The 144,179-nt window shown below is 47.4% G+C and overlaps 1 protein-coding gene across 1 annotated transcript; it reads left to right on the top strand.

Moving 5' to 3' along the window:
- Positions 1–38,043: 38,043 nt before the first annotated feature.
- LOC138452963 (zinc finger protein 84-like) lies at positions 38,044–131,601 on the top strand. Its single transcript, XM_069605333.1, has 3 exons — positions 38,044–38,148; positions 60,102–60,214; positions 129,534–131,601. Exon 3 carries the CDS (start codon positions 130,200–130,202, stop codon positions 131,400–131,402), a length of 1,203 nt encoding a protein of 400 aa, XP_069461434.1. The 5' UTR covers positions 38,044–38,148; positions 60,102–60,214; positions 129,534–130,199; the 3' UTR covers positions 131,403–131,601.
- The last annotated feature ends 12,578 nt before the right edge of the window (positions 131,602–144,179 follow it).

Raw genomic sequence — 144,179 nt, 5'->3', positions numbered from 1 at the left:
AACCCACTACCCACTCCAACTCTTGGTTCACCCCTGACCTCCTCACACTCCGCAACGAGAAAAAAGCCGCACTCACACAGTGGTAAACGTCCCACTCTGAAAAAGACAAGATGATCTTTAAAGCCCTATCCACCAAATACAAAAAAGGCAATCACCCAAGCAAAGGCCAAATCCTTTGAATCCAGAATCTCGGAAGCCCAATCTAGCACAAAAGAAATCTTCGCCATTTTCAGGGAGCTCGAGACACCCACTCCCGCCCCCCAGAATTTCACCAAAGACAAAGACTGGTGTGATGAAATACAAACGGCCATGCTAACCAAATTAAACCTCAAAAACAAAATACTAGCCACTAAACAAGCCCTACCAAATAGGCACATCCCTATCCCACCACCTGCCCCGGATCCCCCCCTACCCTTCTCCTTCAAACCCATTCAGGAAAAAGACATCATCAACATAATGAGGAACATCAAACCCTCTAACTGCAAAGGTGATGCATGCCCAGCCTCCATTATCAAAGACTGCACGGAAGCGCTAGCTGCCTTCCTAACAGCCTTTGTGAATGCCTCCTTTACCACAGGGAAAGTCCCCGCCTCCCTCAAGGAAGCTTGGGTCCGCCCTCTTTTGAAAAAGCCAACTCTCGATCCCACCTCCCCCAACAACTACAGACCCATCACCACTGTCCCATTCCTCCTCAAAAATTGGACAAAGCAGCCTATCTGCAGGTCCAGCACTTCATTGAAGAGAACAAACACCTTGGGCTCCGCCAATCTGGCTCCGCCAATCTGGCTTCCGCCCCAGACACGGGATCGAAACCGCCCTACTTGACCTGAAAAACCAGATGGACGATGCTAGAGACTGTAACGCTCACCTGGTTCCCACGGAGGCGCGGCGTCGAAGGCGCAGAACTCTGAAGATGGACAGGAAGGGCCCCTCTATTCTGGCTTCCCTGCCTCGTTGGATACCCTCCTGTGCGTGAAAAGGGAGTATTACCAACTGTGGAACAATGCTCAAGCCTCCCACTCCCTTCCAACCCTCCACGATACCTCCTCCACGATTCCCCGTGAAGCCTCACCTTAGGGTTTGGAAGGATGAGCTCTCCATCCTGCTTCTGATGCAGGGGCGCGTTGAAACCCAGTTACTTCACTGGATTGAGGATTGATGGGAGTTCAGGTAAGCTTGACTGTTCAGGTAAGGTGCTGTAAAAGTTCTGTTCAAAAGTTCAAGCTTAATAATAATGTTCGTTGTCTAATTGCAGCAAGCGCTAATGCTTATGTCTTTTTCCGCTTAGGGGCCGGGGTTCGGAGTGCTGGAGATATGGCGCCGACCCGAAGTGAAACAGTTCTGGATGAGCGCTCAGGTAATATCTTTGCATTCGCTCATTCAATGTCTTTGTCTTTTTTCCCCATAGGGGCCGGGGTCCAGAGATGCCAGGAAGCGGCAGGACCCGAAATGCAGTGGGAATAATCCAACAGGTAAGACTTAAAAGGAAACTGAGCTTTCCTTATTCCTTTTCTCCCTCTCACCTTGTTCTTGTCTTTTTTCCTCTAGGCGCCGGGGCGTAGCTGAATCCGGAAGATCGCTGCTGAAGATGGAAGCGCCTTGCCAAGGTGAGTAAAATGCAGCGCTGCAGCGATCGAAACGAAATGCCTTTAAAATGATGTCTTCCTTTTCAGGGCCGTTGGAGAAATGACTCTGGGATGCAGATTTAGCAGGTAAGGGCTTTTCTTCTCCTATTCTCTTCCTTTCTCCCCTTGCAGGTGTCCCAGGATGCTGGCAGGCGTGGCTGAAGTCAGGATGCAGGAGCTGACACGGTGAGCGTCCAGCTGCTAGGTGCAGAACAACGCGAAGCACGTGTGGCTGTTCGGGTGGGGTTTAAATAGCCTTGGAAGAAGTTCCTGGTATGTATCCTTCCACCAATCAGGTATGTATCCTTCCCCGACCACACCCGGGTGATGAAGTAGTCCTACAGGTAAAGTAGTCCCATTCAGGCCTCAAGAGGGCCTGGATGAAGCAGCAAGGTCTGCATCAGGTAAGTGTGCCCCCAAGCACTTAAACACATATCCTCTTCTATGAGCCTGGCGCCTTAGGCGCCAGGACTGAGTCCAAAGGGCCCCGACTTGGGCCCGCTGAGACTTCCCTGGGGAAAATGATGTCTGCCTCTGGGGTTGCTGGGCCCGGCCTGGCTCCTTAGAGGTAGGCATCATGACAGTACCCCCCCTCAAGGCCCCTCCCAAGGTCTTTTCCTCCGGGGGTTTTGGTTTGTGCGGGAATCTTCGATGGAATCTTTGAATTAATCGTGGTGCGTGAACATAGTTACTGGGTTCCCAAGATCTTTCCTGAGGTCCATATCCTTTCCAATCAACAAGATAGAAGAGTTTCGACTTAACTATCTTGGAATCTAAAATGTCTTTCACTTCGAATTCTAATTCTCCATCAATTTGGACAGGGCCTGGAGGCTCAGACAGTCTGGTTCCAGGTTGTACTGGTTTTAGAAGAGATGCGTGAAAAACGGGATGAATCCGCATGTTGGATGGTAAATCGAGTTTAAAGGCCACTGGGTTGATAATAGCTTTGATGGGGTAAGGCCCAATGAATCTGGGATTAAAAGTTTGCTGACCCTTGAGGGGTAGATGTTTAGTTGCTAGCCATACCTGATCTCCTACTTGGTAAGGAGGAGTTTTACTTCGGTGCAAATCAGCGTTTTCTTTATACTTTTTCTTGGCTTGCTGTAAGTGGGTTGTAGCTTCTTTGAAGGCTTGGGTTATTGTGGAATGTAGGTGATTTACTGCAGGCATCTCCAGGGTCAGAGGTGGATCTAGGTCAGAGGTCCGAGAATGGTGACCATACAGGGTATAAAAAGGAGTCTGTCCGGTTCCAGAATGCACTGAATTGTTGTATGCATATTCTGCAATCCAAAGGATGTCTTTCCAATTTAACTCGGATTGGTGTAACATGCACCGCAGATATTGCTCGAGAGTCTGATTGGTTCTCTCGGTTTGTCCGTCGGTCTGGGGGTGGTGGTTGGTGGATAACCGCACGTCTATTTGTGCTAGTTGGCAACATTTCTTCCAAAAGTGGGAGATAAATTGACTTCCACGGTCTGAGACTAATATGGAAGGGAAACCCTGTAACCGCACTATATTTTCCATAAATTCCTTGGCCAAGGTGGAAGCTGACGGCAATCCTTTTAAAGGGATAAAATGGGCCATTTTGGAGAATAGATCCACTATTACGAGAATCGTGTTGTAACCACCACAAGGAGGCAGGTCAGTTATAAAGTCCATTGACAAGGTGTGCCAAGGTGCTGGTGGAATGTCCAAAGGTTGAAGTAGGCCGGCTGGCCTTTTCTTTTGACTCTTATTTTGGGTGCAAATTCCGCAAGACAACACAAATGACTTTATGTCTTTTCTCCAAGAAGGCCACCAGAAGTGGCGTTTGATCTTTTCTTCTGTTTTCGCGATACCGGGGTGTCCTTCCATTAATGATTCATGATGATGGGTAATGACAAGTTCCTGCAATTCTTTACTTGGCAGAAATAACCGCTCTTGGAAGTAGGGTAAATCATCCTTAACGGTGTAGTGAGGACCCTTTTGACTCCATTCCAGTAAGTCAGAAGAGTCAAAAAGTTGTTCTACTTGAGCTTGGATGTCCTCAATGGTTTGCAATGAAGTCAAGCCCAGAATTCTTTGTTCCGGTATGATTGGCACAGGTTCTAAACTCGAATTGGGTTCTTCCATGCCTATCTGGGATAAGGCATCTGCCTTACCATTCTTGCAGCCAGGGCGATAGGTAATTACAAAATCAAACTCTGCAAAGAATAAAGCCCATCGGAGTTTGCGCAAAGATTGAGCTTTGGCCGTCTTTAAATACTGCAAATTTCTGTGGTCCGTAATTACGGTGATGGTGTGTCTTGCACCGAGAAGATAGTGACGCCAAGCCTTGAAAGCTGATTTAATAGCCAGTAGTTCTTTGTCGGTAATTGCGTAATTGAGTTCAGGTGGAGAGAATTTTCTGGACCAAAAGGCTACAGGGTGTAGTTGGTTAGTTTCTGGGTCTCTTTGCGACAGGACAGCTCCCATGGCTGAACTGGATGCATCGGTTTCCACGATGTAAGGGAGATCTGGGCGCGGGTGCTTCAATACAGGTGCAGAGGTGAATTTGGTTTTCAGGTCCTGAAAGGCTTGTTCAGCCTCAAGAGTCCATTCAAAGCGTTTATTTTTCTTTAGGAGAGCTGTGATGGGTTGAACAGTTCGAGAAAATTCCGGGATGAACCTTCGATAGAAATTGGCAAAGCCAAGCATGCTTTGCACTCCCTTCACAGAGCTAGGAGATGGCCATTTGAGAATGGCGTCCACTTTCCGCGAGTCCATTCGGATTCCTTGTGGTGTCAGGATGAATCCGAGAAACTCCACTTCTGTGGTATGAAAAACGCATTTTTCGAGCTTGGCAAATAATTTGTGCTGGCGCAATTTCTCAAGAACTGCCCTAACATGGTTTCTGTGATCAGATTCTGAGGGGGAATACACCAGGATGTCGTCAATATAAATGATGACACAAACATCGATAAGTTCCCGAAGAACATCATTCATGAAGTACTGAAAGGCGGCAGGTGCGTTGCACAAACCGAAGGGCATTACTTGATATTCGAAGAGCCCAAATTTGGTGCGGAATGCAGTCTTCCACTCGTCGCCCTCTTTTATACGTACCAGGTGGTAAGCTCCTCGGAGATCTAGCTTGGTGTACACACGAGCATCTTTTACTTGGTCGATAAGCTCAGGTATCAGGGGCAAAGGGTAACGATTCTTAATCGTTATCTGATTTAGGGCGCGGTAGTCAATACAGGCCCTAAGGTCTCCTTCCTTTTTCGGTACGAAGAACAAAGCGGAAGAGACTGGTGACTTTGATGGGCGAATGAAGCCATTGGCCAGGTATTGATCCAAATACTGGCGCAAATGCAGGTTCTCAGGTTCAGTAAGAGCATAAATCCTACTACAGGGTAGTTGTGCATTGGGTACCAAGTCGATTTGGCAATCGTAAGATCGATGGGGAGGTAAGGTGTTAGCCTGCTCTTTCTGAAAAACGTCTTGGAATTCTTGGTATTCAGATGGTAGCTGTACAGGGGTGGAAGTTACAGAGGCTAGACCCATAGCTGGATTCCTTGGGTAACAGGTTGGTTCACAATCAGGAAAAGTTATCTTCTTTGCTCGCCAGCCTATTCTCGGATTATGTGTTTCTAACCAAGGGATTCCAAAAAGTACTTGAAATTGTGGGCCTTGATCACATCAAACACGATTGCTTCCCGATGTCCGTCCTGACCCACCAGAGTGATTTCAACTGTGGAATGCGTTACAGGCCCTGAGGCTATTTCGGTTCCATCAACTGTAGTAATTACATCTTGGGTTACTTTCGGGCGGAGAGGAAGCTTAATCCTGGAAGCCAATTCACGGTCTATGTAATTTCCAATAGCTCCACTGTCAATGTATGCTTTTATAGCATGCAACTGCTGAGGCTGTTTTGGGTTCACAAGCACCATTGGCATGACAAAATGCGAGGTCAAAGAGTTTGTTTTCAAGCTCGGCAAGCGGACCCCTACGCTTGTCGGGCTAGGTCGTTTCCCGAACCAGGTGTCAATAACTCGTTATCAGTGGCTCCAACCACCTTCTTGGGTGGTTTAACTGGACAACTTTGAAGAAAGTGCCCAGAAGTTCTGCAATACAGACAAAGTTGCATTTGTCGCCTTCTCTCTCGTTCCTTCTGCGTTAATGGTCCTTTAACACTGCCAATTTGCATAGGTTCGGAAACGTCAGTACTCTTGGAGTTAACGTGGGTCTTGATAGGTACTCTGGTTTCATACTTGAGCCGATCTGCTTTTCTATTTTGAAGTCTGTGATCAAGTTGAACCACTAAGTCTATGTAGTCTGCGCAGGCCTGGGGTGGATCTACTATCAGAGCTACAACATCTTTAAGCTCTCCGCGCAGGCCTCGATGAAACAATGTGATCCTTTTATTTTCAGGCCATCCGGTTTCCACAACTAGTCTATTAAAGGTGGCGATATAGGACAAAAGATCCTGATTACCTTGTCGTAAGGATAGCAGTTCGTTGTCAAGGGCCTGTCCCTGCGAGTGTCGAGCGAACAATCTTTCCATGCTGGCCTGGAAGCCCTGGAAATCCCGGAGAATGGGATCATCCTGATTTACCAATGGAATAGACCAATTGGCAGCACAGCCACTGAGGTAAGATAGTACAAAGGCTACTTTGGTCTGGTCGTTGGGGAAGGCCCCGGGCCTGCATAAAAAGTGTAAACGGCATTGGTTCATAAAAACGGCATATTTCTTGGGATCCCCCACAAAACGTTCCGGCGGGGCCAAAGGCATGTGTCCAGGTAGATTGATTTGTACCGGGTTATTCGAACCCATTGTTGTAGAAATATCCCCGGAAACAGGTAAAGGAGTGTGCTCTGCCTGGCCCTGCAATAACCTTTTGGCCAGATCATCAGTTCTTTCCTTGGATAGGATTAGTTCCCTTCTGAGAGCATTAGTCTCCTGGCGGGCTGAGTGCACTTCTGCCCGTAATTCCCCTACAAGATGGGCCAGCTGATCTGTCTCGGAAGTCTCCATAGCGCCCAGGTGGGAAATTGTGGTAAGGCTTCGCGTTCTGTAACGCTCACCTGGTTCCCACGGAGGCGCAGCGTCGAAGGCGCAGAACTCTGAAGATGGACAGGAAGGGCCCCTCTATTCTGGCTTCCCTGGCTCGTTGGATACCCTCCTGTGCGTGAAAAGGGAGTATTACCAACTGTGGAACAATGCTCAAGCCTCCCACTCCCTTCCAACCCTCCACGATACCTCCTCCACGATTCCCCGTGAAGCCTCACCTTAGGGTTTGGAAGGATGAGCTCTCCATCCTGCTTCTGATGCAGGGGCGCGTTGAAACCCAGTTACTTCACTGGATTGAGGATTGATGGGAGTTCAGGTAAGCTTGACTGTTCAGGTAAGGTGCTGTAAAAGTTCTGTTCAAAAGTTCAAGCTTAATAATAATGTTCGTTGTCTAATTGCAGCAAGCGCTAATGCTTATGTCTTTTTCCCCTTAGGGGCCGGGGTTCGGAGTGCCGGAGATATGGCGCCGACCCGAAGTGAAACAGTTCTGGATGAGCGCTCAGGTAATGTCTTTGCATTCGCTCATTCAATGTCTTTGTCTTTTTTCCCCATAGGGGCCGGGGTCCGGAGATGCCAGGAAGCGGCAGGACCCGAAATGCAGTGGGAATAATCCAACAGGTAAGACTTAAAAGGAAACTGAGCTTTCCTTATTCCTTTTCTCCCTCTCACCTTGTTCTTGTCTTTTTTCCTCTAGGCGCTGGGGCGTAGCTGAATCCGGAAGATCGCTGCTGAAGATTGAAGCGCCTTGCCAAGGTGAGTAAAATGCAGCGCTGCAGCGATCGAAACGAAATGTCTTTAAAATGATGTCTTCCTTTTCAGGGCCGTTGGAGAAATGACTCTGGGATGCAGATTTAGCAGGTAAGGGCTTTTCTTCTCCTATTCTCTTCCTTTCTCCCCTTGCAGGTGTCCCAGGATGCTGGCAGGCGTGGCTGAAGTCAGGATGCAGGAGCTGACACGGTGAGCGTCCAGCTGCTAGGTGCAGAACAACGCGAAGCACTTGTGGCTGTTCGGGTGGGGTTTAAATAGCCTTGGAAGAAGTTCCTGGTATGTATCCTTCCACCAATCAGGTATGTATCCTTCCCCGATCACACCCGGGTGGTGAAGTAGTCCTACAGGTAAAGTAGTCCCATTCAGGCCTCAAGAGGGCCTGGATGAAGCAGCAAGGTCTGCATCAGGTAAGTGTGCACCCAAGCACTTAAACACATATCCTCTTCTATGAGCCTGGCGCCTAAGGCGCCAGGACTGGGGTCCGCTATGAGCCTGGCGCCTAAGGCGCCAGGACTGAGTCCAAAGGGCCCCGACTTGGGCCCGCTGAGACTTCCCTGGGGAAAATGATGTCTGCCTCTGGGGTTGCTGGGCCCGGCCTGGCTCCTTAGAGGTAGGCATCATGACAGAGACTTGGGTAAACCAGCACTTCTCCTACTCCTTGACCTATCCGCGGCCTTCGACCTCGTGGATCATGGCGTCTTATGCCACCACCTTTCCTCCACTGCCAAATTCTCCCCAGAGGCCACAGCCTGGATCACCCCCTTCTTATAAGACAGAACCATGCAAGTATTCTCTGACCTAGCCGCCGCATCACCAACCATTATACTTTGTGGTGTACCCCAAGGCTCCTGTCTCTCCCCCACCCTATACAACACCTTCACACGACCCCTCTTCCTCATCCTCGACGCTATGGGCATCTCCTACACCAACTACGCCAACAACACTCAGATCCTCCTCACTCTCACAGGTAACTATGACACTGACTCCCTGACCCTCAACAACCTCTACAAGCCTGGATGGCAGACAACGGACTATGCCTCAACTCTGAAAAGACGGTACTCCTCCTGGTAGGTTCCCCCGACACGCTAAAAAATCTAGATGCCCAATTCAGCCACTTCACCATTGACTCCATTAAAATTCCGGTCTCCGATTCTGTCAAAACTCTGGGAGTCTACCTGGATTCCAGCCTATCCATGGATAGACAAGTCATCGAAATAGCCTCCGCAGCTGCATATCATGCCAAACTTATCAACGCAGTCAGACCCTTTCTCTCCAAAGAGAACTGCACCAACATAGCCAGAGCCATCACCGGCTCTAGGCTAGACTACTGCAACGTACTCTTTCTAGGAACCTCCAACAAAAACTTAGAGAGACTACAAGTAATACAGAACAATGCTCTCCGGGCAGCCCAAGGCATTGCTAAAAGAGAACACATCTCTGAAGCCAGAAAACTAGCTCACTGGCTCCCAATAAAGGAAAGGATCGTATTCAAAGCCCTGACACTGACCCACAAGTGCATTCACCTCACTGCTCCAGCATACCTCTCACAAAGGATCCACCCCATCTCCACTACCAGGCCAACCAGATCACCGTACACCAACATACTCTCGGTGCCACTGGTAAAAAGAGTAAAAGCGGGTGGATCCAGCTTCCCCTATCTAGCGCCCACTCACTGGAATGCCCTACCTCCCACTATCCGAGGGGAGGCCTCCCTCACCACCTTCCGCAAAACTCTGAAAACTACCCTCTTCACATAAGGCCCGACACACCAGCACGAATACTTATCATATATGCTGCAATATACGTCCCAATGCAATATCTGTAACAACAGTACGATATCTTGTAGTATTCATAATGTGTCAACAATCGCTTTCATGCCTGTACCATGTAACTAAGTTATTGCAAGTAACAGCGCCTCAATGCCCCTGGGCTGCTTGCGCTCTATATAAATATAAATAAATAAATAAATAAATATCTTTGAGAAAGACTTCAGCCATGATGGAGGCTGCCGGTAACTTGGACAGCGGAGAGAAATGAGCTAGTTTGGAGTAAGATTCAACAGTGACCATGATGCATGTACAACCCTGGGAACAAGGCAGTTCAACGATGAAGTCGGTAGAGATGGACTTCCAGGGACCCAAAGGGATCGGATCTTGGTGTAATAACCCCAAAGGTCTTTGGGTGGAATGCTTGTTCTGCTGACACACTAAACACGACTGTACGTAGGTCTGTGTATCAGTCTTCATGTTTGGCCAATGGAAAGAACGTTTAAGCAATTCCAATGTTCCTCGTATCCCTCGATGTCCGGCAGTTTTAGAGTCATGACACCACCGAAGAACCTGTTGGCGAAGTCTTTGTGTGGGCAAGAACAGTCTTCCTTGGACAAAGCATAGACCATCTTTAATGCTGACTGGCAGTCTACTAGTGTCCAGTGTTGACCCATTAAGAGAGGCTTCTCTCACTTCCTGCATAAAGGAGGTCACCATTGTGATTATTCGGGTATGTGGGAATATCATCTCCTTCCTGTAGGTCGGGTTTGTGTCGTCTCGGCGGGACAATGCATCCGCAATCTGGTTCTGGGTACCAGGTATGTAGGTTATGGAAAAATGGAATTGAGCAAGGAAGTGAGCCCATCTGGCTTATCTGGTGTTGTAGCATTCTTGTTGTTTGAGGATTTGTAGATTCTTATGGTCTGTATGTATTTGGAAGGGATGAAGACTCCCTTGGAGTAGATGTCTCCACTCAAGGCAAGCCAGTTTCATGGCAAGGAGTTCCCGTTCTATGACAGAATAGTTCCATTGGCTTGAGGTCAAAGTCTTTGAATAGTAAGCCACAGGATGTTCCCGGCCTTGGTCCGATTGAAGGAGAACGGCACCTACGGCCGCCACTGAAGCATCCGTCTGCAGGATAAAGGGTCTTAGTTGATTTGTCTGCTTAAGAATGCTGTACAGAAACTTTGCTTCAGGCTGAGAAAGCTGTTCTCAGCTTCTACTGACCAAATAAAGGGTCTGGAAGATTTTTTTAACAAGGAAGTTATGGGAAGAGTAAGTTGAGAGAACTCTGGAATAAACTTCCTATAAAAATTTGCTAGTCCCAAGAAACGTTGGATCTCTTTGATGGAGGTGGGTGAGGGCCAGTCTAGGATGGCTTCGACCTTTTTGGGGTCCATGGTGATTCCTTGCTCGGATAGAATAAATCCCAGATAGGACAAGGAGGACTGGGCAAGGTACATTTCTCCGGCTTTACCAGAAGGTGGTGTTGTTGTAATCTGCGTAGAACCTCTTTAACTTGGGCGATATGGTCCTCCTGATTGCGGGAATACACTAGGATATCATCCAAGTAGACCACTGTGTTTTGTCCCAATAGATCCGAAAACAAACGGTCCATGAACCTTTGGAAGATCGAGGGTGCATTAACCAGGCCAAACGGCATCACCTGGTATTCATACAGGCCGTAGGGAGTGCGAAAAGCCGTCTTCCATTCATGCCCTGCTCCAATCCGGACCAGATGGTAGGCATTCCGTAGATCAAGCTTGGTGAATACTACTGAGCCCTGGACGGCTTCCAGAATTTCAGAGATGATGGGCATCGGGTAGCGGTCCTTGATGGTCACTTTGTTAAGTCCTCTGTAGTTGATGCACGGCCTCAACTCCTTGCTGTCTCACTTGGGGATAAAAAACGAGGCACCTGCAGGCGATTTGGAAGAGCGGATCAGTCCGTTAGCTAGATTGTCATCGAGGTAGCGTCTGAGAACAGCCTTTTCTGACAAAGAGAGGGGATACATCCTTCCGAAAGGAACCAAGGCCTGAGGGACCAGGTCAATACAACAGTCCTCAGGTCAATGCGGAGGAAGTGCAATGGGTACCTGTTCCTGAAATACTTCAGAGTATTTAGAGAAACAACCTGGAATACAATGAATGGAACTCTTCTCCGTAGCGCATACCGTCTTTACGGTTTCATGGAACAGTTCCGGTACACACTCCCTTTGACAGCACTTGGAGTGGAAGCTCAGTAGGTTATTAGTCCAATCCACCGTGTGGTTGTGCTTCCGGAGCCAACCGATTCCCAAGATGACGGGGAAATTAGCAGCACGGATTATGTCGAACAGTATCAGCTCCTTGTGTTGCTGTATAGAGACTTGTACAGCCTCGGTGGTATGGGTTATGAGTCCGGAACATAAGGGAGTACCGTCCACCCCTTCAACTTTCTGGTCTTCTTTCTTGGCAGTTCTGAGTAGACCCACCTCATCTGCCCACAGGGTGTCCAGAAAGTTACCTGCGGCTCCGCAATCCAATAACGCCTGAGTGTCAACCTCTTTATCTCTGAAACGAAGTTTGATTCCTATTACCATCAGGCGCAGGTCTTCAGATGTCTTTGCAGAGGTTACCGAGAGTGTGGTGTAGGAACAAGGAAGAGTCCCTCGGTAGTCTGTTTTACCAACTACCGAGGGCGTTAGTTTCCCAACCTTCTGGGGGCACATCTGGGCAAACCCTCAATAGATGATTAGCTGAACCGCAATACAAACAGAGATTCTCATCTCGTCTCCTTTTCTTCTCTTCGGCGGTCAATGGAGGTCTGGTGGTACCGATTTGCATGGGTTCGTCACGGGCATTCCGGGTAGCAGGTGAGGAGGCTGGCGTGTGAGTGTCCGGGAATGAGGTAGAGCTACGACTCTTCTTCCTTTCGTTCTTCCGTTCGGTTAAACGGAAATCAATCCATAGAACCGCCGCTAGTAGATCCGAGAAGGAGTCAAGACGAGGAATCCTGGCAAGTTCGTCTTTTAGCTCTTCCCGCAATCCTCGTGGAAAATCGTGTACTGGGCCTGTTCTTGCCAACCAGCCTCAGTAGCCAATTTCTTGAAGATGGAAATGTAGGAGAGTAGGTCGGAGTTCCCTTGACGCACATCCAGTAAGTCCTCGCTGGCGATATGGGCACATTCCGTCCGAAGAAAGGTCTGTTTCAGGAGGTCTTTGAATGCAGCGTAATCTTGTAGGACTGGGTCGGACTGGGATACCGAAGGGGTTGCCCATGCCAAGGTGTTCCCAGTTAAGTGCGTTATCATAAAACCCACCTTAGCATGGTCTGTGGAAAAGGCATTTTGTCTGAAAGTGAAATGTATATTTCAGGCTTCTAGAAATTCCTTTACCTTTCTTTCAGAGCCATCAAACTTCCCTGACACCAGGGGTAAAGGGGGTAGATCCGTAGTCTGTTGTTCTCTAGCGGCTACTCTCTGCTGAAGTGCCGCCTTGTCGGTCTTGAGTGTCTGGACCTCAGCCTGGTGGTCCTGGACCGCTGCCACCAGCTCTTGTAATTGCTGTGGCGTGGCCATGTCTTCACTCAGGCGTTGCAATCTGTCAGGACTTACAGACTGTCCTACTGGATTGACCACGGGATCTGCTATGTCCTCCTCACCACTAGAATGACTGCGCACCCCCAAAGTCCCTTCCTCCTCCTCACCTGATGAAGTAGAATAGTTCAGCTTCTTTCTTCGGGGGTGTCGCGCTTGAGACTTCTTCTTTGTGAGCAGATACGGTCTGCCTCGAAAGGAAGCCACCGTGACTCTATATAGAGAAATTCACGATGACTCCTTGTTAGGCAGAAACCTGTGCAGTTTCTTAGGGACCACTGCAAAAAGTTTAAGACTACAGGAGTTAGCAGTCAACCCAATTGGTAGCAGTCTGCACCACCCAGATTTACCTGGTAGCTGTGGCTGAGCAGTCAGACTTCTCTCAAGAAGAGTTAGGCTGTATATAGAGCATACTCAATAGGGCAGGTAAATACAGTAAAACAAGCAAACACTGACCAGAGCTTTGGTGTAAAAGATATATCATTATTTATTTAAAAACACATCTATGAAAACACACTGGCACTAATATCAAGCACATTCAAAAACACAGTCACTAAAGTATATACACTACCTTAAAAGAATATTAGACAAGTCTTAAGTAAAGCCCCACTTATTTTCAGACAGCGGTGAGCGCTTAACGTAGATGGCACTCTAATAATTCGGTTTAAAAGGGAGAGAACGGCAAAGCATAGATTGAAACAGATCCCAACACTTTCAGAAGAACACAGTAAGAGGAGAAGGCAGGATAAAACCGTGAAGTTAAAGTTCAGAAGGCCGGACCCACTTTAAGAGGATCCAGACGAAATGTGTCCAAGGTCACACGGTTGAAAAGTGCACAAAAGTCTTGAAAAGGTTCAGAAAGGAGTTGGACCAAAAGAAAGAGACCAGTTAGATGGTCAAGAAGCCAGCCCAGTCCAGAAGGTTAAGGATTTACTGTCACCTTGTAGCAATCTATAGACAGGGAGGCCAGGCGGACACAGTACCTTGAAATGGTGAGAACGCTCCAGCGGGGGCAGTTGTTCCTGGCAGCGGGTGCAAGTCGGTGCTTCATCTGGGGGAAGAGAGGATCTTGTCGTGGAGGAAAACAGACGGTCGTTGCACTGCCAGGGAAGAAACCAGCCGCGGAGTTCTCGATTAAAAGGAGCGGTCCTTTTATTTGCGGTCCAGTGGTAAGTGGCTATCCGGTTGCCGGGGTGCATGGCACGGGCAATTCGACCACTAGATGTCCTGGTAGGCGAAAAAGAAAGCGAACTGGTTGTCCCCACCAGCTCAAGGGGAAGAGACTATCCGGCAAGAAGATCTCCTCTGTCGTTGGGAAGTGGAGAGACGGTTCAGCAGGGCTCCACCGGTGGTGTCGTCGTTGCAGGTCGGCTCAGCTTCTCCCTCTTCGGATTTTCAGGTCCTGTGGCGACTTCTGAAGTTCCAGTTCCAAAAGCCCTGCTTTTATGCAAAAAAAAGCCATTCATTCAGCCTAGCTGTCAATCAAACATGCTAAGTGGTGAGCGGGGTGGCTCACCACTTGGGCCAATCACTCAAGAGTTCAACTTGGGTTGGCAAGGCAACTTAGTCCAAGGTGCCTAAACCCCCTCCCACACTCCCTGTGGTACCCAGACAGAGTGGCACCACTTTGGAGGGCTTCTGGTTAGAAGCCCGCCAAAAGTGGAACAAAGGGCTCGACCTTTGGTTTGGAGTTACAGAGGCGAACACAAATGCCATTTTAAAACCGAGTTCTGGCAAAAAGACCCTACCGGTGAATTAATATTAAATAAATAAACCGGCGGTATCTTTAACATTGCACCAAAAAGTGGTGCGTTTAAAATACATGGGAAAATCCCATAGAGAATATTCTTAAGGAATATTACGCGTGGTAACCACTGCCACCAGCCAGAAACTCGACGAGGGAGGACTGCACAGTGCCCCCTCAAAATACAGACCCAGGGGCAATCGAATTGCCCCTACCAGTACTTCCACACTATGATGGTTTGTACTGGTTCTGTTACTAAATTTGGGACTAGTAAAGCCAATGGTGACTTTACAGGCCCTGGGAGACAGTAGTCAGTCCCAGGGTATGGAGTCTATGGTGGGGGTCACTTAGGACAACCCTGTGTTGCTGCACTGAGGGTGCTGTGTAACACACATAGTAAAAACACATGAGACCCTATGGAATAAAAGACCCCGTAGCCCATAAAACACATTAACAGTCAAAGAAACACCTCAAATCATGTCCAAGAGTGTGAGGAAAAAGAGTCTCACTCTTGGCAGGAGACAAAAACAAACTCTAGAAATCCAGCAAAGCTGCTGGGGGACTCACTAGGTTAGGAAATTCAGCCTAAACAGAGAATTCTCCCTAACACTCCTCTCCGCGACAGCCAGATAAGTTTCAGGGGAAAAAGCCACAAGGGCACAAAACCCCCCACGATGCACAGAAGAGGACTGTCGATAGGCTGATCCGTTGTGAGGTAACTTGCAGAGATGGAAGCAGAATCTCCGGAGGAGCACTCCAAAATACGGGTGTGTGATGCAAAATATACAACAGCCACAATGTAAACATAACGTTGCAGGAGGAGGAGAGGCAGGGAACCAGGAAGCAACAAGCAGGGAGTAAGGGCAAGGAAAAACGGGAAAAACTGGTAGCAAGGAAGGAAAATGGAAGCTGGGGAGAAGAAATGAGGCGTACTAAGACCGCAGAAGGAAACACAGAAACGAGCGCACGCAACACAGGAAAGCACAGTTTCAACGCGCTGAGCCGCCGAGTATCGAATGGTGAAATACTCGACGGGCGGCCATGTTGGAAAAGACTAGACCGCGGACTAGCGTTTCAAAGAAACGTGGCGGAACAGTCTAATGGCGTCAGAGTTTCCACCTCCGCCAGATTCGCCAGCTGCCAGCTGTCGTGACAGCGACATGCGTAGAGCGGTACATCGGACAGAAGTTGAGGTGGCCAATGTAGTAAAGATAAAGCTACCCCACAAAAACATGGTAACAGGGTCCAAGTACAGCCAGCCTATAGAGGTTGCTCAAAGGGCCACCAACCATATTTACACCAGTGATGGCAAAAGATGGTGACTTGAATAGAGTGGCCATGTTCAAAAGAAATCCTCCCGAGAAGAGAGTATCCATAGGAACAGAGTGTCCAATGTAATTTCAGGATCAATGCGAGGGCACTGAGATAAAAGAGACAGAGAACATTGAGTATGAAGATCGCGACAGTGGCCACATGAAGGATCTCACACACTAAGTACAAGAACGATACAGAGAAAAGTCCCCATGGTCACAGGGCCTAGAAACAGCACCGTAGGTCGAATCTGTGCCACCGAAATCCTCACCTTGTGAGAGTAACCCCAGCGAGAGAAGACCAACCAAGTACAGAGACTTTGTCACTGAATAGAACCAAACTGCTTGACAAAAGGAGATATCTGAGGAACCATCCTCGCGAGATGCCGGTGTACCGCCACTTTTTGCTATCTGTCAGAAAATCCTATCTTGCTGACTGAGCATGCGTGCGCATGTTCAGTCAGTACTTAACAGATAGGATTTTTTGACAGCAGGAATGTGGTGTGCCTGTGTTTGTGCGGTGCCAGGGGTGCAGTTTCTGTAACTTGATGTGAGCCAGGCTCACTGAAATAACAGAACCTGGCAAAGCCCTGTTAAGAGCTACTCGTAAATGGACGCAAACAGCACGAACCCAGTGGACTCCAGAAGATAAACGCAGCGGCCACTGTGTTTCACAAAGTCCCAGGATTCTAATAAGCACTAAATGTGCAAAACATATGAAAGCATCCATAACAAATATATATATGTACGTGTGTGTGAAGTAAGTGCATCATTATCACGTTAATAATGCACTTATTTCACATACACGTACATATTCCTGATAAATCCGGCTGACTGCGCATGCTCAGTCATGATTTATAGTTAAGCACTGGGGGCAGGGCCGCCAAAATAGACGAGGCATCTTTCTACAGATGAAAGCAGTGGGGCCAGGGGAGGGGGCGCTCAGCCCTCTGTTCACATTGCCCCACCCCCCTCTTAATGAAGCCTCGTTATAGTGAGAAGTGTTGAAACTGCATAGCTCAGTGAGTTCAGTGCTCTCCCAGGCTGAAGAACAGTCATGATATTCCTGATTAAAAGCGCACCGCGCCGCGCAGAGCCAAGGAGAGCCAGGTCCTGGACAGATGAAGCCCTGCCTCCTGCTTGCCTGCAGATAAGGCGGGCGGCTGGGCTCCGTCCTTGACTGGCCCCCACTTACCCGGGCTGCCCTCCTGCATTACGAGCAGCAGGACTGGATTTTACAACCCCGCCATGCAGGGGCGCCGAGTACGGGGGGCTGCGGGGCCCAGGCCCCCCTGGCCGAATGAAGTCAGGCTGAGCCCCCCCGGCCGGAGAGAAGAGACGCAGTATGGATGGCCCTTTGTTCCATCCATACTGTCTCTCTCTCTGGCGGCCCGGGTGAAAGCCTGGGAAAAACGATGTTTAGAAATTGTGGGACAGATGCAAAACAAGTCTGTCCCTCAATTTCTAAAAATCGTTTTGGGTTTGGTGTATTTGTACATCTGTGCACCCCTCTTGGAAAGAGGGGTGAACAGATGTAGAGGTACACCCAACCCAGAAGGATTTTTAGAAATGGAGGCACAGATGCAAAACAAGTCTGTCCCTCAATTTCTAAAAATCGTTTTGGGTTTGGTGTATTTGTACATCTGTGCACCCCTCTTGCAAATAGGTACACCCAACCCAGAAGGATTTTTAGAAATGGAGGTACAGATGCAAAGCAAGGGAAGGGGCAGGGAGCAGGGGCACGGAGAGGGAAAATGAGACTGTTTGCATGTCCCTGAGTGTGCATGTGGTGAGGGTGAATGCTATGGGCGGGGAGCGGAGGCGTATGAGCCAGCACTTTCTAGTAGTGCTGCCATATTTAAAATGGGGCAATGCTGGTACTCCTCAGTTAGCTCGCTATACTCTTGATGGGATAGTACTGCTGTAACAGGGCTTCTATAATTGTTGAATCTTCTCAGCGATAATACTATGCTTTTGTTGAGGCAATGCTAGTTCATCTTAGTGGGGCTGCTATACTTTTGATGGGACAACATCAGCACCTCTCAGTTGAGCTGCTACACTCTAATTGACAAGGCCCCAGCACTTCTCAACAGATGTATTTCTTTTTATTTTAATTGGTTATTTATAATGCGTGTACTACCCAGAGGTTTCTAAGCGCGGACTGAAGGAGCGAACCTGTGTTGCGCGGACCGAGGGAGCGAACCTGTGTTGTGCGGACCGAGGGAGCGAACCTGTGTTGTGCGGACCGAGGGAGTGAACCTGTGTTGCTCTGTGTCGTCTTGCTTCCAAGGCCAGCACGTTGCCCCTGAGCTATCCTTCCGATACTCTAAAGATCTGAAGTACATTTAATGATACAGAACCAGAACTATTGAGCAAATCTGTCATCATCAGAATAACTCAACACTGTCGTGGTTATACAAGAGCTCATATATTTAAAGGGATGGAATTACTCAGAATGTAGCAGCACTGTTCAATAACCCAAAGTTCTTAAGCATAGTTAATGTGAAAATACTACACTTCTCACCGTTGGGACAGTACTGCCACTTCTCACAGAGGCTTCTACACCTTTTATGGGGCAGCACTGATCCAGCCTACTGCTCACATGCTCAGAATTGTCATTTCTCCGCAGGACGGCAACACTATACCATTGTGTTCTGTATGTTGAGTGCTTCTTCACCACCAATGTGGGTTCATGGCTCTCTCCCAGTGTCTAAATAGTAGATCTGTCTACATTCAATTGGCAACAGGCATGTCCGGAGCTGCCTGCTGTCCATAAGCTGCCGCTCAGGATGTTGGGAGCCGTGATGGGGCAAGGGATAGAAGGCTCGAGCCTGTCGGATAGCAGAATCAGCAGGGTCTTAAAACCTGCCCACTCCTTCTGGAGGGGCCATGGGGCAAAATGAGCCTAATCCCACATACAGGGGGTTGTTACCCCTTTATCTCTCCTGAATGAAAGAATGAGCTCTCTCAGACACAAGTTATCACCCCTGCACACACTGAATGAATATGGTATGGATCGAGAAAACTGGAGTGACAATTCAGAGTGTTTTAACAGAAATATAATTGTCTTCCCAGATGGGAGACTGACTCCATTAATATACATGGGGTCACTGAGATGACCAAGAGTGAAACTGTACATTCAGTTGTGAGATTACCAGCAACGGTTGATACTATACTCCAAGGAGTGAGGTCCCCACTCAATATATCACACTGTTTATAGGTGTGAGACCCATCCTGAATGCTTGCCCAAAGTGCCTTGGCCAGAGTTTTACCCTGAAGAAGTGAGCATGTGATCCGGGGTCTGCAGCACACACACACTCAGGGGATTCCCATGCTCCCACTTGGAAGATTTGCACCAAATTAGTGAGATTGTGCTCCAAGGTAGGAGGCACCTGCACAGTCTCTGCTCTGATCACCTTTTCCTACCCCTGGGTGGGTTGCCCAATGCCTGCTCTCGGTAGGATTTTCTGACGGGTAGGAAAAAATGACAGGTCATTCTGTCAGATTTTCCTACACGTCACTTTTTCCTACCCCTGGGTGGGTTGCCCAATGCCTGCTCTCGGTAGGATTTTCTGACGGGTAGGAAAAACTGACATTACAATACCTGTCAGATTTTCCTACCAATAGGATTTTCTGACAGATAGAAAAAGTGACGATACACCGGCAACGAGATCTCGCAAGACTTCACGCAGCTCCCGGAATCCCACCAGACTTGCAGCGGACCAGGAGACATACAGACGCTCCCCGGTGCTCCTCTTTATAGATCCAGGCCCTCAGTCTGACGTTTATACATTACCACCAGGCTCACCCTGCCTGGTAGTGTTACTGAGCCAGCATTGCTAGAGAAACTTACTACAGGCATAAATCTACTGCTGTGAGTCCAGCAGCAGTAGTTGCCAACCTGACTGCATGCACAGACATTAACTGAGACATAATACCACTGCAGTGGTTATCGCAGAGACTCTCTTTATGCTGTATACATCTGTACATGTACAATAATATACTAATCAGGCCAATAAAGCCTGCTACGCAACCAACCTGTGTCCAGTGTTCCTTTCAAGCTCCTACAGTTGTATTACAAAAAACAGAGGATTGTCAAGAGAAGGAACCAAAGCAAGGGAGTAATTGCCCCTGGTTATTGCAAGGTTTGTGTTACAGAGAAATATCTAAGAACTTTTTCTTACATTTAAGAACTTTGGGTTTGGAACTTGTTATTTGGAGCGCTCTTAAAAAGAGGAACAGGACCCAAAGGGGAGACATTCTTCCAGAATAACTCTTCTGCTACTTTGATTGGATCTACAACCTATTCTTCTGAGTTAAGAAGACCTTTTGTTCTTTATAGTTTAGTCAATAGTGTGAGGGATGGAAATAGGCTTTGGACTTGTGACAGGGGACTATTTACTTCAGACAAAGACATCCTGACAGGTTCCTTAGGTTCGGTTGAGGTAGGTAGGGAAACCCCTCTTAGCTTTAGGGAAAGGTCGGAGTTTCCCCAACCCCCACCCTTTTACTTTCAAGAAACCTGTTTTCCAATGAACATGAGCCCACTGTGTCTGAGTCGTCTTCTACACTCTTACAATGCATATATTTTTCTAGAGTTTTTTTTTTTGCTGCTTCCCTCCAAAAATAATTCGAACCCCAATGCAATCAATTGGGAAAATGCTGTTTTTCAGATTTCTCCTAGAGCCATTCCCTCCCAGGTGCTGCAACATGTTGGCATGTATGTAAATAGCCGAGGAAATTCAGAAATGTGCCTTGTCTAAAGTAGAAAGTTATTTATGGTCAGAGGTCAAAGTGGGTGAGAACTAAAGGGTACAACGTTCAGTTAATTTTTGAGGAAACCTGCCATCGTTCCTTTACTTTATTTGATCCCGAGCACTATTCCAGGGTACAGGGAGAGCACCTTTGTTTTTTCACGTCTCACTACTGGGTATCCGCAGTTGGGCGCTGCTGGTAACTCTGCAGTGTCACATCGGAGGTGTTGGACGGCTTTTGTTTATTTGTATAGACTGCTTGGGACAAAACGCCCATTCTCGAGCTGCCACAAAGCTCAGTTCGCCAGTGATCTCTTTGCTGCAGACAGTGTCTATACAGGTAAAGGTGAGGTGGCTATAGTCCTGGGCATGTCCCTTAAGAGGCGTGAATGCTGTGTGGCTGGAAGGGGAGGCTGCAGACAGTGTCTATACAGGGAAAGGTGAGGTGGCTATAGTCCTGGGCATGTCCCTTAAGAGGTGTGAATGCTGTGTGGCTGGAAGGGGAGGCTGCAGACAGTGTCTATACAGGTAAAGGTGGGGTGGCTATAGTCCTGGGCATGTCCCTTAAGAGGTGTGAATGCTGTGTGATTGGAAAGGGAGGCTGCAGACAGTGTCTATACAGGTAAAGGTGAGGTGGCTATAGTCCTGGGCATGTCCCTTAAGAGGTGTGAATGGTGTGTGATTGGAAGGGGGTGCTGCACACAGTGTCTATACAGGTAAAGGTGAGGTGGCTATAGTCCTGGGCATGTCCCTTAAGAGGTGTGAATGCTGTGTGATTGGAAGGGGAGGCTGCAGACAGTGTATATACAGGTAAAGGTGAGGTGGCTATAGTCCTGGGCATGTCCCTTAAGAGGTGTGAATGCTGTGTGGCTGGAAGGGGAGGCTGCAGACAGTGTCTATAGAGGTAAAGGTGAGGTGGCTATAGTCCTGGGCATGTCCCTTAAGAGGTGTGAATGCTGTGTGATTGGAAGGGGAGGCTGCAGACAGTGTCTATAGAGGTAAAGGTGAGGTGGCTATAGTCCTGGGCATGTCCCTTAAGAGGCGTGAATGCTGTGTGGCTGGAAGGGGAGGCTGCAGACAGTGTCTATAGAGGTAAAGGTGAGGTGGCTATAGTCCTGGGCATGTCCCTTAAGAGGTGTGAATGCTGTGTGATTGGAAGGGGAGGCTGCAGACAGTGTCTATACAGGGAAAGGTGAGGTGGCTATAGTCCTGGGCATGTCCCTTAAGAGGTGTGAATGCTGTGTGGCTGGAAGGGGAGGCTGCAGACAGTGTCTATACAGGTAAAGGTGAGGTGGCTATAGTCCTGGGCATGTCCCTTAAGAGGTGTGAATGCTGTGTGGCTGGAAGGGGAGGCTGCAGACAGTGTCTATAGAGGTAAAGGTGAGGTGGCTATAGTCCTGGGCATGTCCCTTAAGAGGTGTGACTGCTGTGTGATTGGAAGGGGAGGCTGCAGACAGTGTATATACAGGTAAAGGTGAGGTGGCTATAGTCCTGGGCATGTCCCTTAAGAGGTGTGAATGCTGTGTGATTGGAAGGGGAGGCTGCACACAGTGTCTGTACAGGGAAAGGTGAGGTGGCTATAGTCCTGGGCATGTCCCTTAAGAGGTGTGAATGCTGTGTGGCTGGAAGGGGGGGGCTGCACACAGTGTCTATACAGGTAAAAGTGGGGTGGCTATAGTCCTGGGCATGTCCCTTAAGAGGTGTGAATGCTGTGTGATTGGAAGGGGAGGCTGCAGACAGTGTCTATACAGGGAAAGGTGAGGTGGCTATAGTCCTGGGCATGTCCCTTAAGAGGTGTGAATGCTGTGTGATTGGAAGGGGAGGCTGCAGACAGTGTATATACAGGTAAAGGTGAGGTGGCTATAGTCCTGGGCATGTCCCTTAAGAGGTGTGAATGCTGTGTGGCTGGAAGGGGAGGCTGCAGACAGTGTCTATAGAGGTAAAGGTGAGGTGGTTATAGTCCTGGGCATGTCTCTTAAGAGGTGTGAATGCTGTGTGATTGGAAGGGGAGGCTGCAGACAGTGTCTATAGAGGTAAAGGTGAGGTGGTTATAGTCCTGGGCATGTCTCTTAAGAGGTGTGAATGCTGTGTGATTGGAAGGGGAGGCTGCAGACAGTGTATATACAGGTAAAGGTGAGGTGGCTATAGTCCTGGGCATGTCCCTTAAGAGGTGTGAATGCTGTGTGGCTGGAAGGGGAGGCTGCAGACAGTGTCTATACAGGTAAAGGTGAGGTGGCTATAGTCCTGGGCATGTCCCTTAAGAGGTGTGAATGCTGTGTGATTGGAAGGGGGTGCTGCACACAGTGTCTATACAGGTAAAGGTGAGGTGGCTATAGTCCTGGGCATGTCCCTTAAGAGGGGTGAATGCTGTGTGATTGGAAGGGGAGGCTGCAGACAGTGTCTATACAGGGAAAGGTGAGGTGGCTATAGTCCTGGGCATGTCCCTTAAGAGGTGTGAATGCTGTGTGATTGGAAGGGGAGGCTGCAGACAGTGTCTATAGAGGTAAAGGTGAGGTGGCTATAGTCCTGGGCATGTCCCTTAAGAGGCGTGAATGCTGTGTGGCTGGAAGGGGAGGCTGCAGACAGTGTCTATAGAGGTAAAGGTGAGGTGGCTATAGTCCTGGGCATGTCCCTTAAGAGGCGTGAATGCTGTGTGGCTGGAAGGGGAGGCTGCAGACAGTGTCTATAGAGGTAAAGGTGAGGTGGCTATAGTCCTGGGCATGTCCCTTAAGAGGTGTGAATGCTGTGTGATTGGAAGGGGAGGCTGCAGACAGTGTCTATACAGGGAAAGGTGAGGTGGCTATAGTCCTGGGCATGTCCCTTAAGAGGTGTGAATGCTGTGTGGCTGGAAGGGGAGGCTGCAGACAGTGTCTATACAGGTAAAGGTGAGGTGGCTATAGTCCTGGGCATGTCCCTTAAGAGGTGTGAATGCTGTGTGGCTGGAAGGGGAGGCTGCAGACAGTGTCTATAGAGGTAAAGGTGAGGTGGCTATAGTCCTGGGCATGTCCCTTAAGAGGTGTGACTGCTGTGTGATTGGAAGGGGAGGCTGCAGACAGTGTATATACAGGTAAAGGTGAGGTGGCTATAGTCCTGGGCATGTCCCTTAAGAGGTGTGAATGCTGTGTGATTGGAAGGGGAGGCTGCACACAGTGTCTGTACAGGGAAAGGTGAGGTGGCTATAGTCCTGGGCATGTCCCTTAAGAGGTGTGAATGCTGTGTGGCTGGAAGGGGGGGGCTGCACACAGTGTCTATACAGGGAAAGGTGAGGTGGCTATAGTCCTGGGCATGTCCCTTAAGAGGTGTGAATGCTGTGTGATTGGAAGGGGAGGCTGCAGACAGTGTATATACAGGTAAAGGTGAGGTGGCTATAGTCCTGGGCATGTCCCTTAAGAGGTGTGAATGCTGTGTGGCTGGAAGGGGAGGCTGCAGACAGTGTCTATAGAGGTAAAGGTGAGGTGGTTATAGTCCTGGGCATGTCTCTTAAGAGGTGTGAATGCTGTGTGATTGGAAGGGGAGGCTGCAGACAGTGTCTATAGAGGTAAAGGTGAGGTGGTTATAGTCCTGGGCATGTCTCTTAAGAGGTGTGAATGCTGTGTGATTGGAAGGGGAGGCTGCAGACAGTGTATATACAGGTAAAGGTGAGGTGGCTATAGTCCTGGGCATGTCCCTTAAGAGGTGTGAATGCTGTGTGGCTGGAAGGGGAGGCTGCAGACAGTGTCTATACAGGTAAAGGTGAGGTGGCTATAGTCCTGGGCATGTCCCTTAAGAGGTGTGAATGCTGTGTGATTGGAAGGGGGTGCTGCACACAGTGTCTATACAGGTAAAGGTGAGGTGGCTATAGTCCTGGGCATGTCCCTTAAGAGGGGTGAATGCTGTGTGATTGGAAGGGGAGGCTGCAGACAGTGTCTATACAGGGAAAGGTGAGGTGGCTATAGTCCTGGGCATGTCCCTTAAGAGGTGTGAATGCTGTGTGATTGGAAGGGGAGGCTGCAGACAGTGTCTATAGAGGTAAAGGTGAGGTGGCTATAGTCCTGGGCATGTCCCTTAAGAGGCGTGAATGCTGTGTGGCTGGAAGGGGAGGCTGCAGACAGTGTCTATAGAGGTAAAGGTGAGGTGGCTATAGTCCTGGGCATGTCCCTTAAGAGGTGTGAATGCTGTGTGATTGGAAGGGGAGGCTGCAGACAGTGTCTATACAGGGAAAGGTGAGGTGGCTATAGTCCTGGGCATGTCCCTTAAGAGGTGTGAATGCTGTGTGGCTGGAAGGGGAGGCTGCAGACAGTGTCTATACAGGGAAAGGTGAGGTGGCTATAGTCCTGGGCATGTCCCTTAAGAGGTGTGAATGCTGTGTGATTGGAAGGGGAGGCTGCAGACAGTGTCTATACAGGTAAAGGTGAGGTGGCTATAGTCCTGGGCATGTCCCTTAAGAGGTGTGAATGCTGCGTGGCTGGAAGGGGAGGCTGCAGACAGTGTCTATACAGGTAAAGGTGAGGTGGCTATAGTCCTGGGCATGTCCCTTAAGAGGTGTGAATGCTGCGTGGCTGGAAGGGGAGGCTGCAGACAGTGTCTATACAGGTAAAGGTGAGGTGGTTATAGTCCTGGGCATGTCCCTTAAGAGGTGTGAATGGTGTGTGATTGGAAGGGGAGGCTGCAGACAGTGTCTATACAGGTAAAGGTGAGGTGGCTATAGTCCTGGGCATGTCCCTTAAGATGCGTGAATGCTGTGTGATTGGAAGGGGAGGCTGCAGACAGTGCCTATACAGGTAAAGGTGGGGTGGCTATAGTCCTGGGCATGTCCCTTAAGAGGTGTGAATGCTGTGTGATTGGAAGGGGAGGCTGCAGACAGTGTCTATACAGGTAAAGGCGGGGTGGCTGTAGTCCTGGGCTTGTCCCTTAAGAGGTGTGAATGCTGTGTGATTGGAAGGGGAGGCTGCAGACAGTGTCTATACAGGTAAAGGCGGGGTGGCTGTAGTCCTGGGCTTGTCCCTTAAGAGGTGTGAATGCTGTGTGGCTGGAAGGGGAGGCTGCAGACAGTGTCTATACAGGTAAAGGTGAGGTGGCTATAGTCCTGGGCATGTCCCTAGTCCTGGGCATGTCCCTTAAGAGGCGTGAATGCTGTGTGATTGGAAGGGGAGGCTGCAGACAGTGTCTATACAGGGAAAGGTGAGGTGGCTATAGTCCTGGGCATGTCCCTTAAGAGGCGTGAATGCTGTGTGATTGGAAGGGGGTGCTGCACACAGTGTCTATACAGGGAAAGGTGAGGTGGCTATAGTCCTGGGCATGTCCCTTAAGAGGTGTGAATGCTGTGTGGCTGGAAGGGGAGGCTGCAGACAGTGTCTATACAGGTAAAGGTGAGGTGGCTATAGTCCTGGGCATGTCCCTTAAGAGGTGTGAATGCTGTGTGATTGGAAGGGGAGGCTGCAGACAGTGTCTGTACAGGGAAAGGTGAGGTGGCTATAGTCCTGGGCATGTCCCTTAAGAGGTGTGAATGCTGTGTGATTGGAAGGGGAGGTTGCAGACAGTGTCTGTACAGGTAAAGGTGAGGTGGCTATAGTCCTGGGCATGTCCCTTAAGAGGTGTGAATGCTGTGTGGCTGGAAGGGGAGGCTGCAGACAGTGTCTGTACAGGTAAAGGTGAGGTGGCTATAGTCCTGGGCATGTCCCTTAAGAGGTGTGAATGCTGTGTGATTGGAAGGTGGGTGCTGCTTAAAGCTGCATGATGTGAAATGACAAACTCATGGTGGTCATTGTGTTTGTATCATTCTTGGTAGAAATGTTAAAGAACACAGTTGTGGGGTGGACTGGCGAAAAGGGAGGAGCCAGGCATGGGGTTTGAATGGGGGCTGGTGGTGAGTATTGGTCGGTGGGGAGCGGAGGGGTGGTTTCGACTGTGGACAAGGGGACGTAGAGGTGAACATAGTTCCACTACTTTCCATTTCGTTCCGTTTATAGGTCATAAAAAGATGTGTACGTGGCAAGAGACGACCCTGTTTGGAAAGGTTAGAAAATAGGTGGACAAATGACCTTTTAGAGGCACTCTTATGAACTTTTAAGGAAATGCACCACAGATGTATGCGTTCACAAACGCGGACAAAACGATCGTACGAAGGTCTGTTTGTGTTTAATACCCGTGGAGCGCACATACCTGCCTAACCTCCGGGTTTTTATGCTCTTCTCCAGGTCTCCGGGGAAGAGCGTGGAGTCTCCGGGTTTTCCCAGAGGCTGGCAGAGAGTTGCTGCGTCTCTGTGGCGGGTGGCGGGCGCAGTCTGTGAACTGTGTCACTTTGCCACAGCGGCATATGTGGAAAGGCAGGAGGAGAGGCTGTGTGTGTTTTAATATGCAGAGGCACACAAGGGAAGATAGCTCAACAAGTCTATAAGATCTTTCAGGGGACAATGACATGGGTAAGTGCTGTGCCCTTTTGATCTGCATACTCTGCCTGGGCTTAAAGGCACGGCTGCTCCTGACGTGTCATTTGGAAACGGTTGCACTTGCAATTTCCATACTTAACAACTGTCAGGGATAAGGTTTGGGACCAGGGACGGCGCTTCCTATACCCAAAAAGGCGTTAAATGTCAAACAAACTACAGTTCCCAGCATGCCTTGGGAATGGTGTAGTTCTGGGATTCGCGCGACACGCCAGTTGCTGATTAGTGGAACTGCTTAAAATTCGGCGCAGCCCATGCCTCAGTGCAGATAATTGCAGATTATCAGCACGGATCTGGCGGCGAAGAAATGCCGAAGGACTGTTGGGCTGCTCCCCGGGCCGCAACGTGATTATCAGCAGCGGGAGCATGAAGGAGCAAGACGCCGGGGCAGCGGCAGTGATTCCTGAGCGCCCCGTTATTCAGTGTTGGGCGTCAGACTTCAGGGTCCAGATGTTTGTTTGTTTAGTTTATTTATAAAGCGCACCAGACCCAGGGGCATCAGGGCGCAGGCAATAAGGATATGTTCAGCTTGGTAAGGGCATGGATAGGTACATGAGATACAGAGGTATAAATACGATAAGGATACGATCAGTTTGGTTACATAGGTACATAAGATACATAGACATGGGTAGGTGCCTGAGATACAAGGTATAAGTACAATGTGCATAGCATGAGCGGCTGCATGCATTAGAGTTAATGCATTACAGCGCGACACGGAGAGGGTGTCCAGAGGGACTGATACATAATAGGTGAATCATTGTATGGAGGGATATGTGGTGATGGAGCATGTGGATAGTCGAGTGAGTGTTAGTCAGGAGGTTATTTATCATTTGCTTTTAGCCAATCTGTCAGGTTCTGTCTAAATGGAAAATGGCCTTGTGAGTCATCCGGACCGTCAGTTCAGTGCTCTACCCATTTGTATTGCTAATAAGGCATGTGTTATTTTGGGCTGCTTATTTCCTGAACAAACATTGCTGGGGGCATGGGAAGAGACACGCCAATAAGTTTGAGAACTGACAAAAAGTATCCCTGGCTATTATGGAGTTGCAAGGAGAGAATCATCTCCAGTTAATTTGTACTGTGGGATAATGACATTAGTGTCTCAGAGTACGAGGGCACGTGTTTTGTGTATTTGTTTTGATCTATTGTGTGTCGCTTCATTGTGCCCAGTGGGCCATGAGTCTTGTATTTTCATGCAAGGGACACCCCTTTTGTTTGTGCCATTCTGCTTGTTTGCAAACCTATGTGTGCCAAGTGAAATGTTCCAACTTTGCTTCAGTAATGTGTTATGTCTGAGTATCTAACACTATGTTCTTTGTGCTTAAAGTGGTGTCTTAAAGGCCACTAATTAAGGGTATGTTATGCTAGGTACACTACTGTTTATCAAGTTTTGTATGCAGTAGGTGTATGTCATGTTTAGGAGGTCAGGTTAGGTGTTCAGGATTTAGGGTACCGGTATAGGAGTATTGTCCTTCACAGTAAATATCGTTATGTACCTGCTTGTTATGTTTTCCCTTCCTTTCCTTTGTCATTCCACCCCCTTTCCCTAACTCCGTCTTCGCCCCATTGGCTGCCACGTGGCTTCCTGTGTTACCCATTTCAGGCGCCCATGCCAACCACGGTGGGAGGGTCGATTTATTCGGCTTCTGTGGTTCGGGAGAGAGGGTCGAGTCCCTTATCCTCCCTTTGTTAGTTTGACAACAACAATCCCTGTGGTTCTGCTGCACTTAAGAAATGTTAAAGAAACCATCCCGGCCGTGTTGAGGGAGCAGGCACCCTGTCTATTAATATTGCAATTGAAATGAAATTGCAGTGCTTTATTACTTTATTAATTTGTATTACAGGGAGGGTCTAGAGGGGGACTTTTTCCCCACACAGATGCTGAATGTATAGAGCTGTTCTGATTTAATAGCAATAAGATAGGGTGTGTATATGTCTGGACATCAGATGACAAATGCAATTCATTAATCACAGCATGCTGTAACTAATATACAGTCCCCATGTTTAGACTGTCTTCACCTCAAAACCTATTAAAGTCATGGTTGTTTTCCCCCTAACCACTTCAACCGCGTTTGCAGGAGGGCACTGGACAAGGAAAGACCTTTGTGGCGCCGCCTCTTTAAGTGACGCGCACGCGGCGGCGTGACGTTTGCACGCCGCCGCATGCAGTATAAATAAAGGGGGGCGTTCCTGGCCGCGTTAGTGCGACCGGGAAGCCCGAGCAGTACGGACGTCTCTGTGTGTGTCTGTATGCGCTTGGGGGCTTCCGGGCATCGCGAGTGGGGGTCATGGGACACCCACAACAGTGGCGACGAGGTCGATGGAATGCCTGGGCCCGGCGGTGAAAGTCACGTCAATTTTTCTTCTTTGAAGCAGAGATTGTTGAGGTTTTCGTTTCATGCCGTAGGCCGTGCATTTACCACGCGGCAGGCGGCCATCTTAGATTTTCGGCCGTGGACACTCACTGAGCTACGGTTTGCACGGTGAGAGGCATCTAGGCCAAATTTTTGGACAATCTGTTAGCAGGCAGTTATACCTGCACATCCATGCTCGAATATCGGATTTTTGTCGAGTTTTGAGCTTCCTACGTCGAGTGAAAGCGAGGTGAAGGACTGAAATGGCTGGGCCTGCTTAGCCCAAAATCTCCTTGGCTAAATTTTTGGAGCATCTGTGCCTGATCACAGCACTACTGCAGCTGAGGATTCACATCTTCATCATCCTCTTCATCATCATAGCAAGCTGCTGTAGCTGGGGACTTTCCATGCTCTTCATCCTCTTTATCATCATGTCGAGCTGCTGTGTCTGTGCTTGAGACATTCTGTCGGGGTGGATTCTCTGCCATCATCATCTTCACTGCCAGGTTGGACTGTGCATTGCCTGTGTGTGTGTCAGGACTGTGCTGTGGTGGTGGGAGTGAGTTGCGGTCCCCAAGGTCCACGCTGGGGGTGCCTGTGCGCTCAAGCCCATGAACGTGCCTGGTGATCAGGACGGTGGGCAGCCAGCAGCTCAACAGCAGCCTCCTCAGGCCCTAGTAGGAGTTCAAGCTCCACTACCTCAGGCACCACCAGCGGCGCAGCCGGTTGTTCAACCACCGCCTCCTGTCATGGCCCAAGCACGGGCCCCTGCGGTTCTACAGCCTATTCCTGAGTTCGATGTCTCAGGTCCACCATCCAGCCTGGGGCCCAGATGGAAGAGATGGGTGGACTGCCTTGATATGTATTTCAGGGCCACAACGGTGACGGACGATGACAGTATGCTGGCGACCATGCTATACGCGGCAGGACCTGCGGTGCAGGAGATCTTTGAGTCGCTACAACCAGCGGATGGCACTTATGCGGCGGCAAAGACAGTGCTCCAGGCTCATTTTCTTTCCCTCGCCAATGCGGACTACGAAAGATTTGTGATGCTGTCTGCAAGGCAGAAGGAAGATGAGACTTTGGACACGTTTTATGGTCGCCTCAGGTGCCTATCGCTGGCATGTGCATGGGGCGATGTGGAGGACATGATACAAACTATGCTCATCCAGGCGTGCTCCTCCTGCAAACTGAGACGGCAAGTGCTAAGAGAACCGGGCACCATGGTGGCTTGCATCCTTGAGCTGGGACGCTGCCATGAAGTGTCCGAAGCTCGAGCATCCAGGATGGAGGCTGGATCACGTCCGGTTAAGACCGAGGAGGTGTGTGGCGAGGTGGAAGAGGTGTCAGAAGAACTGGTTCTGGACTCCGTGACAGAGCTGGAAGAGCTGGTGAGTCGTGCCAGAAGTGTGGGTATGACCTAACCCACCCGGCTGAGAGTCCTGCGGCTGGAAAGACATGCAGAAGGTGTGGTCTGCCGGATCATTTCTCCCGGGTGTGTAAGGCAGCCCTGCCTGTGATGGTGCCAAGATGGCCCGGTTCGGTCTTCACCAGAAGGTTTCCTTTGCCAGAATCGCCCGCCGAATGTAGCTCAGGTGGATCAGGGCGAGGAGGGCGCCCCGGTGGATGAAGTGGAGGAAGAAGTGGAAGAGAAGATTTTCTTCATTTCCGGGGTGGGGGCCCTCAAATCGAAGACCAGGCGACAACCGAGGTGTGTGGTGGAGGTAAATAAGTCACCAGACCCAGTCCTCATGGACACGGGTGCATCGGTCAATGTGATGGCCCGGGGGCACTATGATGCCATGGACACGCCTCCTAAACTGGTTACACCGAAAGCCTGCATCATTGCCTTTGGAGGTTCAGAACCCATCCCGCTGGACGGTGCTTTCGTGGCGAAGGTGGAGCATGATGGCTCACAGATCACTGCACGCTTCTATGTGACGCCGGTAAGCACGAAAACTCTCCTGAGCTGCGCTGTGGCCGAGGCCCTCGGCATCGTCAGTTTCTCCTATTCGGTGTATCTAGAAGACATCAGCGACCTGCTTGACAAGTACTGCGCTCTGTTCAATGGAATTGGACAGATGGCCGGTGATCCGGTGAGGCTGCACATAGACGAATCCGTGCAGCCCATAGCCCTGAAACATCGCAGGGTACCCTTTCATCTTCGAGAGCAAGTGGACAAAGAGCTGGACAATCTTGTGAACCTCGATATCATCGAGAAGGTAGAGGGTCCGACTCCCTGGGTGTCCCCGATCGTCGTGGCAAGGAAACCTAAGCAACCTGACTCTGTCCGCATCTGTGTCCATATGAGCCTAACAAAGCCATTAAAAGGGATAGACATATTACCCCGACGATCGAAGACATCATCGCGGAGGTGCATGGTGCTCGATTTTTCTCTAAGCTGGACCTTCGGGCGTCTTACCATCAGGTGGTCTTACACCCTGAATCAAGCTACATCACGACGTTCACCACTCACCCTGGACTGTACCGCTACAAGAGACTTAGTTTTGGTGTGTCCTCAGCAGCTGAGGTATTTCAGAATATCATCCGGGGCGCCCTCGCAGATCTAGAGGGCGTTTTAAACATCAGTGATGATATCTTGGTATTCGCCAGAACTGAGGTAGACCACCTGCGGAGGCTGGCAAAGACATTTGAGAGACTGCAGTCGCTATGCCTCACCCTTGACAGGGAGAAATGTGAATTTCTACGCACGTCCATTGAGTTATTTGGCTTCATTTTCAAGAGGGAGGTGGGCGCCAGATCCAAGGAAGGTCCAGGACATCAAGAAGGCCCAACCACCTGAGTCGGTTTCCGATGTGAGGAGTTTCCTTGGCATGGTTACTTATTCCGGATGTTTCATACAGAACCTTGCCTCTAGATCTGAACCACTGAGAGCCCTGACCAAGAAGGAGTCCACCTGGCACTGGGGCCCCCTCGAGCAGGTGGCGTTCGAGGACATTAAGGGTGCGCTTGCGGCTGAAGATACCATGGCGTTCTTCGATCCTGTTTTGCCATTGGAAATCATTGTGGATGCCAGCCCGTTCGGCCTGGGGGCCGTCCTGATGCAAATAGACAGGGATGGAGGTGTCTGCCCGGTGGCCTACGCCAGCAAGGCGCTGTCTGAGACCGAGCAGCGGTACTCACAAATTGAGCGTGAGGCTCTGGCGGTGCTTTGGGGCTGTAGGCACTTCAGGCTATATGTCCTGGGCCACCCGGTGACAGTGGTGACAGACCACAAACCCCTGCTCCCCATCCTAGCAGGATCCTCATCCAAACCGCCGGCAAGGATCGAGCGGTGGATGCTTGCCCTCCTGGAGTATGGGGTTACTCTGGTGTACCGGCCGGGGGCGAATAATGCGGCGGACTATCTCTCCAGACAACCTTGTGCGCATCGAGGGGGGGAGCAAGACACGTGTGCCGAGGAAGCTGATGATCATATCCGCATTGTGGTGGAGGCGGCCACCCCTAACTCGATGCCCCTCGAAGAACTAGAGGCAGCAGCAGCAAGGGACGAGTGCTTCCAGATCCTACGACACTCCATGCAGCAGGGTTCCTGTAAGTCAGTGCTGGAGTCCATGGCGTACTCAGGAGGCCAAGACTGGGCTAGAGCAGCTGTGGAAGGTCAGGGAAGAGTTGTCATTCTCGGCGTCGGGCCTGCTGCTCAGGGGTGACCGGATAGTTGTCCCCCAGTCAAAGGTCAAAGAAGTGATCACCCTTGCTCACCATGGACACCAGGGGGCTGCGAAGACCAAGGCCCGGCTAAGGCTAAAGGTGTGGTTCCCGGAACTAAAACGGAAGGTGGACGACTTTGTGGCGGCCTGTGTCTGGTGTCAAGCGGCATCCCCCTGCGAAGAGAAGAGGCCATAGAGGCGATGCCTCGGGGGACGCGGCCCTGGGATGTGGTGCATGCGGACTTTGGGTCTATGACGCTGGGTACCCACTTCCTAGTTGTCGTGGATGAATATTCGAGGTATCCAGAGGTGGAATTCGTGGACTCAGTGGTGGCAATTGAGAAGGTGGTGGCAATTGAGAAGGTGTTTGCGGCCCATGGATTTCCCCATACGTTGTGCTCTGACAACGGGGCGCCGTTCCAGAGCGAGCGGTTCTCAGAACTGATGGGGGGTTACGGAGTACAGCACAGGAAGATCACCCCCTATGGCCGAGGGCAAATGGCGAGGCCGAGAGGCTGATGAGGACACTAAACAAGACTTTCAGGATTGCCCAAGGCCAGGGACAGTGTCTGCAGAGGGCTCTCTACCAGTTCCTGCGAGTGTACTGCACCACCCCTCATGCATCCACGGGGGTGGCACCGGCCCAAGCGCGATTTAAGCGGTGTCCCCGAGGTCTGTTGCCCGACGTGGCGGAGAAAGAGCCTGGGGTGATTGACGATCAACAGGTGGAGCTGGACCGGCGGCTGAGAATTGAGCAGGAGAATGATAGGAGAGGGCTCCGCCCGCAGCATCTCGAGCCGGGTGACAAGGTCCTCATCGGGAACAGACATCCCCATGGAAAGCTCTCACTCCCCTACGAACCGGAGCCACTGGATGTGGTGGCTGTCAAGGGGTCCATGGTGATCCTCGGACGGGAGGTCGGCTGTCACCCGCAATGTGAGCTTCCTTAAGAAGCTAGGGGATCCTAGAACTGAGCCCCCCCTTGAACCGGACTTAATGGAGGTGCCAGATGACAGAGGAGGCCAACACTCCGCACCCACGTCCCCCACACGGGGAGTGCTATCGGATGGACTGCCCGTGCCGGAGGTAAGTGGGAGGTACCCCCAGAGGGCTGGGCGAGGGAAACCGCTTACCTCAACGATTACGTGTTGGGACATATATCGTGATTGGCCCGAGGGACTGGAGGGTTAATTAAGGGGACCCGGATGGATGTGAATAAAGGGGTGTGTGGGGAACTGTTTGAAGTGTTGTGTTGACATGTTATTTGGTTTATGATGTTCCCAGCTCTCACCGTCCTATCTCAATATGTACACCGCCCACACACTGTACATCCTCATAGCTTTAGTCTGCATCCTACTTACTAGTAGTATTGCCTACTTCGTGCCCACAGGGCAACCCAACAGCCATATCATGGAACTAAGGCACACCACCACACACGCTACTCCCCCCAAAATGCCCGAGATCATACTCAGGCAGCACAGACTCAGAGCACGCACATTCCCTTTAGCATTCCTCTCCACACCCATGCAGGTAACACTTAGGAACTCACGCCTAGGCTCACGCACTCACGCTAAAACCTGCCGCCCGTCATACACTATTACCCACAAGCGCCTAAACAGGGCTCCGACGTTCGCTCCTCCCAGACATCACATGACCAATAAGCCTACTCACACTACCAAAAAGCTCATTCCAATTAATGACCTCAAGCCACCACAATCAAAAAAGCTCCAACACCTTAAATGTGCTCTATTAAATGTTCGCTCACTCAATGCCTACGCTTTAGAAGTCAATGATATTATTACCAGCCAAGACTTAGATATGTTGGCCATAACAGAAACATGGCTGCATTCCGCCTCTGGCCCTACTATCAGCCTAGCTGTACCGCCAGGTTACTCGATCTTAAGACAGGACAGATTAGCTAAAACAGGAGGTGGGGTCGCACTAATTTTTAAAGACACCCTAGCCTTAAGACAGACTCCCACCACCGGGGAAGACACCACTGACATCCTCTTAGCCAAACTCCCCCTCTCCCCTAAAGATACAGTAAACATTCATGTCATATATAGACCCTCAGGCCCTGTCAATAATTTCACAGGCATAGTCAACCATCTCCTTGGAAAAAACATCAAACAAACTTCCAAAACGCTGCTGCTAGGAGACCTAAACCTTGGATACAATGATAAACTTGACAAAGCAGCTACCACGCTCGCCAAAAACCTCACAGATCTAGGATTCACACAGATAGTTACTGCCCCGACCCATAATAAAGGCTGTATCTTAGACTGGGTGGCAGATCACAACTGTGGCTCCACCCTCAACTTCAACACAGCCCTTCCATGGTCTGATCACAACTGCCTCCAATTCTGCATCCCCATATCCTTATACTCCAAACCACTTATATCCGCACTGGCCAAGCTAGCCAGAAGTGCCAAAAAACTTACAGCAGACAATATACGTCCCTTTCTCAACAACCCCTGCCTAGCACCTCCTTTCTCTTCTGACCCCAACATTCTAGCAGAGATCTTCAAAGACACCCTCACCCATGCCATCAACACCGCAGCTCCACTTGAAAACAAAAAAGAAAAAAAATTGTTTCACTCCAACTCATGGTTCACGGAGGACTTATTAAATCTACGCCAATGCAAGCGCCAAGCCCTCAAAACATGGCAGGCCAATCCCTGTGATGCCACTAAAGTTGACTTTCTTTGTATTTCTAAAAAATACAAAAGTGTCATATTTATGTAAGAAACCTACAATAAACGTATCATGGAAGCCAACTCCCACTCAAAAGAGCTTTTCACCATCTTTAAAGAGCTCACCGTCCCCCCAATCTGTACAGATGAGATTGTTAAGGATGATGCCTGGTGCAATAGCATCCAAACAGCGATGGTAAACAAAATAGACCTTCTTCAAAATAAAATAGCAGAACACTTCAAAGCTCTGCACCCCAAACAGATCCTCTGTCCTAGGTAAAAGGCAGCCCGGATTCCGCAAAGGTCATGGCACCGAAACTGCTTTACTAGATCTGAAGAACCAAATTACCCTAATTTTAGATAAAGGCAAGCCGGCCCTTCTGCTTCTCCTAGACCTCTCGGCGGCATTTGATTTAGTCGATCATGCCATCCTCACGAACTATCTCACTCAGGCCGCACATTTCTCCAAACAAGCCACAAACTGGATCACCTCCTTCCTCGAAGGAAGAGTGATGAAAGTGTTTTCCAATATAGCTAACGCAGAGCCTACCACCATCAGGTATGGAGTCCCTCAGGGCTCATGTACGGCTCCTACCCTCTATAATCTTTTTACCAAACCTCTCTTTGACAAACTGGATGCACTTGGGATCACATACACCAACTACGCTGACGATACCCTAGTACTCCTCCCGCTCACAGGACTCTACCATCAGGACGCGGCCACCCTCCAGAATATATACGCCACCGTCCAAGCATGGATGGCCACGAACGGCCTATGTCTTAACGGAGATAAGACCGAAATTCTCATCCTTGGTCAAAAATCCACTCTCACGAACCTCGACCCACTTTACACCGCCTTCTGCATAGACAATTGTGCAATCCCAGTTCTACCTTCTGTTAAAACACTAGGAGTCCACATTGACGCCGCACTCTCCATGGACAAACAAGTCAACTCCATTGTTTCAGCCTCTGCCCTGAGCACTAAGCTCATCAATGCCATCAAACCTTTCCTAACCAAAGATAATTGCCTTTCTGTTGCCAGAGCCACAATTGGAGCCAAACTAGATTATTGTAATGCACTATTGGCTGGCACCTCCAACTCCAATCTCAATAAACTCCAAACAACACAGAATAATGCGCTAAGAGCAGCTCTCAATATACCTAAAAGGGAACCACATCGCGCAAGCCATAAAGGCAGCACACTGGCTTCCTGTCAAAGAGCGCATTACATTCAAAATACTTACCACCGCACACAAATGTATCAACCTGTCTGCACCCTCATACCTGTCTGATACGTTAGTCAGATCTCACTCCACCAGACCAACTAGGCAATGCCACACCAACCAACTTAGGGTCCCACGCATCAAACGAGCTAGAGCAGGTGGAATAAGTTTCCCCTACATTGCCCCTAAGCTATGGAACGCACTACCTAGCACGCTCAGAGCAGAAACCTCTCTCACTGCCTTCTGAAAAAAGCTGAAAACCACCTTGTTTAACTAATTCCTCTTCCTTCGTGTCGTTTAATCTCTCGTCCTCTTCTCCTCCTCTCCTGTAGCTACTACTCTTCTCTTGCAACTAAGTAATGACTTCACTGTATGTACAACAAGTCATTTTCATAGCTGTAACAAGCGCCACAAAGCCCTTTGGGCTGCCTGTGCGCTAAACAAATGCGAATAAATAAAATAAATAATGTTTACCGTTAGTGCGACCGGGAAGCCCGAGCAGTACGGATGTCTCTGTGTGTGTGTCTGTATGCGCTTGGGGGCTTACGGGCATTGCAAGTGGGGGTCATGGGACACCCACAACATTAACTTTGCTAAAATGTGCACGTGTGTGTGTCGTGTCCCTCCCGTTCAAGGCAATGTTTGCATTTGTTATTAGCAGAGAGATGTGTCCACTAGCCACTCTCTTAATGTTAGATTATTCGAATACTGGCTGTATATAATGTTGCTTTGTTTTTATTTAATTCGCACGTATATTCGGGCCATACATCTCAGGGTTTTTTATTTTCTACCTAGGCAGGTATGCATGGGACCGCATGGCTAAGAAAGATGACACTAAACTGAAATTGTAAGAATCGCGGCTCTGCGCATGCGCCAATGTAGACACACTACATTCGTGAGCCGGATCGGAACGGACGATCTGCGCATGCTCTGCAGCAATGTCACTTGACAAAGATGGTGCCGGAAGCGATGTTCTGCGCATGCTCCGTAGCAAAGACGTTTCACAGATATGTTGGCACCATTAATATGCGCATGCTCTATAGCAAAGACACTTCACAGATATAGTGCCGGCAATGATGATCTGCGCATGCTGTGTAGCAAAGCCACTTCACAGGTATGGTGCCGGGAGCGATGATCTGCGCATGCTCAGAGTCAGAAGTTAAGCTGTTGGAGGTGGATGCTCTTGTGCGCTCTGCTCTCAATCCGGTAAACGTGCGATGTTTTAAAACATTATTATTAATATGTTTAAGGCCGAAGAATGTGGCCTGGGGGGAGACCAGCCTGGGGCTGAGCTTCCAGGGTATTGGGGGCATGCTGGCTGACCCTGGGCTCTCCCCTTTTATAAACCTAGAGATAGGCAACATATTTCCATGTTTATAAAACAGGGCTTGAGAAGTACACAAGCCATAGTAAGGTGCCTGCACATATATATAACCTTTATATATTGTGTGCATACCTTCCAAGCCATCTTCTATAAACCTCGAATGAATCGCCAGGTTTGCTGAGGGTTAAAGACGCCTCAGGACCTGGGGGGAGGGGGTAGGGGGGGAGAGAAACAGAGGGAGAGTAACATGAGCTGTGAACTGAATCACTCACAGTGGCTTCAGAGGAGATTCAATGATTTGCTCAGGATCACACACTTTGGTTAAATGCAGAAAGTGGAGGTTAACAATTAACCAAATGTTCCCATGTTTAGTTGATATAAATATTTATGAAGGTTTTGCTTTGAGTTTCATGTGCCTAAATAATCCTTTCCTTATAGCAATGCCTTGACAAGGACCCACATTATAATAAGCTAGCCTTTCATAACAAACTAACCTTAAACTATATAGTCCTAAAAATATGTCGAGCAATACTAATATGACTTTAGTTTTGTTCTCTCCATCCTGCATAGGAGGTCATAGTAGCACCAGGCAGAGTAACGTGATTCTAATCTCACTCTTTAACCCCATAAGCATTGCTGCAGTATTATGCTCCCTTCCCATTTCTTATCCTCCATTCACATTCCTTGAAGAGCAAAATCCCCTGCGTGCAGCCCCCTCCCCTCATCAGTGTCTACCCCTCAACTTGTGTGACAGACATGGGGAGAGCCGCGCTGCTGCTGGAGCTCCAACTTCCACACACAAGCGCAAGCCCTGGAAAGGCCGAATTGATGGGGGGGGGGGGTCCCGCGCCCTGCAGATCCCCCTCAGGCCGCCTGAAGCAAAAGCGGGACTTGCGGCATCCCGGGGAAGGGCTCTGTTCCACGCAGGACCCGAACGGTCATTTCTAGACAGTCTCACAAAAACAGACGGTTGCCCCCTTCTTTACCCCATGCGGCAAAGCTGTGCAGTGAAGTGTTCTCTCCGGTGTGGGTGAGGGTCATCCTGGGACCTGTGGGGTATTGTTTGAGTGGTACAGTTAGGATGGCGCAGGATCTACCTGCCTGATCTGCAGGACTGTCCACAGGGGTGGGGGGATCCTACATGGCACGATGCCCCACGTCATTTAGGATGTGTTCATCCATTCCTGCATTTCTTTGCTTTCTGGCACTTGCATTCCTGGTTTCATGATTGGAAAAACAAAACTACATGTCCTGCGTTTTTTGTGATTTTTATATTTGTATAATTCCCTATGCATTTTTATTGCTTCACATTAATTTAATGAAAAAGAAAAACGGGAAATAGTTTTTCATCCCCGAAGAAACTTGGGTGTTTGCAAACCTCTCAATCTATTGACACTTCAGGGCTTGTGAAATCAGGTGTGCTTGGGGTTGTGTGGCATGTGACCACATTGACATCAATGGGAAGTATTGCATTTTTTAAATGTTGGTGAAAATGTTCCTGTGCGGATGAGCCCATTGAAATCTCTGGAAGGGAATGGGGTGTTGGGAGGGTGACAGTATGTTCACAGCGGGTGCCACCCACCAAATACGGTGAGTTGAGAGGTGTGTGTGGATCTCTCAACAATAGCAATCTATCTCTAACCCTCAACAGCACCCACACATGTGTCTGACCTCACTTGGGCTGCTTAGTCGAGCCTTGCCAGCCACCCAAGTCCTAGAACGGCAACATGCACAAATGCATCTCCTAAACTGACCCCTAGTACTCTCCAATGACCTCTACTCCGGGCACCAAGGGCGTTCAAGCAAGGAAAAAGCTCATTGAGGCCACACAAGTCGGGAAAGAGCACTATATAAATAACCAAATACAATACAATATAATACAATGGCTACTCTGAAGGGAATGAAAAGGAATTGAAACAATCAGGAAAGGGGGGAGGGTGGGCTTTAGTGGTATTAGATGGGCTTTAAAGGTTACTGGATTCTTTGAGGGAGATTATCGTCCTGAACAGGCTCCTGGGATTAATCTGAAAGAAGGTGGATGGTGGCTCTGAAAACTGACCAGAAGGGTTCGGAGGAATGTGACCTGAGGGGAGAGAATATGTGCCATCTCGCCCCATGGCATGTCTCCCAAACGACAAGGGTCCCCAGCATTCAGTCCTGACACTTAAAAAAAAAAGCACTCTTCAGATCATTCTTTGATTAAGGCGCAGTCCTTATTTTATGAATTTTGCATACCTCATCACAACACGTACGCCCTTTAGTGGGCGCAATATGATCCTTGGATTCTTATGTGCACTTAAGACACTATCGGATATGGGCGCGGCACTTCATTTAAAAATATCCAGTACCTCATTACAATATGTACGATTTGGAGCACAGTGGTCAGAATATGGCACTTTTAGGTCATTCCTTTGATACCCCGTGTCCTTTCTCTCCCAGGCATTAACAGAGTGAGAGACAAACGCCCGAGATCACCAACTTTTTTGAAGAGTGTCATCTTGATATGACAGACCACACACAACTTCTAGGGTGCCTGCGGTGACCAATACAAGGTAAATCTAGTATTTAGATAGAAGAGCATCTATCTGAATAAGACCGACAGGTTTTTTTAGTGATATGTTTTCTAGTGACATACTTTGTTTTATGTAGGTTTCCTGATACTGTGAATGGAAAATTAGCGTCCAATGAAAGCTTTAAGTAGGAACAACCTTAAGCGGTTAGTTTATATGTATTTGTTTGAAGCAGAACATTAATACATACTACAGAATTACCAACGCTAAATTACACATTACAGAGGAATGTGAAACAAATCCAAGAGATAGAACTTCAAGTTAAAAAAGCCCTGATGATGGCTGGTATGTCCGAAACGCGTCGGCTAAATGCACAATAACTTGAAATGCTGTTTGAGAAAACTTGTATCTGAATAGAGGTCAAGCGACCTGACTAGCTTATTGTGATGCATTCCTGAAAATATGTGAGGATGACAAAAATCCTGTTTCAGATTGTTTTGTTTATCAAAACTGATGAAAGTTGAATGGTGAAATAGAACCGTGTGTTTTATTTGTGAATTGGAGCAAAAATATGTTATGATCTACTAAAAGAATTGTTGAACTGATAACTTGTATGGTTTGATTATTTCCATTTGTTGTCTTGAAACACTACACGAATACATTTGAATATCAGTACAAGAATTATAAAGTATATCTTATACAAAGAATTACAAAATTATTTGTATAAGAGGGCCACCGCCGCCGAGATATCGACTTCATTGTGAAACCAATGGAACTTCCTGACTTGATGCTAGCCATGGCCTTCTGATTGGCCAGCCAACCTCCCATAGCCATTTGTGGGGTTACGGACAGTGTTAGCCGGCCCCAACAAAGGCAACAACAAAGCCTCCTGACTGAGCCCTGACAGAGCTCGACGAGCGCCGTGCCCCAAGGACGATGCCTCTCTTGTGCGCCAAGGACCATGCCTCTCTTGTGCGCCAAGGACCATGCCTCTCTTGTGCGCCAAGGACCATGCCTCTCTTGTGCGCCAAGGACCATGCCTCTCTTGTGCGCCAAGGACCATGCCTCTCTTGTGCGCCAAGGACCATGCCTCTCTTGTGCCCCAAGGCCCATGCCTCTCTTGTCAGCCGTTAACCAGCTGCCTGTATCTGTGCAAGATAACTACTATATCCATCACGAAATGACACTATCTATACTTACAAACGTGAGCCCACACTTGTGTAGCCCCAGTCACCCCATAGAGTTTATACTCCTGGTGTCATACTGAGGCAAGCACTAGCGTTAACTATATTTACAAACTACCCAGCATGCCGTAATGACTCTGCACTCAGATTGTCTGCCGGTAGTATGTTGAGAAGTGTCTTAGTAAAACCCTTCAGTTTACTGCCTATATGTGATGCTGCTTCCGATTGTTGATAACTACAGCTGTATCACTAGGCGCCCTATTCGTATTGTCATCTACTATCTACTGCCGACTTGTAGCCTTGAAGTCCATTTACGATTAGTTTCTCGTTCCTTTTCCCCTCCATTTTCTAATACGGCAAAGGCCACCTGGCAACTGTGGCACCTGCAAACCCTGCAGTACTGTAATACTGTGCCTATTCAGCCCTAGTCTTGCCTACCCATACCTTAACCATGCGGCACTCCTCAGACCACTCTGCAAGGCCACTCATTATTTTGACCTGATGTTGTGTTTTAATGCCTCTACATGCGGAAGTGAATTACTGACATCACTGCTCTAAACTGCCACACATTACCCTATGCTATTTGACTTGTTAAATGTTCAGACCTGACTCTCTTGCCGTAACAAGTATCACTGCAACTGCCAGTTAAATTGTGCCACCTGCAACTGTCTTATGTACTTTAGCGAACTTGGTGACCGCCGGATCTCATTGTTTTGGCGATGCCCATCTGACCTGCTGACCTCCCCACTTACCAAGATCATATTTCACTCTGTACATGCACCATCTCATTGGTTGCACACTTCTGCTACTTTACGCTTCACCTTCCCTGACCGGGTCAGACCCCAACACTAACAGTGTCTTATCAACCCAGCCAAGTACCACTGCGATATTTCAGTGCGCTATGTTATGCTCAGCACGCACCATTAGCTCTAATCCGCCACCGCTAGAGAGCACTACCCCATCCGCCTTCCCACCCCTGTGCCTTCAGAACAATATCAGCACCATGCCTACTTCCACTACGTTACCCCCCCCCCCAACCCATATCTGAACTCACCTGCATTATGGTACATTCACTTTGCAGCCAAACCTACTCCCAATCATCCATGCACTCTGCATCTCAGGAACCTCAGACTAGACTCCAGATTCCTTTGCATAGCCCACGCAGATTGTCAATCACACCATATCATTACCACTGCGAAATCGCCCATTATTCCTGCCAATCCAACTCAAAGACCTAAGTTATCAGGTATTAAGAAAAACCCTTCCAAAACTCTGTCGCGCAATAACATCAGTAACGCTTCCACGGCTAACGATACCTTGATCAAGGGTGCCCTCGTCAATGCCAGGTCACTCCTTGCGTATGCGCTGGATATTGCAGACTTCATCGTAGCCCAAGACCTAGACTTAGCCATTACGGAGACCTGGTTACACGCAGCAGCTGGTCCACTACTTCCACTCGCCATCCCCAATGACTATTCCATCAGTAAATGCGACTGTAATACTAATCAATCTAAAGGCGGAGGCGTTGCTTTCATTTACAGAAGCTCCTTTGGTCTTAGACTCATCCGTAATCAGCACATTCTGTCAGTTACTATCTGTCAAATTACCTATCTCACCTAACCAAACCGCCACCCTACACCTTACCTAAAGAGCTCCAAGACCGGTTTCCACATTTGCAGATAACCTCACCTTCCTCCTAGCAGCAAACACCAAGCCTAATTCACAAATTATCCTATTAGGGGATCTCAATCTTGGTTTCTAAGATCCTAACGACCGTAAAGCTTTGGATATTGCTAGTACTTTAACTGATCTGGGCTTTACCCATCGCATTCAGGAACCGACTCTCAACAAGGGGAGAACCCTTGATTGGCTGGTCGATCTGAACTGCAGCATCAATTTAGTGGCTAACACACCTTGCGCTTGGTCAGATCATCACACAATCGCCTTTAACAACAACCAATGCTTAAACAGATCATTGCACCATCCATCAGCACGAGAAACAAAAGGGACACTTAACAAGGGAGAAACTGCTCCCCCTTATCCTACCCATACCAAATAATGCTGCATTGTCATGTACGGACCACACAGTCTTAGTCGATACCTTCAGTCAAACCATACTTACAGCCCTGAATACCATTGCCCCAATTAAATTGCGGAAACCCAAACCTCGCGCACATCTCAACACGTGGTTCACCCCACACCTGAGAGCACTTAGCAAGGAAAAGAGAAATGGCGAGGCCCATTGGAAAAGCTATCCTTCTACTGCGAATAAGGACAGCCTTATCATAGCCTCCCTCAACTACAAAGAGGCTATTTTCCAAGCTAAAAAAGACACATACAACAAGCGCATTCTGCAAGCGGAATCTAACACCAAAGAGCTCTTTAAAATACTTAAAGAACTAGAATCACCATCAGCCCCACCTGACACTTGTATTAAAGACAGTACTTGGTGTTCCAATATACAAAAAGCCCTACTCGACAAAATCCCCACATTACAAACCAAAATTAAGGCCAAAAAAACAGTCTACCGACTGACTCGCAGTACAGCACCCCCTTTGGAAAAACTGTCCCTCACACCCATAAACCTTTTAGCTTCTCGCCACTCTCTATTAAAGAGGTAGAAAACATCATCAGTAAACTCAAACCCTCCAATTGTCAGGGTGACACGTGCCCAGCCCCCATCATCAAGGAGGCTAACCATGAATTAGCACTTTTCATCGCCGCCCTTTGTTAGGGAGAATTCTCTTCTATGGCTAATTTCCCTTACCCATAGAGTCCCCCAGCAGCTTTGCTGGATTTGAGGGGTTTATTTTTTTTCTCCTGCTAAGAGTGAGACCCTTTTTTCCCACTCTTAGACAGATTGATAGTGTGTGTTTTAGGCTATCTTGTGTGCTTACATAGGAATCATCTTTTTTCATGTGTGGTACACAGCACCCTCCGTGCTGTACAACAGGGGTGTCGTAGCGACCCCCAAACATAGACTCCGTACCCTGGGACTGACTACTAAAGGATGTGTGGGAGGGGGAATAGGCACCCTGGACAGGGTTACCTACACAACCCAAGTCACACTCTGCTCTGATAGGCTGGGGGGTTCTCCCGCCAGGAGAGCCACCCCACTGTGTGAGTGACCACTAGGCTGTATGAATGGGGGTCTTGCTGCATAAAAGCAGGGTCCTGAGGACTGGAGGACAAGACGTTGCCACTGGAACTAAGAAGCCGAAGAGGAGAGAAGCTGAAGACATCTGCAACAACTGAACCACCGGTGAAGCCCTTCTGCAGATCCTCACCACTTTTCTCCAACGACTCAAGAAGATCTTCACCTGCAAGAGTCTTCTTCCCTTGAGCTGGTGGGGCCAACCAGTTCGCCAATCGCCTTCCAGGACCTGCCTTGGTCAAATCGCCAGTGCCAAGCACTCGGAGACTGGATAGCCAGACACCCGTACACCCGGAGCATACCTTTTTATTCGTTTGGCAGCACCGCGTCTGGTTTCATCCCTGGGCAGTGCAGTAACTCGAACCTTCCTCCACGATGAGAGCCTCTCTTCCTCTGCTGGATCTCCCCAACTGCCAGGAACTACCGTCACCGCAGGAGCCTCTTCCACTTTTAAGGTACATTGTTCTGCCAGGCCTCCCTTTTCGTTGGGTACTGCTAAAGGTGTTTTAAATCCTTTACTTACCTACTGCGTTGGCCGCCCCTATCATCTAACATTGTCTTTCACCTTCTGCAACCGCCTTTTCGAATCGTTTAACAAAGACTTGACTGCAGCTACAAGAACATTTTGCTCCTGGGCACTTTGCCCTGTACCACTGACTCTGGCACAGGCCTATTGACTCTGGCTAAATCTGTTACAACTGCCTTCTCTAGATTGCTTCTCACCTAGAAATGTGTTGGTGCACCTAAATTCTTATAACCACCTTTTTCCTTCCCTCTTTTTAAACTTGTGAAGTGCCATTTTGCTCGGTTTTCGCCTCAGTATTATACATGCTAAAGTACTGCCTTGCCTAACTTGTTCAATCTTATTGGGAAGTGTTGCTGGTGTGTTTAAGAGTATGTTCCTGTATAACTTGGCCTTTCCCTCCCTTTTGAGAAATTGTTAGAGTGCCATTTCTGCTTGGTTTTCACTGTGCCGCTTTGCTCAGTTTTCACTCTTGCTCAAACTTGTCTACAATTTATTTAGGGAGTTGTGTATACTTTTCGGGACTGATTTAACTTGCTTTTATAATAGTGATTTGTGTGTGAACATCAGAGTGTGTAAAATAAATATAGATATTCTTTGTGATACAAAGCTTTGGTCAGTGTTTCCTTGTTCCATAGTATTGTAGTCCTAATGTATAAACCCTGAATACTGCTCATCTCCCTCTTGAGAAAGGTCTGACTGCTTAGCCACAGCTACCAACCAAATCTTCGTGGTACAGACTGATACCAAAAGGGATTTATTGCATATACCTTTAGTCTTAATCTTCTGTAGTGCTCCCTAAGGGAACTGCACAGGATTCTGCCTAACACTGGTGTACAGCGGTGAGGATAAAAGTATTGGATTTACACTTTAGAGTGCTGCTAGTACCTTGGTTCAATTAACCACAAGGCTTAACAATCACAAAAAGTTAATTTTAAAGAAAGTCAAAGATGGAAAGCTATAGCCAGGAGACCCTTCTTGGAAATACTGCTGATTATTTAAAGGATCTGTGTAGACAGAAAAGTCTTCCTGTCAAAGGCAAGAAATCAGAAATGATTGAAAGATTGTTAGAACACCAAAGACTGGAGAGTAGAACTGTAGTGCCTACCCCTCCAGCAAATGTAGCAAACATTGAGGATGATAATGTTGATGATGTTATTGTTGAAGCAGAAGAGGAAGAGGAGGTTAACAATGCCACCCCCTCTGCCCCTCTGCCTACTCAAAGGCCTCAACCTATGGCTACTGGACCATTGTCAGGTCCCACATTAAGTCCTGAATTTATCACTCTAGAAAAAATGAGGCTTGAACTTGAATTCAAAAGAATTGGTGCCCAAACTGAACAGACATCAAGAACTAAGGCTCAAAGAAATAGAGCTCAACCATGAGCTAGAGATGAAGAAATTGTCTTTGAAAATGCTTCTCTCCCCGAATCCTCTAGATCCTCCAGTCCAAAAAGACCCCGGATGCCTAAATAGATTGTGGGTATGTGTGAACCTAAATTGGATGTATCAGATTGGTTAGCTATGTTTGAGTACAATCATGGGCTCCAGGACATCACAGGGAGTCAGCTGATCCCCTGGTTGTTCTCTAGGGTCCCCCCTGTTGCATCTGATGTGGTAATGGAGTTGGGGGAGGGGGATAGGATGGATTATGAATGTGTGAAGCTAGCTTTAATAGCTAGATTTGGAAAGACCCTTTCCCAGTACCTTAAGAGGTTTAGGACCCTCAAAAAGCATGATAGTACCCCTTGGGCTTCTTGAGTGAATGAGTGTTTGAAAAACTTAGAGGGATGGATTAAGGGCTACAGAGTGAACACTTATGAAGGAATGAGAAATCTTGTAATGTTGGAGTCTATCTATGATGCCTGCTCTCCTGAGCTCAGACAGCACTTGGCTGATTCAAAAGAACTAGATTCCAAGAAACTAGCTAAGGCTGCTGACTTGTGGTTTGCCAACAGGGCTACTCACAAGGATTCTGGGGTCACTCAGAAAAAGGATGAGGGAAAGCAGCCAAAGAAAGACAACAAAGAGAATTCAAATAATTCCAATTCCAAAGAGGGCCACAAACAAAATCCTAAGGGTAAGCCACAAGGGAAACCTAATCAGGCTAGTGTACCTGCTGGTCCCAGACCAGAAGGGGGTCAGAACAAGCCACCATTCATAAAGACATTTGGGAAATGTTATGTTTGTGGTTCAACTGATCATGTGAAAGGGGATCCCAGATGTAAGGGTAAACCTTCAGGGATCCACACGGTCTCCTTAGCCTTCACTCCAGATGAGGAAGTACCAATGACCAGTGGAAACTTTCAACTACTTGCTGAAGACCCCATCTGAGTCTCAGCTAGTGTATCTTTAGTATCCTTGGGGTTGTGGGAACAACAGAATTTAGATGTATATAATTCTATCCCAAATAATACTAAAGAGTATTATAAGGACAGTGTCCTAGTCAATGGTCAGGAGACCCCTGCCATTAGAGACACTGGGTCCAGCATAACTGTGGTGGATGGATCATTTTTCAAGGTAGAGGATGTTGCTAAGGCACCCAAATGCCTCACCAAGTTAGCTGGAGGGCCTGTGCAGATGCTTCCCCAGTTACCAGCTCTCATCCAGTGCAATGACATGACTGTCAGAATACCTGTTAGTATCCAATCTGAAGTACCTGGAAGGGTGTTGTTGGGCAATGATCTGAAAGATCTTGGAGTAGTGTCAAGTACTCCCAGACCTCCTAGTAAGAGATTACAGGAGCTCACCAGACCTTCAAGGGAGAGGACCTTAAGAGGCTCTCCTGAGGAGATGATGGAAAAAGAAATCGCTCCTACTCCACTGGAGTTACTAACTACGATTCCGAGACAACCAGAAGCAAAGGGGAAACCCAAGACTTCTAAAAAGAAACCAGCAGAAAGCACTCCAGTGCTGCCAACCAGGAAATCTCCTAGGTTAGCAGAAATCACACCTGTGATTCCACCTCCAGGTGAGGCTGAGAGGGAGGTACCACCCTGTGTGGTTGCACTATAGCATGAGGATTCAGATCTAGTAGGATGCCAGGATCTTATTGGAGATCTGGACCCTTTGGACCATCATGAGCTGCAGTCTTTACTGGCAGAAGGTGGCTCCAACAGGGCAGACTTCAGTAGGGGACAAAGAGAATGTCCAACTCTGGAAGGTCTTCGCCACCAGGCAGCTTCGCAGCTTGAAGGGCAAGAGCCTGGGAAGTATATGTTACACTGGGAAGATGGCCTCTTCTATAGTGAACCGACTGAGTCAACCCCTGGAGACTACAAAAGACTTGTAGTGCCCCAAGAGAACAGACTCCAATTCTTGCAACTAGCCCATGGGATACCTTTGGCTGGTCACTTGAGCTTCAAGAAGACCAAGGAAAGGCTCTCTCTCTACTTTTATTGGCCTAAAATGTGGCCTGAAGTATATAAATATTGCAAGAGTTGCCACACCTGACAAATGTCTAGTAAGAGTGGCTTCAAGAACGTGGCACCTTTAGTGCCTCTCCCTGTGGTGGGAGTACCATTTGAGAGGGTGGGAATCGACATTGTCGGTCCTCTTGACCCTCCAACCTCTTCAGGCAACAGGTTCATCCTTGTTGTAGTAGACCATGCTACTAGGTACCCTGAAGCAATTCCTATGAGGACTGTTACAGCCCAGGCTGTGGCCAAGGCCCTCCTTGGTATTTTTACCAGGGTTGGGTTTCCTAAGGAGGTAATATCCGACAGGGGGTCAAATTATATGTCCCACTACATGAAGCCCATGTGGATAAACTGTGGAGTTACCTACAAGTTCTCAACAGCATACCACCCTCAGACAAATGGGTTGGTAGAAAGGTTCAACAGAACCATGAAGAGCATGATAGGAGCTTTAGAAGATCCCCTTAAGAAAAAGTGGGATCTTCTACTGCCATGCCTTCTCTTTGCATATAGAGAAGTCCCTCAGGAGGGAGTGGGTTACAGTCCCTTTGAACTTCTCTATGGCCATCCGGTCAGAGGTCCATTGGCCCTGATCAAGGAGGCGTTGGAGAGTGCTCCTTCCCCCAAGCCAGTTAGAGTGACTGACTATGTGATAAGACTTCGGAGGAGAATGTCACACATGATGGCTGAGGCAAGTGATAACTTGAAAGCAGGTCAGGCTCTGGTTAAGCATTGGCATGACCAGAAGGCCAACATGGTTGAGTTCGCTCAAGACCAGCTAGTTTGTTTGTTTATTTGGTATTGCGCGCCAAACCCATTAGGTAGCCGGGCGCAGTAAAGGTCACGACAACTTAAGCTTGGTTACAGAATGTGTACAGAGAAGCATATAATATACAAAACAGTTGGAAAAATAGTTGCTGCCATGATAGTTACAGTGGCAGACGGAAGGAATCGCGGTAAGAGGCATGTAGCAGAGACAGGAGTGTAAGGTACCGACAAGGTAAGCTAACAGTCATTCGTTCGTAGCCATTTAATTACATTGAGTCTAAATTCAGGATATGGTTATTCCTTTCTGAGGTCATGCGGTAATGCACTCCAAGTTTGTGCTGCAATAACTGGGAAGCGAGATCCTCCAGCTGTAACACGTTTAAATCTAGGAGTTTCAAGGGTATAGGCATTGGCTGCTCTCGTTGGACGTGTGGATGATCTTCTATTTATCCTTTCAGCAAGGTAGGGTGGGGCTAAGTTGTTTAAGCATTTGGAGGTAAGCGAGGCTGTTTTTAGGAGTATCCTGTCAGATATTTTTAGCCAATGAACCTCTCTTCTAGCATCTGAAATGTGTTCTCTCCTAGGGATATTCAGGGCTGGTCTTAGGGCATTATTTTGCATTCTTTGTATTTTGTCGATGATATTTTTGTTGGCGCCTGAGTAGAGAGTGTTACAGTAGTCTAATCTCGACATTACGAGGGTATTGGCCAGGGTGATGCAGCTCGAGGTAGAGAGGAATGGTCTACATGCTCGGATAAGCTTACAGGTATAAGCTGTGGAGGATGCGAGTGAGTTGACTTGTTTCTTAAGCGAGAGAGTGGCATCAAGATAGAAGCCTAGTGTTTTGACCACTGGCATCACCTTGATGAGATTGTTGTCAATATTGAAGGCGGTATAGCTAGGGTTAATTTTTTTTTATGTTAGTTTCGGAGCCTAGGATTAGTATCTCAGTTTTATCATCATTCAGGCAGAGGACATGAGATGCCATCCATGCCTGAATGAGGAGGTAAACTCTGTTTACTAAGGCTGTGTCCTCCAAAAAGTTGCCAAAAGGGGAATGAGGATCTGGGTATCATCTGCATAATTTGTGTAGATGATACCCAGTCTGTCCAATTTGTCGAACAAAGGCTTAGTAAAGATGTTGTACATAGTGGGTGAGACACAGGATCCTTGGGGTACTCCACAGGAGATTTGAGTTGGGTCAGCAGCCGTAAGTGGAGAGAAGACTCGCATTGTCCTGTTGGCCAGGAAGGATTGGACCCAGGCTATGGCTTCCCCTGAAAAGTGCGCCGCCGACCTAAGATGATTGCATAGGACTGCGTGATCCACTAGGTCGAACGCTGCAGAGAGGTCCAGGAGAAGTAGCATAGCTGTTTGTCCCTTGTCCTTCAACTTGTCAATTTGAGTCTTAAGGTCTAGCAAGGCAGTTTCCGTACCGTGGAGTGGGCGGAAGCCAGACTGTCGTGATCCTAGTAGGTGATTAGCTTCTAGATATTCCTGAATTTGAATATAGGCTACTCTATCAATAATTTTAAGTAGAAAGGGGACAGTGGTGATCGGTCTATAGTTAGTGGGGATGGTAGGGTCTAGTGATTGTTTTTTAAGCAGGGGGAGGACCCCGGATTCTTTGAGGTTATTGGGTACTGTATTGGTTTTAAAGGAAGCGTTTATGAGCTTGGAGATAAATGGGGCAAGGTCTCTAGCCGCATCCTTTATAATTTGTGCCGGGCAGCTGTCGCCCTTGCAGTTAGATGGTTTTAGCGAGAGAATGATTTTTCCCGTATCAAGAATAGAGATTTCTTTAAAGGTAAATGGTGTAGGTGTGTTATGCCCTGTGTCCGGGGATGGTTGTTGCTCAGAGGGGGGCAGAGAGGCTTTTTTTAATTGCTATTTTCTGTTGGAGAGTGGTAATTTTGTTTAGGAGGGCTTTTTGAATTGCAGTACACCATGGCTTGTCCTTAGGGACAGTGTCTGCCGGTGGAGTTGGGGCTTCCATTTCGGGGAGGATAGAGAACAGTTCCTTAGTATTGGAACTAGCTTTTGCAATTCTATCATTGAATATATTTTTTTTTATATTGGTTATTGCTTTTTTGTAGTTTTTGGAGAGTTCTGTTAATTTAGCCTTATTGACAGTAGTCGAGGAGTGGCTTTGCGCATTTTTAGAGGGGCGGTGGAGTCCAGGGCTTGGAACATGGCAGTATTGAAGATTTCCACTAAAGATTTGGGGTCAGCGTTATTACTAACGTTGTTCAGAGAACGGAGGAGGTGGGGGGAGTAGATTTTCTGCTGTGATGTCCTTTTTACTTCTTGTGGGAAGTGGGGGTGCCGTCTCGATGGTTTTAGGACGGAGGAGGTCGAGTGTGGCTGAGAAAGTAATGAGGTGATGGTCGGACCATAGTTGTGGTACATTATCTGTAATAGTAATGTTACAGTTCAGGTCAGCCACCAAGTCCAGAGTTCTGCCTTTGATGTGGGTAGGGGATAGGACTTTTTGTGAGAGTCCATGATCTTTGAGAAGTGCGGCTATGGCTTGGGTACGTTTGTTTCTATCCTCATTGAAGTCGAGGTTGAAATCCCCCAGTAGCAGGGTTTGTGAGTGGTTTTTTGTGTTACTAGTTATGATATCTGTAAAGTCCTCCTCAAAGGTTCCTTGTGGGCCAGGAGGTCTGTATATCAAGTGGATCGTTAAAGTACGGTTGTTGGATAAGGGAAGTTTGGCCGGGAGCACTTCGCATGAGGGACATGTAGGTGGAGTGGCAAGTCTAGTAGAGAGGTTAGTTTTGGCGATGATGGCTAAGCCGCCACCACGAGAGTTAGGCCTATCCACTCTGAGTATCTGGTAGCCCTCGGGTATAGCTATCATAAGGGCAGGACCTACCGCATCATGGAGCCAGGTTTCAGTTACGGCTAGTAGGTCTAGATTCTCATTGTGTAGTGTGTCTGCAATTTCAGAAGCCTGGGCTACTAGGGATCTGGCGTTGATAAGTGATCCAGATAGAGATAGTGTGCTTTTATTTGTAGGGTAGGGGGGAGGTTTGGTTTCTGGTTTATTAGGACTAGCGAGTTTTTTTTTTTTGCTATATTGGATGGGATCCAGTTATTAGGAGTGGGTACACTGTACGATTATTTGTATTTTTAGGATCATAGAGCCGGGATAGTCTAGATCTAAGTCTCATATTTCTATCCAGAGGAGGGCGCGTTAGGAGGGTGGCTAGAGACATAGTGACTAGGAGGCTAAGTGTAAATGCTAAAGGTTGGGTTCTCAGGTTGTCAAACATGTTCAGGGCTATGCCGTGGGATCTCAGTTAGTGTTTTAGGTCAGGTGAGATTCACTTAGTAGGCTAGTAGTAGGTTAATGTTGATTGTACAACAATTGCACTAGTGGGTTGGAATAAGCAAGAGATGAGTTGCACAGGTGGGCTAATCTCCATTGCACAGGTGGGCTAATATCCATTGCACAGGTGGGCTAATATCCATTACACAAGTAGGCTAATATCCATTGCACAGGTAGGCTAATATCAATTACACAGGTAGGCTAATATCAATTGCACAGGTAGGCTAGCGAGAAGTGTTTACACAGTGTGGAGAGGTCATCCATAAGTCCATGTTCTTGTTATGGTGCCAACAAGGCAGAGGGCCTTGCTGAACAAGTGGATAGGACCCTTCAAGATTGTGGGAAAACTTGGAGAGGTGAACTATCTGGCAATCCTAAGGAGGCTCCCAGAGTCTTTCACACCAACCGTCTAAAAGCTTATGTCTCGAGACCAGAACTGGGAGCTCTGCTTCTAGCTTCAGCTCAAGAGGAGGAGGAGAGTGAACCTCTGCCTGACCTTCTCAGAGGCAAACCTTTAGAAAATAGGAGTTGATCTCTCTTCTAATCTGACACCTGAACAACAGGAGGAGTGCAAAGTTTTGTTAAATCAATTTGCCCCCTTGTTTTCACTTTCAGCAGGCTTGACCCCTTGAGCCCGCATTACATAAACACTGGTGACTGTTTACCTGTCAAAAGCAGGGGTTACAGACTGTCAGAAAATGTAAGGACCCACTTCAAAGGAGAGGTCAACAAGATGCTTGATCTCGGGGTAATAGAACCCTCTGCTAGTCCATGGTCTAGCCCAGTTGTGTTAGTACCAAAGGCAGGATCCAAGGAGTTGAGATTCTGTGTGGACTATAGAGCTCTAAATGCAGTCACAAAGACTGATGCCCATCCTTTGCCTAGGACAGATGAGCTGGTGGATAAACCTGGTTCAGCCAAGTACCTAAGTACATTTGATCTCACATCAGGCTATTGGCAAATAGCCCTGACAGACCATGCCAAGGAGAAAACTGCATTCTCCACCCCAGTTGGCTTATACCAGTTTAAGGTTATGCCTTTTGGCTTAAAGAATGCACCTGCTACATTCCAAAGGATGGTTAACCAGGTTCTGAATGGGATGGAGGACTTGTGCATGGCATACTTGGATGACATTGCAGTGTTCAGCCCTACTTGGAAAGAACATGTTGACCACCTAGGATATGTTTTGCAGGCTCTTGAGAAGGCCCAACTGACCATAAAGGCAAGCAAATGTCAAATTGGGACATGAGGTAGGAGGTGGTGAAATAAGGCCTTTGTCCAGCAAGATAGAAGCTGTGCAAAATTGGACAACACCTACTACTCAAACCCAGGTGAGAGCCTTCTTAGGTCTCACTGGATATTACAGGAATTTCATTGAGAACTATGGGACCATAGCTTCTCCACTGAATGTGATCTTCTCTCCTAAGTTTCCTAAAAAGGTCAAATGGAATGAGGAGTGCGATCAGGCCTTTGAAAGCCTAAAAAGAGCCCTTGGTCAAGCTCCAGTTCTAAGAGCTCCTGACTACCACCAACCCTTCATTGTGCAAACAGATGCTTCCAATACAGGTATAGGTGCAGTCCTTAGACAACTGGATGAGAAAGGTAGGGAACACCCCATTTGCTTCATCAGTAGGAAACTGAAGGAACCTAAGACAAGGTGGGCAACTATTGAGAGAGAATGTTTTGCCATTGTGTGGTCTCTGAAGAAGTTTAGGCCATACTTGTATGGTTCTACTTTCACCATTCAAGCTGACCACCAACCCTTGGGATGGTTAATGCAAATGAAAGGGGAAAACCCAAAACTGTTAAAATGGTCAATCTGCCTCCAAGGGTTTGATTTTACCATTGAGCACAGGTCAGGATGTCGCCACCAAAATGAAGATGGTCTCGCTAGGATGTTTTTAACCGACTAGAGGTAAAAGACTCATCCAGGAGTGGATTAGATCCTCCTGTCCCTTAGTGTGGAGTGGGGGGGGGGGGGCGAGTGTTAGGGAGAATTCTCTTCTATGGCTAATTTCCCTTACATATATAGTCCCCCAGCAGCTTTGCTGGATTTGAGGGGTTTATTTTTTTTCTCCTGCTAAGAGTGAGACCCTTTTTTCCCACTCTTAGACAGATTGCTAGTGTGTGTTTTAGGCTATCTTGTGTGCTTATGGTCTATGAGGTTTTTCTCACCCTCATAGGAATCATCTTTTTCATGTGTAGTGCACAGCACCCTCCGTGCCGTACCACAGGGGTGTCGTAGCGACCCCCAAACATAGACTCCATACCCTGGGACTGACTACTGTCTCCCAGGGCATGTAAAGTCCCCATTGACTTTACTAGTCAAATCTTTTGAACAAAACCAGTACAACCCATCTTACTATGGAGGTACTGGGAAGGGTTAATAGTTTTTCCCTAGTGTTCATTTTCCAAGGGGTACCGTACAGTCCCTCTCAAACGTTTCTGGCTGGTGGCAGTGGTTACTACTGTAAATATTCGACCGCGAATATTTCCCTATGGGATTTTCCCATTATTCGAGGCTACCACTTTTACCGACAGCCTCTAACATACCGCCGGTTTATTTTAATATTAACTTTACTCCGGTAGGTTTTTATTGCCAGAACTTTAATTTAATTTCTTTCTCTGCAGTCCTAACCCAGGTCGGGGATCCTTTGTTCGTCCTTTTGGCGGGCTTCTGCACAGAAGCCCTCCGCTAGGCTCCACTTAGTCCGGGGCAGACAGGATGTGTGGGAGGGATAATGGGCACCCTGGACAGGGTTGCCTACGCAACCCAAGTCGCACTCTGCCCTGATAGGCTGGGGGGTTCTCCCGCCAGGAGAGCCACCCCACTGTGTGAGTGACAGCTAGGCTGTATGAACGGGGGTCTTGCTGCATAAAAGCAGGGTCCTGAGGACTGGAGGACAAGACGTGGCCACTGGAACTAAGAAGCCGAAGAGGAGAGAAGCCAAAGACATCTGCAACAACTGAACCACCGGTGAAGCCCTCACCACTTTTCTCCAACGACTCGAGGGTCTTCACCTTCAAGAGTCTTCTTCCCTTGAGCTGGTGGGGCCAACCAGTTCGCCAATCGCCTTCCAGGACCTGCCTTGGTCAAATCGCCAGTGCCAAGCACTCGGAGACTGGATAGCCAGGCACCCGTCCACCCGGACCTCGATTTAAAGAAGCGTACCTTTTATTCGTTTGGCAGCACCGCGGCTGGTTTCATCCCTGGGCAGTGCAGTAACTCAAACCTTCCTCCACGACGAGAGCCTCTCTTCCTCTGCTGGATCTCCCGAACTACCGCCACTGCAGGAGCCTCTTCCACTTTTAAGGTACATTGTTTCGCCAGGCCTCCCTTTTCGTTGGGTACTGCTAAAGGTGTTTTAAATCCTTTACTTACCTACTGGGTTGGCCGCCCCTATTATCTAACATTGTCTTTCACCTTCTGCAACCGCCTTTTCGAATCGTTTAACAAAGACTTGACTGCAGCTACAAGAACATTTTGCTCCTGGGCACTTTGCCCTGTACCACTGACTCTGGCACAGGCCTATTGACTCTGGCTAAATCTGTTACAACTGCCTTCTCTAGATTGCTTCACACCTAGAAATGTGTTGGTGCACCTAAATTCTTATAACCACCTTTTTCCTTCCCTCTTTTTTAAACTTGTGAAGTGCCATTTTGCTCGGTTTTCGACCTCAGTATTATACATGCTAAAGTACTGCCTTGCCTAACTAGTTCACAATCTTATTGGGAAGTGTTGCTGGTGGGTTATATTCCTGTATAACGTGGCCTTTCCCTCCCTTTTGAGAAATTGTTAGTGCCATTTCTGCTTGGTTTTCACTGTGCCGTTTTGCTCAGTTTTCACTTTGCTCAAACTTGTTTACAATTTAATTAGGGAGTTGTGTATACTTTTCGGGACTGATTTAACTTGCTTTTATAATAGTGATTTGTGTGTGAACATCAGAGTGTGTAAAATAAATATATATATTCTTTTTGATGCAAAGCTTTGGTCAGTGTTTCCTTGTTCCATAGTATTGAAGTCCTAATGTGTAAACCCTGAATACTGCTCATCTCCCTCTTGAGAGAGGTCTGACTGCTTAGCCACAGCTACCAGCTAAATCTTTGTGGTGCAGACTGCTACCAAAGGGGATTTATTGCATATACCTGGAGTCTTAATCTTCTGTAGTGCTCCCTAAGGGAACTGCACAGGATTCTGCCTAAAACCCTTATAAACTCTTCATTCAACACAGGCATCGTTCCGGATAACCTGAAGGATGCCTGGGTCACCCCCCTCCTCAAAAAACCATCCCTAGACCCGAGCACCCCTACTAATTATTGGCCCATTACCACCGTCCCCTTCTTACTTAAAAATTCCGGACCGAGCTGCCTATCTGCAGATCCAAGAGTACCTCGAATCCAATAAACTCCTCGGCCTCAGACAATCCGGTTTACGGAACCGAAACTGCCCTTATTGATTTAAAAACTCAAATTGAGGACCTTAAAGACCATGGCAAGTTGGCCCTCTTACTATTGCTAGACCTATCAGCAGCATGTGATCTGGTTGATCATCAAATCCTCTGCCATCACCTCAAATCTGCAGCCCATTTTTCCGACAAAGCCACTACATGGATTAGATCCTTCCTGGCTAATCGATCCATGAGGATCTTCTCCCCTTCGGCCTTCAGCAGTTCTGTGGGGTGTCCCTCAAGGTTCTTGTGTTTCTCCTACACTCTATAACGTGTTCACAAACCGTTCTTCGATATTCTTGACTATTTGGGTGTCACCTAGACTAATTACGCAGATGACACCCAAATACGCCTCCCTATCTCGGGCGACCATGCAGTTGACACCAAAGCCTTATATGATTTCTATCGGGTCATCCAGGCATGGATGGCAGACCATGGGCTCTGTCTTAACGACGATAAGACAAAGCTACTCATCCTCGGCTCCCACCACAGACTCAACAGACTGGATCCAGCTTTCAAATCCTTCATGATTGACAGCAATACCATCAAGGTATCTAACGACACTAAAACACTAGGCATTTATCTTGACTCGACCCTATCTCCTACTTATCACAGCATGTCGACCATTCCTTACCACGGCCAATTGCACCATCCTTGCTAGAACCCTTATTGTGTCGAAACTCAACTACTGCAATGCGCTTTAGCTAGGAACTAAGCTACAGGTTTCCCAAATTAACGCCATCAGGGCAGCACTCAATTTTTCTAGGACCCAGCATATCTGACACCAGACGCAGCCTACATTGGCTCTCTGTCCCACAAAGAATTTTCCTCAAAACTCTCGCACTCACGCACAAATGTTTGGCTAACCAGGCTGCAAAATACCTGGCGAAACGGTTCACACCTCCAGCCGCCCACATAGAGCAGACCAAGCTCACTGCCTTTCTGTACCAAGATTCAAGCTTCAGAAAGCAGGGAGGTCCAGTTTCCCGGTCCTTGCCACCAAATTGTGGAACTCGCTTCCCAATCCACTCGGATCTGAATCCTCCTTCTATGCCTTCAAGAGTAAAGCTAAAATGTGGCTTATATCGCAGGACACTCAAAACCTCCATCTGCCTCATTGACCTTAATAACCTACTCTGCACCCCGCTACTTTACGGTGTCAGGTTCTGCCCCTCTGTCTAACCACCTTGTAATTTACCTTGTAATTATCTATTGTTTTGTAATTATTGTGTCTGTTATCGTTCTATGCATACCATGTAACTGCAAGAAATGCGCCCAGATGCCTTTGGGCAAGGTGCACTATATAAATAAATAAATAAAATACAAGACAAAGATGTTAAGGAGGTAATTGGACCCCACAAGAGTGCATAGGGGCGACCGGCAAGAGTGCATAGGGGCGACCGGTTGGCGACAACAGGGTAGATGGGGATATCTTCACATTGGTCTCCTCAGGCCTGGAGCTGACACCCCATTGCACCAGAAGTCAATAAACACAGGAAATTACCAGATTTATATATCACTAATCAACATAGTAGTGCCCCATGACGTATAAAACGTCTTTCTTCCCTACTGGCTCTGAAAACTGACCAGAAGGGTTCAGAGGGATGTGACCTGAGGGGAGGGCATATGTGCCATCTCGCCCCATGGCATGTCTCGCAATTTCATGTCATGAGGGTCCCCAGCATTCAGTCCTGACACTTTGGAAAAAGGCACTTGGTATGTTTGGGCTTACTGGCACATGTTATCATGGGGAAATTAAAATGTGCAGTTAGATAGAAACACAGGACTGGGTAAAAGTGAGTCTGTGTGAGGAGGCCATCTGCAGCTAGCGGACGGGGATGGGAGTTCTGAAATTGAAGAGCGCGCCATCTTATAAGAAGGCGTAATGTGGGCTGCAAGAGGAGATGAATGAAGCCTCTCTGTAGGATCCAGGCGGGGGTCTGGGCAAGGAGGATTGTGCTCGAGGATCAGTGGCTCTAGAGTTCAGGCGCTCTAGGATGAAAAGTACAGACTCTGAGGAGAGTCAAGAAAGAGCTCAGGGAAACTCTTTCAAGGTTACAGGAAGGGGCTCTGAGGTGGGGGATTCCAGGGGTGAGGATTGCCTACTGAAAGCAGGTGGTCAGGAGATTATGGGAGGAAAGCAGGATGGGTCTCTGAAGGGGTGGAGGTGACTGAGCAGTAGGGTCGGTATAATTCACTAGATTTTACAGCCTGAGTGGGAGGCTATAGTTACTAGACCGAGTACAGGGAAAGCCTCAGCAGAGTGGAGTGGGGTTGTCTGTGCTAAGGAGAGTGGTGGTGGGCGGAGAGTGTAGTGCAGCATAGTCTGCACCGGGGACGACTTCACTGTGTGCTGGAACTTACAGTATGTACAATAAGATGTTTGAGCAGCAATGCCATTTCACCAAAGTTGAGAACAATTGTACTTCAAATGGATATACAGTAAGGCCACACTAGGCGGCTATTTCTAAACTTATTGAACATTGTCATTTCTAACAGAAACGATGCACGCATGAAACATCAGAGATGGCCAGAGGTAATCCTTGACTAGGGCGCTGTGCAAGGCCAGTTCACCAGTGAAAAGAAAATGCAAATAAGGAAAATCCATCCAGGTATGTCGGTGAGACTTCTCTGCTATGTTCCCTATTGGTAGGCGGTGTTAGTCCCCCCTTTATTGGAGTCCATAGGACTCATGGGGATTTCGATGGAATTACCGCCGGCGGTAATTCCACTGATTTTTGCTGTTTTTTTCTGTTAAGTGACGGATTTTCCTTCAGCTTTTTGCTGGAGGCGAATCCTCCACTCCACCGCCTAACTTCTAGTACTGCGGTGCATTAATGCAGCAGTAACTGAGTTACCACTGATTTTTACTGCACTGTCGTACGCCATATAGGCCCCAATGTATTTACAAATGAACATGTTCGGGGTGAAATGTTGCTTGCTAGACTGTGTGTGGCTTTTGAAAATATTAGGTGCTGCAAAAGAAAGAAATTAACAAAATGAGGTGCATAACATACTTTGTATATTTGTATTGTTATCTTTAATTGATGCACACCATTACTTTTTAGTTCTGCGTATCTCCACATTTTACACTTTTAGGTGCTAGGCCCAGCTATTTTCCCTTTTTAAAATTTTTTATTCTGCTTTCCTTGTTACTTAGTTTGTTTCTGGCTGAAACTTAGCTCAAGTGCTTTACAACAGGAGGGTGCCAGCATTGGTCCTGGTGTTTTATACAGCAGGGCAGTACTGCTGGTGGAGGGAGGGTGCCAGCATTGGTCCTGGTGTTTTATACAGTAGCGCAGTACTGCTGGAGGGAGGGTGCCAGCATTGGTCTTGGTGTTTTATACAGCAGGGCAGTACTGCTGGTGGAGGGAGGGTGCCAGCATTGGTCCTGGTGTTTTATACAGTAGCGCAGTACTGCTGGAGGGAGGGTGCCAGCATTGGTCTTGGTGTTTTATACAGTAGCGCAGTACTGCTGGAGGGAGGGTGCCAGCATTGGTCTTGGTGTTTTATACAGTAGCGCAGTACTGCTGGAGGGAGGGTGCCAGAATTGGTCTTGGTGTTTTATACAGCAGGGCAGTACTGCTGGTGGAGGGAGGGTGCCAGTATTGGTCCTGGTGTTTTATACAGTAGCGCAGTACTGCTGGAGGGAGGGTGCCAGCATTGGTCTTGGTGTTTTATACAGTAGCGCAGTACTGCTGGAGGGAGGGTGCCAGCATTGGTCTTGGTGTTTTATACAGTAGCGCAGTACTGCTGGAGGGAGGGTGCCAGAATTGGTCTTGGTGTTTTATACAGCAGGGCAGTACTGCTGGTGGAGGGAGGGTGCCAGCATTGGTCCTGGTGTTTTATACAGTAGGGCAGTACTGCTGGTGGAGGGAGGGTGCCAGCATTGGTCCTGGTGTTTTATACAGTAGCGCAGTACTGCTGGAGGGAGGGTGCCAGCATTGGTCTTGGTGTTTTATACAGCAGGGCAGTACTGCTGTTGGAGGGAGGGTGCCAGCATTGGTCCTGGTGTTTTATACAGTAGCGCAGTACTGCTGGAGGGAGGGTGCTAGCATTGGTCTTGGCATTTTATATAGTAGTGCAGTACTGCTGGTGGAGGGAGGGTGCCAGCATTGGTCTTGGCATTTTATATAGTAGTGCAGTACTGTTGGTGGAGGGAGGGTGCCAGCATTGGTCCTGGTGTTTTATACAGCAGGGCAGTACTGCTGGTGGAGGGAGGGTGCCAGGCTTGGTCTTGGTAGTTTATATAGTAGTGCAGTACTGCTGGTGGAGGGAGGGTGCCAGCATTGGTCTTGGCATTTTATATAGTAGTGCAGTACTGTTGGTGGAGGGAGGGTGTCAGCATTGGTCTTGGTGTTCTATACAGTAGGTCAGTACTGCTGGTGGAGGGAGGGTGCCAGCATTGGTCTTGGCATTTTATACAGTAGGTCAGTACTGCTGCTGGTGGAGGGAGGGTGCCAGCTTTGGTCCTGGTGTTTTATACAGTAGCGCAGTACTGCTGGAGGGAGGGTGCCAGCATTGGTCTTGGTGTTCGATACAGTAGGTCAGTACTGCTGGTGGAGGGAGGGTGCCAGCTTTGGTCTTGGTATTTTATACAGCAGCGCAGTACTGCTGGAGGGAGGGAGGGTGTCAGCATTGGTCTTGGTATTTTATACAGCAGCGCAGTACTGCTGGTGGAGGGAGGGTGCCAGCATTGGTCTTGGTATTTTATACAGTAGCGCAGTACTGCTGGAAGGAGGGTGCCAGCATTGGTCTTGGTGTTCTATACAGTAGGTCAGTACTGCTGGTGGAGGGAGGGTGCCAGCTTTGGTCTTGGTATTTTATACAGTAGTGCAGTACTGCTGGTGGAGGGAGGGTGCCAGCATTGGTCTTGGTATTTTATACAGTAGCGCAGTACTGCTGGTGGAGGGAGGGTGCCAGCATTGGTCTTGGTATTTTATACAGTAGCGCAGTACTGCTGGAGGGAGGGTGCCAGCATTGGTCTTGGTGTTTTATACAGTAGTGCAGTACTGCTGGAGGGAGGGAGGGAGGGAGGGACGGAGCGAGAGAGGGAGGGTGGCAGCATTGGTCTTGGTATTTTATACATTAGCGCAGTACTGCTGGAGGGTTGGAGGGGACCAGTATTGGTCTTGGTATTTTATACAGCAGTGCAGTACGGCTGGTGGAGGGAGGGTGCCAGCATTGGTCTTGGTATTTTATGCAGCAGTGCAGTACTGCTGGAGGGAGGGAGGGAGGGTGGCAGCATTGGTCTTGGTATTTTATACAGTAGCGCAGTACGGCTGGTGGAGGGAGGGTGCCAGCATTGGTCTTGGTATTTTATGCAGCAGTGCAGTACTGCTGGAGTGAGGGAGGGTGGCAGCATTGGTCTTGGTATTTTATACAGTAGCGCAGTAATGCTGGTGGAGGGAGGGTGCCAGCATTGGTCTGGGTATTTTATACAGTAGCGCAGTACTGCTGGTGGAGGGAGGGTGCCAGCATTGGTCTTAGTATTTTATGCATTAGCGCAGTACTGCTGGACGGAGGGTTCCAAATCAGTATTCCTCAGATTAAAATAAACATTTAAAAGCAGACAAGTATGTGGCTTCATCGATATTGCATCCCGCAACTGAATTTGATCATCGGGATATCTTGGCAGTTGGTTTCACGTTTCGTCAATGTAAAGATTGACAACAACACACCAAGGAATCTTTAACACATGGATCACTAACCTGGTTCAGCTGCAGCAGTCTAGATGAATACAGAATTTAGCTAGTCGTCCAACTCCTGCCTGTAGTACAGTGAGTCAGGACGGATTTGGATTTCCAGGAAAACCCTCCGGGGAAGAAAACCCTGAACCTGGTTCTTGTTGGAGTGAAGCTGGCCGGAGTGTGGAGTCTGGAACTAGACCTTTTGCCACCGAGAATGGAAGAGTCTCCTTGAATCACAATGCGGGTAGAATTATAGGAGTTGGAGAAGAGTGTGAAACTTGGTCCTGCGTGTTAATAGAGGCATAATATCTGATTTACCCTTGCTTGACGGTTCGTGGGAGGAGAGAGAGAGAGAGACAGACAGACAGACAGACTTAACGTCTGGGAACGTGTCCGTGTGGAACTTTAGATCATTCTCTGAACCTAAGTTAGCAAAGTAAGTGTAAGTAGATGTCAAAGCAGTGAGAAGAAAGATGGAAGGTTTCTACCACTTACCGATATCAGCTCTCTGAGAGCGGTGCTGCAGCCGATGCCTTGAGGGAGACGCAGTGAGCTTTCGGGTTTGCGGAAAGCTGAACTAGTTGCCGTAGTAACGACGCTGAGTAGTAATGTGTCCGCAGGAGAAATTGAACGAACAAGTTTCAATAATGTTTGTGATATTCACCATCTGAGTGCCCAACAATTGAAAAACAAATTCTAAAGTTAGTAGCGTGGTCGCTTCTTCAAATAAAGGGTTAGATCGAAAATATAGCTGTACAAGGTCGACAAGATCATCCCATACAAATTCGAACTGATCAATATAAGCCGAACTAATTAGCCTTGCATTTGGAATTTCATCGAGCAGGGCCAAGACAAACTGTTTGTTAAGCGGAATGCCGCCCTGCTCCTGGAACAAACATTGTAGGTATAGGATGAGAGCAGAATCCGTTACTGTGTCACAGAGTCTTTGACCCTCATCCTTGCCTGTAAACTTTTATTTACTTAGTCGTTCAATAGGTACTTCCTTGGGTTTCATTCTGCTCTTAAACTCTTGGGAAGTCATCCGGTCACTTACTCAATCAACCCGACCTGAATCTTGGTTCAAGCTACTCTTTACCAACAACCTTTGTCTCTTCTCTGTGGCAAGGAAGATGGGAGATATTGGCAAAGGTGGGATAGGTTGGGCATCAGGAATGCACATCCTGTTAGTGACTGTATCCTCCCTCGGAAAGTATGAGGATAATACAGCACGATCAGCACTAGTTGTCCTATCCATAGGACCTCGTATGGCATCAGAGTGGAGGGTCAACATACTTACTTTTAAAGACATATCATCTGTCTGTAGCTGGTTTTAAAAAGTGAGTTACTGCACGTTTCACTTTTTTGGAGCAGTACCTTTTACCTCATGGCTTTTTCGAAACTGAAGTGGGGGGATTGCACTATATAGTTCTGGAAGCTGTCAAATGCTTCATTGGGGCAGGGGGTCTATTCATCGGCAGAAGTGCACTTAGGCCCATGAAGCCACCAGGCTTGAGGCAGAGATAAAAGAACCAGAACATGTGTATGCCTGTTTCCAAAATAAGGCAAGGACGGATGGGGCTTATGGAAGGGAAGTATGACCTGAACTAGATGTCTGAAAGGGTGGAATATACTCTGTACAGAACATGGAGCACACACTTCGAAGAAGGGGCGAGATGGAGTTGTTTACTGGCACATAGGCTGAGAATGATGGACAGTGTAATTGCCATCTGTGGGATCTAGAATACATCTGGGGATATTCTGTAGAATCCCAATGACAGTGTGCAGGAGTTTGTCATCACCTTTGGGAGATTATATACCCTAGGTGGTAGCTAGTGGGAATAGTATGGACCCATTCTTCCTTGAGTCGGCATTGCAGAGAATGCCTGAGGAACTGTACATACTGGAGAAGGAGCTGGGGGTGGAAGAGCCCATGAGGGCAACCAACAGCCTGAACACTGAAATGCCCAGGACCAGATGGACTGCCGCCTGAGATGTATAGGATAATTCTGATGACCATGTGCAAACTACTGCTCGATTTGTACAATACATCGAAGAGGAAAGTGATCTACCGAAAATCTGCAAGACATGCATATATTTCCATCTTGTTGGAAAAAGATTTCAGCAGCAACACCACCCGGTAGTTATAGACCAACAAGCCATATCAATGCAGACTGTAACGCACATATTTATTTTATTTATATAGACAGGAGGAACACTGCTATTTTTATCACAAAAGAATGTACAATAGATAAGAAATCAGATTTTACGGGAAGCGTGAGTTTCTTACAATGGGGTGAGTTAGAGGGGCATTCTGACCAGGTTGTGGAGGGGAGTAAATGGAACAGTCACTGAGGACAATACATAAGTGGACATACATGGATTAAGGACAATGTACATTGGACATTTTTAAGTATAGATAGGTGGTACGACCAGCTATGCTCGGGATGTGACCATGATGGGTGAGTGGAGGCAGAGGAAGTGAGGGACGAGTGGACAAATGGTTGCTAGCATGCCTTGAGAGATAGGTTAAGAGTGTAACTTGGAGGCGAGGAGGTAGGCTTTTAGTTTGGTTTTGAACAAATCCATGTGAACTGTTTCTCTGAGGTCTCGGATGTCCAAGGGAAGAGAATTCCATGCAAGTGGAGCAAGAAGAGAGGAGGAACGGAAGCAAGAGGAAGCACCGGGAGGGCAACGAGCCACAAGGGTAGTCGAGGAGAAAGTGCAGAGATTACAAGAAGGCTTGTAGAGTTGGACTGAGGAGGATAGATACACTGGTGCCTTACCGTGGATACATTTGTGAACCAGGGCAAGACATTTGAATCTGGCATGATATTTTGTGATCAACATGAGTAGACTGATGCTCACTTTGAAAGAAGGAAGGATGCTGGATGGTTCATTGGGGGTGGAGGGGTGGGGCCTTCTTTGGACATCTTGAGTGAACGTTTCTATTAAGCACAGTGGAAGAGATGGAGTTTGGAGTGGACGTCCTAATACGGGAGTGGCTGTTGGGCAGTGGACCAATTGCGGCTTTTGTCACAGCTCTAGTGTGCCCAGCCCCTTCACTGTGAATCACGGAATGAGGAAAGGCTGTCCCTCTCGGCATTACTCTGTGTGCTTGCTATTGAACCACTTGTGATCTGGATATGGGAGGAGGACTTAAGATTGAGGGTGAATTACGCAGTCATTGAACAGAAACTGTGACTCTATGCTGATGACAGAACCTGGAGGAATTTCCCCCGGTGTTCATGAGAAGGATAAAACACTTTGGAGGAATAGGCTACAAAATCAACTGGTCAAAATGTGAATTAATGTCTGTCTAGCTGACTTGCAGGAAGTGTGACCTCACACGTTACAGATTCAGTTGGTGTCCATCAAAGATGAAGTACCTGGGCCTCTGGCGTAATACAGACCTGAGCCACTTTGAGAGAGAATATGGCTTATGTAATGGTAGAGCTAAGGAAACGCCTAGATAGATTGGTGAGACTGGAACTGTCGCTCTGGGGGAAGGTGAACGCCCTAAAGATGGCTCCAAAAATACACATTATCCGGGCAAGGTATCTGCTCTCCCCAGAGAGGAGAATATTCAAGGAGATAGACACTTTATTTGGGACAGGTAACTTCTAGACCAAGAAGGTAAGCATGTACCCCACATTTCCAGGTATCTACTGCCTCTCATCATGAGACTCATCCTGGACTTTCTAGGAGAGGAGACTGATGAGTCTAAGGTAAATAAAACCAAACTGTTGAAGCGCCAGGCATTACTCACGCTGGTGACTCGGAATAAGGAAGAATCCTTCACACCAAGGGAAATATTTTAGATAATGTTGGAAAGAGATGTCAAGAATAATGTGTTGCAACCAGAACCCGGTTGAAATTGCCTCGTAGATCCTCAATCCAGAGATCAAGGTGAAAAGGAAGACATTCTTTTGGCGCCTTGGTTTTTGTAAGGGTGTTGAAGGAGGAGACTGACATGGCGGAGTCATTGTTTTGGTTATAAACTTTTATTTGGAATAGAAAACACCTACCTGTCCCTATGTCTATGAGGGGGTTTCCCATACTCGGCCAAAACTTAAAGGGCTGTCAGAATGTCTGTGAAAATGAGTCCCACTGTCCTATGTCAAAGACCCTACTTCTGACAAATCTATGTTATCACTGCACCACCGAAAATGTCTCCTTTGAAATTGCCGACAACATTGACGGCGATGCAGCGATTTCATAGATGTTAAAGTTGGGTATGTGTAAACTGCACACAGTAAATCGGAAACATTAAATTAAAATAAAAAAATCAGAGTAAACATTGAAATAGAAATAAATGCGAAATGTATCATACGCAGCAGGACGGGAAGCTTTTAGATTATGTGAATACGTCAAAGATTGTGGAAGGTGTAGTCGTGAAGCTGCGTAAGACGTGTGGCAGGGAAATACTTTTTATTTCTTCATTTGCTGTGGCTGCAATCAGAATAATAAAAGAAATATTGTGTGAATATCAAGGCATAAATTAGTTTTCAAAAATGGATTAGCAGAGTTTGCTAATTAAATGTTTCTTGATTAGCAAACAAACCCATTTGATTAGCAATTTTGTACTAATGTTTTTCTTGCCACCAGAAGATAATTGTACCCAAGATATAAAATGAACAACAATATAGCAGTTTTGTTTACCGCTTAAGTAAGACATTAGTGAGAAGTCAGGTGTTAAAAATTCTTTAAAATTCCACTAGACCTGCAAGTTGAGTAACTTAGTTTACCCACTCGACTGAAGACACATGCACTAGACCCATGGCAACGGATGACAACACATTTTAATGAACTTTCTGTAAAATGGTGCATGTCACCACAAACCCACTTTAGTTTGGTACACTGCTGCTACCCAGAGGCCAGCCATGCACAGTGAAACTTTTATTTAGCATCTACTGCAAAGTAAAGTTTTAAATAAGTTTCCAACATCCCCTGCAAATGGTACTGGCCCTTCTTAAAATCTACTCGACTATGCGAGTGGGAGAAAATACTTTGCGAGCCCTGGATGAGCGTCTGTAAAAAGGTTAGCTGCATGAATGGACACAAATAAATAGATGTGCTAAAAAGGCTCGGGGAAACAGTTTGGCCAGCGCGCTCTACTGCAGGTGCAAATATATAATGCAATCATAATCGTAGAGCAAAATGGGCTCTGGAGGCCAACTATAGTGTACAGTTTTGCAGTAGATCTGTAGATGTACAGACTGGATGAAACTATTGATCGCTACTTTAAGTAAATATCAAGTTAGCTTTGTGTATTGCTTATGTTGAAGACTAAGCAGAGTGTATGGCATAGCAGGCATAGAACTGGCCAAACTATGTGGAATATTGTAGTTTGCGGCCATCTCACTTCCAGGATAGCGGTATAAAGCGACATGGTAAGATAGAATGTCAAGGAGTATGGGGATCAGCTCATGGGTTGAGCACCAGTTGTAAGCTGTATGTAACCTGCAGGCCACAGGACTAGGTTTGTCATCAAAGCATCTGGCCGCGTAATCGTGTACATTTTCAAAACTGTGCACTAGTCAATATGATGCATCTTCCCCAACAAAACGAAATCTAGTTGACACTGAGATTTAGATACTTCACTGTAAAGAATGGAGGCAATGCAGTGTTTCACAGTAGCAATACCGTAATCATGCATTATGTAACCTCTGACATTTTTAGAAAAGGAATTGAAAGCCTTTAAAAAAAATAAAACACATACTGGTCTTTGGCAGACAGGATACAGGTAGCTTAATAACAGTATTATCCTGATTATTTCTGGTTTGCAATTATTTGAAAAAGAAAATAATGTGTGTAGCACTCCCACACAAGCCTTTTGGCACATGAGTGAATTGGATGATTACTGCTGCACTCTCTCTCCATTAGACCCTTCAAACTTGCAGTGAAAAGAGGGTGGCGAGAGCTCTGAAGGTAAGAGGAATGCAGGGTGTGCTGTGCTTTCATTGAACAGGGTAACTTAAATAGCTAGCTTTGCTACACAAGTGCCAATTTAATTAGCAAACCTACAGAATTGCATAGCAGATTGCTCTGTGACTGCTTATTTTATGCCTTGAATATGCAAACAGTGGGAAGGTGGGTTATGCGAGTCTGGCTATACAAAAAAATAAGAGAAAATTAGTCGTTGCTAGGAAAAGCAACGATTCACAAAAAACGGTCAGAGCAGGAGTTGATGTGATTAGGAGAAAAGTAAATATGTATTGTAAAAACAGAACAATAGTATTTTGAGTGAGAGTAAAGAATGTCGATGGATAAAAAGGGGAAGTTCTTTGAGTATGACAATAAAAGTAGTAGTGTAGACAAATATCTAGATAGCATGTTTATTTGGTTTTAAATATAATTTTTTATTACACTAGGTGAATGTGGAAAAATGGAGAGAGCCACTTTCGTTTTCTCAAACAAAGGCAATAAACAGCAGAGCCTACAAGGCTATATTTATTCCAAGGAAAGAAGTAAAGTGCCGCAACGCTATGGAAATGTACACAATATGCAATAGATAATTGTCGTGGACGGGCTTGTACTGATGATGAATCTGAAAGTATAAAGTATGTTCGGGAGCATAACCACGAACCCAATAATAGTGCAACAGAGATAAGGGAGAGAATACAGGACATGTATTCATTTATTGTTTGCTTGTTAGGCGCTTATACAGCAAGTAAAATACTATTTCAGGGCGAAGGGGGGGGGAGAACAAGGGAAGTTAAACACATTACAATACACAATATTTAAGAGCAGTGGGAGGAAGAAAAGGAAAAGGCATGAACCTGCTATGCCTTGTGAGTATTAACTCAATAGGCAGGTTGGAGTAAGGCCTAATTGAATTGTTTTATTAACTTAAATGTCAGGATGCTTGAAGGCCTAACTTGCCCTATGCTAAGGTGGGCTTTCCCTACCTAAAGAAAACTAAGGATGGTCTGAGGCAGGGTTTTATTTTATTTATTGAGCATTTGTTAGTTGTCTGTACAACAAAATAGTGTTTCAAGGCTCCACAGGACAAAATGGGGAAGGAACAAGGGTGGAAAAAAAATAATGGCAAAAAACAAAGTATACAATTGTGGTCCTACTAGGCCTTGTGGCATTCGGACGTGCAAGTGCTGTGAAGAGAAAGACAGTGGTGTGGGGGAGGGATCAAGGTATGCGCAAGTGCTGGTGAGCGGCTGGGAGGGAAGTGCTGAGGGTGCCTGGGGAGGGACAGCTGGTTAAGTGCTAAGGCAGGGGAATCCCATGGATGGGATGCACAGCTTCCCAGCAGGGGGCCCACAAGGGCAATGCTGGGGGTCGGGGGAGGGCGCTGTTGTTGACTGGGCAGGGCCAGGTACCTGTGGGCTTCATGAAGGTCCAGGCCGCCAGTTTCAGTGGAAGTTGGGTGATTAGCAATGAAGGGAAAGAGGTAAAGAAAAGCAGAGTTTTGAGAAGTTTCCCAAATTTAAGGAGGTCAGCCTCAAGTCTGTGTGGGGTCGGGAGGCTGTTCCAAAGAGACACCAGCCGAAGAGAGAGACCTGCCCCCAACTCTCTACTTGTTGAAGCGTTTGACAAGTAGTGAGTTGGAGTTAGAGGAGCAGGGGGCTCTAGCAGGGAGGTATTTAGGGAGAGAAGGTTGGAGATAGCGTGGTCCCAGGCTCCAGAAAGCCTTGTGGATGATGTAGAGGGTCTTGAATTTGATCCTTGCAGCCACCGGGAGCCAGTGGAGAGATATTAGAGCTGGGGAGATACGGTCCATGGGTTTGAGGTCAAGGATACGTCTTGCAGCCCTATTCTGGATTGACTGAAGGGGTTATAGGGCGGAAAGGTGGAGATTGAGGAAGAGGTTGTTGCAGTAGTCCAGCCTAGAAAGGACTAGAGCTCTGGAAGCATTGAGATTCTGGGGAAAGGTGAGAAAAGGGAGAATTCCTCTAAGGAAGTGAAGGTTGGAGTGGGCCTTCTTGGCAAGGTCCAAGATGTGAGTGGGAAAGGAGAGGGAGGAGTTGAAGATGACCATGAGGTTTTTGGCATCAAGGGAAGGTGAGAGTAGAGTGCCCAAGGAAGGCGGCTGTTAAGATGGATTTCTGAACTCTGACCTGGAGGGGCAGAGGTTCAGAAGGCCAGCCTAGTTTCTTGGAACAGGGTAACCTCTGGATAAGCCAGACCAATCAAGATAGCTATGGCAGACGGTCAAGACTAAGGGCCTCATTACACGGTAGGCGGTAAGGGTTTACCGGTACCGGTAAACCCTTACCGCCTTACTACGAGGTCCCTTTGCGGGACCCGACCTTAAAGTAGGGACCCGCAGAGGGACCTTGGTGATAATTACTGTACCACAATTTGCGGTACCATAATTACCGCCTTCCCCATTCCCATTGAGCCCTATGGGGCAAAAATGGGAATGGGGAAGGGCCATGGAGGAAGGGGGAATTACGGCCTTCCCAACCTTGGAATAGGGTGGTAATTCCCCTTTCCGCCATGGTGGTACCGGTATTGTACCGGCATGAACCATGGTGCTAACAGCACCATGGTTTAGCACCTACCGTGTAATGAGGCCCTAAGTCTCAGGAGGGGTGAGGGTGACTGAAGGACCTCAATGAGCAAACGGAGCTGGGAAACATACAGATATTCTTTAGGCCCCGTTCAACATCGAGAATACACCTAACTAAGAGGCAGTCCAAGCCCTAACAAGAGAGGAGCCTGTGCTCAATAGTACATGCAATGCAAACACACGCGGTTGTTCCAATGGGCAGAACAGGGTCTCTATTCAAGCAGGGACCTCCACTTGAAGGCAGAGGCAGTTTGAGAGTTCGGGGTGGAGTCGCTATTTCGTAATAGCAGTGGAGAGGAGAGGGGCCCCCAGGGGCCACTCGTGTGTAAAAATGGGCCCTTGGGCTAGGGGCCACCGGTTGGGGTATTGAGTACTCACCGGTCCCCGACGCAAGCAGACCCAAACTTCAGCAGGTCAGTCCACTTCGCTTGCAGGTTCGAATGCGGCAAAAAGGACGTCTCGGCACCTTTTAGTTCCTGAGATACAGCGATGATTCCCAAACGGGACAGTGGCGATTTCTCCACTCCGGGTGGATGAATCAACCCAGTTTCACTGCAGCAGGCTTCAGGGGCAAGAGGGTCATAAATGCAGCGGATTTGCAAAAGGACGTTGCTGCGGCAGGGCAACACAGTAACCGTGGTTACTCCGGTCCTGGCGCACTCGTCTCACTTCAGACCTGGGAACGCCAAGTGTACTAAATTCGGTGTGAGGGTGCTGTGGACACAGATCTAGCAGTATATCAAGTTTAGAGGGCCTCCTCGAAACGGCGGCGGTGACAAAGCAAAGCAACTGGGTAAGCTTGTTAGTCCACTGGTTGGCCCAGGGACACTTCAGAGAAAGCTTACTTGCAGGGTTTGGTGGAGGTGCCGAGAATAGATGGTACCACTATTCCAATGGGTCGAAGCGTCTTCGCAGACCTTCTAGGACGACCAGATGCAGAAGGGTTCCACGGGACGACAGCGGCCTCAGGGTGCCAAACCTTCCAGCCGGTCACCAGCAGTTCCTCGACTCGGCTTCGTGTTGCAGGATACTTGGATCCTATCCTTTGTTCAGTGAGAACTCGGGAGATGGACATGGTAGTGGTGTTGTCAGCCTCCTCTTATCCAAAGTTCCCTTTGCGCTTAAACAGAGAGGACCCAATGGGAGATCTGCTCACAAACACACACTCCATACGTGGACCAATCACGGACCACGGTGGTCCCAGTCATTCATGTCACTCCAGCCTCTCTGGCATGTGTATTGGAACCAGACATTCCAGCCCACATCCTGGAGGCACACACACAAGGCATGCAGAAGCCCGAGAAAGCATTGGGATTCGTGGGAAAGTGCATGACCAAAGAAGGACTGACCCGGGTCGACTCGACCTGGGGAAGGTGAAGGGGCAAGATGCCCGACAGACAGTACAAAGAACCTCGTGGCATGGCCATTTTGGGAGCCATACCACCTATTCGTGCCAAACGAGGTTAACGCAGTTAACATGGCAGGAAAGGGTTAAAAATAATGCGAAAAGATAGCTGCCACCAGTCCTGTCCATGACACATCTGCACAATTCATAAAAAGTCCAGCGAGTATCTAGGGCCTTTGGAAAAGACTATAGACCCAAGTGTGCTGTATGGTAAGATACATTGAACACTTGTTACATGTTGCACAAAAGCTGCAACTTGAGGAAAGGACTAAGGGAAACAAAGTCTTCCATTACTGACTGTCTTAAGGGCATGTCAGTTTCCCCATAAAAAGTGAGCGAAAGCCCAGAAGAGTGCAGCTGAAGGCTGTGCTTCTCTGGCAAAGTTAGTCAATGGTGCCTAAACAGAAGCAAAAAGTTTGGGGGTTGAAACATGGAGGGAAAATTACATACAATTATGAATTCTTTCCTAACAGTGGCCATAGGGTGGGAGGGAAACAGGGCGCAATTGTCCCGATAAGGAGGATATCTGTCTTACTGGCATTAAGACAGAGGTTGTTAGCCGCACACCAAGCCTAGATAGCGGTCTGACAATCTGGGATGGGGAAGTTTGAAGGAAAGCTGTTTGTCATCAGCATAACAATGGAAATGAGGAGAGAAGGTTGTCATCAGCATAACAATAGAAATGAGGAGAGAAGGAGAAGATCAGGTGAGCAAGGGGGGCAAGATAGATATTGAAGAGCCATGGCGAAAGGATAGAGCCCTGGTGGACGCTGCAGGTAGCGAGAGAAGTGGTGGAGGAGTAAGGGCCCAGCTGCAACTGGGAGGGCGGTTAGTGAGGAAAGAAGTCAGCCAGTCCAGTGCCCCATCCGTGAGGCCAAGGGTATCACAGAGCCGTTTTATGAGGATAGAATGGTTAACCGTGTCAAAGGCAAAGGAGAGATCGATGAGAATGAGAACAGTAGGAGAGTTAGTGTCAAGGTTTGTGAGCAAGTCCTCACGGGTGTTCAGGAGAGCAGTTTCTGTGCCTCTGGATGCTCGGAATCCAGATTGATTGTCATGGAGGCAACCAGCGAGTTCAGTATGACTGATCAGTTGGGGGAGGACCAACTTCTACAGGAGCTTACCCAAGAAGGGGGTGGTGGAAATTGGGCGATAGTTAGCCGGGCAGGAAGGGTCAGCAGATGACTTTTTTAGGAGAGCGTGCACAAGTGAGTGCGTAAGGGGTAGAGGGAAAGAGCCAGTGGCAAAGGAGTGGTTGCAGAAATCGGCAAGAGCCGGGGCGACATAGATGTTGTCCTTAATGGTTCTAGAGGAGCAGCGGAGCAGCTGTTTGAATGAGACCTTCACAGAGCGGCCAACTTTAGTGACCATATCAGGTGCTATGGGCAGGCAGGAGGAGAACGCGGGGGTAGAGACAGGGGAGCCAAGGGAGGCAGGAGGGCGAGAGTGGGAGTGGTGGAGAACGAGGACAGTATGTCCTGAGTTTTAGATGAGAAATGGGAGGCCAATGTGGTGCAGAGGGCCTGGGAAGGAAGAAGAGAGGTGGAGACTGCAGTTGGATTGGCGAGTTCCTTGCATATTTTGAAAAGTTCAGCCGTATTGTTAGTGGCTCCAGTTGCGTATCAGTGATGCTAGATCAGAGTCATACCAGCCGTTGCACTTGGAGGCAAGTTTCAGGTGGATGCTCATGACGGGCAAAGATGTTGAGGGTGTTAGAGATGGTGAGGTGCATGTTAGCGAGGACAGAGTCAGAAGGAGAATCGGAAGCAGGGGTGGGAGGGAGGATGAAAGTGGAAGCAAAGGCCATGACTGACACTTGCTTCATCGAATGACAGTGAAGGTGGCTGGCAGTGCGGGGGAAGGTTCAGATAGAGGGCCAAGCGGTCCCAAGCGGCCGGAGAGTAGAGAGTGATCAGACTTGGAGAGGGAGGTGATGATCGAGTTAGAGAGAGGGATGTCTCTATAGATAAGGGCATCCAGACTGTGTCCGGCTGAGTGGGTCGGACCGGAAGGGTGACTAGTAAGAGAGAGGGAGTCACAGAGGTCACAGAACAGTAAAGAGGCTGATTCAGGAGAGTCGAGGTGGATGTTGAAGTCACCAAGGAGGAGGAGTTTGAAAGAGGAGGTCAATAGGGAGGAGGTGAGGTTGGTCCATTCCGAGAAGAAGAGAGAGTTAGGGCCGGGGGGCCTGTAGATGGCACCAAGGTTGAGTGAGAGAGTAGGTGAGACCCCGAGTCTACAGCGGAGGCATTCGAAAGAGGGGTAGGATTGAGTAGGTATGATAGAAGCAGGGACCCACTTAGGGAAAATCAGGGCCACTCCACCTCTGGGCCGTTTGGGCCTGGGTTTGGAGAGGATTCAGTAGCCCTCAGGAAGGAGAGTGTCAAGAAAGAGCAGTGACGGAGCACCAAAGTGTATCCAAGTGTGCTGGGCTGTTTGGCTGGTCACGCTGCTGAAGTTTCCTCTGAGTAGTTGCCGTCGGCAAGAGGAAGATTTGTGTGAGCCGTATCGCGCTCCAACGTGTGGGCCACTGCCGGATTGATTCATTTGTTTTTTGGGACATAAGGTGACTTTTACCAATAGCACTCCAGTGCAATCTTGCACGGCAATTACTGCTTTCACCCCATCTGATTTCTGTTTCCTGTTTCTTGTCTTCTTTTTCCAGCCCTGCCTCCGATCCCGCCTCAAGCCTCGCCCACTACACTCCTTGATTGGACTATGTTCTCTTTAAAATACACAAGCACGCGCACTGCGCGCGTACCGAAGTGTATCCAAGTGTGCTGGGCTGTTTGGCTGTTTGGTGGGTCGGTAGGGTGCGGGAGTGGTCACGTTTTGATATTTTGATGGCAACATCTCGTTTGCTTCACTAAATGTATGTATTTTTTTCCATAAATAACTCTGTAGTTTGTTTAATTGAAACCCTTTCATCTGTTTAAAACAAAGTTGCTTTGCATTGGCACGGATAATCTAACGTGCATTTCCTCAGGTGGTTCCTTATCAGGTATTGTGAAACACTCGTGTCAGTACACGTATCTAGGATAGAGTGGTATACAAATCAGGAATCTGCTTTTGAAAAATGGTGGGCAGTTTACGTAGTGGTAAAAGTTTAGTTGATGGTAACACACAAATAGGGCTGAATGTAACCAATCCAGTCCAATTACATGACTCTCGTGTGGTGGCTACAACCATAGCATTACAGGTATCTGTCTATAATGAACGCACCACCGATATAAACAATATTCCATACAGCATGCAATCATTAGCCACTGAACCTAATGATGCCACGAATGAGCAACTGCCGTTTTGTATGCCAAATGGTTCTAGAGATGAAATTGATGAGAGCATAGTCACGCATGAAGCAAAATTAAATATTGCAACATCAAAAACGAAGTAGAATACATGCAGAAGGCACTAAATGACATTGATACTCATTCTGTGATACCTTCGGATGTTTCCTTTATGGCACCTGTACTAGTCAATGAATGGGGAAAACGTTGCCGAATTGCCCTAAACCCTCAATCACCTGTTGTATTTCTACCTTCTGAAGTTGAAAGAATTTGTTTACACAACATACAAGATGGGCACACTTCTAACTCATTTGGAGGGCATGATAAACAGTATCGTGAAAGACCGATGAGACCCTCGTGTAGCTCTCCCATAACTGTAAATAGGAGACTCGAACAAGGGATGACTTCTGTGCCCAACCACCACATGAATAAAACTTTTGAAGAAGATGATTGTCTAGAGGAAAGGATTGGCACTCATTCTGATAAAAATGCTGACACTTTCCTGTGATAACCTCTTTATTAAACTAACTTGACACGGGCCACAAATTAACACACATGCATGTGAATTCCCTAAAGGAAGGGATGATGGCTTTATCTGACAAAATATCTAAAGTTGAAGGAATTCTGCTGGCACAGGTTACTGGACAAACAGAAAGACGGGGACTAGTGGATGCATGTTTACTAAAAGCTCTTACATCAACAGAACAGAGGGGTAGAAATCAATTTACTCAAACAAGTGATCCTGATCACATCATGACTCATGAATCACGTACTTATGCAAGAGCAGTTGCTGAAGGACCAAAGGAGGCGATTCCTCCAAAAGTGACATCAGATACAGCCTAAATAATGGCTGGAGTCAAGGAAAACTCCCTTAAATTAGACGATGTGTTCCGCTACCTTATAACTCAACACCAAGACTTCAAATATGGTGGGGGGAGAGGAAGTGAAAACGTTGGTGCAGTTAGCTCTCTGGTAAATTTTAAGGAGGAATCACCGAGTAGTCCATCTCCGCTTGTGAATATTATCAAGGAATCAGAAGTGGAACAACTCAAAGGTAATCGTCTAACTGCCCAAAATCTGGCACAACTTAGTGAAAAGGATGAAGGAATGAACAGCGGGAGTGAGAGTAATGAACCTGATGAAAATCAGATAGTGTACGTCTCTCGTTAAATGAAGCGGGCACATGCCAAGGCATTAAAAAGGGAAAATATAATTTAAAAAAAGAATAGTAGCACACCATTAATGATTGAAAACAAAAAAGGTACAAAAAAACCAGCAAAATAAATAATAAAACATTTACAAACATTGAGACAAATGAGGAAGAGGGAATTGTAAGACAATCTATTGGCTCTTTGATGGGATCTCCAAATGAGCAAAGGATTGACTTGATCCAACTAAATGAAGAATCAAAGGCTGTATTAAATGTGGCCGCACCTGGTATGAGACAGCACGAAACAAAATAAAAGGGTAATATAAAGCTGAAACCTAGAATGGTCAGGGGGAGGGTAATCATGCTACTGGGGGACCCTTGACACAAGGTCGTTTATCGACCTTTTATCCTCTTACTGAAAAAAACCCCACTGGAAAGGCCTTTGAGGGTGAAAGAACCCCAATTACCAACATGGGAGCAGTGTCCAAACATAAAAACACTTGCTCCACGAATGTGAAATCTATTTCTATAAGTAACATGAATACTAACACGGCAGCTCCAAACAAGTTATGCCACCTAACCACAGTATTGAAAACAAAGAGATCATGGGTGTGCACGATTCAGTAGAAAATGGGGCAGACTGTGCTAGGGCTAACGATGGTAGGATGTCCCAATCTCGAGGTAGCTTTGAACAAGAGGAAATTGAATACTCCTTTAACAGAGAAACAAGGTACATCTTGGGTTGGTCTAGTGACCAATCTATAAACGGTAAGCAGAGATTGAACAGATCATTTTTGTTTAATATTTTTAAGGGTAGTCCACAATTGAAGACCTTTCACTCTGATGATATCGAGTGGTTGAGGTTGGCTAACCATAATAATTTACAGATGATCTGTGCACCGCAATCTGTGATAATACTCAAGCTACTGTGGGAACTTAGGGAAGATTTTGAGTCTCGTGGCCTATCATTGCGGCTCTTCAGGACTATGGAGGAGGCTGATGTGTTCTTAAATGAAGCTCTGCAACCTGCTGAATTGGTGGGGCCTTCTTTAACAAATTTACAGGCTGTCCCTGCCCAAACTGCCGAACTTATTTCTAAAATTTCAGAAATGGTGGGTGCAACATCAAATATCACTTAGTTGGCCCCTCTAATTACCTCAATTCTTAAATTCTCAAACAAACAGAATCAATCATAAATATGTGTAGATACTAATTCTATTCAACATGATCTTAAAATGTTATCCTGGTGTTAGGCAGAAACCTGTGCAGTTCCCTTAGGGACCACTGCAAAAAGTTTAAGACTACAGGAGTTAGCAGTAAACCCAATTGGTAGCAGTCTGCACCACCCAGATTTACCTGGTAGCTGTGGCTGAGCAGTCAGACTTCTCTCAAGAAGAGTTAGGCAGTTTCTCCAGCATGGGGTCTGGCATGGATTCACATGCTCATGAATATTCCCCGTCGTCAGGCTGGGAATCCTTGGTAAAGAAAAAACCAGTATCAGTTTCGTTTCTGATCTGTCTTTCGTAGTAATAACCAATCACTGGTCTCTGCGTCATACTGACCACAGCCAATGACTGCCCTCTACCTAAGCACCGCCTCTGGCAGCCATCTTCAGATTTTTACCGCACGTTCATGTGTTGGGATCCTCGTGCTATTGCTCTCGAGCGTTAGTGCTATTTTTTCACGTTTTTTCTCAAAAACTTCGTTTTTTTCGGTCAAAAGAGCCTCAAGCTCCACCGACTCTCTATCCGATCAACGGGGACCCGTGTCGGATTCGTCTGCGCCCCTCAAGGGTGAAGATTTCGTCGAGCTATGCTTTTGGAGGACTCCAGAAGTTTCTCAGGCCCGGACATGGCCCAGGAGAAGGGAAGCTCGACGCCCGGAAAGCTGTTCAGGATCTGCCCTGGATGCCAGCTCCAGAACGTCTTTAAGGAGGACGAACACTCCTTTTGTCTCTACTGCTTACATGAGGACAAGACGCACGTGGAGAAGGACTGTGCGTTTTGCGGCAACATGTCGGAGCGGACCATGAGGGACCGCCATCAACGTCTCGCCAACTGGCTGGAAGGGAAGAGCCCGTCAGGCGAGAAGAAGAGGAAGAAATCCGAGCGGGCTTCTAAGACCTTTGAGGACGCCCCGGCGACGGGGGTCCAACACAAGGCCAAGCACCGCGAGTCCACTGGCACCGGGAGCGCCAAACGGTCGGGCTCTACGGGCGCCAGGCAGGGCGCACCCTCCCCGGCACCTTCAGCCACGAGCCAACGCTCTGGGTCGGGTAAGAGGAAGGGCGAGCACCCGGCGAAGCTCCTGGAGAGGCCCCGGTCGAGCTCGAAGGCCCCATCGGAGGGGGAGCGAGGCAGTGTCCCCCCCAACAAGGATAAGGCGGTGAGCGCACCTAAGGTGGTGAAGGCCTTAATCCATCCGGCCAAGCCCTCTATCGATACTGTCGCGGCGGCCCTGGCTCAGCCTGTGGAGGCTACACCAGTGGTGGCGACCTCGGGGCTCAGAGTCTCCCTGCCACCTCGGAGGGAGTCCTCTTTTGTGCCCATCGATAGGACCCCCGTGAAATCCCCGGTGGGGAAGAAAAAGGGGGGGCAGGGCGTCGTCGTAGATTCGGCCTCAACCTCGGAGGAAGAGCTGATCGAGGTCTTAAGCCACGGCCTTGGCGTGGAAGAAGACCGGCCCGTCGGGATGGATCCCGACGCAGGTGACGACGACATCGTCGAGGGTGCCGACGGGGCCCCTGATCGCCCGTCGGATTCCCCTCTGCCAGCGCCGCAAGACAACTCGGCGGCCATTTTGTTGGCTATACAGTCCTTATGCTCAGAGATAAGGACGAGACTACCGTTGTCGACGGAGGAACCTCTCCCGTCGGGGGATCCTGAACCGGGACCTTCTGGTGTTCCCCCGCCCAAGAAAAGAAGGATTCACCCTCCACCTCCTTTTCAACCGTCGCGCCCCATCCAGCCCTCCTCCCCGTCCACCCGAGGGGATGATACGGGGACTGACACGGCAGCGACGGGTACGGACGACGAGGTATACGACGAGGATCTACCGTCGTCACCTCCCACCAGGGCTTCTCCGCCCGACGAGATTTTGATCGTTCCACTCCATGATCGCCAGGGCATCCGAGCTTTTCCAACTCTGCCCTGAGGAGAAGAAAAAGGAAGGATTCCTTCATTAACGGCGCGAGGCCAAGAGGAAGACGGTCCTCGCGGTGCCTCTACTAGACGACATTTGGGATGAGGGCCTCGCCCTCCTCAAGAACCCTCCCTGTGCCTCCGGGCGCAGCCTACCCCGGACTCCGTCGTCTCCGCGGCGGCCAGGAAGAAAGCGGGGGGGGTGCGGCCTCCACATCGACTTCCCCACCGGACGGCGAGGGAAAGAAATTGGACGCTATAGGACGCAGGGTCATCTCGTCTGCAGCGACGACGATTAAAGCGGCCAACGCCTTGGCTATCGTGGCCCGCTACGACAGGGAGCTATGGTACAAACTGGTTCCCCTGCTGGACTTCCTACCGGACGACAAGAGGGCAGATGCCCTGGAGATCCTACAGGAAGGTGAGGTGGCGTCGGACCACGCCATCACTATTGCGACGGACATCGCCGACACTGGGTTCCGCCAGTTGGGCAACGGCGTGTGCCTTAGGCGGCGTGGATGGCTCAAGGCTACGGACTTCCGTCAAGACGTACAGACCAGAGTCCTGGACATGCCGTTCGATGGGAACAACCTGTTTGGGAAAACAGTGGACGATTCCCTTCAGGCCATTAAAGCGGACACTGAGACGGCCCGGGCCCTTGGGGTTCTGCAGCAACGACGGACGCCCTTTCGGAGCAGCGGAGGCAAGGGCGCCTCCAAAGGTTCCGGCGGCCATTTCTCCACCTACCGTCAAGCGGCCCGCTCGTCGTCTCAGGAGGCCTACAGAGGACGAGGCAAGTCTGGCGGACCCCGCCGTCGTCGCCAAGGAGGTCAAGGCGGCAAAGCCTCGTCGAAACAGGATTGAACCGGCCGTGGGGTCGGGCCCCCACCGAAGCACCCCGGTGGGAGGCCGGCTGGCGAGCTTCGTCAGCGTGTGGGAGTCCATCTCCACCGACCGTTGGGTGCTGGACGCCTTAGCCCGGGGCCACGCGCTCGAGTTTCAAAGAAGGTGCCCGCGCGTCCCCCCCGTGGCCAGGAAAGAGCTTCACATCCCTCAGCTTCTCCTGGAGGTAAAGGCGATGCTCAGGAAGGGCGCCATCGAACTCGTCCCAAAGAGGCTTCGGGGCTCCGGAGTTTACTCGAGATACTTCCTCGTGAAGAAGACGGCGGGAGGATGGCGCCCCATCCTAGACCTGCGACGTCTGAACAAGTTCATCAAGGCGCAGAAGTTCCGGATGGTCACCCTCCAGCACGTCCTGGGGCAGCTGGAGGAAGGAGACTTCCTGTCGTCGTTGGATTTGGAGGATGCCTACTTCCATATTCCCATCCTAAAGGGGCACCGAAAATTCCTCAGGTTTGTGGTCCAAGGGCGTCACTACCAGTTCAAAGCCCTCCCCTTCGGACTACGGTCGGCACCCAGGGTATTCACCAAGTGCCTTGCACCGGTGGCGGCGCAGCTGCGCCGCGAGGGGATCCTCGTCTACCCCTACCTGGACGACTGGCTCATCCGAGCCAAGACGAGGGAGCTCGCTGTGGAGCACACGGCAAGGACCGTCCAACTTCTCACGGACCTGGGATTCTCCGTGAACTACGCCAAGTCCCACCTGGTACCCGCGCAAAACGCACTGTTTCTGGGAGCGAAGCTCGACACAGTGTCCCTTCTGGCCTCCCCGTCGGAGGAAAGGACCAGGTCCATCCTGGGCAAGGTACAGCGGATGTTGGTTTCCGACGCGGCCAAGGTGAGGTCCATCAAGTCCCTCCTCGGAATGATGTCTTCTTGCATCTACCTCATTCCCATGTGCAGGCTCCGGATGCGCCCGTTGCAGGAGTTCCTGGACGCGCGCTGGATCCAAACGACGGGCGGCTTCGAGGAGAGGATCACACTCGACGAGAGTTTCCGCCGAGCGGTCCGGTGGTGGGGCAACCGTGCGCATCTGACGGCGGGCATGGACTTCCAGACCCCAGACCACCAGGTGACAGTGACCATGGATGCCTCCCTGGAAGGGTGGGGAGCGCACACCGAAAACCTGCACGCGAGAGGCCTTTGGCTCCCGATGGAGAAGTCCCTCCATATCAACGTCCTGGAGCTCCGTGCAGTGTTCTGGGCCCTCAGGTCCTTCCTTCCGTCCCTCAAGGGCAAGGTGGTGAGGATCTTCACCGACAACACCACCACCATGTTTTACATCAGGAAACAGGGCGGAACCAGGTCCCCAGCGCTGTCCAAGGAGGCGCAGGACCTGTGGCATTGGGCCATTGCCCAAAGGATGTTTCTGGGGCCGTTTCATCTGGCAGGGATAAAAAACACCATCGCCGACTCACTCAGCAGGGAGCTGCGCTCGTGCCACGAGTGGGAACTACGGTAGGATCTAGTGGATCGCCTCTTCCGACGGTGGGGCACACCCCAGATCGACCTGTTCGCGATGGCGACGAACTCCAAGTGCCGGAGGTTCGCCAGCAGGTTTCCCCAGGCGAGGAGCATGGGCGATGCTTTCTCGTTCCCCTGGGAGGGCCTGTTCCTCTACGCGTTCCCTCCTTTGCCACTGCTAATCCGGCTCGTCAACCAGCTCAAGAGGTCACGGTGCAGGATGATCCTCGTCGCACCTGCGTGGCCGAGGCAGATATGGTTCCCGGACCTTCTGGACTTGTCAGCGTCCCCGCCAATCAAGCTGCCGGTGGACGCGGATCTACTCTCCAGGGAAGGAGGCGCCATCCTCCACCACAACCCGAAATCGCTGAACTTGCAGGCCTGGCTCCTGCAGCGCTAGAGTTTGGAGGATACGACATACCGGCCGACTGCAGAGAGGTTCTTGCAAAGGCCAGGGCGTCCTCGACTCTTAAATGCTACGGACACAAATGGAAGAGGTTCTCTGTCTGGTGCCACGCACAGAAGATTAACCCTCTACGGATTACGGCTCCCCAGGTACTGCCGTACCTGCTGACGCTGGCCAAAGCTGGACTGGCACACGCGTCCATCAAGATTCATCTTGCTGCGATCTCCCGATACACCAGAACCACGGGCCGGACGTCCTTGTGGTCTCATCGTCTGGTGAAAGAGTTCATGAAGGGACTGTTCAGATCGTTCCCGCCGGTGAAGGCTCCGGCCCCGGCGTGGGAGCTCAACGTGGTGCTGACCAAGCTCATGGGACCTCCGTTCGAGCCTCTGCACTCGGCCCCGTTGAAGTTTCTGTCGTGGAAAACAGCGTTTCTTGTGGCCATCACCTCCGCACGATGGGTGGGAGAGATCCAGGCCCTTTCCTGCAAGGCCCCGTACTTGACTTTTCACGACACGAGGGTAGTGCTCAGGACGCACCCCTCCTTCATGCCCAAGGTACCGTCGGACTTCCATCTCAACAAACCCTTGGTGTTGCCTGTGTTCTTCCCGTCGCCTTCGTCGCCGGCTGAGAGGACTTTGCACTCGCTGGATGTGGCTAGAGCGCTCAAGTTCTACGTGGACTGCACGAAGTGTTTTCGGAAGACGTCACAACTCTTTGTGAGCTTTGGACCTGTCAATCAGGGGAAGGCTCTCTCGAAGGCTTCCATTTCCAGATGGCTCTCCGGCTGTATCATGTACTGTCATCGGTTGGCAAACCGACCGCTGCCTGGCCGTCCGAGAGCCCATTCCACCAGAGCGATCGCAGCTACCACGGCGTTCCTTTCTGGTGTGCCCCTGCTGGACATATGCAGGGCTGCTACGTGGAGGTCGACGCACACCTTCACGAAATTCTACTGCGTCGATCGGGATTCCAGGGAGGAGTCCAGGGTCGGCCAAGCAGTGCTGCGCAACCTGTTCGCCTGAGGTGAGCCTGGTGAGGAGGTAAGATGCTTAATGTTGAGTTTGATGTACTGCTTAATGTTGAGCCTTTGCCACCTCCCGTGGTTGTGCATGTGTGTACTGCTATGTATTCTTTATTCATGAGCATGTGAATCCATGCCAGACCCCATGCTGGAGAAGGAACAAGTTACTTACCTGTAACTGTTGTTCTCCGGCATGGGTCTGGCATGGATTCACATGCGAACCCTCCCGCCTTCCCCTCTGCGGCTCTTCACTTGGTCATACTGCCACTTCACGTGCTTCCAAATCTGAAGATGGCTGCCAGAGGCGGTGCTTAGGTAGAGGGCAGTCATTGGCTGTGGTCAGTATGACGCAGAGACCAGTGATTGGTTATTACTACGAAAGACAGATCAGAAACGAAACTGATACTGGTTTTTTCTTTACCGAGGATTCCCAGCCTGACGACGGGGAATATTCATGAGCATGTGAATCCATGCCAGACCCATGCCGGAGAACAACAGTTACAGGTAAGTAACTTGTTCCATACAGAGCATACACAATAGGGCAGAAAAACACAGTAAAACAAGCAAACACTGTCCAGAGCTTGGTGTAAAAGATGTATAATTATTTATTTATGAACACATCTGTGCAAACACACGGGCACTAATATATCAAGCAAGTTCAAAAACACAGTCACTAAAGTATATACACTCCCTTAAAAGATTATTAGACAAGTCTAAAGTAAAGCACCACTTATTTTGAGACAGCGGTGAGCGCTTAACGAAGATGGCACTCTAATAATTCGGTTTAAAAGGGAGAGAAAGGCAGAGCATAAATTGAAATAGATCCCAACACTTTCAGATGATCACAGCAAGATAGGAAGGCAGAATAAAACCGTGAAGTTAGAGTTCAGAAAGCCGGACCCACTTTAAGAGGAGCAGAACGAAATGTGTCCAAGGTCACACGGTTAAAGTGCATAAAAGTCTTGTAAATGTTCAGAAAGAAGTTGGACCAACAGAAAGGGACCAGTTAGAAGGTCGAGAGGCCAACCCAGTATAGAAGGCTAAGGATTTACTGTCACCTTGTAGCAATCTGTAGAAAGGGAGGCCAGGCGTACACAGTACCTTGAAATGGTGAGAACGCTCCAGCGGGGGCAGTTGTTCCCGGCAGCGGTTGCAAGTTGGTGCTCCGTCCGGGGGAAGAGAAGGTCTTGACGTGGAGGAGAGCAGGATGTCGTTGCACTGCCAGGAAAGAAACCAGCCGCGGAGTTCTCGATTAAAAGGTGCGGTCCTTTTATTTGTGGTTCAGTGGTAAGTGGCCATCCGGTTGCCGGGGTGCTTGGCACGGGCAATTCGACCACTGGACGTCCTGGAAGGCGAAAATAAGGCGAACTGATTGTCCCCACCAGTTCAAAGGGAAGAGACTCTCCTGGAAGAAGATCTCCTCTGTCGTTGGGAAGTGGTGAGTCGGTTCAGCAGGGCTCCACCGTCGTTTCAGGTCGGCTCAGCTTCTCCCTCTTCGGATTTTCAGGTCCTGTGGCGACTTCTGAAGTTCCAGTCCCCAAAGCCCTGCTTTTATGCAGAAAACCCCCATTCACACAGCCTAGCTGTCAATCAAACATGCTAAGTGGTGAGTCGGGCGGCTCACCACTTGGGCCAATCACACAAGAGTGCGACTTGAGTTGCCGAGGCAATTCAGTCCAGGGTGCCTAAACCCCCCTCCCACACCCCCTGTGGTACCCAGACAGAGTGGCACCACTTTGGAGGGCTTCTGTGCAGAAGCCCGCCAAAAGTGGAACAAAGGGTCTCGACTTGGGTTTGGAGTTACAGAGACGAACACAAATGCCATTTTAAAACCAAGTTCTGGCAAAAAGACCCTACCGGTGAATTAATATTAAATAAATAAACTGGCGGTATCTTTAACATAGCACCAAAAAGTGGTGCTTTTAAAATACATGGGAAAATCCCATAGGAAATATTCTTAAGGAATATTACGCGTGGTAACCACTGCCAGCAGCCAGAAACTCGACGAGGGAGGACTGCACAGTACCCCCTCGAAAAACAGACGCAGGGGCAATCTAATTACCCCTACCAGTACTTCCACATTATGATGGTTTGTACTGGTTCTGTTCACAATTTGAGACTAGTAAAGCCAATGGTGACTTTACATGCCCTGGGAGACAGTAGTCAGTCCCAGGGTATGGAGTCTATGGTGGGGGTCACCTAGGACACCCCTGTGTTACTGCACTGAGGGTGATGTGTAACACACATAGTAAAAACACATGAGACCCTATGGAGTAAAAGACCCCATAGCCCATAAAACACATTAACAGTCAAAGAAACACCTCCAATCATGTCCAAGAGTGTGAGGAAAAAGAGTCTCACTCTTGGCAGGAGAAAAAAACAAACTCCAGAAATCCAGCAAAGCTGCTGGGGGACTCACTAGGTTAGGAAATTCAGCCTAAACAGAGAATTCTCCCTAACACCTGGAATTGTTGTGGAAAAAAGAATCTAGAGCAATGGTCTTCATGTTATGCAAAAATGGGTTGACCGACGATTTCACTACTACAGGAAACTGTGTGCTGGTGAGCTCAACATGATGGGTTCTCAACCTTTAGCTTGCCTGCAGTCAAGGGCATAACTGGCCGTCCATATGGGGGAACTGCTATACTTCTTAACAATGCCATAAATCATGAATCCAAGGTTGTATACTCAAAAAATGGTATGTTAGCAATTGAGTTTCTTGCAATTGGTTTGTCGACTTGTGTGTTTTTGGTGGTATGTTTGTATTTTAATCCGGCAAGTAACACCATAGATGCTGCATTTGACACCTTGGATAAAATTCTAGAAGAGGCCATGATTAGAAACCCTAACTACTCGATAGTCATTGGGGGTGATTTTAACGCAGTGTGCATATCATCACTGGCTTCACCTAAAAACAAACAAATGTGCCAAAGTAGCTCTGCAACTGCCAAAGGGAAGCGTTGGATTGGTTACTTTAAAGAATGGAACATACAAGTGGTAAATTATGCATCTGGCACGCATAGAGGCTCTTGGTCGAAGGGGCCACTTGCATCATACATAGATTACTTTTTTGTATCCACTTCCCTAATTGGTATGGTTGACAATGTGCTCATTATTGATGACACACAGAGTGATCACAATCCGATTAGCATTAGTGCAAGATGCGATGTGGCAACCCTAAACAAAGAAGCTTCTTTAGGTTTGGTAACCCTTCATCGTGCTCAGACCTCGGTTCGTTGGCATCCAAAAATGTGTAGGGAGTTGACTTACTTGGTACACAGAGACGTATGTAGGGTGCTTCCCTCTCACAATTTGCATATCAATGCATACATGAGAGAGGAATGGAATGCCCACATAATAAAAAAAACATATAGAAACCCTTATTCAATGCCCTGCATTGAACATGTCTAGTGATTTACAACGATACAACAATGAAATTGCCAAAAATAAAACGTGAAAAAAACCGAAGGATAAGAGCTTTAGTGGGCTGATTCTAACTTATGCTAACTATAGCGAGGCTAAGAAGTTGATCAAATTGAAATATAGTCGCATGTTAAAAATGATAAAAAATAATTCAAAACTATATGCAAATCAAAAAATGATGAAACTTATTATAACAAAAAATACCCGAAATATTTGGGCTATACTGAATAACAAAGAAAGGGTTGCTGCACATGACTTGGGTTCCTCGATTGCTGCATCCACTTGGCAGGAATACATAAAAAATAAGTATAAATTACCTCCTCAATTCCGGCATTTAAACTCTGGAATATTACAACACAAATGTAAAGACTGTATGTTCTTTTCTTTGGAGGGCATTATTGATGCAATTAAGTCCCTAAATCCATCTAAGGCAGCCGGGCCCGATGGTCTGCCCTCTTGTATTTTAAAAGATGATCCTTCTTTTTGGGGTGCTATTCTCTATACTAAATTTTCATATATCTTAGCAACCAATAAAATCCCAAGGTCATGGCAAAATGCCATTATTATTCCAATATATAAGAAGGGGAACCCTATGTTGCCTTCCAACTATAGACCTATAGCACTCATGGATGCCGTCATACTACTGCAGCATCTACAATCCTTCATAGACACAAATAATACTCAAAATTTCAAATTTGATTTCGCAAGAACATGGGGACTTCTTTGAATGCCTTTATTATATCACATGTTCTTGCGCAATCTAAAACACCACACACTGGCCCAGTCTATATGGCAGCATTGGACTTGACCAATGCTTTTGACACAGTGATAAGGGAAGTATTGTGGACTAAATTACTGGATTTGGGTTTTCCTAAACGGGTGGTGCAATTGATTGCTTTGCTACATAACCAAACAACATTCCAGATTAGAATAACCAAATCAGGAGCACTTACAACTCCCATTTATACCACAACAGGGGTAAAACAAGGATGTAATCTGGCGGCCACATTGTTTACCTTATCTTTGTGACATGGACAAATTATGGAATGAGATTGGTATGTATCCCGTAAAACTCGGAGATTTAAAAATATCATGGTTGTGCTTTGCAGATGATATTGTATTGTTTGATCGAACACCTAGTGGATTACAACTGAAACTGAATCAATTCTTTAAGTACGCTGCAAAGCACAACCTTTTGCCAAACTCTGCTAAATCGCAAATTGTCATTTTTCGCAATTATAAAAAAATTAAATCATATACATGGCAATTGGCTGGAAATGAAATAGAATGTGCAAAAACAACTCGTTATCTTGGTTATCCCCTAACGGATCAACACTCTAAACAAATGTGGGAACTTTATTTGAAAACCAAAGTGCACCCATTGGCATCCATGATGAAGGTTATATTTGGAAGGTATTTTGAATGTTCGTTATTACCACTCATTGAGTTCTACTTATTAAAAGTTGAACCAATCCTACTATATGGATTGGATATGTGTTTACTGAACATGGATGTAACCATAAATCACATACAGGGTAATTTATGGAAATGTTCAATTGTAAGACTATCATCTCTAGCAGCCAGATGGACATGGCGGAAATTATCAAGATACGCAGATATCATGGCTCCCTATCATAACTCTCCTTTCCTTGAGCTAAATGTGTTACTTAGTAAGGGAAGACTTAAATCCCTGGTTAGATTTGATATTGAAATGAAAACTATTTTAGACAACCTTGACTCCTCTATATCTGATCTAACATTAAGCACAATTTATATGATTGAGACTGGCCCGCAACTCTGGATTGTAATAAAAACTACAAAACATACTTTGAATATGCACAACGACCAAGGAAGAGGGAGTTGAGATCGATTTATCTATCACAATGCCCCTCTAGAAAAATACGTAACATCTATATGCGGTTTAAATTGAACCAGTTTCATACACTAGAGTGAATCCATCATTGGCAAAAAAAAATTTGTGTAAAAGATAATTTGAAATGTCGAATCTGTGAATGTGGAACATAAATTGAAACCCTGAAACATCTTGTGGTCGATTGCACCTTCTTTGAAGATGATAGAAATCATTTTTTGGGGATATATGCACCAAAAGACACTGTTATCTCAAGTTCATCTTTTTGGGAGAGATGTATGTATGGGGGAGCATGTCTGATATTATCATTAGCTTGTCTCTTATGGAAAGTTGATGAGTCACTATCAATAAAAAATGAACCACTACTTATAGAATCTGGGAACATTGAATAAGAGTCTTAATTAAATGAGTGTAAAGGATGTGTTCTTGTTTGAGAATAAACGTGTTTTTTTTATTTGAATTTGGAAAGAAAAATTGTTTACTAATTAAATATTTTCTGAGGAAACAAATGATACATTTTTAAATCTGGCTGCATAAACATTTTGTATAATATGTGACAATGAATGAAATTGGAAAGAAAAGCTATTCATTCACAAAATGGTACTCGATTGAAACAAGTGATTAGTACTTAATTTTTATCTGTTTTATACTGTCTTCAAGAACGATGTTGTAAAAGATTATTATAAATAAACTAAACACAACTTTAAAAAAAAAAAGTGACAGAGCTGGCATTGAAACACGTCTCGGTAAGAGCTAGGACGTCAAGATCACATTTTTCAAGGAGACCGATGTCAGAGGAATGTTTGACAGCAGAAGGAGCATTCAGAGTAGCTAAGTGAAGCTGATTACATCCCTTGAAAGTTTTCAGAGGAGGAGTACTCCCGTCGGTGGTGGTGGAGGGGATAGAGGAGAGGAGGAGGAGGAGGAGGAGGAGGAGGAGGAGGAGGAGGAAGGAGGAGCAGTAGCAGGATAAGGAAGGAAGTTAAAGAGAGAGGGCAGGCGCCGGTCAACGAGCAGAAGAGTACGTTGAGAACTGTGGGCCATGATAGTGCCATTGTGATAGACATTAAGGATGCACCTAGAGGATGAGAAGTATGCCAAGAGTACTTCCCATCTAGTGCCACCATTGCAGGGTGAGGAGGAGAAAGGGGAGAGAGTGGAAATCAGGTGGGGAGTCCATAGGTCCGGTGAGGGGACAGAGAAGAGGATGTCGGTAATGGTCTGCCTGGAAGTAGTGCTGGCATAGGTGTCGGCAATAGGTAGGCCTGGATTAGAGGCCAAAAGGGCTCTTTTAAGCTTTTTTCTTCCAGACTTTGTGAGAGAGATACGATAGGTAATCGAGTAGTAGTTAGACTAGATAGGGGAGATGGAGGGTGCCATGAGGCGGAAGGGACAGACTGGGAAAGCAGCACAGCGTACAAATAAGCTCAGCAGGTGGACTAGCAGCCAAGTAGGTGCAGATGAAGAGGGTGCTTTAAACCAGAATGCACAGGGAAGCAGAATTTAAGTACCCAACCCGGGTGGGTGCTAAAAAGGTTTACAGGCACATCTAAATTCAATTTTTCAGGAAAGCACTAAAAATGCAGCAAAAACAGTCAGTGCACAGGTTTAGCTAGAATAGAATTTTGGTATAAAGAATACAGAGAAGAGAGACATAGGCAGAATGAGTCCAGTAAGTGCCTGATGAGTTGTGGGGAGCAAAACGTTCCAGGTGCAGTTTAGATTTGGAGGATGGCAGGCTGAATGTTGTAAAAAGACCAGGGAGCAGCAGGAGGGATACTAGCCCGCAGTGACACTATTGCAGGAAGGTGAGAGGAGGAGGGCGTTGTGGAGGTGAGAAAAAAGAGGAGGCAGGGGCCCGATGTCCAAGTTAAGTCTCTGTCTGTGTCCAAAACCTATAGTTGCTCTCACTAACTATATACAATGTGTAGGGATGTTGGGCCCCAAAGAATAGTGTTCAAAAGAAAGGTCACAGCTTTTTCCAGGTCTTGGCTTAGGTTCAGTTTCCCCTTCACACAGTTCTGTTTCTTTACTTCAATCTTTCAGACAAAGATGTAGCAACACAAGGGCCTCATCACGAGTCTGGCGGTAACCCTTAAATGTGGCGGTAGCTTTGGCGGATTTCCCCCCAGCTCTGAGCTGGGGGTAAATCTGCAGGAAATTTGCCCATTTTCTGCGCTATTACTGCCGGCGGTAATAGTGCGAATTTTCCCCATTGGGCCCAATGGGGAATGAGGAATTCCCGAATGGGCCCAATGGGGAATGGGCACTAACCGTTCCGCCAAACCTGTGATCCGGTGCTAATAGCGCCGGGGGGTTTGGCGGTAGGGCTAATAGCGCCGGCGGTAATACGGCCAGCGTTACCGGCCACCTCGTGATGAGGCCCAAAACCTTGACTTCACATATGCTTTCTTTGGCTTTTCCAAATAGGCCACTCGGTCTAGGCGCAGTTGTCGGACCACACGGTCCACCCACTGCAGGTCACACAACCGAAACCCTTTCTTCCTGCTTCCATCATCACTTAGCCACTGGTTCCATCTGACAGTGAGGCTTAGTTGATTCCTCAGTGTCCCACTCTCCAGACACTGTCCCGTGGCTGCTTTAGCCACTGGTTCATCTGGCAATGATGCTTAGTTGATTCCTCAGTGTCACACTCTCCAGACACTGTCCCGTGGCTGCTTTAGCTACTGGTTCCACCTGACAATGATGCTTAGTTGATTCCTCAGTGTTGCACTCTCCAGGCACTGTCCCGTGGCTGCTTTAGCTACTGGTTCCACCTGACAATGATGCTTACTCGATTCCTCTGTGTCACAGGCTCCAGACACTGTCCCGTGGCTGCTTTAGCCACTGGTTCCGCCTGGCAATGATGCTTAGTTGATTCCTCTGTGTCACATGCTCCAGACACTGTCCTGTGGCTGCTTTAGCCACTGGTTCCATCTGGCAATGATTCCTCAGTGTCACAGGCTCCAGACACTGTCCCGTGGCTGCTTTAGCCACTGGTTCCACCTGGCAATGATGCTTAGTTGATTCCTCAGTGTCACAGGCTCCAGACACTGTCCCGTGGCTGCTTTAGCCACTGGTTCCATCTGGTTCCATCTGGCAATGATGCTTAGTTGATTCCTCAGCGTCACAGGCTCTAGACACTGTCCCGTGGCTGCCTTAGCCACCATGCACTTTTATTCTTGTTTGTATTTTACTGGCTCTTGCCCACACAAGTCTCTGTTTGTCATGCCTGGGCCCCTCTGGACTTCGGGCCACTATTTCATTTTCCATCTTCGTACCTCCTTATTACTCTCTGGACTTTGCTTTTACTTGTTTCACACACGGTACTCCTTGACTCTTGTTTCATACATTACTTTGCTTTCGCTCCGTTCATGAGCCTTCATCTGACTTTGCGTGGCATGTGAGGCAGGCATGGTATCATGAGTTAGATGGACACACAAGTTCAAGTTTCAACCCCTTTAGTTTTCAATGGGGTTGGAGACTTCCTAACTGGCTCTATCACTATAATGGGAGTTGTCTCGACCATCAAAGAAAAGAAAGAAGTCCTTGTCAGTCAAAATAAAGAAGAGCCAGTGTTAGAGACCCATGCTTGCCCTTGTGCTTTTACATTAACTAAGTGTAGGGAAATGTATCAAAATAATGAGTGTATCAGAATAAAGTCAGAATGGCAGTGGGGCTGGTTCACAACTCCCTTCCCCAAGCTTAAGTCACTGGTGTTCTTTAAAGGTTCCTTCAAGGTGGGTAATCGGCACAGTTCAAAGAATTCACATAAGTCTTTCAGGCTTCCGCCGCCTGTCTCAGCATCAGTTCAATGTGTATCACAATTCTCTTTAGGCTTCCCTCGCCTGTTGCATGCCAGACCAATAAATCATAGTTAGGTCCTCCAGGTTTCCCTCACCCGAATCTGGACCTTTCTTTACTTTCAATAAATTCACAACAGGGCCCTCAGGCTTTGCTCACCAGAGTCTGGACCTTCTCTTACATTTACTTCACTTCAGCGTCGAAGACATTCGAAACAGCATTTACTTAGGCCTATGCTTGACCACTTCGACACAATGCAACTTGGTTATCGTAGTTTCTGTTCCTTATCTTAACATGTGCTTCCCTAGAATCTTGGTGTCACACGTGCCGTTCTGGGCACTTTAGAAGTAACACTTCCTTAACACTTCCACTTTATAAAATGTTCAACAACCAATCCTTTTAGGATCACGGCTCCTCACTTACGAGCCTCCGTGTTCGACTTGCACATCCAATGACTTTTCAAAACGTTAACTTCCACTCCCCTTTCTCTCAGAGATTCTTTCAATAGTTCAGAGACCTTAGATAATGCATACTTAATTTCTCCAGGACCACTTTGTTACTTTTTATTTCTGAACAATTCAATCTTTCTTATCACGCGTCTACCGTCATACTTGTAACCTTGCTGGCAACATTGTTATCACTCGTGGCTTCACAAACCGGGCTCCCCCTTCACTGAAGGATTTATCCGCTGTGATTATTTCATTGCGTCTTTTTACTGTTGTAAGGAACTCATGGTGGCAACAGTAAAGACCAGACAAAAGTGATCACAGTTCAAGGGTGTTTATTATCTGTATGTAGGTTGGAAAATTGCCTAATCTAAACCTAAATCTAAAATGGGAGCAAGCGTCGACCATCAAATTAAAAATAAGGCAGTCCTTGTGGCGTTGTCAAATAAAAAGGGCCTATACTAAGAAACATATTGCCAAACCTTACAACTATTACAAAAGAGTGTGGGATAGTATTCAGAAGAAAGAAATAAGTTTTCACAAATAATGTCAGGATGTTAATGTTAAAGGACATTTGTACAGTGCACCATCACCACCGGAGTGGTCCCCTGGCGGCTCTGAAAGAGGAAGGGCGGGTGAGTTAGTAGGAGGAAGCTGGAAAAGTACAAGAGAGCAGTGATGTGCTGTTGGCGGCCTCAGCCCGGTGGGTCCGTTGGCTGGGCCTGGGGTGGTTGCGGCCGGTAGTCATCATGTACTGTTGTGCGAGTCTGTGTGTTTTTTTTGTTTGTTTTTGCAGTGTAGTGAAGTTTGCGGTTTGTAAGTGTTTGAAAGGTGTAAGCAGAGGGGGAAATTGTTAGTGGAATTGGTTAGTTGGCATCTCTATCCTGAGTTGACATGTTGGGCTTGCGTAATCTCTTTCGATGGGGTGCGGGGGCCCCCTGCACTTCTGTCCTGATCTGGGACCGTTCGGCATTCAGGTCCCTTTCACATCTCGCTCCCACTTCCACCAGCCTCCCTCAGAACCCCACCTGACCTCCTTTCCCATTTATATGGCCAGTGCCCACAACTCAGTTAGTGTGGTGATTGGCAATATCCCGACAATTCTACAACACTGTGGTACCTGGTAGTAACTAAGGGGCGAGTGAAGATGTTGGATGGGATTGGCTGGGGGTTGTTGAGTCCGTCTCCATGGGTGTCGCCTGTGTTCCACTCTACCCGGATGCGGTAGCCTGGGTCTTCCTTCCCCACAGTTTGAGCACAGTAAGGTGGGACCTTTTTTTTTGTTGCATTTTTAAAGCGCTCACACAGCCCGCGGGCATCGAGGCGCTGTTACAGTAATGGTTTGTTTTTTAGTTACGTAATTGTTTTTTTGTCTTAGTTGCGTATTTACAACGCACTTAAATACCCAGAGTTTTCTAAGCACGGACCGGGGATCGAACCTGTGTTGCTTCGTGCCATCTTGCTTCCAAGGCGAGCATGTTGCCGCTGAGCTATCCTCCCGGGACTCTTGGAGCACAGTACTATCTTGAGTTTTCACAGCACGAGATGACAGTTCTGTTTCAGCTATCAGGGCCTTCGATGGCCAAATCCCGTTTCTTTTGAAAGTCTCTTGCCTTCGAGGACCTGATATATTCAAAATAACGAAATGAAAGTTCTGCTTCAAATGTACGTTGGGTGATGGTGTCTACTGAAAAGGGCATCTGCTCACTCCGGGACCAGCCCCGATTGCAATAAAACACCCCATCACCCCCCCTTACAGGTCCGACTCTGCGCGACGGCCATGAAGTCACAACTGGAGAAGTGACACCTTCAGCATAAAACCTAGCATTTATTAGAAAGAAAGCCAAAATATAAAAGACAGTCAAATGGGAATAAAAATGCAAGTTAGAGAAATCACAAATAAAACACATCCTCGCGTTCCTTGTATCTAACGCTTGGGGACCCTGGTCATCTTAAGCAAACTGCTGCCCATCACCAGGTGTTATTCTTCAGCCAGCCCTTTAGATGACAGCGCCACAAGGAGCCGCAGGGGCATATCAAGCTCCAGGCACATGCTCGATGCGAGTCCACAGAAGAATCCCCCAGTGGGTCATGAGTGCATGCACGTTTGTACTCTTGTGCTGTCAGTCAGCGTGACGCAATATTCTAGAACTTGCTCTGTGCAAAACATGTTTACTGATAGAAAAAACCCAGCGAGGTGAATTTCCAAAAGCGCTCCCTTTTCTTCCCCTCCCAACCCGGAGCCCATCTGTGAAAGCGCAAGAATGTCTCTTATCAGTAATGGCCTGGTTGAGGCAGCAATTTCTCATGCGAAAGAGGATTTGTTTACGAAGCATGGCAGAGCCACGGTATTCCAGGAGAAGCTGAAATAATATGCATTGCAATTAACCCCTAGTGAGCAAGCTTTACCAGGCCTGCACTCTGCTAGCTAGCTAGCTAGTCTCTATAATGCTACAAGACTGGCCATTTTAGGTGCTATAATGCTTTAAGCACTTGCATACATGCCTCTATTAGCTACTAAACTTGGACCTCTGCCCTGCCTTTGCATGCTATGAATGTAACCTTCCACCCCTTTGATGCCTGCACGTTCAACGTAGCTCACTATGCTTGGTATGTAGGCGCTAATAAAGCATTACTAATCCATCTATAAAGTTCTGTTTCAGCATTTAGTACACACTTCGAATAAGCTGTTAGTCCTAGCTGTTAATGCAGCCATCTAAGGACCTAATATGTAATATGGTTAGCACAGCAGGCTAATGCACCCGCAAAAATGCATCTTCCTTCACACTACATGGTTTCACCCCTGGCTCCCCCTCTTCCGGGCGCCAACCCCTCAAGCAGTTCTTGTCAATATCAAGATCTTCGGAGGCTGTCTCCCCGGCTTCTGAGGATCTGATTGATTTGAACAACAAATTAAAGTTCCTTTAACAAATGAAAGTTTTGTTTTCTTATGTTACTTAGGATGAGGACTCCTCACCTCAGGGTCCCTCTCTTTCGGGCACAAACCCCTCTTGATTCTCAGCCTCCCTCTGCTGGGTTCACTTTGGCCTATTCACACGTTTTAGGGTGATGGTTCTTCACCCCTTGGGTTAAACTCTTCGGGCGCTTTTGCTCCCTCCACCGGTTCTCTATGCCTTTCTGTTTTTCAGAATCGGGATGGACATTGTGGGGCCTCTCAAACCCAGCAGTCAGGCATACGGTATCTGCTAGTCGTGATTTATTATGCAACTAGGTACCCCAAGGTATTTCCCCTGATAGGGACATCGGCCAGACAAGTCTGTGATGTGTTGATGCCTTATTTTGCCCGGGTGCTAATACCTAGGGAAGTCGTCACGGACGAGGGCTTAACTTCTGGTCTCTTAGCATGAAACAAATATGTAAAGTCCTGAAAATACAGCACCTGAAGACCACCATTTACCATCCACAAACTAATGGCCTTGGCGAGAGGTACAATAAAATGATAAAACCGGTGCTCAAAAAGGCGACGGGACATACTGGGGACAGAGCCTTAGCCTGGGTTCTGATGATTCACCCACAATCGGGTTTTCCCCCTTTCTGTTTGGAAGACACCCCAGAACCATCCTGGACATAGTGAAAGAGGCATGGGAAACACGAGAGGAAACCAACCTGGCGGATTACATATGCGATCTCCGTGACCAGTTGGATCACCTGGGAGAGTATGCACAAGAAATCCTGGGGCGAGCGCAAACTCAACAAGAGGAACAGTACAATAAAACATCCCATCTGCAGACATTAAGGCTGGTGGCAAGGTACTAGTGCTGCTCCCCACTAGCGAGAACAAACTGCTAGCCCAGTGGAGAGGCCATTATAGTTACCAGGGTACTGGGGCAAGTGAACTATGAGGTCGAACAACTTGACCTGAAAACCAAATTTCAGAACGATCATCGACCTGTTAAAAGGTTGGAAGGATACAGCAAGCCATGTGGCGGTCGCCACCAATGTTGACTTATCCTTACTGAACAAACGGTTACAAGAAGCATTGCTGACGTGCAATGGAGCTAACAACTAACCAGGCATCAACGAGAAGAGTTATTGAGAGTAGTATCCCCGGTGTCCTATATTCTCCAGTCTCCCTGGCAGAACGGATCAAGCAAAACAGTCTATCAAGACGGGACCAGGCAGGATAATCCAGCTCTGACCCTATTGCATACCCGAAGCCAAAAGTGCCGATTTATATAGAGATCGATGATATGCTAGAGCTGGGAGATATAATACCGTCAAAGTGCTTGGTGTTCCCCGGTCGTGCTGGTCCCAAAACCAGACGGCAAGACAGTTTTGTATGGATTTCCGTCAGTTGAATGCAGTGTCTCACTATGAAGCCTATCCCATGCCACGGCTAGACAAACTGCTGGAAAACCTGGAATCAGCATTGTATCTCAGCGCTATAGACCAGAAAAAGGGATATTGGCAGATCCCCCTTGGGGCCGAAGACCAATTAAAAATTGCTTTCGCCACCCCTCTTTTTCAGTTCACTGTCCTTCCCTTTGGACTACATGGGGCACCCGCCACTTTCCAAACACTGATGAATAATATCCTAAAACCTCACTGAACCTATGCCACAGCATATATGGATGACATTGTGGTATGCATCTCCTCTTGGGAAGAACACCTCTGCCATCTCCTATGAGTTTTCATGACCCCGCAAGAAAGCGGGATTGCACATAAATCCGAAGAAAACCAGACTGGCTGCCGAGTGTACTAAATACTTGTGCTACACGGTCGTCCGTGGCATAATAACACCACAAACGGATACAATTCAAGTGATACTGAGGTTACAGGTCCCCACCACGAAGAAAGAGATCCGAGCCTTTTTACGCTTCGTGGACTATTATCGTTGTTTCATTCCACACTTCTCGACAATAGCAGCCCCTTTAAACGATGCACTGCAATCGGGACACCCAGGGGGTTTGAACAGTGATGCTGTCCGAGCCTTCGAGGAGTTGAAGTCCATCTCATGCTATCCTGTACTTCATTGTCTGGACTATTCCACACCCTTTTTCTTACAGATGGATGCTTCCCGCTGCGGTTTGGGGGCTGTGTTGTCACAGGGCACAGACGACGACCTTCAACCCATGGCCTTTATTAGCAGAAAACTATTGCCACATGTATTACCGTACTCTAGTATTGAGAAGGAATGCTATCGAGGCCCTACGATACTACATATTGGGGCGTCACTTTACCTTATTCACGGACCATGCCCCTTTGCAGTGGCACGCCCTTCAGAAGGACTGGGGGCCCTAAAACAACACAGCCCCCAAACCGCAGCCGGAACCACAGAGTCCTATGTTGGTTTCTTACTCTCCAGCCTTTTGAGTTCTCCACAGTGTGACGCGTCTGGCAAGTTTAAGCTAGTGGCAGACTATTTGTCCAGACTGGCATACCTGGGTGGGGGTTTGTGAGGATGCGGCAGATGCCTCACATACAGAAGCTTCCAGGGGCTGTTCGGATGCCTACCGTACTCCCTATCTGATGAGTACCCCTGGATCATGTGTCTGAGAACTGAACCAGCACACACAACTGCCCCGGAAGGCCGTCCAAGACGGTATAGAAAAAACCCTTGCGTACCGACTCAGAGGAGGAGGCAGTTTGCTTTACACTTTTCTCTCGGTGATGGTGCTCCATTCACTCCCCATATCGTGGCATGTTGGTTACCCCTCTGAATCTGAGCTGACCCTAATAGGAACCTTGCGGCTAGCGGGAGGGAACGCCCCAGTGGGTGGAAACGGTGTCCGGTGGTCTACGGCACGTACAATGATATGCTGCAGAGGACCTCATTGGCCGGGGGGCAGGAAGGATAAGATGTTAAACAATGGAACTGATATTTTTGTGTGTTGCTGACCTTATTTTCCAAGGACTGTGACAAAGCTGATGGGAAGGGCGAGAGCTACCACTGGGCCTACTAGATGCCTCTTGGAGGAAGCAGAAAGGGGTCATCCCTACCGAAGAACCGGGAGCTCTATGATCAAGTAAACCACCCGGACTGCCAGCTCGTATATCTTGTTTTCGTTTGAACTGGATGAAGGACTTTTCTTTAAGGCAAGTGTGAGTCCCTCTCGACCTCTCACACCATCTTATAGTTGACTGCATCAATGTATTCCCCCCCCCTTCCTTCGTCCTATACTCCAGGGCACCACTTTCTGTGATCTTGGTTTGTGTGCCATCTTGATCCCAAGCATATGTTGTTGGAGCTCAAGCTTCTCACCACAGATGGAGCAAATAAAATGTAACGGGACCAATGGTATAGGGAACTCGGGGAGTAGCACTTACACCCCTCCCTCGTACAATCAATTCGCTCTTGCAGTTATTTATTGCTGCAATAAACAGTGTCTTCTTATCTACGTTCTTGGAATGTTTGTAACGGCGCTTGTGCTTATGCTTATTACCAGCAAAAAGGATGCAGGCCTAAGACACCAGGGTCTGAGAACGGTCTTATTGTTCTGACCAGCTGCCGCAACTACCAGTCTCCTTACACTGGCACCAACGCTGACCTGTGGTGGCTTATATGGGTGGCTCAAAGCCAATAGGTGCTTTTCAAGGTGGAGAAGGCAAGGAAAGCAGGGAGGGCTTGACACGTGGATACTGGGCAAGTACGGCGTGCACCTTTTTAGAGGGCCTGCGGAGTCAATGGAGATTAAAGAACCTTGTGGCAGCTGACCTGCGGGGGTACAATTTGTACTCACCACAGAGTTGTACGAAAAAAAACACACACCAGATCTTACTTGGAGAATGACTCTTCACCCTGCCTCACCTCGCTTTCGGCTCTCCTCCTTTCGCCAAAGTACCTAGCACCTAACAAACGGGCTGAGCCACAACCCAACAGCCAGCCAGCCAAAGGGGATCCAGAACAGCTACAAGTACCTCCACAGTAACTCGCTCACCAGCTTGTTGTTACGATCGTTTCAAAGGTAAGAATATTCTGCACACGCTGATAGCTTGGGGATAAGGCTTTATTATAACTGCGGCAAGCCAAGTCTTATCCAGCAGCGACACCCAGCTGCATGCCCACACCAACTGGCCCTTCATGGAACCTGCAACCCCTGAGCTGAAGGCGAGCAGGTTCCAAGTTCCATGATGACGAAGATGCATGCAGACAGAGGTTCAATAATATAAACATATACACAGCTGTAACTACTAGCAGGCCTGGTAACAAGCAGGTAACATTTAACATTGTTGAAAAAAGATGAAAGGAGGTGCATTCCTAACACTTCCCTTCCTTCTAGCATTCTAAACAAAACTCACGTGGCACTCACCCTTCCCTCTGCTGACCATACAACGCTTTCCCTTTCCAAATAACAGCCACTCCCCTTTATTCCAGGTACCGCCACCTTTGACCAAGATGGCAGAACCCAGATCCTTCACAATCTTCTTGGGCTCCGAGAACACGGAATGCCCCTTCCTCGCCTTCACAGAAATCTTCACTTTAATCACATCACTCGGTACTACCGTAAAAACACTGCAGTCATTTTTCTTATCAAATCTCTTGTATCCGCTGACCAACAGTCTCTCTCTCTCTCACAGTTTGATGTCCCCATCCACGGGACACAAATGAGTGTTGGGTTTCCTTCCACACAACAACTCAAACGGGGGAACTACCGACACTGCATGTGGAGCCAACCTGTCCTGAAATGTTCTCTCCATGACAGCTCTCGCCCACTCTCCTCCGGTGGCCACTGCAGTCCTAATGACCTCCATTAGGGTGCAGTTAAACCTCTCCACACAACCATTTCCCTGGGCATGATAAAGAGCTGTCGTGACATGTTCAGTATCATCTTTTCAAAAATAACTTCATTTCCCTTGAAACCAACTGAGTTCCATTATCTGACAGGCACCGGCAGGGAAAACCCACCCTCCAGAATAGCGGTTCCAAGAATCTTATCAAACTGCCACTAGAAACTGCTTTCAGCACACAGATTTCTGGCCACTTTGACAAAAGATCCATGACCACCAACAGTTAAGTATCCTTGGATCCTCTAATGTCAAAAGGTCAGAGCAAGTCTAGAGCAATCTAATTCCAAGGTACCCGGGGACTATCTCTTAACCTGCATAGGGGACATGTGCACCTTGAGCCTTGAGACTCTTGTCTCCATCCACACAATTAGGGCACTCGTTAACCATTTTCCTCCACATCTTTGTCAACCCCAGGCCCACAAAAGTCAGATCTTATCAATCCTTGGTCCTTGCTATGCCTAGATGACCACCATGCCACAGATCCATCACTGATCTTCTCATCCTCTCAGGAACTACCAGTTTGTGCCCTCACACAGAGTTCATTACTCCCCTTCCTGTAATCTCTAACTGTTTCTTCTCCAGCATCTCTGACGTTCCTGCTCACCAGGGCCAACACGGTCTGATAAGTGTTATCCTCCGTACACGCTGCATCCCAATCCACTCTCGTGATGCGCTCCTGAACTCGACAGCATCTCAGCCACCTCTTCCTGATCATTGTCAACACACTCCTCACCTGCTAGATTGACTACAGCAGATCTAGACAGGTGTAAGGAAGGTATGGCACCAAAGTAAGACAGACACAAGTGAGCACAGTTCAACAGTGTTTATTAAACTGTAAAGTGGGTGAGATAAACGCCTAAGCTATACCTAACTCTTAAGATGGGAGCAAGCTACAACCATCAAATAATAATAATACAGTCCTAGTGGAGTCTAGTGAAATAAAAAGGGCCTATACTAAGAAACATATTGCCAATCCTTACTGCTATGCTACAAAAGAATGTGGGATAATGTTCATAAGAAAAGAAAAGTGTTCACAAAATAAGCCCGGATGTTATAGCCGAGGTCTCCCTTCTCCGCGTTTTTAGCACGGGACAAGGCGGGACAAGGCGGGACTCTCGGGCACAGCACACTCCTGGCCTTTCTCTAGCACGAGGTTACAAGTATCAGGGCCTTCTGTGTCCAAGTCTCTTTTCCGAAGTCAGGTAATCTTTACGTAGGGTGAATACTTGTCATCCTTGGATCCCCTGGGTCTGAGTCCCTATAGCTGATTCTCTAGCCCTGTGTGTGAATATCTCATACACTTGTAGTGTGGTACAATCAACCCTAGTTGGTGATGATGTGCCGACTACAAGTGGTATAGAGATCCTAGCCCTCAACTCTCTCACTACTTTCCTCACTCTGTGAGTAGGTGCACACTTCATGGAGGTCAGTTATTAGTTTAATGTCACTGCCCCCAATCTTTGTGTCTTCTCATTAAAAAGCTGTTTTGACTGAATGGTCAGAAACAACAAATCAAGAATAAAAATAGAAAAGGTATTCTATCAATCAGTAGGTAGATTTATACTGTTTGATGTTATATTTTTTTTTTTTAAATGATGTATAACTTATTCGAGCCCTTTCCTCAGATGTACAAAGGGTCTCAGAGTTGTGGTCATCAGCACTTCAACTTCTTCAATGTGTTAACCGGTTTCAGCGGTACTAGTATGTAGCCGCCTTCTTCAGGACGGAGAATGATGCATTCTCAGTGACAATGTGATTTCTTCAGTGGTCTCCACATCTTGGAAGTTTGGAGAGATACTTCGGGTTGCTCACGGGCATGCCAACTTATGTCCCGGTCTCTGTGATTGCACTTGTGCTCTCTATTCGATGAGGTGGTCTTGCCAGTTGCACCTTAACATGGGGTGACTTCCTGCGTATACCACCTGGGGGCAGTGACATTAAACTAATAACTGACCTCCAGAAGTGTGCACCTAATCACTTAGAGTGAGGAAAGTAGTGAGATAGTTGTGTGCTAGGATCTCTATACCACTTTTAGTCGGCACATCACCAACTAGGGTTGATTGTACCACACTACGAGTGTATGAGATATTCACACACAGGGCTAGAGAATCGGCTATAGGGACTCAGACCCAGGAATAAATTGATGTAAACTAATAACTACTGTCTATATTGTGTTATAATTGTTAGGGCAGAGACAGTTAGTGGAAGCCCACTGACTCCCACTGTTATTACCTATCCGTGGATCCCCCTCAGCCGGGCTCTGATCCTTCACAATCGTCGGTCTCCCTCAATCAGGATCAGACCAACCATTCACTGTGGACATTCCTCAGTCGGGTTCACAGTTGTCATCACAATGTTCATGGGTATTTCAACACACTATGCAGGACTCGCTTCCCTTGGTTTTCCAGCCCCAGTCAGGCTTTATTCAAAGCCCCCAGCAGGCTCTTTCTAGCCCCCAGTCAGGCTTCACACAGTTCCTTCATTACTATGCTTTCTCGGGCACCCCTCGGTCGGGTTCACATTTGCCCCAGTAACACATTTGCTGTGTTTAGCTTTTCTCTTCTGGTGTTATAATCATAAGTCTTAATGTCTTTTTAAACAATCGTATAATTTCACATTAGGTCCTTCTTGTCTGGGCATAGACCTCCAGAGCACTTGCCGATTCAAACAGACTTCCGAAGGATGATTTCTATTCACTGGGTCACTCTTTTACCCTGCGGCAAGCACAGGCTTTTTACCACCACAGCTCATAAAACGTTCTCCTCAGCCAGACGCCAATGCCAATTTTATAATAAAAACCTTTGCAATGTTTTAAGGACGTTCAATTGGTCAAGGGATTTGACTTAACCCCTGTATGACCACCTTGACACCTTATACCGGCCTTACCTATGGCCTCTTGGTACTTGCAATAATTATAATATTCACACAGTCTCTTTGTTCAGGAGAGGGGTCCCAGTCAGAGACCTTCGACTAAGCGCCCACGTGGCGCTGGACCACTCTGACTCTGGTACCCAGTTTGCTCTCAAAACTCCTTTTGTCTTTATCTTCTTACTGTCGCTACTTTCAACCCTGAGTCCAACACCAGCTGGTCGCCCATCAGGTTCCTCCGGCTCACCGGCTGTGTTGAACTCGTTTGCGACTCCCTTTTCCGCAGGAGTCAAGGACAGTACCTCGATGGCCACCACGCCTCCCCGCCCTGGCAATCAGTGCGGAAGGTTGCCATGTACCGCTGACATCCGTCACACCTCCTGCCTGCTGCTATGCCCGGTCTTACGTATGCTTTGTCGGAGGCCAGGGCACCTCCCTCCTTGACGTCCTTTCAGGTCTCGCTGCATTTCTCTGTTTGAACTGCCGTCCCGAAATAGCTGTTTCCTCGTACGTTTGGCCTTGCTCGGAGTGTGCTCTTGTGCTCCGCCCTTCCTCCCTATGTGAAAGGGAAAGGGTAGTCCGGTGTGTGTAGTTGTCAGTAATTGCCGTACTCTGCTTGACCCTTTGTTGGGACATGTCAGGTAAACGGCTCGGGTATTAGTCTGTTGTCGTGCACGCTGTGGAAAAGTGTTTGTGTCGGAAAAGTGGGGGGGTAGAGTTTCTAAGTATCCTACTAGGCAGGATGGGGAAAAGGTATTATAGGGAAGGGGATACCGCGTCACACCCTTTGGTGCCCCACTTCCACTCCCCGAGGACTCCCCATCCAGGTGATCCTCCCTCACTAGTCCACCCCCAGGAGCTGGATCTAATAGTGATGGGCGTATCCTGGCCACCTGGATGACAGAGCCCCGGGATCTAGTAAGTGAGACACCTTCAGGTTTCTCACACACAGCATCTGCCACAACATTGTTCTTCCCCTGGATATGTTCCATTTGATACTGCAACCCCTGTAGGCTACTGACCCACAGTCTCGGGAGGATAGCTCAGGGGCAACGTGCTCTCCTTGGAAGCAAGACGACAAAGAGCACCATAGGTTTGATTCCCCGGGTCCGTGCTTAGAAACCTCTGGGTATTAAGCACGTTATAAATAACCTATCATATCATTATCCTCCTGGATACACCTTCCAATCCACCTTTAGAAATAGAGTAATCAGTGGCTTGTGATCCGTCCTTATTGTGAATTTACGCCTCCACAAGTACATTTTACATTTTCCAACAGCCCACGTACATGCTAAAGCCTCCTTCTCCACCACCGACTATCTCACTTCTTTTAGAGTCCTGGAAGCAAATGCAATGGTTAACAGCTCCTCATCTTGCTCTTGCATTAACACAGCACCCACACCATAATAATCACTAGCATCAGCATAAATCATGGTCCTCCGATATTCTACAAATCTGGAAAAGACAGGAGCATTTATAATGTCCTTTTTGATAGTTTCATATTCTTCGGAGCATGCCCCATCCCAATGAAACGACACACCCTTCCTGTTGAGCCTCCTCATATTCCTTGTTTTATCTGACGGCTTCGCAATTAACTTACTGTAGAATTCCAACTAAGCCAGAAAGGATGCCACATCACTCTTACTCTTGGACACTCCATCTTCCGAATGACTTCAACAGTGTCATGTTTTGGCCTCTCAGCCTGTGCTAATATTTCATGCCCCAAGCGCGGCCTAAAAGTGCACTTCTCTTTGGCAATCGTAAGCCTAGCTTCACTCAAAATCTCCAACACTCTCCTCAGACGCATGCCATGCTCTTCCACATTCACGCCACACATCCTCTTGAGAAACAAGACTCCTCTCTCACTACCCAACGATCGGTGCATGACATTTCGGAATGCACTGGCTACCGAGACCAGTCCCGATGTTGAAGGATGCCTTTTGAACAAGCCAATGGGTTTTATGAAGGCGGCCAAATCCATGGAATCTTGATGAAGTGTGATTGGATGATAAGCCGCTCTGAGGTTTAATATGGAGTAGACTTGCGCACCGGTAAACCCTGTCAGTAGATCATCAGTCCTTGGCAGAGGAAATCTCTCTGCCACCACATTGCTGATCAGATTCCTCAGGTCTATGCAGAGCCTAATAGAACCATTGGATTTTCTTTTTTTTTCCATTAAGATTTTATTAACAGTATTGAAATTGACAGTTTCAACAATAACAGTTCCCCTCCTCCCCCCTCCCTTCCACCCTAGAGGTCCAGAACAGCTCTTGGAAGTCTTTGGTGCTGGGCTAAGGGTACCTCAGCACCTTATAGTGACCGGCACTTTGTTAAGGATTTCAATCAGGCGACACACACCTTAGTCTCAGCCCAGGATATAGCGCTTAATTGAGATGCCTTTTTCTTTATTTTATACAGATTCAATTTAAGATGGTAACTGTGACTACCTCCGACTCAAAATGAACATCTCCCCCACAACTGCACCATTACCATGCACATTGTATATCGACCCCCCCCAGGCCCCATTGCCGACTACCAGGAAAACCTCATCCTCTCCCTATCTGACAACATCAAAAAGACCTCCCAAGTTTTGCTCCTGGGCGATCTGAATCTAGGCCTTAACGACCCTAAGGATTCCCATGCCAATACCCTGAACAAAGCCCTTACCACCTTGGGTTTCACCCAAACCATATGTGAACCCACACACATTAAAGGGCGCACCCTGGATTGGATTAGTCAGCATAACTGCACCAACACGCCAAATAACTGCCAACACGCCAATTCCATGGTCTAACCACCACTATATTCAATTCAACCTCCTATCTAAAAGAGGTTCCTCTAAGCCAACCACCCCTTGTCCAGCGGCCCTCGCAAGAAGCTCACGTCTGCTTACTGCAGAAAACATAGCACCTTTCCTAACGGTGCCCGCTCTGCAGGCCCCCTTCTCCAATAACCGCGAAATTCTAGCCAGCACCTTCAAAGATATCATCACCCAAGCTGTCTACGCTATAGCCCCCCTCTCCCTTAAGAAAGCTAAAAAAGTCAAGGATTCCAATGCCTGGTTCTCAAAGGAGCTGCTTGAAGAACGCGCCAAAAAAAGGCTGGCACTCTCTGCCTGGAAAGCCAACCCTTCTGATACCACTAGAAGTGCCTTCAAAGCCATTTCCAAAACGTACAAAGCCAACATCATCCAAGCCAAAGCCGCATCATTTAACTCGAGGATTAATGATGCTAAGTCAGGATCCAAAGAAATATTCACCATCTTCAGAGAGCTGGAAAAGCCGTCCACCCCCCCCCCCGCCCACTCTCCTTAAGGACGACAGCTGGTGTAATAGAAAATAGTAAACAAACTGAATACTCTCCAAACTAAAATCCGGGACCATCAAAAAGCCCTTAGCCTTCTCATAGCCAACATGCACAGCGACTCGCCTGCCATCACCAAGTCCTCCACCCCTTTTGACTTTAAAGAAATGACTGAACTTGAAGTCATTGCTTTGCTTGAATCCATCAAACCTTCTAATTGTAAGGGCGATGCCTGCCCGGCCCAACTGATTCAGCTAACCTCCTCGCCCCTTTCCTAACTGATTTTATTAACACCTCCTTCAAGTCTGGCCACGTCCCTAAGGATCTCAAGGAAGCCTGGGATCGCCCGCTCCTTAAAAAACCTTCCCTTGACCCAACGGTTCCAGGGAACTATAGGCCCATCACCACGTCCCTTTCCTACTAAAAATCTTGGACAAAGTCGTCTACCTGCAAGTCCAGAAATTCCTGGAAGACAACCGTCTCCTCGGCCTGCAGCAGTCTGGCTTCCGCCCACGACATGGTACATGGTCCTTAATGCATTAGGAATAAAGCAAAAAGTAAATGAACCCACTCATATCAAGGGAAGAACTCTGGACTGGGTAGCTGAGTATAATTGCACAGCTACTATTACATCCATTTCTCTTCTATCTTGGACCGACCACCACCTGGTGTCCATGATCCTATCCACTATCAGACCAACTATCCTAGCTCCACAAATAGCCCCATCGTGTCTAACCAGAATGAAAAAGAACATCACAGTCAACAGCGTGATTCCTAATATTCTACCCACACTAAATTCTCTGCCGGATAACCTCGGTGCAGGAATATAACAAGATTGTGCTCTCCACATTGGACAAAGTTGCCCCTCTAAAACTGAGACCAAGCAAGCCCAAAGCACACCTTAACAAGTGGTTCACTTCTCAACTAAAGGACTTACGGCTACTAAAAAGAAAATGTGAAACGGCCTGGCGGCTTTGTCCTTCCAGCGAAAACAAAACAAAGCTAACGTCTACGGCATCACACTACAAAAAGGAAATTTGTCTGGCAAAACGTAACTCGTATAACGAACGCATTGCTAATTCCAACTCCAGCATGAAAGAGCTATTCATAATACTAAGAGAATTAGAGTCCCCTATCTCCATACCTGATATCTGCATCAAAAACAAGACCTGGTGCTCGGAGATCCAACAAGCCTTAACCAACAAAATAAATACCCTACAAACTAAAATAAATAATAAGAAAGACACTCTGAACCTAGCACAGCCAAATAATTCTCTCCCACCCAACACTAAAACCACTTGTCATAATAATAGATTCAACTTCACTAAAACTTCTGTCCTAGAAGTTGAAAAAATATCCTATCACTAAAACCTTCTAACTGTAAAGGAGATGTCTGCCCTGCACACATCACAAAAGATGCCGCGAGAGACCTCTCTCCATTCATCTCGAAATTGATGAACGCCTCATTTGCCTCGGGCACCGTCCCAGTCAACCTCAAACAATCTTGGGTTCTCCCACTTCTGAAGAAGCAAACGCTAGACCCTCTCATCGCCACAAACTACCGCCCTATCACGATGGTACCATGTCTTCTTAAAATCTTGGACAAAGTTGCTTACTCGCAGATCCAAAAACACCTTGAGCTACACAAACTCTTAGGGGTCAGACAATCAGGTTTCTGCCCGTTACATGGGACAGAAACTGCACTGATAGATCTGAAAACACAGATCGATGAGCTGAGAGACAAAGGGAAGACTGCACTTCTGCTGTTACTTGATCTCTCAGCTGCATTCGACCTGGTGGACCACAAGGTCCTCTGCAGACACCTTGATTCAGCAGCCCATTTCTCCCCAGATGCAGTCAAATGGATAGAATCATTCCTGAGCGACAGAACCATTAGAGTATTCTCCCCATCAGCAGCGGCCGATCCCACCCCAATCGTGTGCGGGGTCCCTCAGGGCTCTTCCGTGTCCCCAACTCTGTACAACATGTTCACCAAGCCATTGTTCGATGATCTGGACCTTCTGGGTATCACCTACACTAACTATGCAGATGATACACAGATTCTCCTCCCACTTTCCGGGGATCATGGCAAGGACTTGGCATTGGTGAATAGGATCTACCTCATCATTCAGGCATGGATGGCCACACATGGCCTATACCTGAATGATGACAAGACAGAGTTGATCATTCTTGGCACCCCCTCTAACATCTCCAAACTAGGTCACGAATACGCCTCTTTCATCATTGATGGCAACAATATCATAGTCTCTAAGGAGGTAAAAACCCTAGGATTTTACCTGGATGCCACTATGTCATTCAACAAGCAACTGAAATCCCTCGCCTCCACTACAGCTTACACTTGCAAGCTTATTAGAGCTGGCAAGCCCTTCCTCTCCAATGATAGCTGCATTATACTGGCTAGAGCACTAATCCTCTCCAGATTAGACTACTGTAAAAGCCAGTATCCAAAAACTCCAAATTTTACAAAACAACGCTCTCAGAGCCGCACTAGGCACTAACAAAAGAGCGCATATGACAGCAATCAGACGCCGGTTTAATTCGCTATCTACCCATAACAAAATTTAACTAAAAATAGCCTCCTTGACACACAAAGCACTACACAATGCTACCCCTAGCTACCTAATCCATTAACTGTCCAGAAAAACTTCCAGCAGGCCCACTAGAGCTGTCAATTCAAACTGCCTGTTGGTACCAAGATTTAAGTCCTCCAAGATCGGCGGCAACAGCTTCCCTGTGAAGGCCGCTAAACTTTGGAACTCATTGCCAAACGAGCTGAGAGCTGATCAACCTTATCCACTTTTCAGAAAGAACCTCATCACCCATCTTAATCTGACCGAAGACTAATCCCAATTTAAACTACTGGACTACATGACACTTCACACCCAGATTGTAAACTCCTGTATATTAATATGTAAATAACTTTCTTTGTAAATTTACTAATCATGCATACCATTGTATACTTCTGCATATTACGATGTACTTCTGCATATTACGATGCAAATAACTGTGTACCATTATGTAACTTTGTAAGCTTTGCATATCCTTTGCTGCGCCCTGCTACCTCCGGGTCCGGTGCGCATTACAAATTTAATTAACAAACAAACAAACAAACTGAAATGGCCCTTCTAGACCTGAAGAATCAAATGGACGACCTTAGAGACTCCGGCAAACCTGCGCTCCTATTGCTCCTTGATTTATCGGCGGCCTTTGACTTGGCGGAGCACAAAATCCTCTGCCGCCACCTCGCCACTGCAGCCAACTTATCCCCCAAAGCTTGTGCCTGGGTCACATCCTTTCTCCAAGAGAGGGCTATGAAAGTCTTCTCTGACTCAGCCTGTGCCACCTCTAGCCACATCAAATGTGGAGTCCCTCAAGGGTCCTGCATCACGCCTACTCTCTATAACCTCTTCATCAGGCCTCTGTTCAGCATCCTCGACTCCTTGTGCATCTCGTATACCAACTATGCGGATGACACATGTGCTTATCCCACTCACCGGCAACTACGAGGACATCATGATCACCCTCACCACCATATACTCCACGATCCAGTCCTCGATGGCGGATAATGGGCAATCTGGATCAGCAGTACCTGTCCTTCACCATTGACAACATTCCCATCAAGGTATCCAATAATGTCAAGACGCTTGGAGTCTACCTAGACTCGGATCTGACCATGGACAGGCAGGTTAACACCATTGTCTCCTCATCGGCCTACTACTCCAAAGTTCTTAACACAGCCAGACCCTTCTCATCTCGCCAGAATTGCCTTACCATCGCTAGGGCAATAATTGGATCAAGGCTTGATTACTGCAATGCCCTCCTCTTAGGGACCTCCTCTAAAAACCTGGCTAAACTCCAACTGGTGCAAAGCAATGCCCTCAGGGCTGCCACGGGCACATCGAGGAAAGACCACATCTCCGAGGTGAGGAGGCAGGCTCACTGGCTCCCATTCAAAGAGAGAATCGTCTTCAAAACCCTTTCCCTTACCCATAAATGCCTCCATGATCTGGCTCCACCCTACCTTGCCCAAAGAATTGTTAAACACACATCCACAAGACCTCTCAGAGAGGGTTATTCTAACATGATTCTCATTCCCAAGACACTGACAGTCCGCGCTGGGGGCTCAAGTTTCCCCACGATGGCCGCCTCACACTGGAATGCTCTTCCTTCTTGCCTAAGAATGATCGAGTCCCACCAAGCATTCCGCAAAGCAATCCAAACCAAGCTTTTTGTCTAACGCCTATATGCTCTTTTATATCTGCTGTAATATTGATTGTTGGCCCAGCTGTCATGTATGAAATCACTTACCTGTCATGTTTGAAGTCACCTACTGTATTGCACCTGTACCCAAGAGACCTCTCCGGTCACCTGTATTCACTTAATCAAAATTTCTTACAAACTTCATGTAACAGCGCCTCGATGCCTCTGGGCTGTAAGTGCACTTTACAAATGCAAATAAACAAATAGCACCCAAGATAAGGTTTCCCCTGCAATGTTCCCTCAACCCACAAATAATAGAAGCAGCAGGTAATCAGGAATAAAAGGCAGCAAACAGAATCAAAATCCGACCAAATTAGATTGGAAAAACTGATTTTAAACCCCTTGCAATGGTATGAAATGACACTCGGAAATTGACAAATAAATAATTAATGTGCGGTTAAATGGGTGAGGCAACTAGGATTTCTCACAATGGCAACGATGCATAAACACTAACAATCACAATGCAATGGATCAACAAGGCGCATACAATTCGAAGATGAGTGGAAAGTGAAAACAGCTGCAGCCAAATGACACGTTGAAAACTTTTGCAATTTACCCAATTCCCATTTAAAATGTCAAACGGTTTCTTTGGAAAAACGGGTGAAATACTCTGATTTGGGCTAGGGAATAGATGTATATCACAGGGATATTATAGAAGTGAAAATGGGTCTCTGGGCCTCATTACACGGATGGCGGAGAACCATGGCGCTATTAGCGCCATGGTTCATGCCGGTAAAATACCGGCACCGCCTTGGCGGAAAGGGGAATTACCGCCCCATTCCAAGGTTGGCGGGGCGGTAATTCCCCCTTCCACCATTGCCCTTCCCCATTCCCATTTTTGCCCCATAGGGCGTAATGGGAATGGGGAAGGCGCTAATTACGGTACCTCAAATTGCGGTACCGTAATTAGCTCCCTGGGTCCCTTTGCGGGTTGGTTTTTAACGCCTGCAAAAAGCAGGTGTTAAATCCCCCAACCCGCAAAGGGACCTCGTAGTAAGGCGGTAAGGATTTACCGGTACCGGGCAATTCTGGTCACTGGATACTAAAGGTCAGCGGGCATGCAGGTAGTGGGCTGCAAGCCAGCCTGATTTCAGGATGCAAAAGGTACCACAGCTTTCCCCTTTTTGTTAATGGGAGATTAGTGGGTTTATTCTGGATCAATGGCCTTGCTGGGAATAGGATCAGCAATGCTTAGGCCTTGTAGTTGGAATCAGCAAGATGTATGGCGCAGATCAGGAACGCTGGCGCAGGAAATTCAGGAGAGTGTGTCTAGAGTCCTGTCAGGGACTCTTTGTATAGAGCATGGTGACATCATAGACTATATGGCTGAGCCGGTTTAGCTAAGCACGCCTCTAAACAACTGGATTGGACAATCAATGTTGGCTGCCTCCTCTAGGAGGTAACTCGGTTTATGAGGTTGCATTTTATGGGGTAAAAAGACTTCGCACAGACCTTTTTGCCAAAAATCAGTCGCAACAGAATTTGCACATTTGTATAGTTGTGGCATTTTACCGAATTACATGAGCAGATTACATATTTTATGCAAACCATTGCAGTCCAACCCTGCAATCTGTGAGACATTGTTTTGTACCTTTAATAATCTTTGGTCATTTTCAGCGTGAAATGTTCGGCCTAAAAGTCTGTAACTTTATGTGTGGATCATCATAAGGGATGCAAGTACGAAAATTCGCAATGGAATCCCGGATACTTTCCTTATAATCCCCAGTTCTTTGCCATTTCTGTTCCCAAGGTGTCGGTGAATGCTATAATGTCTTAAATTATGAACCACAAAATCACATCCAAACTGTAAAATTTCTGCAAAGTCCTGCTGCAGAGATAAAAGTCCTTAACATTTTTATTAATAAATAGTTCTTGGAGACAAATGTTCAGTCTGTTCCCCATATATGGGCATAGCTTTCCAAGCTACCCCCTCAAGGACAGGGTTGTCGGAGATCTCCTCTGAAGCTTATTTTAGAAATCACAAGGAAGTGTGATTTCTCTTTTTCACATACCCGTGTCCCAGAATTCTATTGTACAAGGCTGGGGCACAGACCGCAGTCTGTCCAACCTGGCAATTATCACTTGGGTGTCCTGGAAGTTTATGGTGGATCCCTTATGGGGGTAAGCCTTAGCTCTGCCAACTGGAATAACTTGTTTTGGGAGCTTGCAAAATCCAGCCAAGGCAGTTTAAAACCTTTATTTTCTTTTATTTGGTCCTGAATCAAAACGAGCCTGTTGAATATAACAGCCCATATGTGTTTCCCAGCAGCCAACCCCTTCACATTGCTAGACACAGACAAGCTTTCATACAATATTGTACTTTTTAAAACGGGCATTTTTTTCTTTAGTTTGCAAAAGCCCATTTTGACACATGTGGTGAAAGCTGGCATTTCTTTTTTAAATTCGGTTTTTGCAACTGCCTTTCCAATATGGATCTGTAGCTGTAGCCAGCTTGTTTTACACAACAGTCTGTACCAGGCAAAGGTCTCCATGAAATTGACATGTGTATAGAGAGTTATGATTTCTTTTCAAGCAGTGATTTTTGACAATTTGTAGCAAATGTTTAAGCGCTTTTCCGTGCAGCAGAAAATGAAAGCTTTTGTTGATTCTCAGGTTTGGCTGGCACAGCCTGTCATTCCGGGGTCCTGCTTGTCTGTTAAGGCACAATGGGGACATGGATATGAATGGGCATGGCAGGGCCTTATTAATAACAGTAGTTTGAGGAAGAACAGATGAAAATAGCATCAGAGCAGCATCATTTTAAAGGTGAAAAGTTTCCTTTTTAATGGGGACTTGGGCTTGCAGCAAGGCAGCGCTGCTTTTTCACTCTTTCTTTTGTCCCGGGTGGATAGCTCAGCAGCAACGTGTACGCCTTGGACGCAAGACGACACGAAGCAACACAGGTTCGATCCCCGGGTCCGCGCCTGGAAACCTCTGGGTATTTAAGCGTATTATAAATACGCAACTAAGACAGAAAAATTACGCAACTAAAAAACAAACAATTCCTGTAACAGCGCCTCGATGCCCGCGGGCTGTGTGAGCGCTTTAAAAATGCAAAATAAATAAGTATATGTAAGAACACACTGGCAAGCTCCCTCAGTGTGCCCCCTTGCTCCATTCTGCCGAATATGTGCTTGGCAAGATGGTGCAGCCATCTTTTTGTTGCTGCAAAATGCAGTTTTGAGGCCATGCTGCTCACAGGAGCCAGCACAACCATTTTGCTGTTTCTGCTGAAATGCAGCTTGGTCATGTGAGGGAAGTACAGCTGAGTTGGGTCAATATATCCCACAACTTGATTTGGTGGGCTCTTTGTTTCTGTGTCTTTTACAGGTCCTCGTCTTTCTGAGTAGCAATTATTCCCAGGAGGGACATAGCTTTGGGGCAATGCCTGGCGCGCTCTGTCTTTGAGATAACTCTGCAACATTGACCATTCTGAGTTGAACTCAGAGTGGTCCCCTTGTAGCGAGCACGTTAGCCATTCCATGGCAAGAAGCGACCACAGTTTCGCAATCCATTCATGATCCTGGGGGACTTGTGTGGATTTCCATTTGCGGGCTAGGACCAGTGCTGCCGCCATCATCATAGTGATGTAGAGTTTGCGCTATGCTTTTGTCTGGATCTCCCCAAGGACCGCGTTTAGCCCTATCATCGCTAGCCCCCTGTTTCTTCACTTTTAACTCCCAACACTTGCTCAATCGCTTCATGGAGGGTGTCCCAGTAGTGGTGAATTTTTGGGCAGTTTCCACCATATGTGGCTCCAGGTGCCTATTTCTCCGCACTTGCTCCAGCATTGTGGTGCCACCTTCGGATACATTTTGTGGAGTTTGATCGGGGCTAGGTGCCACAGCATAATTACTTTAATCCAGATCTCTCTAATTTGAAACGACCTTGTCAATTTTGGTATTTATCCCCGTAGTTTTCACAAAAATCTATAATGTACTTCCTACAAGTACTAGAAGCAGAAAAACACCCCTATAAATGAAATCTTCCAGATTTCACACACGTGGAAACATACATGCACTCTCTGCAACCATGTTTCACAAGAGCACATCCCTAATGAACCATTATTGTATATATCCATACCAAATTATGAATCCATTCCATTTCACCAGCTTCTGCCGAATGCAAATCATGACATATTATACCCTTTTTGCAATTGAGACAATTGTTCCAGCATACAAATAAACTCAAATGGCCAATATGTCATACTAATGCTTGTAAGGTACAATGCAGATGGTACCAAAAATAACTGTAAGCACGCTAGCTTTACATACGGCCAAGTATCTCTTAGCAGGAAAACCTTCACAACAGTAGGCATAATCGGATTTGGGTTGTTTGCCCGTAATGGAAATGTTTGCGGCCGAAAAGACTGTAGCTAACTTGACCGTTACAGTCAAACAACCCAAAGCAAATGCCTCCCCAAACCTAGCTCACAAATACCCTCCCTCCCGCCACCCCTTTTCCCTACCTTTTGCTTTTAGCGTTTAGCAGCACACCTCTTTGTGTGCCGCCGACTCCGTGCGACACCGGTTCCCTTCACTTACATGCTTTGGAACCGGCGAGCACTGTTGGGGGAGTTTTTCTAAAGTCTACCTGTGGTATGACTTGTTAAAACATTCCCTTGGTATACAGAGCTCCAACTTCTAGAATACGTCTGTACTACTCAAGGTTTTGGTAGCATGGCAGAGCAGCCAGGTTTATCTTAGGAGGGAGATGCGAGTTGTAGGAAAGTACAATGAATTCGGTATATGCAGAGGCCTAAAGAAACACTTACACACTAGGAGTTATATTAAAATAGTTATGACTGGGTAAGTACTACCCCCTGTCCCACAGTACCTGAGGAGTGATATAAAAAATGCAGCTGGATTCTTTCACTGTGCAGCGGCTTGGACCCGGTCTCCTGTTCCGTGGTCGTGGTGACGAAAAGGAGGACTCTGGAAGGGATGTCACAGCAGCAGGCGAGTGAAAGGACTCAAAGCAAAGGATTCTTCGTGCTCCAACATCGATCTGCAGTTTTGGCGCCTTTTCACAGATTCCAATGGGGAACGGTTCTCGCCCGAACGATTTACCTCGATTGCTTGGTCCTGCACTCTGGTGAGGGTAACGTTGAGGAGGGGGGTCTTGCTTATGGAGGTCTGGTAAGAGTTCACCAAAGTTTCGGGAGAGTTTGTTCATAGACCGACGATGCACTGCAATCAGGCTCGAGGTCCCAGGGTATTGACAGATTGCAGCCCAAGAATGTTGCAGCACTTCGTGGGATGGCTTGAATTGAAGATCGTATTAGGACTGATTGGGCCCACCAGTCCAAGGGATGAAGTCGTCCTCTTTGGAGCTTCCCTGTCAATTTAAAAAAGGGTCCGGGACAGCAGCGGTACTTCAGCAGGCATCCCCAGTTGCTAGAAGGGGCTGCAGGTGTCTCTAGTCGTCTTCTTCAGGTCTTCTGTTCCAGTGGTCGACTTGTCTTTTGCCTCAGGATCTTCACCTTTTATCTAGGAACCCAGCCAATCAACACTCATGCTACATTCAAACTTTGGGGGGTTGCTGTCCCAGTTGAAACTGGTTCCAGGCAGGCATCCCACAAGACAAAGAACAGCGGAGTTTCAAACTCCTCCCCTGGTTCCTGTCCTCGCAGCCACAGCGGAGCCTCGGCAGGCTTCACAAAGTATTCCCGCCAAAGACCAAAGTCAAACAAGGACCTCCCCCACCCAGGACGGCAGAAGGACCAAGAAAGGACAAGCACACACAAAATGGCGCTATAAGAAAGAAGCCACCATTTTGGGTTAGTGGTGACCATTCTGTGTATAACCACAGCTGTGGAGACAGCCTGCGAGTAAATATTACTCAAATATCAGACCATGTCCACTGCCACAAGTCAAGAATGTATGTCTGTCACCAAAAGAAATGTTACAGGAGCAGTGAGAAAGGGAATACAAGGTAACCCCTCAGCACTCCACATAGAGAGTGGTGTGTGCTGATCTCACAAAAGGAAACGATAAGGAGGATACATGTAGCCTTCTAACTTTGAGAGCAGTAGTTCTTAAGAAAAATAAAAGAATATAAAAAGGAAAGCCAAGCAACACTGCACAGAGGGTGCTGTGTGCTGCAAAAGTAAATTACAGATACCTTAAAAATTATGGAGGAAAGCAAAACTCCATTAAATGAAATAAAACCAGGATGAACAAGGGTACCCATAGTCAGAGCAAAAAAGGAATGAGTGGAAAAACGCTCCCCTCGTTCAGGAGTATAGGAAATAGGTCCAACAGTCCAGCAACAAGTGCTGGTGGTCTCACAGGTAGCGGGGAATATCTCCCTAACAAGCACCAGGCTTCCAAGGATAATGAAGGTAGAAACAGTGGATCAGTCTGTGATGCTGGAAATGCATCGGAGGGACAGGGCCTCCGTATCCTTGTCCTTTACTGCTTTTTATCGTGTGTTCTGTTGTGTTTTCCGCGCAGGAGTTCATGTGGGACTCCTGGCGGTGCAGCTCTCTCTTTAGTTTTGGTAAACAGACCCATGGGATACCCTTATGGCACCCATGGGTGGGGGTACAACCCTGTGCCCCTAGTGTATGTTTTTGGGCACCTGTGTATGGCCCACAGATCAGGGTATGGGCTTGTGGCAGCTCCATGCTGAAATTGACAGGTGCTCCAAGTATCCTCCATTTTGGGATACCCAGGCCCTGTCATTGGAATCAGTTGATTCCTGATAGGAAACAAGATGGCCCCCGTGGCCTCTTGCTTTCTATTGCCTGTTACCTTGTTTTCTCAAAGTCCTGGGAAGCCCTGACTTTGTCCCTTCCCCCAGACCGGCTGTTGGATGGAAGTTCCATATATGGTGTTGTTGTGATGTCCAGGCCTTCTGTGTTGTGGATGTCTAGCATCTGGTGTTTGACACAATGACTGAGACAGCCCTGCCCGAAACTGGTATGAATGCAGTGTGGAGTGTTGAATGGCTGGGTACTTGTCCCAATACACATAACTTGTTGTGAGTGTTTGGAGAGAAGTGAATGGCCTGAATGCACTATGCACCTGATTGGCTGTCTGCCTGCATGAATGCCCTTCTGACCGATTGGTTGCCTGAGTGTGACCCAGCAGAATGAATGGTAGATCAACTAGTATATCTGGGGGCCTCTCACTGCTAGAATTCGTGTTCAGAAGCTGAAGTCCACTACGAAGACTAACTGGAGTAAACCTGAAGCTTAACCTTGAAGCCCTGCTGGAAGAGAAGAATTGCTGTTGCTCTCCTTCACAATCTGAAAGCTGCTGTGCCTCCAAGGACTTACCCAGAGAGGACCTGGTAAGGCGCCCTCTTCCGGAGCTACGAGGTACCATCGTGCACCAGCTGATCTTTGCCAAAGCTCCCTGGTAGACAGACCTACGACAGGCTGCTGACCGGAGACGGGGACTGCTGCGGAATCCCAAAGAGAAGCACCCGGACTCTTGTCCGCCACTGTCGACGACCGCCGTCGCCGACTGGAGCCGCCGTGCTCCTGTTTGTCTAAGAACTTAATTTGATCCAAGGACGCTCTCGTCTGCATCGCCGCCCGCTTTATCCCGCTGGAGAAGGCCCGACCGGCGACACGCCGAGGAGCATCCGCCGGTGGGTTTCCCGCCACCTAAAGACCACAGAGACGCCGACGATTCGACGCCCTTGCTGGGCCACAGTTCCTCATCATCTCTTTGCGGTCCAGAACTATCGTCACTGAGGTGCCCCGCACGCCTCTTCCTTGCAGGACGCCAACGCTCAGTCGTCGACGAGCACCGCTAGGAACAAAGCTGCCACTTCATCGCCGTAGTTCACCCTGTTCTCCGTCGGACGTTCGACGGCCCGTGACTCCTGCCTTAAAGGGAGGGCACTCAAGAAGGGCCGTCGATTTCCTGTCGACGAACGCTACAATTCCAGGTACATTGGGGCTGTAGAACTATTGTAGAAGGAAATAAGACTCATAGAACAATATATGGACTGGGCTTGTGATACATCTTTGCTTTACAGGTTGCCCAGGTGGGGGGGATCTCCATACAGAACTGTGTCTAGTGGTAGGGGCCAGTATTCTGCCAATTGTTCCAACCAACTGTTTTCCTCCTATTTTCTATGGTTGGTTTCCTTTATTAATTTGATCTGTGTGACATTTAACCTGAGTACAGTTGATGCACTTTAATGAGATCTGCTGATAATTGTGGTACCACTTAGAACTGTACATATTTACCATTGTTGATTTTTTTAGCACAAAGTGAGTTATTGTGATAGTGTACATAACCTTGAATATTAATGATATAAAGACTGTGTTTTAACTAATACAATGTGTGGACATTCCTTTGTGGGGGCTTGGGGACTACACTGTACTTAGGAACCAGCCTGCATCACCTCCTGAGAAGCTAGGCCTTGATTGCTCGACTACGTTACCAATGATAGAGAATCTTGGCTGGGGTCCTCTGTGCCTCTCCTCTACCATATAGAGAGCGGAAGTACAGACACCCCCCTCCAGTCTTTACACTGGTGGCAGCGGTGGGATGCTTATGGTTTTAAGAATCCGTGTATAACCGTGCACTTACAAAATATCTGCACTTTATTAAATTGAGGTTTAGTTGTGTACATGATAACTGCATTACAAGCAATGGAATCTATTGCAAATGGTAAATTGACTAGGATGAGCTTAGAGTCTCTCCAGAGTGCTTGTGAATCCCAGGGAGTTAGACTTTGTGGATAAGTCTAGGGCTGAGCTGATAGCTGCCCTGGTGGACTACCAGACTGATTGTGAAACTCTTGAAGGGGGGATGACACCAATGAGGACATTGCTCCAAGTGTATGTAAGGATCCCAGTTTCATCATCTCTATATTGAATAAATACAAGATTATACATTCTCACAAAAACTTTCCATCGATTAAGCATATGGTTGGCTTGAGCCATTTTGTGATGAAAATTGCTAACATTAAAATAACCCTCAATTATGATAGCACCACCGGGGTGTAATTCTAGCCAAGTAGTAAATGCCTCGCCCATGATTTTACATATAGTGGGGGGGTATATTTTATACTTGGTGGATCGTAAATATTGGCAATTAAGATCTCATCAGCAGTATTCTCATTTGAGGAAAAAATGGCAAACGTTACACATGGGGTGGCTCGTGTGTTAAAGTAGGGGAGCAGGGTATAGTTCACCCTTGCCCCTATTGCTAGCCCGCCACTGGGTCGCCCTATCGTTGCAGGGATAGCCTAACTGTGAAGAGTCTTATAGTCATCAATAATGAATCTTTGTGTAACCCAGGTCTCTTGCAATAGAAAACATCCTGGTCAAGGAGTAAGGCCCCGCCCCCACAGGTCAGGACAAGAGTGAGCGATGTCCCCTTGTATTCCAAGAAATCCGTTTCGTATGATTTTGAAGTTCAGGATGTCAGTTTTTATTTAGCACAAGATGTTCTGGGACCCAATTTACGATATATTTCTGGTTAATCGATTGGGGGAGATTTGCCTGCTGAAATGCACGTAGGGTAGCTAGTTCGGAAGGCTCAGCGGCTTTAAGTCCTGCAACTCTTTTTGTAGAGGGTTTTCTCTCCTGTGATAGAGCCTGTACCCTAGTGTTCCTGCAGATGGTGAGCTAGAAACCCAGGACATTTAATGCGTCGGCATTTGTTTTGAAAAGAGCAACGATCAAAGGAGTTGAAAATTCTATTAGAGGCCAATTTGTAGGGCGTCCAACAGGTGGTAGTTAAATCCTCAATACATCTGTGGAGCTTAGCAGGTTTAGTTGATGTACTTGTTTGAAAATTATTAGGAGATGGCAGCGGTTTAGGAAAGGGCTATAGTTGGTAGGTTGCAGTTCCTCCAAAACCGTCCACTTTCCCAAATCAGAATTCTCTTCCAATAGCGTGCAAAGTTGTTTGTGGTCGATATTATGGTTGTGTTTTGGGCATCCTTTTGTTTGTGCTGATGAACTGTGGAGAAGGGTGATGAATTTTGCACCGGAATTCTGGACTGATCAGAAATTTGAACAGTAGAAGTAATAGATTCTATGTGATTGATTTTTGGCTCTTCTTTGCCTAGCAATGTAGACTTGGCTAAAGACGGTTGCATTGATTTAGGGTTCGGCCTCTGCAGCCAGGCTGATCGAGTAGTGCCATCTAGTAAAATATTTGAGGATAGCCGTTTCGCCAAAATATTGGGGATACGTTTTCCTCATATATCTGGTCCTGTTGATATCGAAGGGGAAAGTCCCCTTGAGATTGTGTTGTCTTTGGCAGGTTTCTTTTTTAGTGTGGCCGCTATATTTCTTTTGTTACAAATTTCATTTGAATGCTCCACCTCCGGAGCGCATATTAGAGAGGGGAAATGAATTTCCTCATAATCCCACTCCGTTTTGTAGCTCAGCAAAGTAGCCTCTTTGATGCTCTTATCCAATGGAGGAGGCTATACAGGCATCTGAACTGATCTGGCTGGTGTTTTTCGAGCGAGTTCCCTGATTTATTGTTTTGGTCTGAGTGTTTTGCATTATTGCCTGAGATTGGCCATTATTAGGGTTTAATAAGGCAGGTTTAAACGTCTTTAAACTTTGTTCTTTATGCAAATTGTTCAACGATATTTCCAGAATCTTGGCCAGGTTATTTTTGACTTCAGTGTGATTCCTCACCATTGGGCCAAGCAGCATCGTTAAGGCATCAATTTTAGCCATGAACATATTTGTTGTTTTATGTAAGAGATTCCCTCTGGAGTTCAGAGGAGGCCTTGCTTTTTGTTCGGCTTCCGTGTCCATATCAGACTCTGTTTCCATGGACTCCGAGTCCGATGAGGCACCCAATGCTAAGTCAGGTGTGTTTGAAAGCTTGCTTTCCTCAAAATCCTAACTTTCTTGGGCTTTTTGAATCGCTTGGTCAGCTCCTAACGAGACTTTCCGAAACCCAATACATAGGTTAAGGAGAGAGTTATTGTTATCAATAGAGGGGAAACTATTTGATTAGAATTGTTGTGAGTTGAGAGTGAGCTGTATGAGTGTTCTGGTTTCCACCTGCACCTTGGCGAGGTTTATTCCTGCCGGTTCCAAGAAATCCATAATTGCTTGTTGATGTATCAAAGTTGATCTAGTCTTTCCTTTCTTCTTATAGGAGCGTCGTGCTTTGGTCATAGCGGGTATTGCAGCAGTTTTCAGTCCTGAATTCCTTAATAGTGTTCTGTTATGTGTAGCACAAGATCTTACCTTCTAAGCCCTACCAGTCCGCTCCAGCGGCACGTGACACTCAGAGCACGCGTTCGTAGATGTAGCAAGACTAACGCACATGCGCAGTTCCTTTGAGCAAGGATCAGCTGTTCCAGCAGCTCGTCGAGCAGAGAGATTGGTCCAGACTCTGCTAGAAGATGACAGAGATAAGGGGCGCTGAATCACTGCAATTTTCAGGCAATTCCCTCAGTCGAATTGAGGGTCAGAGATTTTTGTTTGGTTTCCCCTTGATGCTCTCTGCTTTCAGTGTCTGTGGTGCGCAGGGTTAGGCCTTGGCAGCCATATCCATATGTCCATATGAATACCCTCAGGGCTGAGTACGTAACCCAGGAAGCCAATCAAAGAGACCTCAAACATACATTTCTCCAGTTTGGCCCATAAATGGTGTTTCCTGAGGCGCTCCAGGACTTCTGGAACATGACACACGTATGACTCGGAGGGCGCAAACGCCAGGATATCAAGGTAAACCCACATAAAGGATTGAAACGCTGCCAGAGCAATACCAAGATCCAGGTCTAATTCAGACTAAATGATGGGCACCACACAGTTCCAGGTGGCAATAAATCTTGGCTTCCCCTGAGGACTCCAGAATGTCTTTGATCAAGTGTGGTGTTCAATCCTTGAATGTAATTTCATTCAATAACCTGTAATCAATGCAAGGCTGTAGTGGTCCCTCTTTCTTGTACATGAAAAAGAGAGGAGATCCCAAATGAGACTTTGAAGGAGCTATGTGCGCATGGTTCATATTTTTATTATTTTATTTTTTAAAGCGGAGCAGTGTAACTCTGTACAGAGTGAGGGTAGCTGTTAGGCAGAAACCTGTGCAGTTCCCTTAGGGACCACTGCAATAGGCTTAGGACTGCAGGTGTTAGCAGTAAACCCAATTGGTACCAGTCTGCACCACCCAGATTTACCTGGTAGCTGTGACTGAGCAGTCAGACTTCTCTCAAGAAGAGTTGGGTAGTATACAGAGCATACACAATAGGGCAGGTAAATACAGTAAAATAAGCAAACACTGAAGAGCTTGGTGTAAAAGATATATAATTATTTATTTAAAAACACATCTAAGAAAACACACTGGCACTAAGTTCAAGCAATTCAGAAACACAGTGACTAAAGTATATGCACTCCCTTAAACGAATATTAGACAAGTCTTAAGTAAAGCACCACTTATTTTCACACAGCGGTGAGCGCTTAACGAAGATGGCACTTTAATAATGCAGTTAAGAAGGGAGAGAAAAGGCAGAGCACAATTGAAACAGATCCCAACACTTTCAGGCGAGCAAGGCAAGACAAGAAGGCAGAATAAAACCGTGAAGTTAGAGTTCAGAAGGCCGGACCCACTTTAAGAGGGTCAGAACGAAATGTGTCCAAGGTCACACGGTTAAAAGTGCATAAAAAGTCTTGTAAGTGTTCAGAAAGGAGTTGGACCAAAAGAAAGGGACCAGTTAGAAGGTCAAGCAGTCAACCCAGTATAGAAAGTTAAGGATTTACTGTCACCTTAGACAATCTGTAGAAAGGGGAGACCAGGCGGACACAGTATCTTGAAAGGGTGAGAACGCTCCAGCGGTGGCAGTTGTTTCCTGGCAATGGGTGCAAGTCGGTGCTTCGTCCGGGTGAAGAGAGGATTTCGTCGTGGAGGAGAGCAGGAGTCGTTGCACTGCCAGGGAAGGTACGGTCCTTTTATTTGCGGTTCAGTGGTGAGTGGCTATCCGGTTGCCGGGGTGCTTGGCACGGGCAATTCGACCACTCGACGTCCTGGAAGGCGAAAAGACGGGGTACTGGTTTTGCCCACCCCACCAGTCAAGGGAAGAAGACTCTCCAGCAGGGAGATCTCCTCTGTCGTCGGGAAGTGGTGAGACGGTTCAGCAGGGCTCCACCGGTGGTGTCGTCGTTGCAGGTCGGCTCAGCTTCTCCCTCTTCGGATTTTCAGGTCTTGTGGCGACTTCTGAAGTTCCAGTCCCCAAAGCCCTGCTTTTATGCAGAAAACCCCCATTCACACAGCCTAGCTGTCACTCAAACATGCTAAGTGGTGAGCCGGGCAGCTCACCACTTGGGCCAATCACACAAGAGTGCGACTTGAGTTGCCGAGGCAACTCAGTCCAGGGTGCCTAAATCCCCTCCCACACCCCCTGTGGTACCCAGACATAGTGGCACCACTTTGGAGGGCTTCTGTGCAGAAGCCCGCCAAAAGTGGAACAAAGGGCTCAACCTTTGGGTTGGAGTTACAGAGGCGAACACAAACGCCATTTTAAAACCGAGTTCTGGCGAAAAAGTACAACCGGTGAATTAATATTAAATAAATAAACCGGCGGTATCTTTAACATTGCACCAAAAAGTGGTGCGTTTAAAAACCTATGGGAAAATCCCATAGAGAATATTCTTACGGAATATTCTCGCGTGGTAATCACTGCCACCAGCCAGAAACTCGACGAGGGAGGACTGCACAGTGCCCCCTCGAAAAACAGACCCAGGGGCAATATAATTCCCCCTACCAGTACTTCCACAATAAGATGGTTTGTACTGGTTCTGTTCAGAATTTGGGTCTAGTAAAGCCAATGGTGACTTTACCTACCCTGGGAGACAGTAGTCAGTCCCAGGGTACGGAGTCTATGTTGGGGAGTCACTATGACACCCCTGTGTTACTGCACTGAGGGTGCTGTGTAACACACATAGTAAAAACATGAAACCCTATGGAGTAAAAGACCCCATAGCCCATAAAAAACATTACAAAGTTAAAGGATATCTGAAATTATGTCCAAGAATGGGATAAAAAGAGTCTCACTCTTGGCAGGAGAAACAAATAAGCCCCAAAAATCCAGCAAAGCTGCTGGGGGACTCACTAGGTTTGGGAAATTCAGCCTAAACAGAGACTTCTCCCTAACAGTAGCCAGCGTTTGAGATGGCATCTTTTAACAGTAGTGCAGTACTGCGAGTTAAGATCTGTGCATCGGTATGACTTCTTTTTGGAGAGCCTGCAGTTCATCCCATAGGGCCTATAATGCTTCCAAGGTGTCACAACTTGTCAAGCAGCCCACTCCTTATTGTATTGTATTTGGTATTTATATAGCGCTCTTTCCCCATTTGTATGGCCTCAATGTGCTTGTGGTTGGAATGTCCTTGGTGACCGCAGTCCATGTGTAGCCAGTTCTAAGGGTTTAGATTAAGAGATAAGTGTGTGCTTTTTTGCCGGTTCAGGACTTGGGTGGCTAGCTAGGCTCCAGTAAGCAGCCCAAAGGTCAGGCACGTGGGTGGGCGCTGTTGGTGGTTTAGATAGTGTGCTAGTGCTGAAGATCCGATGTGTGCCCAGCTAGACCGAATTTTGTTTTCATTGATAGTCACTGTATTTAGTGGCAGAGGTGTAGAGGTATGTCAGGGATTTCAGTGTGGACGGCTATATGTGCTGCTAGACTGGAATGGCATAGCCATAGCTGCATTCTATGGTGCATGGATGGGTGGCCGTGCCTGCTGCCTGCATCTCCAGGCGTGGTATAAGGGATACGTACCGTATCTTGGATGCAGTTCGACTGCAATTGTTCTTTTTCTTTGTCCATTGCGAATGGCTGGTATCGCTATTCGTGGTCTCCCTGGAATGATAATAGTGAGGGCGTTTCCTGGCTGGGGAGGGTGCTGCGGATGAGTGAGGACGATAGGGGGTGAGAGAACAACATGGAGGGCGAAGGTTTGTTATGGAGTGCCTCTACGATTTGAGGTTGGCGTTGAACCACCTGGTTGGGGGTACTGATCTCTGAGAGGTCAGTTTTGTGGTTGTCCACTTGTACCAGATAGCCGGGTATCCTGATGGTCCAGCGTAGTGTTCTAGGGCCTGGAGTCTAGTCTGGTCCTGTGGAAGGACCGTGTGGGGAATAGAAATCCCTCTCTCCCGGGATCCAGTACTGAATGACCCAGTCCTGTTAGGTGGAAGATCTCCCCCTCCCTCCCCCACCCACCAGGAAAAACCAGCCACCCACGCATTAACATGATATTGGAACAGCCATAGACACTGATTGTGGGTATCCAGAAAGAAGGGAGTCAAAATGGAAGGACAGAAAAAGCTTGCCCCAAGGAAGGAACAGGTGGAGGGGGCCAGGGAGACCCAGGGCAAACAAGAAATTACTCGAAAGAGAAGAAATCGGGCGGAGCAGAGGCAAGGAGGCCCCTGGGCAAAACGGGCACAAGGCAGCAGGAGGCAGAAAACGTCAACAGTATTCTTCACAATGCAGACTGAAGGCAATTGTGGCACAAAGGCCTGTGAAACTCCTCAGGTTTTGTGGTGGCTCACATGAGAATGAGCCTCCCAGCCGGCCTGACCATTGCCCAGAGCAACGGACCATGCAAAGCGCATGCGTTGAACTGTGCTGCTGGTCTCTCCCCCCAACCCCCACACCTGCCCAGACTGAAAAACATGGCGGCTCCCAAGCTTGCGAATGTGGCAACAAGACTGAAACCCCCTACACCCAAGCACCAGTGGGGTGAGTGGGTCCTCAGGTAAGGCAGCATTCTGACACCCAGTATATCCTCCATCTACAGATTTCTCAGACACGTTTTATCATGTGTATCGGGTAAAATACTGGCTTTAGTTACTGCACCACTACAGGGGTGTCTAGATACTAAAGGGGGTGGAGCTTGAAGACAATAGTCACATGAGCAGTTGCCTAAAGCAAGGTTGCATCCTGGACACTCTTCTTTTTAATTTATTTTTGGCTGACATCGGAAATTATTTTAATAAGGCCTTAATTTCCACCCAAAAATGTAGGCAAAAACATCTTCAATGGTTGCGATACGCAAATGTTTATTTCACAGTACCAATAAGCTTGCAAAGCATGCTCATTTGTCTTCAGAAATGTTCCCAATTAATGAACCAATACGAACATTAATATAACTCATATATTGAGTTGTACTCTGTAAAATGTAGCAATACCAAGCTCTAAAATAATATGGGTTAATCATCAGTCTGAAACAATAAACACCTCCCTGATTATGAATGGTCTGTGGTCGTTTGATAAAATGTACTGCAGCCACTTGACTGAAATGCATAGAGGACACACTTTAGAGCAGATCCCTTGGCTTGGGGAACGTCTCCTGCATGGAATATCTTTAATCAGAGTTGGATTTGAATACATGGGTTGCCAGGTAGAGCAAGAGCACTCTTATTTGGATACAAGACATTGGGGAAAGCCCAGTATATTTCTGAAATGGCTGAAAGAGGAGCTCTGGGCGAACGAGACAAGACGGGTGCTGGGAGATCGCATTAAAATTCCAAACATTGCAAGTATTTGTAGAGTATGGGCCTCATTACCCGGTAGGCGGTGAGCCATGGCGCTATTAGCGCCATGGCTCATGCCGGTAAAATACCGGCACCGCCTTGGCGGAAAGGGGATTTACTGCCCCATTCCAAGGTTGGAGGGGCGGTAAATCCCCTTTCCGCCATTGCCCTTCCCATTCCCATTTCTGCCCCATAGGGCTCTATGGGAATGGGGAAGGCGCTAATTACGGCACCGCAATTTTGCTGTGCCGTAATTAGCTCCGAGGTCCCTTAGCGGGTTGGATTTTAACGCCTGCAAAAAGCAGGCGTTAAATCCCCCAACCCGCAAAGGGACCTCGTAGTAAGGCGGTAGGGATTTACCGGTACCGGTATTTTACCGGTAAATCCCTACCGCCGTCCCTGTAATGAGGCCCTATGTAATGAAAAGGGAAGGGTGGGGTCACTAAGGCATCTGCACCCATTTAGGGCATTGCTCAAAGACTGAATAAAATGCAGAGGAGATTTGTAGGGAAATGGGAGGCTCTGAAAGGTGCAATATTCTGGCTTGGAACTTTAAGCCTTCATTTTGGCTGTGTTACAACTTTGGTTTAGAATTTGAAGCCTTAAAGGCATGTGAAATATATGTAAACCAATAAAACACTATTTCAACAATAAAGAAACTATAAATGTCTAATCGTTCTTTATGTTTAGAAAGATAATGTGTCCATTTTCTTTTACAGCTTTCTAAAGCCTGCACAAAAAGTGAAATGCCTCAAGAATGGGTTTACTTGGAACAAAAGGGAGGATGTCGGATATCTCATGGAATAGAAGATTCTAGAAGCCCAGTCTGGTCAGGACTGGAGTAAGCTACGGATTAAGAACATTATTTCTGTTATCGCTTACAATCTGTATTCAGAGTGTCAAGGTAACCGGAAGAAGGACATGCTTCTGAAAAGTTACAAATAAATACACGAGTGAGTAGGAGACCCAAAGCAAGATCGAATTCGGATAAAAATGTAATTCAAAAGTCAAAGCTTTTTATTTATGAAGATTTCAAATAGTAGAAAACCATACCAATGCATTGAATTTGAAAACACTACATACCAAGGTTGGATTCAATAACCCTAACAAACATGTTAGTATGGGTATTGTGAAAAGAACATAAGACGTGAAAGCATTAAGATTCTTCTGAGAACACCTAAATGAGAAAACTTGTCAAACACAACCTGCATTGACACATGGAGGTGAAAAATCGTAGCTCCTTAAAAGGGCTTTCCTTTGTACAATGGAATTGTAACGAAGAGTGCACTGAGAGATGAATATAGAACATTCTCAACAAATGGCTGACCCTGTAATGAGGTTCACTCTGCTATTGCATTCTTGCTAAACAAATTCAAGCTGGAGAAATGAAACCCCCAGAGAAACCTTGCCTGGACAATGAATGCCATAATCGTTTCAGTCAGAAAACATATCCAACTCAACATGAGAGCACCCTTACAGGAGCCAAACCTCATCAGTGCTCTGAATGTCAGAAATGCTTCAGTGTGAAAAGCAGCCTAACTGCCCATGAGAGAAGCCACACAGGAGCCAAACCTTATCGGTGCTCTGAATGTCAGAAATGCTTCAGTCAGAAAAGCAGCCTAACTGCCCATGAGAGAAGCCACACAGGAGCCAAACCTTATCGGTGCTCTGAATGTCAGAAATGCTTCAGTCAGAAAAGCAGCCTAACTAAACATGAGAGAAGGCACACAGGAGCCAAACCTTATCAGTGCTCTGAATGTCAGAAATGCTTCAGTGTGAAAAGCAGCCTAACCACCCATGAGAAAATCCACACAGGAGCCAAACCTTATCAGTGCTCTGAATGTCAGAAATGCTTCAGTCAGAAATACAGCCTAACTGCCCATGAGAGAAGCCACACAGGAGCCAAACCTTATCAGTGCTCTAAATGTCAGAAATGTTTCAGTCAGAAAAGCAACCTTATTACACATGAGAGAAGCCACACAGGAGCCAAACCTTTTCAGTGCTCTGAATGTCAGAAATGCTTCCGTGTGAAAAGCCACCTAACTACCCATGAGAGAAGCCACACAGGAGCCAAACCTTATCGGTGCTCTGAATGTCAGAAATGCTTCAGTCAGAAATGCAGCCTAACCACCCATGAGAGAATCCACACAGGAGCCAAACCTTATCAGTGCTCTGAATGTCAGAAATGCTTCAGTCACAAATGCAACCTAACTACCCATGAGAGAAGCCACACAGGAGCCAAACCTTATCGGTGCTCTGAATGTCAGAAATGCTTCAGTGTGAAAAGCAGCCTAACTACCCATGAGAAAAGCCATACAGGAGCCAAACCTTATCGATGCTCTGAATGTCAGAAATGCTTCAGTGTGAAAAGCAGCCTAACTAAACATGAGAGAAGGCACACAGGAGACAGACCTTATCAGTGCTCTGAATGTCAGAAATGCTTCAGTCACAAGCCCTACCTAACTACCCATGAGAGAAGCCACACAGGAGCCAAACCGTATCGGTGCTCTGAATGTCAGAAATGCTTCAGTGTGAAAAGCAGCCTAACCACCCATGAGAGAAGCCACACAGGAGCTAAACTGTATTAGTGCTCTGAATGTCAGAAATGCTTCAGTTTGAAAAGCATATAACTATACCTGAGAGAAGCCACACAGAGAAAGCTTAAGTCCGTGCACAGAATGCCAGAACAACCTTCCCTTCCCACTGCCTTTATAAGCTGTTACCTTTCTCCACATGCATATCACCATAGTACTTGGACAAGGAAGAGGCAACTGGGAGTAGTACATGCTAGCTTGTCATTGCACCACTCTGGTACTGAGGCGAGGAAGAGGCATGAGGACTGTTGTGAGGGTCAGGCATGTGCTCATGCCTCTTCCTCGCCTCAGTACCAGAGTGGTGCAATGACAAGTTAGTATGTACTACTCCCAGTCGCCTCTAACTATGGTCAGGCAACACCTACAACCTCTTAAATGGGTGCAAGTGTATAAAAGGAGAAATCAGAAGCAGAGTGTAGGTCGAGATCCAGAGTGGCAGCAGAGCGTGGCAATATGAGGTGGAGCAGGCAATTTATGGGCCGGTGAAAAGGACACTGACTACTTCAGAGAGGCCCGAAAGATGCAGAGGCCAGAGCGGGGCGCAAAAGGGTTGGGAGCTTTGCAGAGCTCTATGCCGTGTGTTCCCCGTTGGGAGTGGGGAACTCAGAGATCTCCCTGAGGCCGCTGACGGCTGCAGGATAATCTGAAGGAAGCAAGCGCTGCTCGCCGGAGCTCCCCAGGAGTGAGAGAGGAGCCAGCGAGAACCCGAGAGTGAAACGAGAGCACCTGAAGGAGCAGCCGCACACCGGTCAGTGACAGGGAAAGGATCACTCATGCCAGGGGTGCTCAAGGGGCATTGTATGTGTAGCGGTGGATGCCGGTCAAGGGAAAATGTATGACAAATGGGTCGGGAGACCAAACGTGAACTATTGAATACCGAACAAGTTGCCAAGCACGTAATGAGTTTTGAATGCTGAACTCTGGAAAAGAAATGAGTATATCGAAGGACTGAAACAGCAAGTGATGTGCATTTGCAAACAAAGTGAAACAAGTAAAAATCAAAATACTATTGGCTAGTGTGAAAGCAAAGTGGTAACCAGGAGAAATACCACAAAGGAACGTGTGTGAGGGTCACATGTTGGTAAAGGCAAGAAGCTGTTAAAGTGAAACAGAAACATATGTGGATTTATGACACAGATACAGAAAGGAAACCTCTGTTGTCAAGGAAATCCTATGAGAAAGAATGAACTGTTGCAAAATGCCAAGGGGTATCGGTTGCGCAACCTGTGATGGGTAGTCCGTGTGGTCCGACAACTGACCCTAGACCGAGAAACCCTGACTTGGAGTAAACCAAGAGAAGTGAAAAGGCTGAGGCTGGTCTGCCTAAGATTGTTCAAGTGACATAAAGAAAAGGCAAACTAAGCAAGTTGATTTCACTGTGAATTTGAAGACAGAAATGCTGCCTACTTGTAGGAAGGGAACCCCAAGACCATTCTGTGGAACTGTATTGAACTTGGGACAGGAATCCTGAGACCATTTTGTGGAACTGTGTTAAACTTGGGGAAGGGAGCCAAGAGTAAGCCAGGAGTTGGAAGAAGCTCAGCACATTTGTTTGAACATTATTCCTTTGGTTGCTGATATCCCCACACATGGTTTAGCTTTAGTTGGGAGGGCAAGTATAGGTTTTGGACACAGACAGACTTTTAAGTTGAACTTACTAACTCCGACTATCCTTAGTTTATTTAGGTAGGGAAATCCCACCTTGGTGTAGGTAAATCCTCCACTTTGCCTCCAAATGCATGATTCATCTGTTTGTGAAAACTGGTAGTAATTTCGTTACCACCAAACAAAGTGAGTAACTGGATTACCACCACTTTTTTCCTACACTGCCAAACTTGTAATAAGGCCCGTTTTCTTCTACATATGTAGGGCTTTAAAACCTTACCAAGAGTTTTTCCAACATTCAGTTCACATGCTGAGAAAAAAGGGAGCCAATGGTGCCTTGTAGGGCAACACTAGAGAGTAGCAGGGCGGGAGAAGTTTGTTTTTTTATTAATTTCTAATGCGCACCTAACCCATAGGTAACAGGGCGCAGCCATAAGGAAATGCAAAACTTACATGATTACAGGTATGATACAATGAGGCATATATAATTACAGGTGATTTACAATAAAGCATATACACAGGTATACAGGTAAGAACAGTTTAGGACGGGAGGGTGGGTGGACACAGAGATCATATTTACAGTGTACGGTGGTCAGGGTCTGGGGTATCATAGGTAGGGCTAGTGTGAGGCACAGTTAGTGGTCGGAAGAGTTAAGGATGTTAATGTAGTTACTTCTAAAGAGTACGTATGGTTGGTCAACTCTAAGCTGATGTGGCAGGGAGTTCCAAAGTTTGGCAGCTTTCACAGGGAAACTATTACCGCCAATCTTGGTGAGTTGGTATCTGGGTACATTGAGGCAGTGAGTATTGCTAACTCTTGTAGGTCTGGTGGACGTTTTTCTATGTAGTCTGTCTGAGAGATAGCTCGGGGCAGCATTGTTTAGAGCTTTGTAGGTAAGGGAGGCCATTTTTAGAAGAATTTTATTATGGGAGGTGAGCCTTTTGTGTTGACGTCTAGTTGCAGAGATATGTTCTCTTTTGTTTATACCTAGTGCAGCTCTTAGAGCGTTATTTTGGAGTGTTTTTAGCTTCTGGATAATAGCCTTATTAGCGCCGCTGTAGAGAGCATTGCAGTAATCTAGCCTAGAGAGTATTAATGCCTTGGCCAGGATCATGCAGCTGTCATTAGAGAGGAAAGGTCTGCCTGCTCGGATAAGCTTGCAGGTGTAAGAGGTGGTAGAGGCCAAGGATTTGACTTGTTTGTCAAAGGACATGGTGGATTCCAGATAGAAGCCGAGGGTTTTCACTTCCTTAGCTACCCTGATGATGTGTCCATCGATAGTGAAAGTTGTGTATTCAGTGCCTAGTTTCTTCAGGTTATAGTGGGTACCCTGGATAATGAGCTCAGTCTTGTCATTCAGGCATAGACCGTGAGTGGCCATCCATGCCTGGATGATGAGGTACACTCTATTCACCAATGCTGAATATTTGTCATAATCCCCGGAAAGTGGGAGGAGAATCTGAGTATCATCTGCATAGTTCGTGTAGGTGATACCCAGAAGGTCCAGATCATCGAACAGAGGCTTGGTGAATATGTTGTAGAGTGAAGGTGAGACACAAGACCCCTGTGAAACACTGCATGTGATTGGGATAGGGTCCGCAGCTGCCGTAGGGGAGAAGACCCTCATTGTTCTATCGCTCAGGAATGATTCTATCCATCTGATGGCCTCGGTAGAGAAATGAGCAGCTGAGTCCAAGTGATTACAAAAGAACCTTGTGGTCCACTAGGTCGAATGCCGCTGAGAGATCCAACAGTAGGAGGAGTGCAGTTTGCCCTTCATCTCTCAACTCATCGACCTGTGTTAGTAGGTCAATGAGGGCTGTTTCTGTCCCATGTAACGGACGGAAACCAGATTGTCTAACGCCTGGAAGCTTGTGGAGTTCTAAGTAATTTTGAATCTGGGTATAAGCAGCCTTGTGAAGTATTTTGAGTAGGAACGGTACCGTCGTTATAGGACGGTAGTTCGTAGGAATAGGTGGGTCTAGGGATTGCTTCTTTAGGAGTGGGAGTACCCAAGATTGTTTCAGATTAGAAGGAATGGTGCCCGATGTGAAGGAGGCATCGTGAGTTTAGTAATGAAAGGTGCAAGGTCTCTTGCCACATCCTTTATAAGCTGAGCAGGACAGAAATCGCCTTTTGAAGAGTGGTTATTTTGTTAGATAGTGCAAGTTGGATGTCTGTGCACCATGTCTTATTTTTGATGCATCTATCGAGAGTAGGAATCGGCGACTCTAATTCTTTAAAGTGGCATCCAATGTGGCGGACAGATCAGATGCAAGCCACTGCCACCCCCCTACTGCCAAAGTAATTAAAGGAGCACTAGGAGCAGTAACAAATCCCAACCCAACCACAATTACATAACACAGTTCAATACCATAACCAAAAGCCCATCCCAGTGGAAAAGGAAGAGAACTTTACAACTGAAAGAGCTCATTCAGACATTGTCGGTTCTTAGAGAAGCTTCATTCATGGGGTTGAAGAACAATACAAGGAACATTAGGGAGGTATTGGGGACAATGAGAGATGGGACAGGTGGATGTAGTAAGGAGGAGTCAATAACATGCAGTGAGATCGGGCTTGAGAAGAAGAGGAGGGTGGGGACTCCCCCCTAACAGGACTTGTCAGAAAGGCAGGAGGAGGCCAGGATGTCCCAAGGCAGGCTCAGGAGACGGAACAAGATTCGGGCAAGGAGGCCAGCAGAGGAATAGTGAGCATGATGAAGAAGAAGCCCCAAACTTTGTAGACGGATGGTGTCTGGGCCTGAGTATGCCTGGGGCTTTAGGAAGGGCAGGTGCCTACTTCTGTCTCAACCTCAACCTGACAGGAACTACACCTACCTTTAGCTGGATGTGGTGCCAACAGGAATTGCTTGATAAGTCTTGTGGATCTAGGACTGGTAACAGGTTTCAGGATCCCCTAGGAAGCCTGCTATGAAGGACAAAGCAATTTTCAAGGGTTCAGGAACTTCAGGATAAACCGACCATGCGTCTGAGAAATGAGACCGCGTCACGTCCTTAGTTTTTCAGATCATCAATTTTCTGTTCAGCTTATTTGACTTGAAAAGGAAATCTGGGAATTGGCATTCATGAGCCCCGTCTTTTTCGTAGCCCTTGTGGGCCTCCCGACAGTATTGATGATGCTGTACCTCCCTCCATTCTCTTCTGGTAATGGTTTACTGTGCTGTTTAGACCTTGTGGGCTTTGTGACAGTATTGATGATGCTGTACCTCCCTCCATTCTCTTCTGTTAATGGTTTACTGTGCTGTTTAGCCCTTGTGGGCCTCCTGACAGTATTGATGATGCTGTACCTCCCTCCATTCTCTTCTTTCTATGGTTTTACTGTGCTGTTTTGATGTGGCTCTTTTGCCCTGCATTTCTGTGTGGCCTTTCATTGCAATGTGTGGGTTCTTGCATGTATCCTCCTTCCTCTTTCCCTCTGCCCCTTCTCCCTTGATACTTATCTAACCTCAGCGTTCTGTAAGAAAGGCATGGTATCAACACTAGGCACAAGAACAATAGATGTAAGCGTCAAAAACCTTTATTTTACTTTCAACAAGGTTGGGGTAACTCCTGACTAGCCCTAATCTTAACATGGGAGTAATCTCGACCATAAAATAAATGGTAAACCAGTCCACATCAGTTCAGTCAAAATAAAAAGGTCTATAATAAAAGAAAACAAGCCTAGCCCTCCTTCTCAAGTAACAAGTGTGTAATGGGAAGTAAAGAAAAGATAGTGTCACAAAAGAAATGTAAGGAAGGCATGGAAACATAAGTATGACACTGACACAAAAGGTACAATTTATAAAACCTTTATTCATTTGTCAGGGTTTGGAAAATCTCCTACTTTGCCCTATAGCTAAAATGGTAGTTGTCTCTACCATCAAATAGAGAAAACACAGTCCTAGTCAGTCTCTGTCAAATCAAAATGGCCTATACTAACAAAACCTAATGCCTGCCCTATCTCTTATACAAAAAGTGTGTAAAGGGGAATATGTATGCAAAGGAAAATCAGTGTTAGTATATAAAGAATCAGTTACTGAGTCAGCTCTCCTTCCCACGTTAGACAGCACGGAGTAAGGCGTCCCCGTAGACATGATGACATGCTGTGGCTCAGGATCTCAAAAGAAAGCAGTTCAAAATGTGGAGCAAGGCCTGTCTGGCCTTCCACATTAGTCACTTTTCCAGCGTTCAAAAACTTCTTTCACAGTTCAACAAAAGGGTTCACAGTTCAACAAATAGTTCACGCAGGTCTCCCTCGATCGGGCTTGGACTGCTCAGGGTAAAAGTTCACGTAGGTCTCCCTCTCGGGCTCGTACCTCTTAATCACAGCACTTTAGGGGTTCCCTTCCCCAAGCTTTATTCACATTTGTTAGAGGTTCCCTTCCCCTAACTTTTCACACTTCCGGTTGTCGAAGACTTTCGAATGTGCAAGTCTTTTACTGTAGACCTCACAGGACCACTTCGGCATTCCCTTCAGCTCGCACTCTTGTGTTATTTGCCCCAGTGTTTATTGATCTATGTAGTTCAACATCATAAGCACAATAGTTCAATATTCACTTTCCATTTCCCATTTTGCCGGGGTCAATCTTAATCATCAAGCTTTTAAAGTTCATTCACTACGTGGCATTATAACAAAAACATTTCACCTTTTCTGGAGACTTTCGGGTAGGCTACTTCCTTTCGCCAGACCACTCCGCTACTCTGTATCGTGGGCGTCACAGTTATCGGTTATTTTAAAGTTCGCTACATGTCTGCCTTCATTCGCGTCTCATCCACATACGTTCAGCCTTCAATTGTAAGATATATTGTTGCCACTTCAATCTTTCCTTAACACACACACACCGGTCTTTCATCTCACTCGCCAACTCACCGGCTGTGTGCATTCCTTCCTTGTCTTTTCCTTTTTAATTAATTCACAAGTCAAGGTTAATACCACAGGCTTAGCCTCGCCGCCCCAACTTTACATTACATTTGTAATGCGCACTATTGGCCCTCGGGCATAAAGGCGCAGACAAGACAGGGACGGAAAGATAGACATGGAAACAAGAAAGGTCACATCTTCCACCCATAATGATGGGAAAAAGAAGAAATGGGAGGGACCCAAAAGTGTTGAATTGGGTCAACCCAGGATATCATATCCAAAAATTAGTTTGAGCAGCAATGTGATAGGAGATAAAAGGTGTTATTCCAAGAAACCCATTAACGTTCATAATGTTTTGTGGAATCAGGCAATGAGAAGGGTTTTAAGTTCTTTCTTGAAGGCATGCAAAGAGTTCATGCTCCTTAATCTGACTGGAAGCTTATTCCACAAAAAAGGAGCCCTAACATTGAACGCTCCGTTTTCAGCCTTTGCCGTCCGGCTTCTTGGCTGCACAATCAGATTTTGTGCTCCAGATCTAAGGGTTCGTTGATTGCATTTCTCTTTTATATGACTTTGTAGGTATATGGGCATAACTTGTAACCTACATTTGAATGTGATTACCAGCACTCTGAATAATATCCGGGATTCTATCGGAAGCCAGTGAAGAGATCTCCTTGCCTCTGTTATATGACTGTACTTGGGCAGTCTGAGAACGACTCTGACCGCCCAATTCTGAGCGACCTGCAGTCTACGTAGTTCAAGTTGACTAATACCTAGCAGAAGACTGCAGCAATAGTCCATCTTTGCTCCAATTATTGCCCTAGCAATAGTCTCAGCGCATTCCTGAGAGATCATAGGCCTCAGGTGAGAGAGTAGCTTAACATAATACACTACTCCCGCCACTACCGTAGAAACATGAGCCTTCATACTCCAGGTCGAATCCAAGGTTACCCCTAAAGTCTTTGTTTTCGGTAGAGAAGAGATGACATCGTCCCCTAGTTTGAAGGAGCTATATGCTTGATTAAGATTTTTTAGAGCCTTTGAACTGCCAACAATCAATAGCTCTGTCTTACTACGGTTCAGAGCAAGGAGGTTTTCCAACATCCACCTTTCTATCAAAAGGAAGATTCTGTTTACCTCCTGCTCATCACTCTCATGGTGTCCTGTTAATGAGATGACACATTGAGTGTCATCTGCATAATTTGAAAATACAACCCTCTCCTCCTCAAGCATGAAGAAGGGGGCCATAAACAAATTATAAAGGCAGGGTGATATAGCATCGATATAGGAGTGGCTTTAGCCGAGGCCGAGCAGACTCTGCTGCTTCTATGCTCCAGGAAAGATGCAACCCACTGAGCTGCCGAGGCAGAGAGGTTAGCCACTTCTTGTAATCTAGGAATGAGAATGGAATGTTCTATCAGATCAAAAGCTGCTGCTTGATCTAATGAGATTATTAATGACAAGCCCCTTCTATCCATTTCTCCCAAGAGTTTAGTTTTTAGCTCCATGAGAGCTGTTTCAGTTCCGAATTTGTTTCTAAAGCCCGACTGATTAGGGTGGAGAATAGGATATTGCTCCAGATGTTCCGCCAACTGGCCATATGCAACCCTGTCCAGAATTTTTTGTAAAAAAAGGAGTATTGGATATGGGGCGAAAAATTAAGTGGGTTGTCCATTGGCAGGCCCGGTTTCTTAAGAATGGGGGTTACCATGGTAGATTTAATCTCGTCTGTGACGCTACTTTCCTTCAAGGAAGTATTTATGAATGTACACACAGCGTCTAGGAGCCGCCCGGGACATGTCTTTATAAGCATCTCCTCTGCATTGGGAGGGTTTCATATGCTCTATGACTTTTTGTAGCTCGCTCACCGTTATGGGGTGGAAATCAAATTGGGGGTCCGAGGGGTCATGACCGAGCCCTTTGTTAGAAACCTTGCAATCCGGAATGGAGGAGTTTTTTTTCTCCAACATTGTCGACCGAATGTTATGTAGCTTATTAAATAGGGAACAGAAAGAAGGTCAAAAGCTACCCCAGGTCAACCGTATATAGTAGGTAGGTCTAGGTTAGCAGGAAACTAGTGTTTAATAACTAGTTATTGAGGGTCACTTGTAGTTGTAAAACACAAATTTAATTTTATTTTACAAAAGAAAACACAAGAAAAAACTATTTTGGAAATATGGCATATAAGCTTGATTTAGCTTATAATGGACGGTGAAACAAGTAAAAAGTAAAAAACTGCTAACATCACAAGTCTGACAGTAGTATTTGGAACAAATACGATCCACTTTATGCTACTAACCCTCACCTAATTCAACTGTGATGTTAACAACAGTTTTTTACTTTTTACTTGTTTCACCGTCCTACTATATACGGTTGACCTGGGGTAGCTTTTGACTCTCTTTCTGCTCCCTATGCTTAAACCGCCTTCCTGAGTCAAGCCCCCCTATAACAAAAAAGAAGGCCCCCCCTCGCCCACCTTTTCTACGCTTATTAAATAAGCCATCTTGTATTAATTGACACCAGTTTGCGTCATCTTTCGCTAGGGAGTCTAAAGGAGCAGGAGTACTTACTTGTTCCTTTAGGATCCTAAATATTTCCCTTGTATTAATCCGGTTGTTATGATATTCTCTTTTAGCTTCAAGGATAGATTTATTTTATACTTGCATACTAGGTTTTTATACCTTACTAGACAAACGGGGTTACATTCCTTTTTCCATGCAAAGAATGCTTTACTGATGTTGTTTTTTTTGGTTCGAAGCTCCTTTGAGAACCAGGTCTTGCTTTTGTGTTCAGGTGACTTAATGTTTTTTAGTTTGAGCGGCGCTAACTTCTCTGATATGCAGGATAGGTTATCTATCAGAATTGTCGCCATGTCCTGAGAAGACAGTTCTGTGTAAGATTGAGAAGTTTGTTATTAAGCAGTGGATCAATATTATCTATCGTGATGCGTTTAAGATTCCTCTGTTCACCTGGGAGGGTCGTAGGCGACTTCGGAACACAATGCAGTCTTCTTGGTTGGGATTTGGCCTTCTCTGTGTATTTTATGATTACTTGGAGGCAACAACCTCCTGCAGGGATCTCCTGGGTTCCTATGCCTGTGGTTCTCGTCCCTCGATCCGTGTCTCTGCTCCAGTAGGTTCGCCTTTGCCCCGTAAATTCTGCTACTTCTCGTGTTCCACCTTGCTCAGAGTGTGTCTCTATGTTCTGCCTTTTATCCGTGGGGGTAGAGATAATGGGTGTCCCATGTATGTAGTTAAAGTCAAGCGCCTGACTCTGCCTGACCGGATTAGCGGGACATGTCCAATGAAATGTTTAAGGGTTAGCCTCTTTACTCTCAGTCGCTCTCTTCCTCTGCCCAGTGTTTGTGTAGAAAGGGTGGGAGTTTGGACATCTGAGAATCCTCTGAAATAGGAGGGGTCAAGGGTACAGGAAAGGGGGGGAATACTGCGTCTCACCATCGGTCGTCTAACCCCCACTCCCCGAAGACCCCTCACCCAGGTGATCCTCACACACCGGTCGACCCCCAGGAACAGGATCCAAAAGCGATGGCTGTGTCCTGGCCACCAGGATGTCAAGTCCCAGAGGACTAGTGGGTGAAACCCTTTGGTTTCTCACAGTAACCACTCCCTTCCCCCTTCAAAGGCACGGGGGAGTGAAAAAGGACAGGTGGCTGGCACAGTTCTATCAGCTTTGGCACACTCTGGCTTACTGGAATAACATAACAGTTCAACAGATCTTTCAGGCTTTCTCTGCATTGTCATCAACGTAGAATTCACTTCGCAACAAGTAATCGATCACAGTACCGCACAGGCTTCCCTCCGCCGGACTCAAGCCTGCTATCTTTTCTACACCTTGGGATTCCCTTCCCCAAGTTTCAATCCACTTAGTTATAATTTAGCTTTTCCTATCGAAGACTTCTGAGACAGCAAAGGATTTTTCTTCGACCTTTGCATGACTACTTCGACTTTCCTTAGAACAATTTCCCAGCTTTCACAACAATTAAAAACTTGCAACACCAAGGCTTCTTGGTTCTTTTAGTTCTACTTGTAGTTCTCACAATGTTCAATGTCTCTGTTCTATTGCCGCCTTGGCATTCATAATGTTCACATGTGTCTGATTTTCAATTGATCAATTTGCGCTCCCAATTGCTATTACTTTCTAGCATTCAGTTTAGCGTGTAACATCATTTCAACTGCATTAGTTCAGAGTCTTTTGAATATGAGAGCCCTCCTCGCAGGATCACTCAGTTACCTTTTATCTTTTCTCATCATTCAGTAATCGTCTTTTGCATTCAGCTTTAACTCGCGTTACTCTCTCTCGTTTGCTTTGAACACATACCAGAATCACTGATCTTGTTAATTGGGTTCCTCTTAGCAACACCTTTCCTTTAATGCACAAGGCCGGGGCCAGCATCTCCCTTTCACCTCCCCGACTTCATCTCCTTTTTGGGAGGGGAATCGAGCCACCTTGGAACATTTGGAAGGTATGCCCCTCCTTCAACTTCCATCTCAGAATGCTTACAGCCTCTCTGCAATGCGTCATTTTCTCACCAGATTCGCTCGTTGTCATGGCAAATGTCGCACAGTCCTTTGTACTTCCCGCTTTGTCAGCCTGGCTCGCCTCAGCTCTGAAAGAGTTGTTCCTTCTCGTAACCAGCCTCACTCAGAGTGTGCTTGTTTGTCACCTTTTATCATGACACAAAGTGTTAACAAGTGGCAGGTGTGTGGTGTTACGTACCTGACTCTGCCTGATCTTATTAACGTGACAGGGCTTTTGTAAAACATATGAGGTAATCCTTCTGGCCTTATTCCTCATCTTCCTTGTCTCAGTAGTTTTGTAGAAGTGAAGTGGGGTGGAATTGTTTAGGACGAAATTACCGAAAATAAATGGTCGCATTGACCAAAAGTTACCACCAAAAGTTCGAACACCAAAAGTTCGAACCTTTGGTGATAGCATTGTAAAGTGGTATAGTGAGCTGGGGTTGCGGGGGACACCCCCGCAGCATTCCGTTTAAAAGAAATATAAACAGGGGCTGCAGGGGTGTCCCCTGAAACCCCTGCTCACTATACTTTATGGTATGGTGAGCGGGAGCTGTGGGGGACACCCCCGCAGCCTTCCGTTACAAAAAAAACAAAAATCGGGGGCTGCGGGGGTGTCCCCCACTTCGCCCTGCTCACTATACTTTATGGTATAGTGAGCAGGGGATACCCCCGCAGCCTTCCGTTACAAAAAAAAAAAGATAAGGACCCTGCAGGGCCGGTTCACGATCACGGAAGTGAAAGGGAACTGGCGCTGCAGGAACCCAGCGTGAAGATGAAGGTAAGTGGGGTTTGTTTATGTTGGGGGTGTGGGTGGGAGGGTGTTATGGGTGTGTTGTGTGTGCGAGAGAATGTATGTGTGTTCGCATGAGAAAGGTGCAAACTTTTGGTAGTTCGCACCTTTCTCATGCGAACGATTCGGCCGCGGTACTTTCAGCCGCGGGCAAATCACTTAGATTCGGGTGGAATTATGGGAGTTGTAGTTTCCCATACAATAGGTAGGGACAGGGGTTAAATGAGCTATTTGAGAAGGGGGATACCATGTCTCACCATCAGGTGTTTCTCCCCCACTCCCAGAGAACCCCCTACCCGGGTTACCCTCCCTCCCTTGTCCACCGGCAGGGTCGGGATCCAAAAGTGATGGCCCTTCCCGGGCCACCTGAGTACGGGATCCCCGGGGACGAGGATGTGGAACACCCGCTGGTTTTTCACAGTTCTAAGCCTGTGAATGAGAGAAGCCCCAACTCCCCTCCCCATGTGTGACACCAAGAAGGGACTGCGTTTCACTGATGGTGCTTGATAAATCAATCGTGGAGGGGGCGCTGTTGAGCAGCCAAGGAAAATAGCTGCTTAGCCCACGAGCTCCGTCGCAGTCCACCAGAATCCTTCCCGCATCGGCGCTGATCCGGACCGACGGCTACAGCAGTTGCTGCGATTTTGCTGCGGTGGCCACCCTCTACACCCGCCCGAAATCCTGGGCTGAATCGGTGCCTGGGGACCACGTGGCTGCCACTGGAGAGCGGCCTCCCCCGCGGCCTCGCCGCTGCTGATGCGGCCGCCGGCTCTCGAGGCGCCCCGGCACCTGTCCCCGTTACGCCGCCTTCCGCGGCCGCCTGAGACCTCCCCTGCTGCGGAGACTGTTCCCCGGAGTGCCTGTGGGCCGATCGCTGGCTAGCGCTGGGGCGACGGGCCTGCCTGTGTGCCGCGGCCGGAGGGGCCTGCCCCCCCCCCACACGGGCGCCGCCTCCCGGCCTGATCCCCGAGGCT

The sequence above is a fragment of the Ambystoma mexicanum genome, chromosome 4p (assembly GCF_040938575.1).
Source record: "Ambystoma mexicanum isolate Mex_15411 chromosome 4p, UKY_AmexF1_1, whole genome shotgun sequence".
Taxonomy (NCBI): domain Eukaryota; kingdom Metazoa; phylum Chordata; class Amphibia; order Caudata; family Ambystomatidae; genus Ambystoma; species Ambystoma mexicanum.
Note: the sequence above shows the minus strand (reverse complement) of the source record. Positions and strands in the feature narration are given on the sequence as shown.

What these genes read in the sequence shown, in the direction of transcription:
- LOC138452963 (XM_069605333.1), top strand. Translation starts at nt 130,200, where the DNA reads ATGAAACCCCCAGAGAAACCTTGCCTGGACAATGAATGCCATAATCGT.